At 41.5% G+C, this 142,409-nt stretch overlaps 7 protein-coding genes across 13 annotated transcripts; 5 read left to right on the top strand and 2 right to left on the bottom strand.

Annotated features, from left to right (window-relative positions):
• Positions 1-14,151: 14,151 nt before the first annotated feature.
• Positions 14,152-42,637, top strand: N4BP3 (NEDD4 binding protein 3). Of its 2 annotated transcripts, none has more exons than XM_081951153.1 (5): positions 14,152-14,568; positions 29,080-29,508; positions 35,724-36,260; positions 39,422-39,679; positions 40,226-42,636. In XM_081951153.1, exons 2-5 carry the CDS (start codon positions 29,104-29,106, stop codon positions 40,799-40,801), a joined length of 1,776 nt encoding a protein of 591 aa, XP_081807279.1. In that variant the 5' UTR covers positions 14,152-14,568; positions 29,080-29,103; the 3' UTR covers positions 40,802-42,636. The 2 variants fall into 2 exon arrangements, with proteins under 2 accessions (XP_081807279.1, XP_081807280.1); XM_081951154.1 differs by lacking the exon at positions 14,152-14,568 and adding an exon at positions 15,192-15,321 and having other exon boundaries at positions 40,226-42,637.
• Positions 42,638-44,576: 1,939 nt separating this feature from the next.
• RMND5B (required for meiotic nuclear division 5 homolog B) lies at positions 44,577-54,893 on the top strand. Of its 3 annotated transcripts, none has more exons than XM_081934586.1 (10): positions 44,577-46,331; positions 46,785-46,946; positions 48,953-49,098; positions 50,136-50,270; positions 51,349-51,449; positions 51,768-51,934; positions 52,711-52,876; positions 52,942-53,044; positions 53,154-53,308; positions 54,076-54,893. In XM_081934586.1, the coding sequence occupies exons 2-10, from the start codon at positions 46,808-46,810 to the stop codon at positions 54,137-54,139; spliced, it is 1,176 nt and encodes a 391-aa protein (XP_081790712.1). In that variant the 5' UTR covers positions 44,577-46,331; positions 46,785-46,807; the 3' UTR covers positions 54,140-54,893. The 3 variants fall into 3 exon arrangements, with proteins under 3 accessions (XP_081790712.1, XP_081790714.1, XP_081790713.1); XM_081934587.1 differs by lacking the exon at positions 44,577-46,331 and adding an exon at positions 46,346-46,522; XM_081934588.1 differs by lacking the exon at positions 46,785-46,946 and having other exon boundaries at positions 44,579-46,331.
• On the bottom strand, positions 54,729-58,455 carry NHP2 (NHP2 ribonucleoprotein). The gene is made up of 4 exons (XM_081934589.1): positions 58,207-58,455; positions 58,023-58,092; positions 57,608-57,713; positions 54,729-56,300 (listed from the first exon to the last, which is right to left on the bottom strand). Exons 1-4 carry the CDS (start codon positions 58,364-58,366, stop codon positions 56,175-56,177), a joined length of 462 nt encoding a protein of 153 aa, XP_081790715.1. The 5' UTR covers positions 58,367-58,455; the 3' UTR covers positions 54,729-56,174.
• Positions 58,456-58,552: 97 nt separating this feature from the next.
• BRD8 (bromodomain containing 8) lies at positions 58,553-79,494 on the top strand. Of its 3 annotated transcripts, none has more exons than XM_081934582.1 (22): positions 58,553-58,693; positions 59,109-59,205; positions 62,562-62,631; positions 63,088-63,137; positions 63,973-64,095; positions 64,199-64,279; positions 65,073-65,137; positions 65,641-65,777; positions 66,042-66,257; positions 69,727-69,871; positions 70,413-70,622; positions 71,068-71,366; positions 71,814-72,278; positions 72,859-72,952; positions 73,061-73,107; positions 73,558-73,763; positions 74,113-74,205; positions 75,090-75,158; positions 75,380-75,557; positions 75,884-75,988; positions 76,256-76,300; positions 79,131-79,494. In XM_081934582.1, the coding sequence occupies exons 1-22, from the start codon at positions 58,675-58,677 to the stop codon at positions 79,188-79,190; spliced, it is 2,874 nt and encodes a 957-aa protein (XP_081790708.1). In that variant the 5' UTR covers positions 58,553-58,674; the 3' UTR covers positions 79,191-79,494. The 3 variants fall into 3 exon arrangements, with proteins under 3 accessions (XP_081790708.1, XP_081790709.1, XP_081790710.1); XM_081934583.1 differs by having other exon boundaries at positions 71,814-72,104; XM_081934584.1 differs by lacking the exon at positions 66,042-66,257.
• Positions 79,495-90,270: 10,776 nt separating this feature from the next.
• On the top strand, positions 90,271-97,999 carry LOC309382757 (bromodomain-containing protein 8-like). The gene is made up of 7 exons (XM_081934585.1): positions 90,271-90,617; positions 91,392-91,841; positions 92,591-92,733; positions 93,710-93,799; positions 94,658-94,726; positions 96,698-96,928; positions 97,666-97,999. Exons 1-7 carry the CDS (start codon positions 90,312-90,314, stop codon positions 97,670-97,672), a joined length of 1,296 nt encoding a protein of 431 aa, XP_081790711.1. The 5' UTR covers positions 90,271-90,311; the 3' UTR covers positions 97,673-97,999.
• Positions 98,000-101,053: 3,054 nt separating this feature from the next.
• Positions 101,054-115,507, top strand: KIF20A (kinesin family member 20A). The gene is made up of 19 exons (XM_081938461.1): positions 101,054-101,209; positions 101,792-101,958; positions 103,211-103,297; positions 103,602-103,721; positions 103,946-104,084; positions 104,178-104,365; positions 104,450-104,594; positions 106,331-106,531; positions 106,754-106,865; positions 107,051-107,122; positions 107,773-107,913; positions 108,137-108,302; positions 109,647-109,808; positions 110,032-110,171; positions 110,292-110,394; positions 112,316-112,499; positions 112,941-113,032; positions 113,800-113,937; positions 114,756-115,507. Exons 2-19 carry the CDS (start codon positions 101,812-101,814, stop codon positions 115,098-115,100), a joined length of 2,682 nt encoding a protein of 893 aa, XP_081794587.1. The 5' UTR covers positions 101,054-101,209; positions 101,792-101,811; the 3' UTR covers positions 115,101-115,507.
• Positions 115,508-128,579: 13,072 nt separating this feature from the next.
• Positions 128,580-140,297, bottom strand: CDC23 (cell division cycle 23). 2 transcript variants are annotated; one of them, XM_081932511.1, is made up of 16 exons: positions 140,096-140,297; positions 138,841-138,913; positions 137,915-138,052; positions 137,758-137,800; positions 137,193-137,298; positions 136,871-137,003; positions 136,410-136,587; positions 135,341-135,438; positions 134,375-134,456; positions 134,112-134,265; positions 133,241-133,360; positions 132,654-132,729; positions 131,660-131,721; positions 131,262-131,340; positions 130,634-130,753; positions 128,580-129,565 (listed from the first exon to the last, which is right to left on the bottom strand). In XM_081932511.1, the coding sequence occupies exons 1-16, from the start codon at positions 140,242-140,244 to the stop codon at positions 129,392-129,394; spliced, it is 1,785 nt and encodes a 594-aa protein (XP_081788637.1). In that variant the 5' UTR covers positions 140,245-140,297; the 3' UTR covers positions 128,580-129,391. The 2 variants fall into 2 exon arrangements, with proteins under 2 accessions (XP_081788637.1, XP_081788638.1); XM_081932512.1 differs by lacking the exon at positions 140,096-140,297 and adding an exon at positions 139,849-140,037.
• Between the last annotated feature and the right edge of the window lie 2,112 nt (positions 140,298-142,409).

Raw genomic sequence — 142,409 nt, forward strand, 5'->3', positions numbered from 1 at the left:
TGGGAAAGGGTTAAAGGGACTAAAAGATGATTGATTTTCTTATTTAAGGTGTCCATATGCAGCGGAACAATCATAAAAATTAAATGACCAGGGAACATGTCTTGGGGTAGACCTCTTGTCACCTTTTATTTAATAGGCTGGGATTCAATGCATTCTTTAAGGTTAGTTGGAAGTAGAGATAGGCAGTAACATCACTGTTACACTAGAGGGCGCTCAAATTCCAAACTCATGCAGTTGGATTTTAGTATTTATTTTATTTTAAAGACTAGTATGGCCGAGCAGATCCCAGCAACAACGAACTCTGCCTGCGGGAAGAGCCTGCTCTTTATGGCCCTCTGGAAGGCTAAAAGGATGGGAGGAAAATGTTCTACAGGGTAGGGCCACCACAGAAAAGGCACACTTGCTAGGTCCCACTATTAGACAATATTTAAGGGAAGGAATATGAGTTGCTTTTTAAAAAGCCTATTTTAAACTTTCAGTTCTTCATCTTCAAAATGCAAGAAAACTGCACCACTCATTTTGGCATCTGGACAAGTATATTTCAGCAGCACAGTTTTGGGAGCTCCAATAGCACCCCTTCCCCTCAAAGTGAGATTTAAGAGGTGCACATTAACCGATTCAATTGTTGTTTCTCAGACCAATTCAATTTTAAATTGAGGATGCTGGATCAGTGTCCCACTTCAATGGTGTTCCTTCTTGTATTAAGAAATGCATTTTCTTGTTTGTTAGATTTATATATACTACTGTCTTTCCTTGGGAACTTGAGGCAGCATATGTAGCATTCCCGCTATTCATTTTCTCTCAGAATATCCCTGTGAGGTAGACTGGACTGCAGAGACTGACTGGCTCAGTCATTCAGTGTTTCTCCATTGCTAATAATGAACTGGAACCTGGGTCTCTCCCCACTCCTGGCCTTACCACTATGTGCAAAATGAAAAAAAAATAGCAACACCTGTTTTTTGTCCTGCAACCATGTACTACTTATATAGACGTTCCCTGCAATAGGAAATAAACATAATGTAACTTTGACCTAAAGTTATTCCTATAGTTTGAAGTTTAAAGAGAATAATGCTATAGCAGAAGCAGTTGAAGTATACTTTAGCACTTTTTTTTTGCACATCCCTCATGACTTAATGTATAATTTGAAATGAAGTGCAATCAACCCATCTGTTTGTGCAATGAAAATGGAGTCACAAAATCACTGACACTCCATTCCTGAGAATTGTAAAAGGAAAAGAGAGATTTACCAGTAGTGTATTTTCCTTTATGAAAAAACATGAACAACAGCTCGGAGGCATATGCAATTTGTCTGTCTGTCTGTCTATCTATCTATTTTGAAATTAATTTTATATTGCCACCTATTCGCCCATGGCGGCTCAAGGTGGCTTACATATTTTATGTAATCCTCCTCAGAAAAACAGCAGGACAAGATAATAGCAACAGCATTTAGCATATTGCCCACAACAATCTGGGTCATTTTACTTTTTACATTTTAATGTTCTGCAGAGTACACTACAGATCTTACAGAGTGTAGATCAGGATTTATTGGGAGATTCCAAATATTCTGAAATAGGGACATAGATGACTGCTCCTCTGCTGCACCCAGAAATGTAAAGAAAAAAACCTGACCTACATCCACACCCCATGGAAGAGTCTCTGATTCGTAGCTATTCAGATGTGGATGTGTACAAGAAGCGTGGTAGCTCAGTAGCTCCAAGACACTGGAGATGATCTTTGCTCTGGCAGTTTGAGTCTGAGCACCATGGGGCAGAGGGAGCTCCCATCACTTGCCTCAGCTTCTGCCCCCCCCCCCCCCCAGCAGCTGAAAATCATACTACACATGAGTAGATAAATAAGTACCATTGCAGTGGGGGTTTGTGGCAGTGTTTCATGCAGACAGTTGGACCCTTACCGGTGCTGGACCTGCCCCGTTATGATGCCCAACAGCAAGGTGACAATGGTGGCGAGAGTCGCTGGATGTCACTGCAGGATGCCACTCATCTTTCTGGTGTGGAGGTAGTTTGCCCCCTGTGGTGCCCCCTGGATAGCATGCATGCAAATTAAACAAACTAGTACTCTTCGGCAGCCAAATAACTATACAAACATTGTAATTTCCTGATTAATTGTATCATCGTCATAAGCTAAATAAATAAATAAATGTCCTTGTACAGTCCATCTTATCCCAGGGGAAGACTCTCAGAGGACCAGGCCACTATTCTGCCTCCCCTTCCCCATACCATGAGAGCCAGTTTGCTGTAACGGTTAAGCTACCTGGCTAAAAACCAAGAGTCTGTGAGTTTTAGTCCTGCCTTGGCCACTAAATCAACTGGGTGGCCTTGGGCCAGCTAGTCTCAATTAGCCGTAAGAAGAAGGTAATGGCAAACCACTTCTGAAATCTTGCCAAGAAAACTACAGGGATTAGTCCAGGCAGGAAGCAGAAGTGAATACTGATTTTATTTCTCTTAGCTATCATGACCTTAATTCTTTCACTGCCGTACTTGATTTTAGCCATTTTTTACTTTAAGCTGAATTATTTCTTTGGTATGATAAATAGTCATTCATTAAAAATAAGTAGAAATCAGCAGTAGGAATGAAGCTGTGAGGAACCCAAAAGACTTTTACTTGGCACTAGAATTACCATACCGTAGACTTCAAATGAGCCTCTTCTGGGAGATTATTCCTCAGATGGAATCATTACTAAAAAGTTATTTTTCTTGTGGCCTGCTCCAGCTGATATAAAAATAAATAAATAGCAAAATGTGACATAATGTGATTGATCTATCCCATTAACTTAAACTTTCCCAAGGCATCAGTTAGGCAATTGGGTACCTTCCAGATGTTTTGGGTTTCCCCTCCTAGAATGCTTTGCCATTGGTTAATGACCTTGCTATCTGGGACTTGTGAGAGTTATAATCCAGAAACACCTGGAGAATAACAGGTAGCTCATTCTGGCCTAGTCTAATGAAAGGCACATGACTCCATGAACATCGCACGTGCCTCTAGCAACAGCAGTGGATCCAACAGCATTCCATAAGTGTTGTTTTGACCCTTTGGTGGGAGTGGAGTATTCAGCCTAGCAGGTTAATCATCCACAAATAATACTCCTGTCTTCTGAATCAACTCTCTGTTTATTAACCTTCACCCAGTCTATTATCCTACTTAACTAGGGCCTCTGCATTGATGATTCAAGGGAATGCTATGACTTCATACTCTAATTTTCACCACGCAATTTCTGGAGGGCAGAAACGGGCAACCGGCAACCTCAGGACCATATGCAACTCTTGGAATGTTTTCATACTTTCAATCCCTTGGCAAGAACAATCGGTCTTTTTCCTCGCAGACAGTTAAGTGAGAAGGAAGGGAGGAAGAGAGTGCTGCGAGAAAAAGAAAGTAGGCGGCCCCAAACATTTTTGGCTCTGATCTTCCCAGGGCTTTCTTCCATTCCACCTGGCATGGAATGAGACCCCCTAAGAAAGGACTTATACAAGAATGCCACCCCAGCAAGAGAAGGGACTATCCCTTCAGTGTGGAGGACACCATCTGCACAGAATGCTAGATTTATTTGTGCTTACTGGATATATTATTTCATAGTACTTGCCTGTCAGTTTGCAAACATAGATTGCACAAGAGCAGCCAGAAGAACATAGTCTATACCAGAACAAAAAGGCTTGCGAGGCAAACCTACCCTTTCTTTGTCTTGCTTTGTGGTCATCGGATACTTTATTTGAGACAACGAATGGCAAAAACGATATTGACTCGGTGACTGCAAGTGTGGTAGCTATGTGCACCACAGGGGCATTAGCTTTTTACAACTGACGGGATTTGTGGCGTAACCACAATGTATGGAGACCATAGAATTATGGAGTTGAAAGGGGCCACTGAAACCAGTGATGTTAGCTACTATTTGGTATGGATGTGGAAAGGATGTGGAAAGGATTCAAAGGGATGCTTCACAAAACAGGATGTGATGAGAACATCTTTTCAACCTGCCAAGGCCACCAAGTTCTGCAGAAAGCACAGCCTGCCAGCTTTGTGGGTTTTGCTAGCTTTTTTGTACATGTGTATAAGACGGCTTCAATTTGCTAAACAGAAACAGCTATGCATGCACATCTGTGAAACCTTTTTTAAAAAGGATGGGGTCTAAAGCCCCCTTGGGGCCTTTTGCACGGCCCTGTTATTTCTCTCAGGTTCAGACAGCATTGGTAACCAAATATGAGACAGCAAAGATGAGTATGGATGAGTGCTGGAGGACAGTACCTTCAAAGACCACTGGGAAAAAATACCCCCAGGCAGACATTGTTATGTAGGTTGGCAGAGAGAAGATCATAAGGAGGAATGTGGGGCACTGTACTTTGGGCAGAGAACATTATAGGTCAAGTTTTGAATCTCTGCCTAGAAATATGCAGGAGGCTAAGGAGAAATTTGGAATTTGTCATATATGACTGACAAAGAACACACCCAAGCGCATAGAGCATGTGTTAGGAGCACACTCTGTAATTACTAAGCCAGAAGGTGCTTTGCCCGGGTTCCTGTTTTGAGCTGAACTGCACTGATGTTGGCATCTCTCCCAGGTGTAACCATCACACCAAGCCAGGAGGCTCCCTGACAACACGCCCCCAATTCCTGCCTCATGAGCCCGTGACAGCTGGGGAAGGAGGGAAAGGAACAAACCTCAGAATGTGGCTAGGAGGGAGCAAGATTGAGTCACCACCACTCAGCTATATCGCGTCTCATTTGCATAATGAGATGGCAGAGGCGGTGGAGTTGCCAAGCCAAGTTCAGTTGAATGCCTGCCCAAAGACCTAGGCTTTTTGGGATCCCCACTGCAAACCTGGCAAGTTGTGTGTGTGTGTGTGGCAGGCTGGGAATAGCTGACTTGGGTACCAACTTGCTATTTCAAATACTGAACTTACAAATTGAGCTTTAACTGTTCACTTCAACAACATTATCTTACCACCAGCTGATGATAATCTAGCTGCCTCCATAGGATGCTGAACAATTATGTTCTGAATGTTACCAGCTCAATTGGCTTAGTATAGCTAGTTCAAAGAATCATGGAAAGAAGACTTGGAAGTATCTTAAGGACCATCCAAGCCCAGTGCAAGAATCCACAATAGCAGCATTTCCAACACAGCCAGCAAAGGGGAGTGCACCATCTCAGATCAACAGAGTTGGAAGGGACCTTATAGGTCATCTAATCCAACCCCGTTCAAGCAGGAGACCCTACACCATTTCTGACAAATGGCAGTCCAATCTCTTCTTGAAGATCTCAAGTGATGAAGCTCCCACAACGTCCGAGGGCAAGCTGTTCCATTGGTTGATTGTTCTTACTGTCAGAAAGTTCCTCCTTATTTTTAGGTTGAATCTTTCCTTGATCAATTTCCATCCATTATTTCTTGTCTGGCCTTCAGGTGCTTTGGAAAATAGCTTGATCCTCTCCTCTCTGTGGCAGCCCCTCAAATATTGGAACATTGCTATCACATTTCCTCTGATCCTTCTCTTCACTAGACTAGCCATGCCCAGTTCCTGCAACCGTTCCTATGTTTTAGTCTCTAGTTCCCTAATCATCCTGGTTGCTCTTCTCTGCACTTTTTCTAAAATCTTTTTATAGTGTGGTGACTAAAACTGGATGCAGTACTTTTTTTCTAATGTTCATCCAAATCTACCTCCTTGTAATTTAAATCTGTACTTTTGTGTCTTGTTTTCTGGTAAATTCTGCCCTTCAGACATCTATCATGTCTCCCACCGACAGCTATTCTTCCCATTAATCATACCCAATGTCTTCAACCGTTCCTCATAATTTCTTGGGTCTTGCCTGTTCTCCATATTCTAGTTTATCAGTATCCACCCTTAAAATGTGCTGCCCAGAATGGGATGCAGTATTCTAGAGGCAGTCTGATCAAAGCAGAATAGAAGTACAGTGAGGTGAACCTGATAAGAACAGTACCTGTGCTGTTATAAAGACCTTCTCTATCTTGGATGCAAAAACAAGTGAAATTAAGGCTGGGAGTAATTGCAAATTTGCTGGGAGAAGCTCACATATAAATCCAAATAAACAAACAAAACAAACAAACATCAAGCTTAAAAGCAGGATTTTTTTCTGAATGTGTAAGGTCATGTGGCATGATAATAACCCTAAACATATTTATTTGAAATCACAAGAATGAAATCATTTACATTTCTGTGTAAAGGATAGAGGTACATTTTATTAATGCATTGTCATTTTATTTATTTAGTAAAGATATACGCCACCAATCTCTAAAAAAAATGAGCTTTATAGTGAATAAAGGGAAATATGTGCTTGGCTATCTTTAACTCTTCCATTAATACTGAAAATATCTATCTGATATGAGATTGTTAAAATTAGAGGGTGTACATTTTAGACAACTGCTCTAAACACTGTTTCTTCTTTCAGGGGATTAGTTAAATGAAGGTTTTGTGGAAAACCTACACATTTTATTATTTATTAGCTTCAGAACATCATGAGCCACTTCCTCAGTATAGTTCTTTGAAGGCTTAGTTCTGAAGAAACTCTTGACATCATTCAGGAAATCCAGATTCTGATGCCATTATAGGCCTGTTAGCAACTCCCCCGCCGATTCTCTATAGCAGTGGTGTCCAAACTTGAGAACTTTAAGACTTGTGGACTTCAACTCCCAGAATTCCCCAGCCAGCCATGCTGGCTGGGGAATTCTGGGAATTGAAGTCCACAAGTCTTAAAGTTCCCAAGTTTGGACACCCCTGCTCTATAGCCAAGACTTCCATGAAGAACTAAGATGAGACTGGGGAGGGGGAAAGCAATCAGCTCTGTCCTGAATGAATAGTCTTTAGAAGTGAAGAAGATTCCTGAGGGTGTCTCCAGCCCCAACTGCTGCATTATTTGAAGCTGCTAAATTGCTCCCAGGGCTTTTTAGCTCAAACCACGCTGGAGTGATTACATCAGAGAGTCAAAGCTGGAATCCTAGGCAGCCTTCCAGACTCTGACCTGCAAGTGGCTGGGAATTTGGGATGCTTCATCATGCAGTAAAATCGTTTCATCTGGAGCCAATTCCGTTTCCTGTTATTGGTTTTCGTAGGCTTCACAAGCTGACTCACGGGCGATATATATCAAGGGGGTTGTTCTGTTAGCTGTAGAGTTAAGTGCTTGACAAGTCCTGGCAAATCCAAGCTTCTGCAGAACAACAGTTCCTACAACTATTAATCATAGCGAAACAAAGTGTTGCTCTTGCAGCAATTGGATCTGTTCTCTGACAAGGCCGTTCATAGTTGAGCTATCACATTCCAGAGCCTGGGACAATCCCGGATGAGGATTCTGCTGCAATCTAGATGGCCAGTGCATTGTTATATGACCACCCCAGCGAAATAAGATTGATCTCCCAACTGAATGCTTAGAAGTAGCATCTGGGTATAGCAGATAATTTGCCTGAAAGCAGAAATTCAGTTGGGTTGCACATCAGAGCTGAATAAGATCTATTTGATATTCAGAGATCTTCTTTTGGAATGACAGTATCCTTTGCAATACAGTTAAGCAGCAGCAAGATGAAAAGCTCACATCAGTCTTCCCAATGGCCAGATAAGTAGGAAAAAGGGAAGCAAGCATTGGCCCACTCCCAAGTATAAGTACATCATGGTTCCTTAGGAGGATTACATTTTCTCTGAGCCACAATAATAATTTGTTAGATACCAGAAACATTGATAATGGTTTACACCAAGGTCCTCTGTTCTGGTGGGAACAGAGATTCACTCTGATTGGTCGAAGGGTCTGACAGCTCCCTATAAAAGGGCTGCTGTCAGACTGGACTTTCGCTGGATTGTACATAGTTGACTTGTACTAATAAAGAGCTGTTTGTTACTCTGAAGCCTGAATGTGCCTTCATTCACCCGATCTAACATAATTCATTTTTTTTTCAGCAAAAGTACAATGTTATAGACCAGGTTAGGAGATCAGACCATGTAGTCTAATATAAGAATATTAATATTACTTAGCTGAAGCTAAGCTAAAGGCTGAAGAAGGGCTTTTAAAATCTCTCTCTCATACATTTATTATCATTTAAACATTTCTCATATTTTCCCCTCGTCAGAACAACTCTTGCAGAGAATGAGCTCTTAGAGGGGGGGGGGGAAGAGAGAGAATTAAGCACAGAGAATCTTCCCTACAAACAAAGGCTCTTTCTCATGCAGGATCCATTATTTTGACAAATGCAGCGCTATATGAATACCGAAATCATGTCTAACTTTTATCCTTCGAACAGCAGGGGTAAAAAAAAAAGGGTCCTTAATATTGTGCAAACCCTCAACACTGACTCAGCCTGGTGACAGTCTGTTCCCTGTGGCTGTCAGCCAATTATGACAACCCACCCAATTATCACAATTCCAGGAAAACCGATTCTAAGAATTTAATGTTAGGACCATCCAATTGCATTGCATTCTTGCATATTTTTATTCTCTACACGATGAAGTCTGTATATATACAGTATTTACAAATAATCTCTTAACTGGCATCTAAATTGCCTCATTTGAAAAATAAACAAATGCTCATTATGCTTCATGATGTATCACACCGGCGTTGCCATGCTATTCCTCTTACATTTTCATGTGAGGTTTGGATAATCATAACATATGCTGGGCTGTCTGTTATATGCACCCAAAATGTTCTTCAGGGAACATGTAAGGACAATCACCCACTACCACAAATATTTGTCTATCAATCTGGATAGGTTTTATTGCTGAGCAATTCTGGATGGTTTTATTGCTGAACAATTGCATGGTGAGGACCATCAACAAACAAGGGTGGGAACAAAAATAGTTACATTCCTTCATAGCTGGAAATCTCTACGCATCCTTGGGAATTTCAAAATTTGAGGCTCAAGGACACTTTAGCTAGTGAGAGAAGAGAAAGAAAGAAATGTGGAGCTGATTTGGAAGTTTAGATAAAAAGTAGAATCAGCTAAATAGTTAGAATTTCATGAAATAAAGGTAATTTTCCCACTAGCTAGAAAGTTAGTGATGTACACAGTGATATAGTGATCCAATCAAAATTAGTGGACCAAAGAAATGCTGTGGATATAATTTACTTGGATTTCTGTAAGGCATTTGATAAAGTAGACTACAACCTAATACTTGATAAATTAGAAAAATATGGGTTAGACAGCATCACCACCAGATGGATCTGTAACTGGCTGACCAACCGCACTCAACATGTAGTACTCAATGGAAGTGCATCTACATGGAGGGAAGTATGCTGTGGGTTACCTCAAGGCTCTGTTTTAGGCCCTTCAACAACTTCATCAATGATTTGGATGAGGAGATAGATGGGGAACTCATCAAATTTGCAGATGACACCAAGTTGAAGAATAGCCCAAACTCCAGAAGATAGGCTTAAGGTACAGAAGGATCTTGACAGACTAGAGCATTGGGCAACTAGGGGTGATGTGATAAGAGTGTTCCAATATCTAAGGGGTTGCCAGAAAGAAGAGAGTCGAGCTATGCTCCAAAAGCACCAAAGGACAAGAAGCAATGGATGGAAAATAATCAAGGAGAGAAGCAATCTAGAACTAAGAAGAAATTTTCTGACAGTTAGAACAAATAACAATGCAACAACTTGCCTCCAGAAGTTGTGAATGTTCCAACATTGGAAGTTTTTAAGAAATTGGACAACCATTTGTCTGACATGGAATAGGGTTTCTTGCCTAAGCAGGGGGTTGGACTAGAAGATCTCCAAGGTCCCTTCCAAGAAGGCCAGAAGGAAGAGGGACCAGAAGGCCAGAAGGAAAACCTCTTTCAGCAGGTTTATTGAGCCAAACTGGTCTCTGAACCTTTACAGGTGACTCCTTCATAGGATGTAGAATATCTGCATTGGTCTCCTTCCGTTTTCCAATGTAAAACACCACTTTGGGTCAAGTCCTCTTCAACTGTCCCCAGCCCAGAGATTGCCCTCAAATGTGGATGTGTACTAAGAAATAGTACGTAGATTATTTTGGAGCAGAATTTATGTGAGGAAACTCTTACATTGGCTTTCTGTATCTCAGTGGTGAAATATAATTTTTTCCCCACCAGTTCTGTTGGGTCATATGACCAGGTGGGCATGGCCAACTTTTTTCACTTTTTAAAGCATTTTTTTTCCTGCTAGTTCGGGTGAACAAGCAGGAAAAAAATGCTTTAAAAAGAGGAGGGGGGAAGCTTCCAAGGATCACGCAGCTCGCAGGTGAGCCACACAATCCTAAGAAGCTTCTTTTTTTTACTACCGGTTCACAGAACCAAGGATAATCGTCCCTACCAGTCTGGTTGAACCAGGCCGAACCGGGAGGATTTCACCCTTCTGTATCTCCATTGCCATGCCTTTCTTAAACCTCCATTTGGATTACAGGTTTGATTATTTGGCTCAAACATGAAGAAGTATTTCCATTTATATACCTGTGGACCAGTGACGTGCGGTGACGTTAATGGCTGGGGAGGCTGGTGACGTCATCAGGAAGGTGGGGAATGGGACCACGTGTGCTGGAGGCACACATTTCTGCCTCCGGCCTCCGGCCTCCGCAGCTCCCGGGCGCGCACAGACGGAGGTAGGCAGAATGGCGCCGATCCGATCCGGCAGGCGAGCAACCGAGGATCGGGCTGCTTCGCTCGCTCTTTCGTCCGCCCGGATCGCCTCGGTGTCGCTGTGGCTACCTCCGTCCGTGCGCGCCCGGGAGCTGCGGAGGGCGGAGGCAGAAACGTCGGCGTTTCCGGATGACGTCATCCAGGAGCGCCGACAACAACGGAGGTAGCCACAGCGACACCGAGGCGATCCGGGCGGACGAAAGAGCGAACGAGGCAGCCCGATCCTCGGACGCTCGCCCACCGGATCGGATCGGCGCCATTCTGCCTACCTCCGTCCGTGCGCGCCCGGGAGCTGCGGAGGCAGAAATGTCGGCGTTTCCAGATGACGAAGCACAAAAGCGACTGTCGCCTGTCGCTTTCGTGCCTTTGTCATCCGGGAGCGCCGACAACGTTTCTGCCTCCGCCCTCCGCAGCTCCCGGGCACGCACGGACGGATGTATAATATTATAATATTATATATATTATAGTATATAATATTATATACTATTATTTCATGAAGAGAGGTGAGGCTCTGCCTCCCTTGCCTCCCCTGACCGCACGTCACTGCTGTGGACATTAATCTGTTTTATTTTAAAACACACACACACACACAATTTCTTCCCATTTTGAATTTTGCTTCCAGGGCAGGGGTTCTCTGGTTGTCAGGATCTAGTTCTTCCCCTCCAACTCATGATCGCATGCCTTTCTTGTGGCAATTACTTTGACATGTAAAACAACACTGGCACATCAGGGGAGTGTTTAGTATATTTTTAGCTTTTTAAATGTGATTTAGCAGCTGGAAATGAGAGAATTATAGTCAAAAGGTAACAACTATGGGAACTCATAGCTAGGGAGGAGGGGGCAGCTGGGTTTCAGCTGTGCAGATTGAAATGGTAACCTGCCTTTTGGGCAAAGTGAGGAGGCTGGAAAATGCAGATACAACAGTGAAATAAGCTTGATTAGAGGGACTTAACTTCATCTGACTTTGGCTAAGATGGGGAAAAGAGAAACCTCCAGAGTCCCAATTTGTGAATTGGACGGCTATATATTGTACATTGACAAAATTAAATAAACACATTTTCCTGGGATTTATCTGGAGGTGAAGGTCATACTTTGTGTGTAAAAAGTTTAATTCACAGGTCCTTGGTGCTCTCTGAGCTTGGCTGTTTTCTTACAGACATTTCATTACCCAAACTAGGTAACATCATCGGTGCTAATCTAACAGTTAGCTAACACTGATGATGTTAGGTAGTTTGGATAATGAAATATTTGCAAGAAAACTGCAAAGCTCAAAGAGCACCAAGGACCCCACATTTCAACCCTGAGTTACTAAAATATTCTCTTTTACAGTTTAGTTCCAGGGGGATATCTTGTCTCCTAGGACAAACAATGATTTCAAAGAGTAATTTTAATTGGAAGCTACAAAGAGTGCAGGAGGATAAAAAGATTAGTGGTTCCCAGTTCATTGTGGATCTAGACATGGCAAGGTTGCTTTTTCAGCAATGACTGCCAATTGCTCTGTCAAATGAGAATACATAACTAATTTAGCACATGGTTGGCCCTTTGCTTCAGGGACTCGAGTCAGAGCAAACTATAGCTCCCATTTTCTCATTGTGTTAAAATTTGCTACACTGAAAGGTTCTATTGACCATTAAAACTTTGGGGTTCAATTTTAGGATTGCAACCTTTGCCTCAAGTGTGCAGTACACCTGTTTTGGATTACTAATATTAACTTGCCAGCTATTCTTGAGGCTAGTAACTGTTGTGTCTAGTTCCCGGTGGCCTTCTACACAACTGTGCTGATCTTCAAAGAGCTAGGCTGCATATCTATGATAGTTTTTAGAAGCATATTTAGGATTCAGTTACAGCAGCTTTTTGGTTTAGTTTATCAGCTGATCTGGTAATAGCATACCTCAGTAGTATTATCAGATCTCAAGTGACTATTGTACATTTGTTTGAATATAAAGACTCTTTGATAAGGATGTATTCTCAGAGTCGATCTTGAAAAGAGCACAATACAGATTTTAATATCTAAAGATAGCCCAGGGATTTGGAGTTGATTTGACAGTTGATTGATATAGCTTGTAGTGTTCAGTTGCATATCTGGCCTTTTTTTTAAAAATGGTTTCTTTTATACACTTAACACATTTCCCCTTAGTTTTTATTTATGCTACAAAATCCACACTACTTGTCTGTTATATATAGATTGATAATATCCTGGACAATTACATTTTCTTACGTATGTAATTTAAAAAGTGCTATCCTTAACCTTACTAAAGTTTAGCCTTCAGTCCTTCAAGGTTGGCCAAATCAGACATCACTAGACCTCTACCGATATATGCAATATTATCAGAATATTAAACATTTGATAATGCTTCTTCTTCCATCACTTTTACAGGGATGGGCTGCTGGGGGTTCGCAGGGGTTTGGAAGAACCTCTAGCTAAGATTCTGTGCAGTTTGGAGAACCCCCAAATCCCACTCCTGGCTAGCCCTGCCCACCCCACCCCGCCCTTCCCAGGAGTCCTCACACAGCCTGTTTTGGATGCAGGTAAGTGCAGGGCGCACACAGAGGCTCAAGGAGGGTGGAAAATGGGCCTACCAGAAGTTCAGGCCTCCAGAGCCTGGAGAGCCCATTTTTGCCCTCCCGGAGGCTCGAGAAAAGCCTCCGGACCCTGGGGAGGGCAACTCCCTCCCCCACCGTGGTGCAGGAGAATGACTAGGCCATGCCCACCAGGGCCACGCTCACCCAGCAACTGGGCAGAGAACCCCTCGCTAAAATTTTTGAAGCTCACACCTGCTTTTATATCAGAGACTCCAGGTGGAATGATCTTTAGCTTCTTTCCCATACTTTCTCATTCTGGACTAAGTTCAACTTTTACTAATGGTTGTTGCAAGTTCAAGTTCCCTGTCCTATATGAATATATACTATATGAAGCAATATGAATTGCACTATTTCAGTGCAATATTCTTTATGACTTGGGGTCAAACCTATGGATTAATACACTCATGTTCCCATTCTATTGATTGTGAAGGTATCGAATACCAGCATAGAGTGCATGATATACCATGATCTACAAGTTGAAGTCTCCTGACATCCAGATACAAATCATCCTACCGACTTAACTCTGTAGATGCTATTTTCTTTGCCAGACATCATACAATTGCTGTGTGGCTCTTGTCCTTACATGAGTTCCATAACATATTAACACTGGAAGCCTTGGAATTTTTTAAAAAAATCACTTCCTTTTAGTATTAATCTTCCCAATAAACCAGTCAGAACTAAACTTGCAAAGAAACGCTACAGAAAATGTAGTAGTTTGAATTACAGGAACAATGATTTCCAATGTTAAATTACGTTTTTTTCCTGTTCCGATATGCAGAAGAATTTCAGTGGAGATATCAACTTAGTTCACCTCCATTTATTCAGAACTATATGGTCCTAGTACTTCTTTTCCCGTGTATAGTTTATAATATATAGGGGTGCTTTTTTTTTCATTCCTAAAAACTGTATTTTTTTCTTTTTTAGGGGACAGTTTAATTGATCTTATAAACCTGCTCAATTACATTGCTGCTCTCTTTTACCTGAATCACTGGGACAACAACATCCAGAATAAATGATCACTGAAATACCGCAGCAAAGTTAAATCTGCGCCATCCTTCTAGTTCCCCCTTTGTGGGTCAGGCCAAGATCAGAGGGAAAAGGCGAAATCCAGGCCGTACTTTAACGTTCCCCTTGCCGCAGTCTATTAGCGTTAGCCGTAGCTTTTTCATTTCTAAAATCTGAGTAGGCGTGTAGACGCTAAAGAACTCCAGTCCGGGTTTTGCTGCTTCCCCAGCGGCGCAGCCAAAAACTCTTGGATTCCTTGTCTACTGTACTGTGGGGTGTTCAAATCTCAGCGAGGGAAGGCGGATCTAAGCTCGGGGGGCTGCGGAGCAATGGAGGCGAACCCCATCTAGCAAAGGATCGACTTTTCGAGCAGCAACGATGGTGAGTCGCTCTTGGCCGCTGGGCTTACCGGGGAAGCTTTCTCGAAGTCCCTCTTTTTTAATTCGGGATCGGTCAAGTTGCCTTTGTCCTCTGGCTTCCCTCGGACACCAGTGCTTGGGCTGCCCTTCTCAAACCCTCCTCGGTTTAATCCATTGATTCCCCCCGACACGTGGTTTCTTGCCTTAAACCAAAGAGAAAAGGGGGACCGCTTCCTTTGGTGGTCTGCAGCCGGTTGGACCCGGTTCCTTGAGGCGGGCTTACGGGTGGTGGGGCCGGCAGATGGGATACGGGACCGGTTAATGGTTGTTTGGGGGGCATATAAAGATGCCGGTGGGGGGCGGCTGTTCATGTTGCCTCGGTGCCAAGGAGTTTGGTCTCTTTAGTGCCGGACTCAGCATCTCGAAGTGATGGGGGGGGGGGGGAGGATGGCCGGCCAGCGGAGCCAGTCCGGCAGAGCCAGCTGCTGATTTGCCCGAGGTAGAGTTGGGGGGGGGGAAGGGAAGTGACACCTTTTTATTTATTTATTTGTGGAGGACGATCCCTCCCATGGCAGAGGCTCGGCGCAGTCGAATGTTCCGCTTGGCTGGGTAAAAACAGCTTGGGATAATCGTGGTAGCGATGTAATTAGTTTGTGTAGAGAACTCCTCTCAATGAATGCCTCCTGGGTAACTTCACATTGTGACATTAATGCCGGGATAGTTTTCTACCGAGCCGTAGATCTGGATAAACCGGAACACATGATAGCGCTATACTGTAGGTCGGGTTCTTGGGCGCGCGTTTTATCCAGCAGGGCAGAATAGCAACTAGATAGATTATAGTCCGGCAGGAAGCCGAGCAGCGCCGGTTGTATTTTTGTGCCAGCAGGCAGCCTAATCATAGTTCACGCGAAGGTGAATTGGGGCTGCTGCTCTACAGAGATTAAACTACTTCACCTACACTCGTAGTCCCCGAAAAATGAAATGAAATAAAATGCGGGGAGCTGCTTTTAATAAACAAGCTCCAGATCAGCGCCGTAGATGCGAACGATCTCTTGACAGCGCTCAAACAATAATGCAATACCGGGTTTTCAATTCAATTGTGTAAAATGTGAAGGATGTGTGTGTGTTTTTTTTATTTTTATAGTTATAACGTACACTGAAGATGGAATTTAATTTCGTTGTACGAGGTGCAATGACAATAAAGTAAACTTTTAAAAAAAAAACCGCTTTGCCCTCTCAACAGAAAAAGCAAAAAGAAGTCATTGATTTAAATCATGTATACAGGTGGAATCCTCTGGAATGTTTGACGACCCGAGTCCGAGCGATAACAGACATCGTGCATAAATTAGTTCAGAATTCAGTAGTAGATCTCGAGTATGTTGTGTGTCTATGTAGTTCTGCTGTAAATGATCCTTTTCCTTCAGTCTTTTGTGTGCCCTTCGTTATCTGAATGAAACCACCACCCGACTCCTGTTGCCTAGAATGAATAGAGCAAAGTTGCCCCAACAGGCTGAGCTCTTCTGCTACCGGCCTTATTTTGTTGGAAGAGATCACCCTGAAGTTCTGCCCTGTTTGTAAAAGGGGCAGATTCCTGAATATGCAAATGTTTGAATATGCAATTTATAAAATAAGGAAACTCTCCCGTGTAAACAAAAAATATGGAAATTGCAAGATCTCAGCGTTGGAACGCTGTTCTGGTGTTTTTAAATTAAATCTAGGTAATTGTAATAGCATTCTTCGTTGATAAGGTAGTAGCACAAATCTATATTTAAATCTCCCTGTAAAAGTTTGGAAGAGATGGAAATGAATTCTGACTCCCTGATCCTTATTTCACTCCTTACTAGCCATATTTTAAATCCATGGATAAACAGCATTGGTTCAACGATAACTAGTTTAGTTATTTATACAACTGGTTATTGATAGAAAACCTATTTGTGAGGAGCTGCTTTGCAGAAGAATTGTCAACAAGTTACAAATGCAGTTATTTCTTCTAAGGTCACCAGAAGATTCTTACAAATCAAGAACAATAAGAATGTTTGGTGTAAGCAAAACTTGAAGGGTTAGTAGTTGTAGTGGGGAACCCTTGCTTGCTGAGGAGCTTTGGAGTGTGAAGTCTTAAAGTTGGAGACCCCTGTTCCAAAGGATAGCTGGAGGCCATCCCGTGATTTGTGTGTGTATTTGTGTGTGTGTATTTGTGTGTGTATTTGTGTGTAGAGATTTAAGAGTGAGAATGGGAGGTCTTGGGAGACAAACTGATTCCATTGCCATCATTATATCTTCCCCCAAACATTTGAAAAATTCCCCCCAAAATGCCTAAAAAGCTAATTCCTAATGGATTCACCCTAGCAAATAGTGCTTGGATAGAAATATGTCTGTTTAAATGTAGTCTCTTTACGATTAGAGATCTATTTATAGATACACCTAATGTATATGGAATTGTGTTTGCTATGATATAATTTCTGTTTGTGTGCCCGCGCATGTGCATTTAAGTTTTGATTATATGGTACTAAAGGACCATCTTGAAAACTTCACATTTTTGTGGCCCTTCATTTCTGAGTTAGGAAAGTATAAGCTAATATCAATAACAGATAATTTAATCTTTTTCAGATGTTAAACTCTGGATTTTTAAATCCTGGATTCATTTGTATTTGTACCTATCATGCTCTTCTCTTTTGGGGTAAACAATACTTTTTTAAACAATTATATAAATCCCAAAAAGAAGGTTAAAATAGCTAAAAAAATTAAAAGCATGAGATCAGAAAAGGAAATTGTGATTATTATATACCATTCACTGTATGTTTTCCTACTTACTACCTTTGCAAATCATTGATGCTTTTATCATATCCATACATTGCTTCATAAACTAACTTTATTATCTAAACTTCTCCTTTTTTCCATTTAGTCCTAACTCCATTCCACCAAAATTTTCTCAATTAGCCCTTTCCTTTCAGTCCATTCCAAACCCCTTTAACATATTTCTTTCGCATTAGTGAATCACTTTTCTATATTGGTCTAAGACTCTAAAACTCACACTTATTTACTCCACATTATATAGGTACACCTTGACTTACAACAGTTTATTTAGTGACCATTCAAAGCTACAATGACACTGAAAAAGTGCCTTATGACCATTTTTCACACTTACGACCATTGCAAAATCTCCCCTGTAACGTGTTCAAAATTCAGACGCTTGGCAACGGATTCATATTTATAATGATTACAGTGTCCAGGATCATGTGATTGCCTTTTGCAATCTTCAGACAAACAAAATTGATGGGGACGCCAGATTCACTTAACAACTATGTTATTAAGTTAACAACTGCAGTGATTCACTTAACTGTGGCAAGAAAGGTAAAATGGGGCAAAAATCACTTAACAACTATCTCACTTAGCAACAGAAATGTTGGGCTCAATTGTGGTCATAAGTTGAGGACTACCTGTATTCTATCTACATTCATTCATTATTCCTTCATCCTATCTCTTCCTGTTTTATCACACACATTTTTCAAATGTTCTCTTCTTGTAATATTCAACTTAATTTTATGTTTCTCCTCTATCCCACATAGCAAAAGGGACAGGTGCACGCTTTTAAACATAGGCATTTCAGTGTGTTCATGTTCAGATCAATGTTTCTCATCATGTAATCAATCTAATATTGACTGTAAATAGTTCTGTTCTTGGCTAGCAAAATCTTCATAAAAAGAACACATACATTCCTATCCCCCACCAACATAACTCTATTATTACCATAAGCATTTAGAGATTTATCTGTTTATAAATTAATCACACATTCTTGCCTTAGTCCCTGCTCCCTACTGAAGCATTTTAAACATTCTATTTATTCTCCCACATGCTTTACTTCCAAAATTAATATCACTCCATTCACATATAGCCAACAACTTTCAACTTGTTCAGCCACTCCATAAGCAAGCCTCATCAATATTGTAATAGCTGTAGTTACATCACACACGCCTTTACTAATTTTCAGTACAGTATGGGATTTGTGATAGCCTTTTTTTTCAATTTTGCTTAACCATTAGTGCATTTGTTTCCATTTTACTCTTGGACATATTATTATCATTCCCATAAAAATCTCTAAAATACTCCTTTCTGTATTCCTTTCCTTCAGTTTCATCCCAAAGCATTTCATCACATTTATCTTTACTTTCTCTGTATTGGAAATTAAGCCTTAAAGTTCTAAAACTAGGTAAGGAGTGATAAACTATTTTTTTTTATTTCCATCAAAATTGCTCTGCATCTTCTCTCCTTCCTTTACTTTTAACCAGTATATTTTTCCTGTATATTTTTTATTGATTATGTGCCATCATATCCATATTGACTCTTAATGGTTACATAGATTTTTCTCCATGACAACCTGATCCTAACCTGTTTTCAAACAGTGTAATTTGTCACGGGACAAGAGTTACACTGATTATAAAAAAATGGTGGAACAGAATCATTAAAGAAATGATGCCAAAAAGGGACAAGATGAAATATGAATGACAAAAATTAAAATTTTAATTATTTTAGACAATTAAATTGAATTGTTGAATTGTCCTGTGGCAAGTTGCCTCGTGGCTAGTTGACCGTAGCAAATTGGCTGTAGCAAGATAGCCATGGCAAGTTGTCCCATTCTGTTTGAGTCTTAGTGAAATGGGATCTTCATTCTAATCCACTTTATTGGAGAGGTTGCTATAAGGAATCTCCAAGCCTGATTATAAATTTCCATCTCCTTACGTATGACTAGTTTGCTGTGCTGTCACTCATTAATTTATAGTTACAAATATAACATTTGATTATTGGTAGAATTAAGACTTTGGGCAGAAAAGAATGTTAAGTCAGGAATAAGGATCATTTATCTATCGATGGTAACAGTACAGTATCATTCTTTCCACCTACTGCAGATCAAGTTACACATTCTAACTACAGTTTACTAAATGGAAACAGTGGGTTGTGCTGTAAAAATAGCTTGTTGTCTCCTGCTGTAAGCAAAGTGATATACTGCAATTTAGGGAATATAAAACCCTCCAGGCTCTCACTGATTGTTGAGGGAAATTCCCAACTCTGAAAAGTTAAATAAGCTAAACATTGTGCAAGTTATCCTTATGATTTCTATGTATTTATAATGAGGGCCGTGAGCAAGCTATAATCCAGATCACAAACAAGATAGCACTAATGTCCGTTTGATTTCATGGGAATTTTTACCTAGGGAGAGGGTTCAGTCACAGCATGTACTTTGTTTTCCAATTCTTATAAATAATGGCAGAAATAGTTGCAGAAAATTTGCTAAAGTTTGGAATAAAAACTTTTGTTAAATATGAAATCAAAGTGGGATTATATTAGTAAGAGCTTTACTACTTGGTTTCATATTTGTTGCAATTCATGCTGCAAAAAATTATCAGATAAACAGTTTTATCGTAGCTATTTTATTTTGGTTTTCCCACTTTTGATAATCAGAAGTATTCTCTCAGTGATATAATATATGCAAACATTGTTTACAACATTGTTTTTTTTGTTATATTTACAATTTCATTCATTCATTCATTCATTCATTCATTCATCACATTTCTATACCACTCATCTTACCTAAGTGAATTTATTGTCTTACAATTGTTCTTTGTACTGGGTTTGATTTTGTATAATTGTGGAGAGCCTAGGAAGTATGGCAGTTTATAAATAAAATATTTCTTTAAAAAATGTGTAGTTTGCATTAGAGAATAGGCTATGTACACTAAAATAAGGCATTTTCTTATTTCAGAATACAAGTTGATTGCATTTTACATGAATATGTACATACCTTATGTGGGCAATATTATATTTATTATTTTTGCACTGTGCTAAAACACATAATGAAAAAAAATTGGATAAAATACTGAGCCGCAATCTGTCCAACCGATTTTAGCCTAGCATATACTTCTAATTCAACTCAGTTTTAGCCTAACATATAATTCCAATTAGCATGTAGCTAATAATTATTAATACCACTAATTAATGGTAGATAATGTTATCCATTGTTAAAAGAGCACAGAAAATTGGTTCAATTGAATAAACTGTGATTAAATTAACCCTGAGAGTATGTGTGGGCAACATGGCCACAATAGCTGTTATAAGCCCCATAACTATGCACTCTTATCTGAAATAGATCTATTTCATAGTATTTGAAACTACAAATCTAATTGCTTTGAGTCATCTAGCCAAAAACATTAGGGCTATAGAATTCTCCTTAAAGAGAGGGTGATTTCATTATTCATTTGCAGGAGAGCTAAAACCAAACAACTTGTGCATTTCTTTGGAGCTCTTTGTAGGACATTGATGGTCATGCGCTATTTCCTGTATTTCTTGCCATATGATGATTTGAGTTGGGGTGTCTGCAAATGCTGTCTGTGGCAAAGCAGTTCTGTAGACATATTTATTTTGTTCCTGAAAGAGCGCTCTCAGAGCAGAGCCAAGACTGAAAATACTCATACTCAAAGGAATGTCTGGATATTGCTTTGCAGTTCTGAATGCTCCAGACACAGTCAGCTTTACCTGCCTGGGGGTTTCACAGGCTGCTTCCTGTGACACTGGTATTCTTAGAGTTTGTAGGTTACAGGAAATACTGGCTATTTCCTTGTTTTCAATTGCTGCCTCACCTTGTTTAGAGAAGAAATTATAGTTTACATGGGCCACACAGGGATTAAGGCTGTCTTTCTTCCTCTGGATACTGGTCTTGCCTGAAAGTATTTGGTTGGTCTTGTGAGGTGCTTCACTATTCTGTACTGTCAGCAGTGTGCATAGTCTACTAAGAATCTGCAACGGGTGTGGCTAGCTCAGAACATCTACGGGGTGACCTACTTCACACATTTTACTAAATAACATTTTGTTTACCCATTAACTTTGAATAAACTGTAGTCAATTGGTTTATCAAACAGGGTAAGTTATGCTAAATCAAAACCAAACAAATTACTTTATGGTTTATTGCAATATGTAAACACTGTCTGTTATCTATAGGTACTGAATACCGTAGTATAATGAAACCTGGATTTCACTTCCGCTCTTACCCATTGTATTCACAGCCCATTATGTCAACGTTTTATTGAACTTCTCCATGACTTTTCCTTTCTCCATTGGAAAGCATGTCTTGCAAAATAACTCTTGCCACACATTTACAACAGCAAATAGCCCACAAATCCCCTTGGGGTATCTTGGAGGATGTGATGTTCCGGAAACAAAACATAATGGATTCCGTGAAAAGGTATTCCTGAATTAAGAAGCTGGCTGATGAAGACCTAATTAGGGGGTGAAGTTTCTACTGGCTATTCTATTGATTGAAATGTATGATTATGATCCCTCTGTCTGAGAAAGGTCATTGCATAACTAGAAGAAATGATCATGGCATGGAAATATTTTCCTCTAAGGAAAATTGTAAGCATATGAAGCTCTTTGCGGGAACGCATGACTAACCAAGGTTTAGAAAAATTATGCACTGTGCAAAACGAGTACAATTCTTACTAGAATCCATAGTCATTGTTTGGCAGTAGATTCAGAAAAAAATAAAGAAATGTATTCAAATAAGTATTATTATTCCTATTGTATCATCAACAATGAATGAAATGCACTGTCACAGTTTTAGATGAGTTGAAATGTAATTTGAGAATAGATATCTAATAATATTAGCCATAATAGGGTTTTTTTTAAAGCTTCAGAAATAACCAAATAAATTCTCTATGAGGAATGGTTCTTCCAGTTGAAGAATGAAGAGTAAAGGGAGATGCAATGAATGCCTATTAAGTAATGTATGGCTCATATAATATGAATAGAGAGGGTTTTTTTCCTTTCTGCATGTGTTAGGATTTAAATCATCTACTGAAACTAATTGCAGACAGATTCAGGACTGATAGAAAGAAATAATTTTAATGTAGTACACTTGGTAATATTGATTTGTATTTACTGTTCCTAATTACTGCTTGATTGATTTGAAAGGGGACACTGATCATATATTATACAAAACAAGCATCTGTAGAGAGTATGTCAAAATCACCTCAAGATTGCAACCTATCAGCATTTATAGAATGGGTCCATTTAACTCAGACCTCTCTGTTCTAATCTTCAGGTATAAATTATGGTATACATTTTTAGTCAATTAAAAATTACATAAAAAAGGATCTATATATTCTGCAACAGGAACAATTCCGTTCTAGATTTGAAGGATTATAAATATTTATATAAAGAGGGGAAATATAGCAAGGTCTTTTTTTTTGCTTCCAAGATTAAGATAATGTCTGCTTTCGCAGGCATGCAGTGGAGTTCTTTACCGGGTATCTGGAAACAATATGAGACTGAATGGGACAAATAAAACAAAGCTGTTACAATACAGAGTGGATGTTCATACAGAAAACTTGGCAGTTTCAGGGTCCCCTTTTCTGACTTTGGTGGGGATCATTTTCCTCCCAGAGGAGCAAGTCTGTGATTTGGAGGTACAGTGGATTCACAATTCCAGTTGGATCAGAATCCAAACAGGTATATACCAGTACTGTAGATGAACCTCTGGCAGTAATAGGGAGGGGAGGAATCCAGAAACAGGCTTTTTCGGACAAGCTTCTTTCTAGATACAGGTGGCCCTACACTGGTCACTTTCAAGAATTGAAGATGTTGTCTTCCATCTCCAACCTTTTGCAACATTGGAGCTACAGGGCTTCTCATTCAGTGGCATTACTGAACTTAGTTAACTTTAATTCTGTTGAATTTGGTTGACTTTAATTTTCTTTTAATGCCTTAATCTATTGATAGCATTATCCTGTTTATTATTATTATGAAATAACTAGGGGTTGGCAAGTAAGTGGTATATAAGTGTTGGGAAATAAATTCACTGTAATCAGATTAAGCCTATTGTACAAATACACTCATTATATAACTAGCTTTTTCCGGATGCTGTATGGAAACGAAAGTGCTCAACAGAGAATGATTGGAGTGCCCCATCTTGCAATAAGGCAGAGTTCTTCTCCTATATGGAAGGCACCGGTCCTCCCTATTGTGACTGGGCAAGAAACACAAAATACAGTTCAGATAATATGCAATTGCAATTGCAATTGTAAGTGGGAAACAAACATGAGACTCTCATAATTGCATTTTGCAACAAATGTTCTCTGCTTCCTTTGCTGATTACCCTCTTTTAATTGGGGTATAGTTTCATATTGAACATTTAAGTCTAGAAGTACCAATTCATAATTATCTCCAGTCGGTTGATCTGATTTCTAAAGATTCCATTACCTACTAGGCTACTAATACTAGGCTGCAAACAACCAAACAACCACTAGATGGCAGCAGAGTTAGAAAACGCTCTCTCTTGCCATCTAGGGCTCCCCCCCCCAGTATATTTATCTCATAATAATAATGATAATGATAATAAATGTATTTCTACTAATGTAAACATGCTGAGAGTAAAACATATTTGGTCACACTTCCAGCATATTGCTTCACACATACCAAAAGTAATCCAAACTGTCTTTACTGTTAGCAGGCAGTGCTTTACGCAGGATGGATTTGATTAAATCAAGTCAGTTTAAATCACAATTTAAGTCACTAGTAAAAAGACTTGATTTAAATCAACTCAATTGAAATCATAATTTTTAAAGAGCAACTGCCATCTCTGTCCCACAGCAGCTCCACCTCTGACCCGCTGTTGACTCACCAACAGTCCTAATATTGCAGAATATACAGCCTCACGCTACATAACTAAGCTCCATTTCATGCTGAATAAACTAAATTATTAGTGTATCTTAAATAGAAAATTATATTGATATATTTCTACTCCAAAAGCATTTTATTAAAATAAATTTGATAAAAAAAATCCGATTTAAACAAAAAAAAAACCTGATTTAATTTTTAAAAATCCATTTTAAAAAAATGATTTTTATCCACTGGCTGTAACAAGACTGGGAATTTAGCTTATACATTTTCTACTTTACTAGCAATAGCAATAGCCTTAGATTTATATACCGCTTTACAATGCTTTATATTCCTTTCTAAGCGGTTTACAGAGTCAGCATGTTGCCCCCAACAATCTGGGTCCTCATTTTACCGACCTTGGAAGGATGGAAGGATGGGTAAAGCTTGAGCCAGCGAGATCCGAACTGCCAAACTGCTGGCAGCCGGTGATCAGCAGAAGTAGCCTGCAGTGCTGCATCCTAACCATTGCGCCACTGCGGCTCTAATACTAAAAAGCATTATGTTGACCAAAGGCTTAAGGGGTAGCATAGGTCAATCTTATGGGCTCATCTAGTGACAACCAGGGAATATAGAAGATTGTGACTTCGAATGCAAGGGAATAAATGGTAAAGAGCATGAAATATTTTGTGTGTTAATAAGAGAAAGAGGATTGATTAATAAGAGAAAGAGGATAGAATCAAGAGCACGTGAAGTGTTAATACCACTTTATAATGCCTTGGTAAGGCCACACTTGGAATACTGCATTCAGTTCTGGTCGCCACGATGTAAAAAAGATGTGGAGACTCTAGAAAGAGTGCAGAGAAGAGGAAGAAAGATGATTAGGGGACTGGAGACTAAAACATATGAAGAACGGTTGCAGGAACTGGGTATGTCTAGTTTAATGAAAAGAAGGACTAGGGGAGACATGATAGCAGTGTTCCAATATCTCAGAGGTTGCCACAAAGAAGAGGGAGTCAAACTATTCTCTAAGGCACCTGAGGGTAGAATAAGAAGCAATGGGTGGAAACTAATCAAGGAGAGAAGCAACTTAGAACTGAGGAGAAATTTCCTGACAGTTAGAACAATTAATCAGTGGAACAGCTTGCCTCCAGAAGTTGTGAATGCCCCAACACTGGAAGTTTTTAAGAAGATGTTGGATAGCCATTTGTCTGAAACGGTATAGGGTTTCCTGCCTAGACAGGGGGTTGGACTAGAAGACCTCCAAGGTCCCTTCCAACTCTACTATTGTATTGTATTGTATTGTATTGTATTGTATTGATGTAACAGATATGAATGAAGGTGGTCTGATCTTGGTGTGGAGTTGATGAATGCAGACAGGAAGTGAAAGAATAGGTTTAATTATGAACAAAAGAGTTTAAAATTCATGTTAAAGAGTACAACTTGTCATGCTGTTTGTTGTTTGTTGTTGTGATAGGAAGTACAATGCTGTCTGTTGCTGTTTATTGTGGTAATAGGAATCGAAAGGTTGCTGATAGTTTAATGTTAGACTACAGTGAGTGATGATAATAAAAAATCAGATGGTATTTAAGATGATACCCTGTTTCCCTGAAAATAAGACCTCCCTGGATAATAAGGCCAATCAGGTTTTTGAGTGCTTGCACTGCAATAAGCCTTTCCCCCAAAATAAGGCCTCCCCCCAAATATTGCAACACAGCCATGAGGTGACTACGCTCGCCGCCTCCTGCACCTCAAAAAGAAGACCTCCCCAAATAAAGCCAAGTGCTTATTTCGGGGGTCAAAAGAAAATAAGACACAGTATTAAATGTCATAAATGACACAAATAGATACAGGTAGGAATCATAAAAAGATTAGGTTTTTCTTTCTTGATTATAATCTGTTTGATTTTTTTTTAAATGCTGGATACCCCTGTAGATAGTTTAAGGAGAGGCATCCGCAAAAGAAGGGCAAATAAGGGAAATTATGAAAGGAGAATCATGTTGATGTGATGCTTTTTTTGTTCCTTTTGTGTGCATCATACATATCTTTTCATACATATACAAAAAAGACAGAGATTGCACTGCTCTTGAGAAAAACACTGATTTCTGCGGATGCCTAAACTTCATGAAATGATGAGGTGGGTGAGATTAAATGCATAAATATTAATCTGCAAAAATGAGAATGAGAAAAAAAGATATTGTATAATTTATATAGAGAACAAGGAACAATACAGATTAAAAGAGTAAGAGAACTTGCAGAACAATTTAATGGAAATAAGAATTGGTGAAAGTGGGTCAAGGGAGCTGTCAATTCCATGACGTAGACCAGGCTAAGAAATAAATTCCACAGAAGACTAAAACAACTTTTATTAAGATACACTAAAATAACAAAATCTTGCAAGTCTGATTATGCTATACCTTCTCCACTACTTATATGAATTAGGGGGTTTTCTATCTGAGACATTTACACAAAACCCCTACATTATTTGGGCTTAGGCCATATTTCCCTTCTCATTGCTTTAATAGATCCCTCCTCTGTCCATTAAGGTAATCCTGTTTATTCTGTAGGTGAGTTGAAGAAGGGGTTTCCAGCAGAGTGAATGTACTCTTTTATTAATGAAGGGGACACTAAAGTGAAGGTATCGGACAGTGGATCTTAGTGAGATACATGGGAATGATAGTGATATACTGAAGAATGGAATTGAAACAAATTCTATAATTGTTAATGATCAAGAAAAAAAATGATGGAAAGGAAGTAATAAATGCTTTGAATGGAAGGCTAAGGCCGCAGGTATAGAAGGTGCAACTTATGATGCTAATGCTATCTGTTCAATCATATCTGATTCTCCGCCATTCTGTGGACCAGGTGTCTCCACATTTTCCAGTCTTGTATCCTCAGTTTAGTGTCGGCTGATGATATCTAGTAATTTTGTGGTGGGTTTTTTTGGCAACCACATTTCCTTAACTGAAACTGTTAACTATAAGTGAAGAAATGTTAAATTACAGAGTGGAGGTTTAATGGCATATTATGGCTATGGCTGAAACATGAGAACATTATGAGAGGAAAAAAGAGCTAGTTGGAATTTTGACCCTGAAAAGGGACAGATAATAAAACCCAAACCTGCCTTTTTATGGTATGAAGAGGAGGCAGTAAATGGCCACAGTAAATTGTTTATGGTATATGAGTGCTGGTATATGTAGTTAGAGGACTTATCTTATCAGTTGCTACATTATGGTTGTAAAGGTTATAATATGATATTCAATATTTATTTTATCATTCCTGTCCAACAAATCAAAGATATACAACCTGTACCACAGCTTTGTTTAAGACTCTTCTGTTTTCCTTTGGCAAAGAGCCCAGTGATTACTGCAATTGTGTATGCCAATAAAAATATTTCTGTTTCAACAGTCTCCAAATGCTGCACTTCCTTATTAAAGTAGGCATTTCCCCTACAACAGCAGTTATGCTTGCTTGTAGATGTCTATACAAGTTGTTTAATGTGTTTGTGCAAATTGCATTTGTGTTGGACAATCAATTATATTGCCATATCTATTTTCTTATTCTTGCCTTCAATTTCCTTGGCTTAACTATTTCTTCTTCTTTTCCACACTTTACATAATGTTGCTTATCCTAAAAGGAAATAGTGCAATGGAAATCTACGTATGTACTGTTGGTCCTAGTAAATATGGTATTTAATATACTAAGGCATATTCTTTAAGATGCCCATAAAGAGAAATTCAAAGATTTCAAAACAAGGGGACGTTTTTGAAATGATTAGATACAGCAAACTAAAGAAGAGAAAAAAACCCTGCATCTTCCATACAATGTTGAATGCCCAACAATATGCACAGTATGAATTGCAGCTGCTTATTCCATTTCACTGCCAGCTTCCTCCTCTCAGGAATTTCACAGTACTTGCCTGCTAGGAAATGGTGCTTTAAAAGACAGTGACAATTTGCAGTTTTAGACACAGTCATTAAGTGAATCAGGTTTCCCCATTGTCTTTGCTGGTTGGAAGTTGGTTGAGAGGTTCAGTAATGATAATCACATGATTCTAGAATGCTGCAAAAGTGGTAAATATGTGTGCCAATTGCCAAACACCCAAATTTCGACCATATGATCATAGGGCAATAATTATAAGTGCAAGGACTAGTCGTAAGTCACTTTTTTCAGTGCCATGGTAACTTCAAATCGTCACTAAGCAACTAGTTGTAAGTCAAGGACTACTGCTGCTTTGCTGCTGGCAGATTTCCATTAATGAAACCAAGCAAGCATGGGAGATGGTCAGTGATTGCTTTTGGTGTTCTTACAAAATCTTATATGCTGATCAGTCCAAGATTGATCCCTTCTGATCACTAAAGAGCTGGTGGCTGTACAAGTGATACCAATATTGCTTAGAGTAAGGGGAGGAGCTTGATTTAGGAATCAGTGTGTCATAGAAAGGGCGCAACATACACTTAGGCCTGAACTGGGTGGAACTTAGTGCTTTTTGGGAAAGATTTCTTCCTAGTGAGGCACCATTTCGACCTAGTTGACAGGAGGTGAGTAAAGCATGACAGTGGATGCAGAAGACAGGAATCAAAAGTTAGCAGTGATGTTTGAAGAAGGCAATGGCAAATCATTTTGGAATTGTTTTTGAGAAAATCACATAGTTCTGTTCATGCAGTCAGCTGTCTTTGAGTATTGGTTGCTTTTTTTTTTTTTTTTTTGAAAAAACTGGGATTCTGGCATTGAAGTTACTGAGACTGAAAGATTACGATTTTCTTATCCCCGTGATAGGATTAACTGGTGTTCTTTGACTGTCAGGAATAGATTGGGATCGATGTGTCTAGGGACTGGTGGGATCAAAGTTATCACTAATTTTTGTGAATATGATTTCTTTTGGCAGTGCTGGAATTATCTCTAAATCTCCATGGCAACAGCACAGGCCTCTCATGTGACCTGTGACCTCAGCCATTGTCTCTTTGATCCTCATTCTCTGGATTCTGAGCCTGACTGCAACTGTGAGATGGGCAGCGTGGGCAGTCTAGTAGAGAAACAAGAGTTCTCACCCTCTGCCTCAAGAGGTCTGCGACGGATGCGCCAGCCAGATGGGTTGCTCCGGAACGGAATATCACAACGTGAAATCTCTGGCTACCCACATGGGGGCAAACGGGATGTTCGGGCTGAGAAGAAGCACCAGTCATCTGGTGGTGGCTTTAAACGGGATTATGAGAGTGACCGGGAAAATCAATCCCCTGAGCGGTACTTCCAGGACAATCAGCGAGGATCAGATTTTTCCAAGAGTTCTTTGCCTGAACGTGGACGCTTTGACAAGGTATGGACTTCAAGAATGTTCTAACAGGTTTTAAAAAATAGTTTTCTGGCATGAAACAAATATATTTGTCCTTTATCCAGTAGCTCTAGAGCATTTCTGAGTTTTGTGCTATTAAACTATACAGATTTATAGTTAGCACGTGTTTTGGGAAGGTGATGATATGATTACGATGATTACGATTTATATTGATATCGATTGTTTCCTGATTGCTTATTTCTACCCTATGACTATCATTAAGTGTTGTACCTTATGATTCTTGATGAATGTATCTCGTCGTTTTATGTACACTGAGAGCATATGCACCAAAGACAAATTCCTTGTGTGTCCGATCACACTTGGCCAGTAACGAATTCTATTCTATTCTATATGTGAAACTTAGAAGCTAATGGATCAGAGGAACTGAGCTAATTGTAATCTTCCCTGAACAGAACTGAATTGGCTACTGAATCTTTAGAGTAGGAATGGCCATGTGGTGCACATCCACCCCAAACCAGTTCTCTACAAATTTCAACACTTGTTAGTTCAGAGATGTCACTTAGCATGCTGCTCTGCTGGCTTGGAAAACACCTGTTGATCCATACACAGCTCTTATTCCTCCACTTCCAGTCAGTTTAGTGTCATGGTACCTAAAGAAGTGATGCCTCAAAGGCCCTGATGTTAAGTGCAGGGGCTCTTGCAACGTCATATGTTTATCTCTGAAAAGTGTGAAAGTGATTGCTGAGAACTGGTGCCAAACTGTCAGATATGCTAAACTTAATTTAGTTATGGTCATTTCCAGGAGGCTCTCTAAAATAGCAGAAAAGCCAAGCTAAAAAAAAAAAGCTATTCTTTCTGAGATAGAAAATCACAATCATCCATGTCAGGGTTGGAGCAGAGGAATCTCTTCCTTCAGCTCTGAAGGGTTCATCTAGCTCTGAAACAGGATCCTAAATACTAATGTCAATCTAGGCAATGAGAAAGTGTGCTAATAGTGCTATCAGTAATGTCACAATACTGCTTCATTCTTCTCAACAAGCGTCCTTATTTAATGCTAGCCAGATGGGTTGCTTCCATGTTTTATAGTTAAAAACAGCTTAAACGCTGGAAAGCTGCTGTAAAGGAAATCTCTCCCACTCCCCTCATCCTGACTAGAAAAAGATATTGTTTACCACTTTAGATCTTACTAATAAAAGAGAATATTTGTAGCTCAGAGTTGAACTGTGGGGTCTTTGGTGCCTTCTGATCAGCATTGATGTTACCTAGTTTGTTAATGAAACATCTACAAAAAAAAAAACCCCAACCAGCTGAAATTGAAAGGCTGAATATGGGTAGGAGAGAGGCGAGTTGTTCTAAATGACTAATTTTACAAGTATGATAATAATATGCTTATTTTCCTGTAGGTGAGGCAGGAGGGGCTACAGCTGGGTTTAGTCACAGCCTGATTGGACCAGAGACTGAGGGAATTTTATTAAAGTACCTTCCTTCCCTATTGGCTCCCAGTTTCCTCAGCCTCTTGGTCCAAGTACTAGTTTGGCTCCTTGAGATATTGAATTGTTTAATTATTGGAATTATAGTTTTGGATTCAGTTAATTGGATATTCTAAATTCTTCAAAATTCGGACTGCTGGCCACATAGTCTGCCTTGTCAGATCTCATAAGGAGGTAGGAGAGACCTGGCCTCTACCTTTGGGCCTGGGGGGTGCTCTGCCCAATCCCTGGGGGCGCAGGGGTGACAGGCTCCCGTTCACAGCCGAAAGAGAGAGAGAGAATTGAAGGCTTCAAGTAGGCGTTCGTTTTGCCCAGTAACTGCCTGTAGAGCGCTGCGGCTTTAACAGCCTTGCCGCAGCTTCAAAAGCCTTGCCGCAACTCCAAAAAACACTGTGCCTTCTAACAAGCTTGCCGCGGCTTCAAAGTCCTGCCACAGCCTCAAGAGTCTTGCCACGGCCTCGAAATCCTCGCAGCGGCTTCAGAACTTTGCCGCGGCGAAGAGAGCCGCATAATTAATTGAGACAGCTGCCGCGGCTCGGAGATGGTCAGCAGATGGTCTGATAGCTGCTGCCCTGGTTCTCATTCTGCCCTGGCCTTCCTTTGCCACCTCATTGTGGGTCCCCACTGGGGCCTGCCCCGACTCGGGAATTGTGGAGGCCATACCCCACACGTGTCTTAAGCCTGGTGGTAGACTGTTCAGGGGACCGCCAGCCTTGATTAATGGCCACGTTGCGGACTTAGGGCACTGGATAGCTGCCTGCCAGCCTCGATTAATGAAGGCCTCTGCTGTAGAAAATGGCCGCTTCCATGAGGTCGCTCCAAAATGGCCACTGCGCCTCGTGGCAAGAAGAAGAAGAGGCCGCCTGGAAAGTTGGTTTTGAGGCAATGGCCTCCCGGCGAGCCGAGTACTCTGCTCTTTGTTTTTATGTTCAGATTGGTACTGGGGCTGTTTCCCAACATAGGGACCCCAACCTGGCTATGTTTATCAATCCCAATACAGATAAGGAGGAGGTTCCAGCCCCTCCTGTCTTTCTGGAAGTTGTTAAGAACCAGTGGGCACAGCCTTCTTCTTTGCCCAATCCTGGGAGTAATGACTGCCACTTCTATTATATGGAGCAAGCTTTCTCCCAGGCTCTCCAATTGCCAACAGTGGACGCCCCCATTGCCCTTCTCGCTAACGCTTCTACCGTGGTCTCAGGTGATGTGGCTGACAAATTAAAGCTCAAGGACAAGCATGCGGAACTTACTTTACATAGGAATTTCAACGCCTCCGCCTGGGCCATTAAATCAGCCGCTGTAGCGTCCTATTTTATCACACCATGGTTATGTGGCTGCGTCAATTACAGGACCGCATCCCAATTCAGGATGAGCGTCTTCACCAAGACCTCACCAAAATTATCTCGGCTACAGAGTTTTCGGCTGATGCCACTTTAGACTCTATCAAATTTGCTTCCCAGGCTTTGTCCACCTCAGTAACATCACAGTGCCTCTTATGGCTCTGCAATTGGCAAATGGACAACAAGTCCAAATGGAATATGGCAGCGGCCCCTTACTCCGGCCCCAATCTCTTCTGGGAATCTCTTGACCCGATTCTCGTGGAGAACAAGGACAAGAAAAAGGTCCTACCCTCTGACACCAAGAAGCAGGACTCCCGTCCGGCTCCTTACCATAGGCCTTCTTCTTACAGTCCTCCTGAACTGAACTATTGACACCAGCGGTATGCTCCTTACAGGTCTGACAGGCAGGGCCATCGTCCCTTTTATCAGGACGGGGAGGTACCAAGGTCAGTCCAAGCGTCCCTTTCGTGGGGGGGGGGGTCGCCCCTTCCGCAGAGGGAAATGACTCCAATCCAAGTCAGCCCATCGGCGGCTGCCTAGCGTCCTTCACGGATCAGTGGGACCAGATAACGTCAGATGCTTGGGTCAGGTCCACCATTAGGGATGGCCTTCGGCTGGAGTTTCTCTCCCTCCCCCCGACTCTCTTCACGACCTTCTCCCCATCTCAGGATCTGGCTCGGTGCCGCCTAATGAGTCTAGCCATCCAACATTTATTAGACATCCGGGCTGAGGAACCGGTCCAAGAGGAAGAGTACGGGCTGGGCCTGTACTCCAACCTCTCCGTGGTTCCGAAGAGCTCAGGGGATGGAGGGAAATCCTGGATCTGAAGCACCTAAACTCTTACCTGATCTACCGGCGCTTCAAAATGTCCTCCCTCAATAGACTTGACGGAAGAGTATCTGCATATCCCAATACTGCCAGCCCATCGTAGATTCCTTCGCTTTTCCCACAAGGGACGTCACTTCCAATATTGGGCCTTCTCATTCGGTCTAGCCTCTGCCCCTCGCACGTTCACAAAGGTCCTGGCAGCCTTGGCGGCTCACCTGCGATCTCAACCTGTGAGACTCCATTGCTACCTGGACAACGTGCTTGTCCTGGCCCGGTCCTGCACTCACGCAATTCACGACTCAACCTAACCATTCAAACATTACAGTCGCTAGGGTTTTCTATCAACTTCCCCAAGAGCCATCGCTCGCCTTCGACAAGAATCCTGCATCTGGGCACAGTGATAGACTCCGTGGCGGGACTTGTTCTTTCCCCAGAACGTCTAGCAAACCTTTGAGCCTTAACACGACACATCCGCGCAAGTCCGTTAGTTTCCATCCTGACCTTGGCCCATTTGCTGGCAAGATGGACCTTGGCCCATTTGCTGGCATAGGAATAGTACCCTGGGCTTGTCTACATTCCCGGACACTTCAATGGACGCTCATTCCATACCAGCGCCAACGCATGAGCAACTCCTTATGCCCAGTCCTCCTGTCCCCGGGCCTTTGTTGGTCCCTGAGGTAGTGGCTGTCTCCAGCCCTGAGTCGAGGATCCGAACTTTGGGAACCGGATCGCATCACGATCACCACGGACCCGAGCTGGGAGGCCTTGATGGACTCCAGACTGGCGCAGGGTCAATGGACAGAGTCAGACCTGTGTCACAATATAAATTGGCTGGAGCTGAAGGCAGCTCACCTGGCCCTCCTTCAATTTCGGGACTCGATAACCAATCACCATGTGCTCCTTCTGACGGACAATATGGCCACAAAGGCATACATAAATCATCAAGGGGGGACTCATTCCAAGTGTCTCTGGCTGGAAGCACAGAAACTCAGTCTCTGGGCGGAGAAGAACCTGGCCTCTATAACATCAGAACACATTTCGGGCATAGCCAACCATCAGGCTGACTGGTTGAGTCGGGCGACAGTTGACCACGGCGAGTGACAATTGATTCCAGAACTCTTCTGCAGAATTTGACACCACTTCAGCAACCCGCTGGTGGACTTGTTCGTGAGCCCGACCAATGCCCAGCTGAACCAGTTCTTCTCCTGCTTCCCAACGTGCAATGCCAAAGGGACAGACGTACTCAGAAGTGCCTGGCCTCCTTTATGCCTTCCCCTCTCTCCCCCGCTCCAGGGAACCCTGAGGAAGGTAGTGATAGAGAGGGCACACATCATCCTGGTAGCCCCGTATTGGCCGAGACGGCCTTGGTTTGCAGACCTGGTCCAACTATATCCATATCTCCCTCATGGAGGATTCCTCAGGAGGATATTATCTTGTGCCAGGAGGTATTCCTCCACCCGGAGCCTCAGTGGCTCCAGCTGACTTCCTGGCACTTGAGCAGTGCCTCTTGAGGGATGCTAATCTGTCAGTCAAGGTTATATCCACCATCGAATCTTCCAGACGCATTCCCAACGTGGGATCTGGATTTGGTCCTTAGAGCTCTCACCGGGCCTCCCTTTGAACCACTGAGGACATTTCACCTCAGATTTTTGTCCCTAAAGGTGACCTTTCTGGTCGCCGTTACCTTGGCTCGCCGTATCTCTGAGGTACGGGCATTATCTTCCAAGGAGGACGTATGCCAGTTCCACCAGGATAGGGTCGTCCTTAGACTAGATCCGACCGTTTTCCCGAAGGTCAATTTCCTCTTCCACAGGTCGCAGGAAGTCATTCTCCCTAATTTATGTCCCTCTCCTTCTCATGAAGGAACTTTGGCACCGTTTAGATGTCCGCCACGCTCTGTGCATCTATCTCAGACGAACACTGCCCTTTCGCAGGTCAGAGGCTCTCTATCCTTTCAGCCACGAGGGCTCCTCTAGAGGACATCTGTGGGGCGGCCACCTGGGCCTCCCCAACGCCCTTTATCCGACACTATCGACTGGATCGCTTTGCTTCAGTGGACGCGTCCTTCAGTCATCGGGTTCTCCAACAGGTGGCAACCTCCCCTCCCCTGCCCTATTTCCTGCCCTGGGACTTAGCTTTGGTATGTCCCAGCTGTAGCCCCTCCCGCCGTATCTATAGGAAAAGGAATGTTGGTCCTTACCTGAACGTTTCTTTTCTGTAGATGAGGCGGGAGGGGCTACATCCCGCCCTAGTCATTATAGTTAGGCAGGGTGAGGGGCGGTCGGGGTGTTTGTTCGTTGTTGTCTGTATTATGTTTTTGCAGCTTTTCAATTCGACCTCGAGGAAACTGGGAGCCAATAGGGAAGGAAGGTACTTTAATAAAATTCCCCCAGTCTCTGGACCAATCAGGCTGTGACTAAACCCAGCTGTAGCCCCTCCCGCCTCATCTACAGAAAAGAAACGTTCAGGTAAGGACCAACGTTCTTTTCCTTTCATTCCTGCTATGCTAAACGATCTTGCTAAACTAATTCACCCAGTGTGCAAAAGGCAATTTAACTGCTAATCGCCATTGTGTTATTTTCAGTGTCGGATCAGGCCCTCAGCTTTCAAGGTGGTGCCCGGGCGGAGCTTATTATCTATGCAGGGACTGTCATCCAGCAAAGGGCAGAAGATGTCAAAGAGCAATGGGAGTCTGCATACGCTCTTAACCCAGAGCAGTACTGGCAGCTCCTCACAACGTGGACCTCTGCGTAGCCATCTGCTGCACACCATCAGTCTTGATGAGGGCACAAACTCCATTCAGAGCTTTCCCACATACAATCCCCGCTTCAAGCCTAGTCCAAATCAGCTGAGTGCTTCCATAGGGCACATCAACCACATTGGTGGTTCCTTAGATAGAGTTTCTCGGGGACCACGAGATCCTTTGGCAGTAGAGAAAGCTCCACTGTCTTGCAAGAGTCTGAGCCGACTGCAGAGCTCAGGAGAACCACCCCCGCCGTATGAGCCCACATATTCTTTGGAAGATGTCGTGAAGCAGCTTGAGGACCGACTGAGTGAGAAAGGCATGGAGCTCCGTCAGCTTAAGAGAAATCTGAGTGAGAATGAAGACCCCTTCACACAGGTGGGTAAATTTTCTTCGTAGGCATTTTTTTTTTGTCTTGTGGATATTACGAACTCAATTATCCTGCTGGGTTTGGCTTCCTCTCAGTTTGTAAAATTCTCCATATGACTCTGTAATAGTTGTTATCTATTATCTATCTGTTATCCACTCTTTAACCTTTCTACAAGCATTTTAATAGCCACTTGCATGGATACCTCTTGATGAATAAAAATTGCCTCAAGGCAATGAAGCTGGAAAGCTTTTAGAGAGAGGCAGTTGGTTGCTCCCCCTCCCTTTTTTTTTAATGCTTTCAGCATGGCACAAATGAATAATAGATATATTTGGGCAAGTAGACAAGTAATTCTGATTTATTTGCAAGAATCTTATTCTGAAGCTCTTATATCTTCCACACCCAAGCTGAGGCAAATCCTGTCACTGATCTAGTCCTCAACCTGCTTTTTTTTTTAATTTCACAGATATATCTCATTCTGTTTGTAATTTATAAGAGTCAGAAAAGAAAGGTTATGTAGGAAGAGTTGTATGACTTGCCTGAGTTGTTTGCAGTATGTATTGTGTCAGTGAGAGGTGATGGTTTTTATTAGGAAATGAGCTATCTTGAATGATGTCCTGTGTGAAGGATCCTGGATAGTTGGGAATTGATGCTCCCATTTTTGGCTGTTGATCAGAATAACAGAGTTGGAAGGGACTTTGCGGATCTTCTAGGCCAATCCCCCGCTCAAGCAGGAAACACTATAATATTTCAAACAAGTGGTTGTCCAATCTCTTCTTTAAAACCTCCAGTGATGGTTCACTTACACCTTCTGGAGGCAAATCATTCCACCGATTAATTGTTCTGGCATGAAATTTGTCCTTAGTTCTAGATTGGTTCTCACCTTGATTAGTTTCTATCCATTGCGTCTTGTCCTGCCTTCAAGTGCTTTGGAAAAGAGGTTGACCCCATATTTTTTGTGGCAACCGTTTAGATATTGGAACATTGTTATCATATCACCCCCTAGACCTTTTCATTAAACTAGGCACATCCTATCTTAATATTTTAATATTAAGATTAATGATTCTTATTATTTTATTGTATTTATTAATATTAATGATCTTAATATTTGCTTTTATTTATTAAGGGGATTTATATGGCTGCCCAACTCACTCACAATGACTCCAGGCGGCTTATAGGAATACAAAACCTATTACACCCCACCCCAGGAACAACATTCAAACAAGCCATCTGATGGGCTCCATATTAATCTGGGATCTCTAGACCCACTGCCAAAAGCATACCTGCAGGATCTTTTGGCAGAATATGGAGCCAGTTTTACCTTGGTGGGGATGATGTTCCACAGGGAGGGAGGTAGCATGGAAAAGGTGGACTTCTTTAGTAAGAGGAACCTACAACATACCCTGTGTCTCCAATCTGCTGAATTGAGTAGATGTAATTGGGAAAAGATGGTCCTTCAAATAAGGTGGGCCCAAACCATATAAGGACTTTACAGGTAATAACTAGCACCTTGAATTAGACCCACAAAGCAAATTGGCAACTAATGCAGCTCCCCAAGAGAGGTGACACATGTGCACAAAACTATATGGGCTGCTGCAATTTGAACCAACTAAACCTTCTGGATACTTTTGAGAGTAGCCCCATATGGTACATATTATAGTAGTCGACACTATAACATTTTGGGGAACATTATTGGACTTTCTGAAGCTACGGAAATATGTAATTGTTTATGTAGTAAGGGCAGGTCTTAAAATAATCTTGACATTTGTTGAAGTGTGTGTGTGTGTGTGTTATACACACACATTTATGTATTATAAAAATAAAAAATCCTTTCCTGCCTGATTGCTTAGACTAAAGATGGGGAAACTATCACTATTTCCTCTGAGCTTGCTTCACAAATCCCTGTATTTTGTTTGCATGCCTCACCAAGAGAGGGAAAAATGGAATGAAGCTGTCTCACTGGGGAGCCATCACTTCAGAGCTGAGCACTCCATAGTTGTGGTTTAATTCAGCTAATTATCAAGGTGGGGGAAGACAGCACTGAGATAACCCCCCCACCCCCTCTTGTGATCCTTCTGCCAGGATAGAAGTGTGTATAGTGAGCCTTGCTCACCAGGCTTATAGCCTTAGGTGGTTGGCATTTTGCCTCCAACCTTCTTCCCGACACTGACGGTTCTTCTATGTCATGGGCAATCAAATGAATTAACCTTCACATTTTTTTTCTGAAACAGTTTGGCTGAAAATCCTTGTTTCATTTGTTAAATGAATAAATGAATTGAGAAAAGAGAACAATCTAGATTAAAGGATGGAAAACATTATATACAGCAGCTTTCTCAAACCAAGATATGATAGGCAATATTTCCCATTGTAGAAAATACAGGTAGTTCTCAACTTACAACCATTCATTCAGTGACTGTTCAAAGTTACAGCAGCACTGAAGAAAGTGTCTTATGACTGTTTTTCACACTTATGACAGTTGCAGAATCCCCATGATCACATGATCACATTTCAGGTGCTTGGCAACTGGCTCATATTTATGATGGTTGCAATGTCCTGGGGACATGTTTTGCGTCTTTCTGCTAAGAAAGTCATTGTAGAAGCCAATTTAATTTTACAACCGTGTTACTAACTTAACAACTGCAACGATTCACTTTAAAACTGTGGCAAGGAAGGTAAAATAGGGGAAAGCTCAACAACTGCCTCACTTAGCAATTAAATTTTGAGCTCAGTTATGGTCTTAATTCGAGGACTACCTATACCAGTTTGGGATAGGCTGCTATGTTGTTATCGGTGTCTTTTATTTTTTAAGAGATCAGAGCAATGTCTGCATGTGTTGTCATCCAGTCTTGGGAGTTCACAATAGTCCCCCTACCACCAGGATACGATTTAAGTTGCCATCTATAAAATGTTGGGCAACAAGAAATTTATCGATTTTTTTTTAAGTTTAATTACTACTAAGATTAATCTTGCATCTTCATATTTCTTTAAGCAGTTTGGTTATAAGGTACTGGCTAATTCCAATGAGCAGCAAACACTTAGGATATACTCAGCTACTGCAGTGTATCTATGTATAGTTGTGACTGTTATGCCGTCTCTTGAGAGAACTGGATGTGACGTTCCATAGGAAGCCTAATCTTTGTGAGTCCACCTTAATTTTCTCTTACTCTGGCAGGTGTTTGAAGACAAACAGCGTCTTTGGATGGAAGAGCTGGATGAGCTAAAGCAAATGTATGTGGCCAAGCTGCAACAGGTAATGTACCAAGCCCAGCGCAGCCAGAGGGCGCTTCAGCTACAACTCTACAAAGTACAGCAGGAGAAGAAGAGGCTGCAGGAAGAACTGGACCTTCAACAGAGCCACTGTGAAGAGCTGAGGTTGCAACAGCAGCAAGCAGAACGCCTCAGTCCGAAACTGGAGGAGACCAAATGGGAGGTGAGGAGTATGCACAAAAGACTACCTTTATTTAGTTCTAGTACAATAAATACAATACAATACAATAGCAGAGTTGGAAGGGACCTTGGAGGTCTTCTAGTCCAACCCCCTGCCTAGGCAGGAAACCCTATACCGTTTCAGACAGATGGCTATCCAACATCTTCTTAAAGACTTCCAGTGTTGGGGCATTCACAACTTCTGGAGGCAACTTCTGTTCCACTGATTAATTGTTCTAACTGGTGTCCATGCTGAGTGCGAGCAGTCAATTAAACTAAACTTGCGGACTTCTTTATGAAGCAGGCATACTCTTGTTAGATAACTGACAAAATTACTGCCCTACTAGAGATTTGTCCAACCATGAAACTAGATTTCAGTTGTAAAGGCACCAAAAAATCTTCAGTATGAGCTATCCCATCCTCTCCCTTTGTATCTGGGCTTGTCATTGTTGCCTCTGTTGGAAATATTCCACCATCTCACAGACTCCCTTATCTTGCTACGTTTTCCTTGTTAATTTCTTGTTTTCATCCTAGTGTATTTTTTTCACAGGTATGTCAAAAAACTGCAGAGATTTCATTGCTGAAGCAGCAGCTCCGCGATGCCCAAGAAGAGATGGCCCAGAAACTGGGTGAAATCTTCAGTTTGAAAACACAGCTGCGGGAGGCTCGAACAGAGTTGCAAGCCAAGGGCTCGCAGCTGGCACAGTTGGGGGACTCTTTCCAACCCTTATCAGATCATGGTTCCCCTATTCCTTCTTCCAGGGAATCTCCCATGCAAGCATGCCAGGACTTTTTGGGTTGTGAAACGGATGATTCTAAATGTCGGGGAATGCAGGGTGAGAGTGTAGAAGGAACTGAATGGCTGTGGGCAGAATTGTTGCGGGAAAGGCGCCAGGCCCAACTGCAAGCGGTAAACTTTGAGCATGAGCGAAAAACATGGCGAGAGGAAAAAGAAAAAGTCTTGCGTTATCAGCGTGAGATTCAGGCCAGCTACATGGAGATGTACCATCGAAATCAGGCCCTGGAAAGGCAGCTGAGTGAATTTCATCAGTTCCCAGCTGAATCTAGAAATTCTAGTGATTCAGAATCACCTTGGATTGAGAGAGCTGAATCTTCTAAAATCTGAGCTATATTTGAGAAATCTTCTGCTGGGCTTGCAAATGGGCAGAAGCCCCATGCTGCAACATGGACTATAAGATTTGGTAGAAGAAATGTCGTAAGCTAAAGAGCCTCTTAACCCACCTCAAAAGTTTGTTCCTGTAACAACATACAGGATTTTGCAGATCGTTGTTCGAAGGATGGAATCACAGCAATATATTTGGAATTTTTTGTCCATCCAGGTAGACCGTTGCCTCCGCACCACTGCTGTTTTGGAGAGCAAAAGGTTTTCCTTTTGTATCCTGCATGGGGTCAATACAGAAGTTTCTTTTTAAATTATGGAATGTGAATTAGCTGTAATTGGGAACCCTCCTGCTGTGGCTCAGTGGGGAAAACAAATGAAGAATATATAGGTTATTCCTTATTAGAAAGGTTTAGCCTTGTCCATTAATCATTTGAATCTTGGCTTGCAGTACTAGAAGGAAAGACATAGAATATCTGCTCTATCAGGAATCCCTCTGTATAGCATTTGTTTTCTATCCATCTGGCGGGGCCTCATTCTATGTCAAGGTCAAAGCTCCAGGTATAATGTGATTATATGATCTTGTATTGTAAGAGAGATCCTTCCTTGGCTCTGGGAAACGAAGCAGCAACTCCAGTTCCATTGGCCTAAGAAACAAAAGCACAAGCCAAACCATTTGGGCTCAGCCATTAAAATACCGTAGGACAACGTTACCTGGCCTATGATCAGTTTCTCCATAATAATGAGAATGAAGCTGTGAACATATTTGTTCGGTTGCTGCTTGGTGTCTCAGTTCTAGGTTTGAAGGTTCTCGCTAACATAAAGAATTCTGAAATTGAAGCACAGCCTGGCAATGTATTGAATAAATATTTGCCTAAATATTCTGGCTCTACGACCGCTATTTTCCCCCTGTTGTAATGTTTTCTGTTTGTAGTATTTTTCCCATGTGTGCTATAATGGATGTTCTCAACAGATAAACTGCATGTTGTTTTAGAAACTCTAAAACCTGATAAGCCAAAATAATAAAAAATTAGGACATGCATTTTTAACGAAGAAACAGTGTCTAATTTTGGGGATTTCTCCTGAGGGGAGGAAGATTGGGCTAGGAAATCTCTTAAAATACTTTTGGGAATCTATGGATGTAAAATGAAAATAATTCTATGCCAAGAATATTCTTTAAGCCAACCAGAAGAGGATGAATGATATTTTCAACAATTTTGCAGTTTTTCTCTCTTTTAAAACAGAGCTTTAGATTTCCCACGGGTAAGGAAAGCCTGCAGTGATGAGGGAAAGCCTCCTTGCTTGTAGAATAGTGCTTGCCCAAGCCAAATGGTATCAGGTTGTATGTTGTATGGACTATACACAGATGTGAAGTTAAAGAAAAAAAGTGTGTTCTTAAGGATATAGGTCTGGCATGAAGTCAGATGCTTTACTGTATATATGTCTTAAGACAGGGATGTCAAACTCGTGGCCCATGGGCCGGATGTGTCATGCACTGGCCACGCCCACCATTTTAGGAAAGGGGAAAAAGTTGCAATACGTCACGTGATGACGTTTGACACCCCTGCCCTAAGAGAAATACACTATATAATATAGATCAATGCAGAGTGCTGGCTTGTTTTGTTCCAAATGCCAACGTTTTGTCAGCTTACTCAAATCATCTTACTATTTTTGGATTGCCATTATCTAATATGGTGCATGAAATCCTACATTAAACATGTTTGATAGTGATCAGCTCAGGACATCTTAATATGTCTCAGATTGCATTTCTTGTTTTAATCCATGTTCACTGATGCTACACAACTTGTCATTAGTATGATACACTGCCTAGCATATTTCATTTTATCTATAAGACATCACTGCCTACTATATTTCATTTTCCAGAGCAGAAAAGCTATTAGCTATTAAGTGATTTGATGGAACCTAGATGAAAATGTTTCATACCAGATGTGAAACAATCCAGTTTTGTGCTAGAGGTCTTTGCTGCAGAATCATCTTTGAATTGTCCTGGAGTGTAAGTAAGCACTTAATATAATTAAAAATCCACTGAACAGTTGACGCTTACTGCAGTCACACTCTCAACTATATAAATTTAATCCCTTATCAGGAAGCTACTTATATGGACGTGGTTAATTTTCAAGATACCAACCTAAATGAGCAAATTATAAAAGGACTAAAAAAAAGATACTGTAAATTAGATTACATTGAGCTGGACTAATAACATACTTCCTGCTATATCAGATGCTTTTTTTTTTCTTTGCTGGTCCCAAGAAACCACAAATGCTTGTTTTTCTTGCAAGGCAGCTGGTTGTTGAAATTTCTTGTTTGGTTCCCTGTGCCCACGCCAGTCCAAAATTCTGTTAATGCCTCACTCCAAAATCCCCACAGCAGGTTTCCACCCATCAATTACAACTGCAGGGAGTTGAGAAGCAGCCCAGGGAGGGCGGCACCAAAACTTGGCAGCTAAGCCAGAAACCAAGTTGCTTGCTCAGATGCCACAGGGAAGAGTCAAGGCGTCACAAAAAGTAACACAGGTATTTTGCCTCTTAGAACTGCTGGATAAACCAGTTTCCTGAATTCCACAGGACTGGTTCACTTCATCCAAGCAGTTAAAGCCCAGGCATCTGCCAAAATTATGAAGAGGGATGTAGTGTTATAGTTCTAATCTTAAAAACACTTGGTGGGCTCAGATAGTCTGACCACTCTAGACATCTAGATCTGAACCACATTTCTTTTACTTTACTTTACTTTATTTTAAATTTCTAGACCGCCCCCTCTCCCGAAAGGGACTCGGGGCGGTGTACAGTCAAATTAAAACACAAGGAATACATAAGAATAAATATATAAATACACAGATCCTTAAATACTCTGATTTCTCTCAGACAACTGAAAGAGCAACTTGTCTGATATATCTCCTAAGTATATGCTTTTCAATTTTTTGTACATTTGATTTGTGTTGCTAGGAATTCTTAATTTACTTTCCAAAAATATAGCTGGGCTTCACGCAGCAACTTTTGTATTTTTGCTATTCATATTCAGCAAAGATTTATATGCTGTGTATTTGTGACAATCCAAGGTTACCTCTGACATTTTTCTGCTCACTTCCCAGTAGTAATAGTAGTACCACCAATAAAAGCCCTAATATAGTCTGACAAAAATTTACCTATGTCTGTTCTAGTAATACCAGGGACTGAAATAGCTAAATAAGTTCCAGTATAACTTCACTGACAACTGAGATGTCAACGTCCCTTCTATGAGGACAAATTGCTGTACAGGTGGTCCTCGCTTAATGACTGTTGCAGCATCTCATAATCACAAGTCATCATTTGCAACCTTTCCAGTTTCCAACTAACAATGTCAATAGGGAAGCTGGTAGGAGATTGCAAATTGTGACATGATGTCACACTTAATGACAGCAATCAGTATTTGACTGAGCATCAAGCAACTTAATAATAACCACAATCATGTAGCAAGAGAGAAACTAAACAAAAAACTTTTCTTAAGATACAGTTGTGTTAATTTTCAACTGCGGATAAATACTGCAGGGAGATAGATGAATTGTTTGATATATGACATATGCAGGCTAGACTATTAAGGGAATATAGGTCAATACCAAACCTAGTTTCAATTGGAAATAGTTGGAAATTACTATATTTTTTTCAGGAATTGGTCTAATGCGCTCTGTATTCATGACCCAAGATAATAAATCAGCCACTATATTTTGAACAGTTGTTGTTTCTAAAATGACTTCATAGCCACACAGTGTAGATATATTACAGCAGCTGAATATTTATTAAGATATGTAATTAAAATAGAAATATTTAAGGTTCACACAATCTGGTAATTTTCTAAGACAAAGAATAAACAGTTGTATTCTGGAAAAGATACATTACGAAATGGCAATCTAAAAAAAATTCCATTCTTCATGTTGGTACAAAATAATCCCATCATAAAATTGCCTCTCAGAAGGGCCAATCTCAATTGCTCTTCTGTTGCAACTGCCTGTTAAACTGCATAGTCCAGATTCACAACTATACCAATTGTTATATGCATGCCAATTTGCCTTTTTCTATAACTTTGTTATTATTCATTTTCACATCTTTATCTAGCAGGAAAACATTCCCCGACCGGAACAGTGCAGCACAAAAGGAATTATAATTTCACAATTTAGGAGGACAACTCCTTACATTGGTTTATCTTCCACATCCATCTTGGGCAAATTCCAAGAAGGCTCCCAATTGTCTCCAAAAATGTTTGAATTAATCGAGCAGTTTCCGCATATTTTAATTGAGATAAAAGTAAACACTTTCAGGGAGACATCACACTGAAAAGCATTGCAAATAGAGAGATGTAATTACATGGTTAACCAAAACCTACAGAATTGTATAACTATATCCTGGGTACACAATTATTTCCAGGAAAGTAAGAAATTAACACAGAGAAGCTGACAAATAATAAATGTCCAGTTTAACAACCCTCATGATTTTCCAGATGCTGCATTGAGGAAAAACGTGAAGCTGATGTTTCGTGAAAACATTTTGGAATTATGCAAATGTAGAATTTGCATAAACATGGCACACTTCTCTCAATAAAATAATGTACCTATCTCTTCTTTTGGGTATCTGGTTAGAATAGTGAACAAATATTAATTCCAAAATAGGGTGGGGGAATATTACCGGGATAAAAGGAACACAGGAATATATTTAGTGGTAAGGTAACTGCTGGGAGCGATAGCTGCAATGAAGACTAATGACCACAAGGGAGGAGTGTCTATACCTCCAAGCACATACTCCAAAACATACTTTGAGTACACCTATAACAGGTCATCAGATCTTTCCTAGGCTGGATGGCAAAGCCACACCCAAAGCATATAGTCATTTGCATACAACAGGTAATCTGAATTTAGCTCCAGCCTAATGGATGGCACAGTGTTAATTTTATAGATTGTGACATTTTGATGGGATATGATGAGACAGAGAGAGAAAAATTATTCCAGGACAGGAAGTGATGACACAAGACTATTTAAATAAAGGGCTGGGGATAAGATAAGACCAGCATTGGATACAAAGGGGGAAGACAAGTTATTCAGGATGTTGTGATGTTCCCAAACTGCATGTGGGAACAGGTGAGATGCTGAAAGACTTGATCTATTTTAATTGATAATACCAAGTCTAAGATAGATTGGGGTCACAGTTCATCAAACGTTTGCCTGATCTGTTATTGATATTTCATCTTATCTGCATTGGACACTCACCACACAAGCAACTCCAAACTGTCTACAAAATGGTTCACTCCAAACCTACACGTCACTTACAATTTACCTAAGCCAAAAATGGTTTGTCCCAATCAGCTGTTGCACCCTATGTAGTTCATTCCAGGCACACCCTTCACAATACAAATGGTTTGCTCCATCATGAGAGAACTTTAGCAATTAGGTACGCGTAGGACGGCCGCATAAGACAAGAAGGAAGCTAATTATTAATTATTCTATTTTCTCAGATTGAAGAAAACCGACGTCTCTTTCCACGGTTCTCAGGTTAGCGTTATTTCAAGCTTCCCTCCCCCCTTTTTTTTCCTCGAAGTGGCTCCACCCAACCTTCATACTGAATAGTAAAGGAACGTGCCATTCAGCGTTCGGGGGGTGCCTTTCTAACCTATCGCTCGTCTGTGATAGGAACCACCAAGGATCCCACAGGGTCGATTTGTGGCGACCGCATTCATTACGGGGTGAGCCGTGGCACAGGCAGAATCCCGTCCGCGAACTATTCTCTCTCGATCCCTTAAACCGGAGTGAGGGAGGTGGGGAGAGAGAAGAGAGGTGGATGCCCGGCTGGTTGGCCTCGCCTCCAGGTCTTCTCGTCAGCAGCGCCGCCGGCGTTCAACGGGCGAGGACCTTCCGCCTCAGCCGAGCCCCGCGCCCGGTCTCTGGCGCCTGGAAAAGGTCACCATCGGCTGTCCTGACTGGAAGCTTTTTCTCCTTCCGCCTCAGAGCGTGTCAGGCAGGCCGGGCTAATGGAGCGGTGCGCCTGCGTAGAGAGGGAGGTGGACAAAGTGCTGCAGAAGTTCCTGTGCTACGGCCAGCATTGTGAGCGAGGCCTGGAAGAGTTGCTGCGCTACGTCAGCCAGCTAAGGGAGGAGCTGGGCGCTGCAGGTACGGATGCCCCTTGCCTTGGGTCTGGGATTGCGGTCTCGGCTTTGAACGTGAGCCACCTGGTCATAAAAAGCCAGGCAGATACGGATCTGGCTAATGAGAGACCACCAAGGCAACGCTACACTAGAAAGTCATAGTGTCAAAGCATCCTGGAAGAACACAATGGAAAAACCACGTTTTATCTTGTTGCCAGAAAAGAAGGCACACAATTGATCCATGAAACTGTAGGAAGTTGAGCTTTGCTTGGGAGATTTTGTGTTCCATGCTTATTGAATTGAGCGGGCTTGCAAAATACGCTTAATAAAACTTAGTGAATTTTTTTTAACAACCTTAAGTTTGTCCTTGGTTCGATGTATAGGTTGTGAAGCCCCTAATGAAGTGGTGGGTTTCAAAATTTTTTAGAATCTCTTCTGTAGGTGTGGCCTGCTTTGTGGGAGTGGCTTGCCAGCCATGTGACTGGGTGGGCATGGCCAACTTGTAAAATGTGGTGAAACTCACTTAACAACGCTCTTGCTTAGCAACCAAAATGTTGGCTCAGAAACTCTGGCATTGAAGTGTGCAAGTCGTAAAGCAGTCAAGTTGCAAGACCCTTGCACCCCTAACCCTTTAGAAAAAAAACCCAGGGGTGTTCAAACTTGACAGCTTTAAGACTTGTGGACTTCAACTCCCAGAATTCCTCCTCTCGCTCTTCATCTTGATGATGTGCGGACGGGCGGGGGGAGGGAGCTGGAACTGGTTCTAAACGGCACTGTAGATTTGTGGAACCTCTTCTATAGAAGAGGTTAGAACTGGCAGGAAGCCACCCCTGCCCTAATGTGAACGCAGCCCATTTATTTACTTTATGAGTCAAATGTATTTGAGTAATCCCAGAAAATGGGTTAATTCAGTAAAAAGTATATTCTTTGAGGTTAATCAAAACTGAGCTTGTTTGAATGAATGAATGAATGAATGAATGAATGAATGAATGAATGAATGATCAATCTAATTATTGGCTGTTACTATGCAATACAGTATGTAGATAATATTCAATTATACATCTTACCTCCTTCGAATTCAAGTGAAGCTATTGAGGTTCTGTTCCTGTGTCTGGAGGTTGCAAGGGTCCAGATGGGGAGGAACAGGATTTAGCTCTACCCTACCAAAACCAAGTGGCTGTAGATTTTAGTTTCCAAAAGTCCCAATACTGGAGAGGATTGATCTTTGACACTGAGCAGTTTTACCTTGCCTTGCTTGAAATCAGTGCATACTTTGGGGTCCTCCAGGACTCTCATATCCAAATTGAAGAACTGTTGGCAGCTGTGGCCAGAGGTGTCTTTGCATAACTTTGTTTGGTGTGCAGTACCCATTTCCGCATTATGGATCCTGCTCATGATCACCCACATCTTACTCACCTCCCATCAGGACAATTGCACTGTGCTGTCTTTGAACATCCAAAAACTGCAATTGGTCCATTGTGCGGTGATACACATACGGTAGTTGTAGTCATTGCTTGTTATGCCCATCTGACACTGGCTACCAATAGCATTCTAGGTCTGGGTGCAATTCAGTGTGCTGGTTGACACCTGTAAAGTCCCTTATGAGTTATGACATAGGACTTGATTATTTGGGAACTACTGGTATTTGTTCCCAAGGGTATCTCCCTGTCCACATATGCCATACTCCTGGGACTTCTTTGAAACAATGCCATCTCTTGGGACCCAGAAGGTGTACTTTCTCTGTGCTATTATACAACAACTGGTTTATTTTCATTGCTGTCTTCTCTTAATTTTCACAATTGAATTCCAAGATACTTGTGAACAGATGTTGAAGAAATGTTGAGTATGAAAATATTACTATTATATGGAACTGTTGTATCTAGTGGTGCCTTTCCCCAAATGTGTCCCTTGCAGGTGAAGATACCATAAAATATCTTCACTTATTTATGTCAAATGAAAGTTGCAAGTAAGCAGAGACTGAGCACTTGAGGTGAAATCTAAAACTAAAATCCATTGCTTTTCCTATTACAGCCTTGCAGCGAGGACCTCTTTCTGCTACACTCTCCCTCGTTATGTCCCAATGCTGTAAGAAAATTAAGGATACTGTTCAAAACTTAGCTTCAGATCACAAAGATATTCACAGCAGTATCTCCCGCGTGGGCAAAGCAATAGATAGAGTAAGTATCTTCTATTAATTTTTTGGGGGGGAGGGGGGGTTGGACCAAGGAGGAAATTGCTTTGGATTTTAAATTGGGAGCCATGAAAGTAGATGTTACTCCAATGATTATATATTTTATGCTGTCGATTTTGGAATGCTTGTAAACTAGTGAAATATGTATGTTCTATTATTTTGTTCTTTGATAGCATAAACACTCATTTAGTACAGTACAGGAAAGCTCTTGTTCTGTTTTCTCAACCTTCATAAGCATTGTGTTTTCTTCACATTCTCCTGAATCTAAAATATTGCATGAAAAATGGTCCAAGAGGTATGCAAGCAAATGATTCTTCAAAACGTGACTACAGGTAGTCCTTGTTTAGGGACTGCCTCATTTAGTGACCATTTGCAATCATAGTGGTGATGAAAAAGTAACTTTTTGACTAATCCTTGCACTTATGACCTTTGCAGGTCTGTAAAGTAAAGGAAAGCTGAAGTAAGATCATAAACACTGTTGTGGTTTCACTTAGCAATGGCTTCATGTAATGATCAAGTTGCCAGCCCCAACTGTAGTTGCTAAATGAGAACTACCCATATTACATAAAGTAGCTAACTATATTATTTGCTATATGCCAAATAATTGTGTTGTGTGGGCTTCTCTTATCAGAAATTAATAAAGAAGCAATTTGGTTGTGAGTTATCATTGGGAATAAAATTATTAAGGGCATTAAGTAGAGGTACATGAGGCAGGGCCTGTGAATGAGAATCTCCTATATTTTTGCACAGTACAGAAATGTTCAAGTTTTCATATCGAACATCAATTTATGCTGTTCATAAGAAAGAAGTTTAATCTCATTTGAGGACTACCTAGCTTTCATTATAGATGGTATGGTATCCTCCTTTAAATTGCTAGAACGATAATTTGCCTTATCTTTACACCACATTTACATGCTTAAAGATAAGGCAATTATCATTCTAGCAAGTTACTTTGCTTCCTTTTTGAAATACAGATTGAAGGATCATCTGCTTCTTTTTCATTTTCACAAATTTTTCTTCCAGAATTTTGATGCTGACTTGTGTGGCATTGTTCCTGCTCTGGTCTGGGAAACCCAAGAGAAACAGATCCTGGTATTGGCAATTATAGAACATCTCTATCAACAAGGAATGCTGGGAGTGGCTGAAGAATTGTGTCAGGTACTAATCTCTTTAATGACAGAAATCTCTGCATGGTATACAGGAAGTCCTCACTTACCAACTACAGTTGGGACTATCAACCCGGTCGCTATGTGATTGTAAAGCTAATCATCACAGATCATTAAGTTGACATCAGGTGAGTGCAATTTGTGACTTCCTGCTGGCTTCCCAATTGACATTGCTTATCAGAAGCCAGCTATGAAGGTCACAAAAGGTGATTACATGATTATGGGACCTGCAACTATCATAAATGTGCACTAGTTGCCAAGAACCCAAATAATGATCATGTGACAATGACTGCAACTTTGAAAACTAGCTTAAATCTCCTTGGTCAGCTCAACTGTAACTTTGAACAGTTGTAACTTTGAACTAATGGTCAGTAAGCGAGGACTATGGTTGTAATCCATGATGGTTGTAATCCTACATTGTGTTACACTTTTTGGCTTATGGTTCAGTTAAGTTATTCAGTTTTGCTGGCCACAAACTTACTTTCTTGCCTATAGTACCAGAAGAAGCACTTGACTCAATTATTGTGTTCTGTTGTATATCATTTTTGCCCATTCTGAAATGGCTATAGGTAGTTCTTGACAGATAACAATATGGTCATAAATCATTGCAGTCATAAGTCAAGGCATCATGTGACTGGACCTGGTTTTTTTAAAAAACATATTTTGTAGCAGTTGTTAAGCAAATACCGTGCTCATTAAGTAAATCCATTTTCCCCAGATGCATTTTTTTGCCAGAAACTGGAAGTAGACACCTGAAAACAGCAGAATTCATAGCAAATTGTGGTGATGTGATCATGAGATGCTCAAATGGCCGTAAAGGTGAGCCACTTGCCAAGCACTCAAAATGCGATCATGTCACCGTGGGGGGTGGGACTGGCTTGTGAGTAGCTTTTGAGGGGTCCATCGTAACTTTGAATAGTCATTAAGCAACCAGTTATAAGTCAATGATTATCCATAATCTTTATTTGAACCTCCATCTGCAGATATTTCCATTTCTTGCCTGCTCCTTTATTTTCAGGAGAAGGCGAGACAATTTGTTTTTCAATCAACTTCTGCTTTCTCCTTGGCAGGAATCAACTGTGAAAGTGGATGTAGACTTCAAAAAACCATTCCTGGAACTGAACAGCATTCTGGAAGCTCTGCACAAACAAGACTTGGGACCTGCTCTGAGGTAAGTCTTTAGAACAGTGTTCCTTTGGGGAATCCAGTTTCTTGTCTTCCTGTAATTCCTAATCTGATTGTTTTAATTTAGGTTTTTAATTTACTTTGATTGGTTTTTAGTTACTTTTTAAGATGCTTTGTTTCTCATCTATGAAATCTAGTACATTTCTGAGATTTCGCTTAAAAACATGCTGCCAGCATTTATAACCTCCTGTAGCCAATATGTAAGTGAGTTTGGAACATTGCAAGTCTTTTTTTCATTATAATTACTCTGAGGACAGTTCCTTTATAGACTTTAGTTGCTGAGGGAATAATGTACCTTGCCTAGCTGGGCAGTCTTCCACAGGCAGCAGCTGGCCGATCTGAACAGTACTCTGGAATTTCAGCTGCATCGGCTCCATTTCATCAGACTTCTTTCTGGCGGCCCCGGCAAGGAGTTGGAGGCCTTGAGCTATGCACGTCACTTTCAACCCTTTGCCCACCTACACAAGCAAGGTGGGACACTTTTCCCTTGGATCTGCTTTCTTGCTATGAACTAATATCTCTTTCCTAGGTCTGTTGGGCTAATGCTCTGCTCAGCATCCTTGACAAAGGTAAAATAATACATTTTATTTGTATTAAGATTGTTTTCATAATGTTTCTTTACAGTTGCCAGAATTGATGCCTTTTGTTTCTGATTTTGATGCTTCAAACAACTCTTAAAGCTAAAGAATGTTGGAATCTCATTATTCCCAGTTTCTCTCCAACCCAATGGGATGCTGGAAAGAGAGGGACTGAGCCTGTTCATCTCTCAGCAGGGTACCTGTCTGAGCACTGAAAAAAACAGGACCAGATTTGGTGTGGTGGGAAAAGCTGACAAAAGATCAAGCCTGAAAATAGCTTGATCTAGCTTGAGCCTTTGAAGAAAGGCATTCCAGAAAACTTCCCCGTCATTCATTCATATGGGAGAAGCAGCTGGACCGCCCTTGGAATGCTACCAGCTGCTCCATTCTTAAGCCTCGCCTTCCTCCCACCTGGTCATGTGACTGAGTGCAGCTGGTATGAAGGGGTAGAAAAGAATTTCAGAAACCATGCTCTGTGTACATTCCCCAGTTTTAATACAAGAAGCAAACTAAACTGCTCAATTTCTTGATTCAAAGCAAAGGCATCATCTCCTCAGCCTGTTCATTTGTTGTTGTCACCAGTTTCTTACAATTCATTCTGAAATAGGCCCAGGTGACCTTAGTGAAGGTTGTTCACTAAAGTGGCACTTCCTGTATCTTGCTGAACAGAGATCCAAGTGATGATGGGAAGTCTGGTATACCTACGCTTAGGCCTTCAGAATTCTCCATATAGGCATCTACTGGATGAAAGTCATTGGACAGAGATTTGTGAGACTTTCACTCGTGATGCATGTTCCTTGCTGGGTCTCTCAGTGGAGTCACCTCTTAGTGTCAGGTAAAGATTCATACAGGTGGGACCGGGGGCTGCACTGGGCAGTACTGAGCATTGTGTCTCTGCAGTTTTGCCGCAGGATGTGTAGCATTGCCAGTTCTGATGAACATCAAGGCTGTGATTGAGCAGAGACAATGCACAGGTGTCTGGAGCCACAAGGATGAGCTGCCCGTGAGTTACTTAACCCATTCTGGGGAAGGAATTATAGGATGGGTTGGGATTTTTGCTGAAGAAAATAAATAGAACTATATGCTAAAGTTAACTTTTATTTTCTTAACAGATTGAAGTTGAACTGGGAATGAAATGCTGGTATCATTCAGTCTTTGCATGTCCCATCCTGCGCCAACAGACCACAGATTCCAATCCACCTATCAAGTTGATTTGTGGACATGTTATTTCTAGAGATGCTCTCAACAAGCTTATCAATGGAGGGAAGTGAGTGATTTTCATCAAATCTTGCTATCTCAATGAAAGTTATGTGGTTAGTAGATAAGTAATTGCCTGAACTATTTCCATTTCCATACTGCAGTTAGATCATATACTTTATTCATCCCATATTTATACATGAAATACCATGTAGATTTACTAAAACTTTTCCCCCAAAATACTTTTAAAAATTTTTATATACCGTGGCTGCATTATGTCTGCTACCTTCAGCTCAATTGTTGAACAAGGCCATTTAAAAAAAACTCCAAATCAATATTTTTCAAACATGACAACTTTTAAGGTGTGTAGACTTCATTTCTCAGAATTCCCCAGCCACATACTGGCTGGGGAATTCTAGTTGAGATCCACACATCTTAAAAGGAATGACTAACTGACATTACTGGAACCAAATCCAGATTTTTTAAAAAAATAATACAGAGTAAAAAAATAGAAACGAAGTTGGTGAATATTAAGATTTCTATCCTGCTTTTGTTCAGAAACTCAAGACATGTAGTGCTCCCATTTTTCATAGCAAACATTAAGGAAACTGGGTCAAGAACAAAGCCCAAAGCACAGCAAGCTTCAGTAACAGATAATAGACTAGACCTGGATGTCTGTGGTGCCAGCACAATCACTCCATCACACTTTCATACAACAGGACTTGCTGCCAGTTTTTCAGGAGTGGGTGGGCAGATCATCTTCATATTGTTACAAAAGTAGTTTCTTGTAAGGATTCCAAAGTCCTGATTTGATTCTTTTTTTGTTACATTCTGCAGACTGAAGTGTCCATATTGCCCCATGGAACAAAACCCAGCCGATGGAAAACGTCTCATCTTTTGATAATGGCAAGACTTGTTATGAAATAGGCTCTTCAAATACAGCAGTTGTGTGCAAGCAGAACTCTACAATGTCCTGCTTAATATAACAGCTGCTATACAATGGAAGCTGACTAGTTTAATGGACCAGACAAAAACTTCCCAGGTTGAGGCAATGCAATATCCTGTATGTATACTCCATGTCTGAGTGTTTTAGGCTTCATCCTGGCAGCTTCAACAGGCACTGCTCCTGTTGTAGAGTTTATCCTATCCCTGGTCACAATTCTGTTCCTTGTTGGATACCACAAGCACTGTATGTGAAGCTGCTACCCACTACTCTCCACTTTTAATGCTTACAGATTACCAAATTCTTGAAAACAGAAATATGTTTCTGAGGTAAGAAAAGCATGTGGAGAATCCAGCTTACTCCTGTTTCAAAGAAAAAAATTCAAGTAAATTAGAATGCAAATGAGGACAATTGTAGGCTTACTGGTGTTTCCTAACATTTTACGTCAGCCTCTGTATACAATATTGGTCTTCAGAGACTAAGCGATGAGTATACAGTGGAATATTTCAGAATATGAGTACAAATACACAATTTATTTAAGTAGAGAAATAAGAGCTCAAAAGCCAGGATCAATTTTCTTCCTTATATAAACAATTTATAGCATCAGAGCATGTACTATTTACATATGGTAAATCTAAAACCTGTATAGGTAATGAACAAGAGTTTGGTGTTAACAGCTTGTAATAAAATGTTGCATTTTGTGTATGTAAAAGAGTTTTCAAATCTGCCTTAGAGATTTTAATTAAGAGACATCCTTAGGCATAGATTATTCCTACTATCCAGGTTTGGTGTTCTCATGGAGTGATCTTAAAGATTTCCTCAAAGGTACAACTCTTTAGAAATAATTTTCTAAAGTGCTACATTGTTATTTTAACTTGGAGGCTTCAAGTAAGAAACTAATGCTTACAACTTACACTTTACAAAATGACATTGCCTTTTTCTGAAGCAAAAACCTAGAGAAAGGATAACTGAAAAAAATCAATTGCCACTATAGCCTTTAAGAGTAGCCAGAGGCTTTATCTTGCTGCAAGTATTCTCAATTCTATCCAATCTTGTACATATCAGACAGAAGTAGCAGAAGACATAGAAACGAATTGAAATAAATTACTTTTCCTTTGCTTTGCATGTTACCATACAATGCAATACCTACAAAATTATAGGTATTCAGCGTAAGACTAATTTGTATAAAGCAACTTAGTCTACCTGGCCAGGGCTGGAGTTTTTTTTTTTGGGGGGGGGGGATACTTATTTGCTTCTGTACTCCAGTATGATCTAGTTAACAAGGGCTGAAATAACACTGCCCTTTAAATAAAGAGGCTATAGATGACTTATATTTTTTATTTTTTACTAGCATTTCTGTATGCATAAAGGAGCGTGCAGTGAGGCAAGAAATGTTCTCTACCCCAAGTAGACAGGAATACAACTTGAAGGTACTTTGGAGCACCTTTTGGGCACCAGAGACTGGTTCTGTGGATAAAGGTTTTTCTGTGGACCAGAGGGATCATGTAATGCCTGCATCCTGTGGGTGGGGCTTTGCTTGTTTCTGTGGGCCCAGTTGCTGGCATGCTGTGGACTGCTGCTGGTCCACAGACCAGAAGTTGGGGACACCTAGTTTGGAGTAAGCAAGTAAGATCATGTGATATTAAAGACTATAGTATATTGAATTGGATAAGGCCAATATATCTATAAATCTTTTTATTATTTAATAGTTCCTCTATGCTAATGGTCTAGAATTCTTTTAGAGCTGAACATCACACAACATTTTAACACACATTTCCAGCAAGAATTTCAACCAAAACTTCAAAAATAGATGATTACAGCATAGCTGCCATAGTTCCAATAAGTCACTTGATCTATTTCTCAGTGTAACAATCCAGGCCAGCTGTCATATCAAACTGGCATGAAACTGATATTTAACCACACAAAGCCTATTGAATCCAGTATATCATATCATATATCTTGGAGTCTTAATAGCATTCGTTATCAATGTTCTTCACAAAGGAAGGGGAAGAGCTTCCACTTCCTCCAAGCACTCATTGTAAGCTTCTTGATAGTCCTGATGAGCCTTTATCATGATAACGCAGGTTGGGCGTTTTGAGCCTGCTGCTGCTCCCAAATCCTGAATGCGAAAGAAGAAAAGGATTCAGTTCCTTGGATCACACAGAGGTCTCACTTTTTTCAGCACAGACTATTCATGCATATTTCAAGATGCAAACTAAACAAATCCAGTATTTTAGAAATTTGATTTTAGCCCTCCTCAGGGTGAAGATCTAACTTCTCTAAAGCTTAATTCAGCAACTGTACTGCAAACATCTTTTAAAAATGGAAACCAAATTTCAACAACCTGAGAATAAGGCTTACTTAATGCTTCAGAATTCACACTCTTGATATCACATTTGAGATATCAGTGATCTTGCTAAGATATTAAAATTTAACATAATTTAAAGGAAAAATATTAGGGATTTCAATGTTTTTGTATGACCATCGATGTTTACAAACCTTATACAAAAAATAGCTTAAAATTTAACATGGCACCTGCAGGACAAAATACATGGGAATCATTGGCATTAAAATTATTCTTAAATTACCTTTTCCCTGTCATTTCAACTTCTGAGCTCGCATTAGAAAGGAATTCTCAGGGACTTCAATATTAACTGGCCTCTCATAACTTCAAGATATTAACAAAATATGGTACTGAAGTCTTTAAACATGACGTGTACCACTTTTTAGCTATTTTATTAAAATTCATGTATTAGTATCATATTCAATAGTTGGACATGATTATGCTGAAACTATATGGCATTATAAGGATCTGTAGCCTGAATATCTAATATTCACTTGTTAGATTCAAACACTACTAAGCAATAATTTAATCTTGTAGTATATGACAGTTTATTATATGAATGCAGATGTCATATGTCACAGGTATTAAACTTGCAGTCACATTGCCATCACGTTACAGTTTTTCCAATTCGTACAGCTGAGGTAGGCATGGCCTGTGCATGATGCATCCGGCTTGCGGGCCCCCAGTTTGACACCCCAGCCATATGTTATTCAGCAAGCCATCTATAACATGAATTTAGCACTTCTGAATGTTAATATGTTATTGCACCCAGTTCTGTTATATATTTAAGTCACAAAAAGGCACAAAATAACATATAAAAGTTTGTTCATAAAACTATTACTGGGACTTTTAATAATGAACGACATCCACGTCATGGAATTTAAAGAGTAGAGATAAATAGTAGCTTTTGAGAAAAAACTTAAGTATTCATATCTAAGTATCTTAAGACTTTATTTCTGTTTACATAGGAAAATAACATGATTATGCGAGACAAAATTCTATTGAATTCTTTTGACACATTTTATACATTCATTCCTTTCTCAAGGATGAGCAGGAAGAAAACTCCTTTAACCAATTATTACCGTTTTAGATGGAATATATACATAGGGAAGACTCCTGTCTTCACACATGATGGGGATGTGGCAATAAACATCAATAGGCAATGTATCTCCTGCAAGAACTGTGATTCTATGAGAAACAAGACAAATTTTAGCACTTGGTTAAAAATTAGGGATTAGTAAAACATAAAATTCAACATAATGGAAAACCTCAAATAAGTTTCTTACCGCTAACAAAAGAAATGTATCTAATTTGCTTAGAATGTCACATTAGTTTCTGTGAACTTTGTGTAGAAAAAGCTAATTTAAGCATTTATCTTAAATGCCTTAAAAGGGTTTTGCTTTAGAGTTTAAACCAAAGCACACCACAGCAGTTACTTCAAGCGGAAATACAGAGATTGTCAAAAATCCCATCGCCTGGAGCATCACAGGTTCTTACCCTTTTTCGCCTTTGTTGATAAATTTCTGGACCTCTTTCACCCCTCGCCGGATCTGTTTAAACTTCGATGCTACAAAATAAAGCGCGAGAAGTTTCAGGAAGATCCCAAGAGATAGTAAAGCTCGAAACGGAGTCCATCACAGCCCACCCGGGAAGGGCTCTCACCCCCACCAATCGCACACACCTTTTCTGATGCACTTGTAGAGTTTGCGTGTGAGCTTCCGAGAGGCTAACGGCCGCGCAATAGCATTTACGTTTGCGACCAGCTCGTGGTACGACCGTTCTGGGGTTGTTGCCTCGGTCTCCGGCGCTTCCTCGGGTTCCTGGTGCTTGACTCGACCCATAGCCGCAACTCGAACAAGCCAGGCACACACGCGCCACTTCTACCCCCTACTAGCCTATTTCCGTTTCCACTCTCAGAGCACTGACCCCTGGGAAGCCAACAATAGAGTTTTTTAAACCATGGAGTTTTTTAAACTCTATGGTTGGTTTCCCAGGGGTTGTTTCCGGCCACCATATTTCCCCCCCCCTCCGCAATCAACCAATAGGAGGAGGCCTCGAATAGAACGGACCGCCTACCGCTCTGAGCCGAGACCTAACGTTGGGGACTCGATGTGTGGCGAGGTTCGGAATCTGTCGTCCTTTCGCGAAAATGGCGGCCGGAGCGGGTAGTGAGTAACGATCTTTTTTCTGGCTATGGGCAAAAGTATCAGGGCCTCCTTTTTATATCTTAGGATGCCCCTTGCCTTACATTTCTGAGGAGCAGCGGGGCATCTGGCGCAGCTGTGTACAGCCAAGCTTCATCCTGTATATCTGTCAATTGCACGCATTTTATTGGCACAGGGAATTTGCCTTTAACCACCTTTTTTTTGCCTTCATTTGTTTGCGAAAAAAATGTTTTTTTTTTTAAATTTAATTTCGCCTTTACTATTTTGTGTCGAACATACTTAATACTCTTCCCTTCTCCTATTGCCAGAGTTTCCCAGATAATTGTATCTGGATTTTTTCTTCAGGTAGATCAGGAATGTAGAATTTGCCTCATATCTCATCCTACAGCAATATTATGATTTTTTCCCCCGCTGTTAGAACACAAGTTGATGAATGCTGGGCCTACAGAACCGTGGTCTATTCGAGAGAAACTGTGTTTGGCTTCTTCTGTCATGCGAAGTGGGGACCAGAACTGGTGAGAAAAATACTGTTAATGGATTTGAACATTTGCTGCCAAGTTGTATTCAATATTAATGGCTTAAAATAGCATGTAGTTCATGTTCTTCCATGGTGCAGAATCGGACAGCGATTTGCGAACCTTATTGTTCTAAATACCAAATAAGTACGAAAGCTGTTAGTGATTTTAACATTTGAGAATATAGGTAATCTTTGACTTACGACCACAATTGAGCCCAAAATTTCTGTTGCTAAGTAAGGCAGTTGCTAAATTAATTTTGCCCCATTTTGTAATCTTTTTTTACCACAGTTGTTAAATCTGCAAATCACTCCAGTTATTAAGTGAATCATGCAGTCATTAGGTGAGTCTAGGTCAGTGATGGCGAACCTATGGCACGCGTGCCACAAGTGGCACGCGGAGCCATTTGTCAGGGCACGCGAGGCGCTTCCCTGTCAGCTGGCCAGTGTGCATGCGCGCGCTGGCCAGCTGAGTTCACCTTTTGAAAAGCTATTTTTCGCCTTCCCCAGGCTCCAGAGGCTTTATAGGAGCCTGGGGAGGGCGAAAAGAGCCTCCCCCGCCCCCCCGGAGGCTTCAGGGACTGTCCGGAGGCTTCCCTGAAGCCTTCGGAGTGCTTAAAACGACCCTCTGAGCAACCCGGAAGTCACTTCCGGTTTGCTCGGAGGGTCATTTTAAGCGCTCCGAAGGCTTCAGGGAAGCCTCCGGACAGTCCCTGAAGCCTCCGGAGGGCCTCCGGGGGTCGGGGGAGGCTCTTTTCGCCCTCCCCAGGCTCCTATAAAGCCTCTGAGCCTGGGGAGGGTGAAAAAAGCATGTTAAAATGGGGGGTTGCGCGTTGTGCGCGCATGCACACGGGGGGTTGCGCGTTGCATTATGGGTGCGGCACGCCCGCACATGACCCCCCTGCGCTCCCCCCACTTGTGGCACGCGAGCCAAAAAAGGTTCGCCATCGCTGGTCTAGGTTCACCCATTGACTTCGTTTGTCGGAAACCAAATGGGAAGGTTACAGAAGGTGACCACATGACTCTGGAACAGTTGCCAAGTGCCTGAATTTTGATCACAAGATCATGGAAGTGCTGCAACAATTGTAAATGTGAAAAACGGTAATAGATCACTTTTTCAGTGCTGTTATGACTTTGAATAGTCACTAAACGAATGGTTGTAAGTCAAGGACCACCCGTAGTACCATCAGTGGAATAAAAAATAATTTAATTTGAACCGCTATATACCAGTTTACAGTATCCCTAATATTAATGAAAGAACTAACTACAGTAACTTTATAGTAAGCCATGTTACAATACCCTTTTTTATTAAATTATTTTAAAATGTAACTCAATATTAGTGATATATATTTTGATGAAAACGAAATGAAAAATATCTGTTATTTTCAACTCTCATACTTCAGAGGTTCCTAAAATAATTTGCAATAAACATTCCCATTTTTTCTGCAAACTCCAAGATGGAGATTATTTGGTTGCTTTGGTCTGATGCAAAACCTGCAATCCCTCCTAGTACTGTTAATGGCAATGAAAAGTGAGATTATTTATTAGTGCAAATAGCTAAATCAACAGTTCATGTACTACTTTCCAGCCTCAAATTTTAGTTGAAAAGTGATTGAGCACTTCTGATCATATTCAAAAGAACAGATTGGGGGGGAAAGGCACATAACCATAGTTTTTTGATCGACTATTGAAACACGCTAGAGATTATATAACTTGGCACTCTTATCTTAGTCTTACTGGATTTCTACTTCTGAGACACAAATCTGAAGAGGAATTAATTAAAATTCTTTTTGTGTGTGTATATATAAGTTTTATTTGCAGTTTTTCTTTAACAACCAACATTTTTGGGGGGACCGTGTAATGACTGGGTTAACATGTTTCACACAGTGTTCACAGTAATAATACAATTACATATATAAAATTTTTATATTTCAACTTTTAACCTTGAGGTGCTCATTATAATTGTAATATATTATTTTATATACTTATGAATTCCTAACATTTTGATATTATAAATGTCACTCAGTGTTCCATCACATTTTCAATGTCTCAACTTTTTATAAACACCATTAAAACCCATTATCAGTAAGATCTAATCAGTCCCAAGTTTATACCTCTTAAGTCCCCTAGATTTATAGTCCTTATAGGCTATATTTTCCAATATATATTTTTTTATCCTGTTAATCATAATACTTTTAAATATACCCAGTCCTAGTCTTCTATCTCCTAATCTTATTATATCTGTATTTATAATAGATTCACACACACACACATACACACAACTATTTTCCCAATTTAAACTTTCTACTTATTTCTATTGTTTTTCAATATTGTTACTACCTTACAAAATATTGTTTATCCATCATCTCAGCCTTTCTAGAATTTAATCATTTATTGATTTTTTTTGTGATTATTTTATATTTTTATGTCTTTCTTTTTACACAAACTGATTATTCCCTCTATCTTATCCTTTATTTCCTTCTGCTGTGTCTTTTGAATATCCATCCATAACCCTTTTTTTGTTTTTGTGAGCTCCTCCTTTTTCCCTCTTATTATATTATAAGCACGTAAGGGATTGCCTATTTGATTTCTAGTATTTGTTGTTGTCTTTTCAGTATTTTTCTCTGCTTTTAATTTATTTTTATCTTTTTGTAGTTTATTTTGCACCACTCCTAATTTCTCAGCTGTCTTCTGTGTATCATATTCATCTTTTCCCACCATTTGTTGAGTGCCCTCTACTTTCACATCTTTATCTTTAAATATTCCCATCAACTTCGTAAAGTTCTTTGTTGCTATTTCCCTGCTACTGTTCAAAAGAGCTTTCTTTGCATGAGCGAGGAAATTGCATAGGGTCTCCCAGCAAGCAGTTGCCAGCTGCATTTCACAGAGCCTAGCAGAAGTGACGCTATTTTCCAGGCGTTCTCGCTGCGATGTCAACCAAAAATCTGGAATTAATTAAAATTAATGTAATTTATATTTGAAAACAGAATGGTGCATTTTTATTCAAATTGGACTTGTGTAATAGAAAAAAGCAGTAGGAAATAATTATTATTGTTTACATTTACAGCCCCTTTTATTCCTAACAAATCAAATTGCTCATAGTGGTTTTCTTCTCTAATTATCCAGGTATCAACACTGAGATACTGTAGATCAGATTAATGGAGTATAATTGACCAATGTCATCCAATGAGTTTCAAATACGAATAGATATCTGACCCTAGATCTCTATGAATGGAATACAAACCAAAATGAATTTTAAAGTGTATTTTATAGTATTTTTTCCACTCTAGTAAAAATTGTATCATCTCTGATGTACAGAGAAAGAGAAAGAAAATCTTGAATCCATTTTATCTGTAGGGTATCTGTCAGCCGAGCTATTAAACCCTTTGCAGAACAAGGCCGTCCACCAGATTGGTTTTCTCAGAAGGTAAGAAGATTAAATGCTACATTTGTGCATAATAATGGCCTTTTGTTTTACCATTGGGGAATATCTGCTCAAGAGACTTATTGTGAACATCTAGGAAATAAAAATCATGGATTAAACTGTTTGGAGCTTTGCTCCACAGGACATTCATATTGCAAAAAAAGAAAGGGAAAAAAACCCTTGACATTGCATTAATTATCATTAATAGACCACTATTTTAGTGTGTCTCTGGAGATAGCTGTAATGGTGCCAATCCTGCGGTCAGCATCTCTGCCTGCTTGCTACACATAAAGAAAGTTCCATATAGTTTATCAGGAAAGTATGTCCTCTTCCACAACTTTAAAAAACATCTTTACAGTGTGGAAATGTGTTTCATATTATACATTGTTGAAATATTATTTTTGAGGGTTGTTTATAGTGACTGATTTCTAAAAAATGTATATATGTACTTTTTTCTAGCACTGTGCATCACAATATTCTGAGCTCCTGGAGACAACAGAGACTCCAAAGTGAGTTTAAAGGTTGAACCATTTCTTATCAGGGGAAGATTAGAAGTTGAACACAGTATGTCCTTGTTATTTGTTAAAGTAGCCTGACTGCTGGCAGGCTTCCATGGAAGCCTGGAAAATGTTGGGTACAAAGCACTTCTAAATTATTTTTGAAGCTGGTTCATCTCTATTAACATGGTCTTCAGCCTTTGAACTGAAGAGCCTGACAGCAGAGTGAGTTTACCAGAGCAGTAGAAGCTGCTCCCAGACAGTGATTATTCAAGGATTACCACAACTGTGATAGTTTGGGTACATTCAAATAGAAGATATTGCAAATAACTTGAATCCCAGCTTCCCATTTACTTTGTAGATTTGGTGGCTTAATGTAAGAATAGAGTAAATAATCACAACTCAGGAATGCATTCTGCTTTTCATTTAATTATTGATCTTTTCAGAATATTTTTCTCATACTTTTTCCAATAATGTTTTCAACAAAAATATAGCAAAATATACTATATTTTGTGATGTTTGTTTAACCAGAATCTAATTAAAATAGATTTGAAGTGACACACTCATTAAATTGTTCACACAGTACTGCAGGAATAGCTAATTCTGATCACAAACTTTCACCCCAATAGGTACTTGTCTGAGATTACTTTAGTGTAATCTGAAATTTTACAATAGTTTTTGTAATGCTTTACAAAAGACCAAAAGCAGTAAGTAATAGGTAATTGGGGTAAGGAGGTACAGAAAGATTGGATGTACATGAATGCAGGGTGCTTCATCTGCAGGGGTTGGATTTCTGTTACTGGTCCCTAGAGTATTCTTCCCTTCCCTTTTGATTTTTTGTGTGTAGAAGAAAGCGTGGTGAGAAAGGAGAAGTTGTAGAAACCGTAGAAGATGTTATTGTGAGAAAACTGACAGCAGAACGAGTGGAGGAGCTTAAGAAGTTGATTAAGGAGACACAGGAAAAGTACAGGTAGGTCTCAGATTTTTGAGATGGCAACGATACCTGCGTTTTCTTCAAGAACGATGGCTAATAATTAATGAAATTAATTGTACGCCCTGTATTTTCTTTACAGGCAGCTGAAAAGAGATGCAGAACTGATCCAGGCAGGACATATGGATCACAGGCTAGAGGAAATTTACAATGACATTGTGATGTGTGTTATCTTATTTCTCTGTTCTGTCGCATTCTTCCCCAACTTTTCTACTCTCAAATTCCATGTCTTAAATCCTTAGGATCAAGCGAACTTTTAAATGAACCTCAAAATTTAAGTTTATTTAAATATACATTAAATTACTGATATAAGCAATGTATTCTTATGCTTCTATCGTAGTGTCCATGTCATGCCTTGCCAGGCTATTTGCCCTTTGTAGTAGAATTTTGATGAATCGCCTACAGGTTCTGTTATCTATAGCTGACATCTTTTAAATTTTGGTTAAAAATTGTTTTCGAGGATTTTAGAATGAAGAGTTTCTCACTGTTTTTATCCCATGTTTGTCTTATATACAGATAGTTCTTGTTTAATGACCATTTGTTCAGCAACTTTGTTTCAAAGTTACAGTGGTGCTGAATGAGTGATGCTTACGACTGGTTCTTGTAGTTGCAACTTTCACGGTATCCCCACAGTCATGTGATCATGATCTGGGTGCTTAGCAATTGTTTCACAATTATGACATTGCAGCATCCGGTCTTGTTATTTTTTATATTATAAATTCATGACTGTTACTGCCAATTTCTGATAAGTAAAGTCACTATCCCACTATGAGATTCACTTAATGACAGCAATCAGAAGTGCTGTTACTAAACAGCACAGTCACTTGACATTGTGCTTTACATCCAAGTTGACAGAAATTCTGTTCCCAATTACTGTTGTTAAGTGAGGACTAGCTATATGAGTGGTAAGTATCCTGTTTTGCTTCCATAACTATGTGTGTTCTGCATTTTTTCAGGAAAAAAAGAATAGAAGAAGAGGAGGCTGAAGTAAAGAGAAAAGCTACTGATGCTGCTTATCAAGGTTAGTTGGAATTTTGGATTTTTACTTGAGCCAAGGTCCTCAGAATTAAACTTCTTAGACAGAAATTAAAAGTAGTAAAATGCAGTTTGAAAAACTAAGACCTGCAAAATTATTTGGTGATCCCAATTTTCTCTTCAAATTTTCTGTGGAAAGGCTGAGCATTTCATAGACTTCTCTTTACAATACTGTCTTTAAGGCTGGACTTAGGACTCAAGGCACAATAATTGCCGTAATGATCCTGTACCAAAAAAGTAGCATAGAAGGAATGAAAAAGAAACCCTGTCCAATATGGACATAAGCAAGAAATTATCAGAGAACTAGTAATGAACATTTTTCCTGTTCCGTATTCATAAAAAGCATGTGGGATGGAATTAAAAGAATTTAGGAGGATACCTATTGGACTGACTTGGGGGTGGAAAAATGGACCACATTTTGTGTTGACAATTCTTAATTGATCTGAATAATGTGAACTAGAATGTAATTTTCTGCCTTTGTTTCTCTAGCTCGTCAAGCAATTAAAAATCCATCAAGAAGGATGCCGGGAATGATGGTCCGTTCTCCAGCAGGGTCAACATCACCAGGAGCAGAGTATGCTCTGGGAGACTTGTCTCAACCCAGTGTGGAAGAGACAAGTCCAGGGGTAAGATCTGGCAGGAACATGAAGCCATTAGGCTGTACAGAGCTTTCCACAGCTCTCACAGACTTCCTGCTTTACAGGCACATTTTGGTGACAGTACTAATACAGGGAAAAACAGGTGGAGATACATGAATGACAAGGGAAGCTAGTGTGATGGAGGAGCTGCTTGGGATAGGCTGTGCCATTGGCCCTGTTGGGAGGAGTCACAGGGACATGTCAAGATGGTGAGGATGTGGCTTTGAACAGTGTGGTTTTTCTCTTCCTCAGGTAACTCCAGGGACATTGCCCAGCACCCCAGTTGCTTCCTTCATTGGGATCCCTGACACCCCTATGGGCTCCACCTCCCTGGATGCCCCCTTGACCCCAGTCACAGATGATTCAACCCAGAAAAAGATGCTAGGACAGAAAGCGACTCCGCCTCCTTCTCCTCTGCTTTCAGAGCTGCTGAAGAAAGGCAGCCTCCTGCCCACAAGCCCCAGGCTGGTATGGAGTCCCCTCCTTACATGTTTAAAAATCTGGGGGAATCTCTGTGACTGACTTTCACCAGAAAAGGCACAAAGCTTTTCAAATGGAATAGTTCGGATAGATTTTAGGAATGAAAGTGATGCACGGCATCAAGATAATACTTTTTCCATGGTGCAATGAAGCATGCTTAACAACCATGGCAAAAAGGTGGTAAAATTGGGTGTAGCCATGTGATGCCTCACTTAAGCAAAGCTTAACAATACATTTCTTGATCCCTATTGTGCTTGCAGGTTGAGGAATATGTATAGTCAAATATACTTTGGCACATGTGAACAACAAATTTGAGAAAACTGTTCCTAATCTGATCATCAGCCTTCCACAATCTGGCCTGTTCGGGGCATATTGGCACCAGAATTCACAGACAATATGGGCTTTAGTTGTAGTTATAAGTTCCAATTCCAAAAATCAGATTTGGGGAAGGCTGTTGTTCATACAGTTATTTCTTTTAGTAAGGTTAGTATTTATTAATAATTGTTATGCTTCACTCATTACTCTACTTTAATAATGTTTCGGGGTCAGGTTACTTTTAGTTATAGATAGTCCTTGAGTTATGACCATAGTGGGTCCCAAAATTTCAGTTGTAAGTTGAGGCACCAGGTGACTGGACTTGATTTTATGACCATTTTTATAACAGTTGTGAAGTGAGTCACTAGTTGTGAAGTGAATCACATGGTTGTGAAATGAATCATGATTGTTAAGCGGAACTGACAAAACCTGCCAGAAACTGGCCAAAAGCATCACAAATTGTGGTCACGGAATCATGGGATGTTTCAACCAGCCATGGATGTAAGGCAGCTGCCAAGTGCCAGAAATGCAATCACATGACCACAGTGTACGGCAGTCAGTTTTGAGGATAGATTATAAGTACTTTTTTTAAGTTCAAATGGTCATTAAGCAACCAATCCTAAGTCAAGGACTACCTGTACAGATCGTTCTTGACTTAAGACAGCAACTAGGCCTGAATTTTCTGTCACTAAGCAATGAAATTATATAGTATGACCATATCACTTACAGTAGCAACAACAAACTGTGCTGTACTGTTTGCCATTGTTAACCAAATCCCACAGTTGTTAGGGGAGGCAACTTCCTGCTGACTTCCCATAAGCAAGTTAGTGGGGAAGCCAGCAAGAAGTAAAGTCCCAGGCAGCTCACAAGCAGGCTAGCAGGCAGGTAAGTGGCTGCTGTTGTGGGGGAGGGCACAATGTGGTCCATGAGGGGTGTATCATCATTCAGGGAGGGTGGTGTGCAAGTGGTGTGGGAAGTGTGTGATGCTCAGGGAGGGTATATGGGCGTGGATGAGTGGCAAACATGGCACAAAGACAGAGGGGCTAGGGGTGGGTTGTATGGGTATGGAAGACTTATCCAAGTGACTTTCCCTGCTGGCTTCCCCATTCACTTTTTGGGGAAATGAGGAAGAAAGGTTGCAAATGACAATTTCATGATAATGGGGTCCTGCACCAATTCACAAGTGCAGACCAGTTGCTAAGCGCCTACATAGCGATCACTTGAGTCCATAGGTCCTGGGATGGCTGGAATTGGCCACAACCATTCATTCAGCACCGTTATATCTTCAAACGGTTGCTGAATGAATACTCCTGACTTCCCGTATGTTATAAAGGTATTCAATCTAGGTAGAATAAAAATATCTTAAATGAATTTTGCAAATATTAAAACTATGAAAGAGGTGGCAGGACTAACCTTTTCTTTCCTAGAGTGAAAGAAAATTTCCCTGTGCTATGTGTGACTTGAAAACTCATGATCCATTAGGCCCTGGTTTCAGAGATATTTCCTCACCAGATTCCTCGGTGCCTTGAACAATGGCAGAGCTTCTAATGTAATGCCTTCACTGGAAAAGTTCTTAAAAATCCAGGGAGATATTCAGAGATGAAAATAGGCCACTCTGAACTGTATAGCACAGTCAAGAATCAGGACTTCACCACAATTGACAATAAAATATTTTATAACAATATAAACTGTCATAACATTTTTTAATAGTTTGTATTATGTCATAACTTTTATGAAATTTGCCAGGTTCAATTCCATGGGAGTTCTGAATTATGGATTTTGGACACATTCTGCAAGTTAGCTCATTTGAGATACCACGGTTCAAAAATTGTTGCCCTATGATGCAACATTTTGTACAGTTATAGGTTACCCACAGAGTTTTAGTAGTTTATAGATTCCTTTAAATGGTGTCTCTTAAGGTATTATAGGACAAATGTAAAGTGCAGTATGCATGAAACCTTACTTCATTAAAGTTTGCATTAGATTGGATGACTTAATATATTTAGAACACATCCTTGAATGTGGAAACATTCATGGAATGGAGCTCAAAAAACTGCTTTCTCTTGTTTTGATGAAACTCTATGAATCACAAATCCATGAGATGGTAATTATACATACATACATACAGGTAGGCAGTTATAGCGTAGCTGTAACAACGTCTATTGGGGTGGGAGATTATGCAAGAAAAAGAGACGTATAATGAGCCATATTAGGGAAGTTCCACTGGATGATGGTGCTGACCCTTTGTATTGAGGCATTGTACTTTTACGAAGATAATATATACCTATGTTTGTTTCTCTGTTTACACCATGGTTAATGTATCTCTTCCCCTTGTGTATGTGTGTATTTGTGTTTTGACGAAACCTGTTCTTTGTTTCTGAGAGTGTCATCCTAATTGGAAAGGTTCTCCCTCTCATTTCCAAAAAGATGTTCTCAGCTTTGTTTCATTTTGTAGCCAAATTTTGTTGCCTGGTATTTTATCAAAAATTTGAATCCAACAGAAGTCTATTTAGAGCTAGTTTTATGACACAGTTTTCTAGTTTATTGGTAAGCAAGGAATGCATCCTCCAGCGTATTCTGGTTCCTATCTTCCCAGTTAATGCAGTTATTAAATAGCCATTGCTGATTATCATTCAGATACAGGATTCTATCAGAAATGTAGTAACTAACAAATCATGGCTGTGTTCTTTTGTTAGCTGATGCCAGAAAGAACTTTTGAATGGTATAGTAAGCCTTAATCTGGTATGATAAGTAGAGGCAGGAGCCATTGTAGTATTCTACATTAAATGTTGAATTTAGGTTAGAATGTTAGGCAAATGGAGACTTAGCGCAGTCTTCCTGAATTTAACATCAGAATTTAAGATTTCTTTGTTCTGGTGTTCACTCTAAAGAACTGTATTTAAATCCAACCCAACATAAAAACATTGTTTAGTATAGGGATAGATATTGCATTTTTAAAATTTCTCCTTGGTGAACTTTTACACCCTGCAACGAAAATCATTTGCATTTCTTCATTCCTACAAAGGCAAGAAAGCTTCAACCTTGATTTATTGTGGTGCAACATATTGAGTGAGACTTTGTTACTTTACAGAAAGTTAAATCTTCTCTGTGTTGACCTTTAGAATATGATGTGTTTTGGCAGGTGGCAGAGGGTGAGCTCTCTGTTGTTGCTGGTCATCCAAGCAGCTCTGGTCTGCTCCTGGAAGTGGGAGGGGTTCTTCCAGTATTACATGGTGGGGAAATGCAGTCGTCTTCTACCACTATTCCTGCGACTCCTGCTGCTTCAGGTAGGACATGTTGTTTTATCTACTGTTTAAAACCTGTGAATGTAACATTGCAAAAGTTAGGTTCTTGGAAGACATGATAATTGTACAGGGTGCAATATTTTTAATCTAGACTTTATGAATGTTATGTAATATTTGATCCTTCTGCTGTTACTTGCTGTGTAGATTTGAATACTTTCAGCATGATGTGGAATCTGACAGCGAGAAAGAGCAAGAGAGAATTCTGCACATCTTTACAAATTAAATACTTTTTTTTTTTACAATTTGATAAAATAGAACCCTCTGGTACAAAACATGGATTGCATTTTCCAGTGATATATACATTGATTAACGTCCACTCGAAAGCATGCTACGACGTTGTTTGCGTATGTTTTGGGATTCTAATAGGTGACTTCCAGTATAGCTGCCTGTAGCCATTTTGTAAAAGGTGTTGTTGTATGTTAGTGTTGTGGCATGAGCTATTGTGGGATAAGTACAGGAATTGCTTGCTTTGTAGCTGTTGCTTGTGGCCTAATGTGCCTTTCCTGTGTTCCTACTTTGTTAGGTGCTCCTACTCTTTCCCGCCTTTTAGAAGCTGGTCCAGCACAATTCACCACATCGCTTGCTTCCTTTTCTGCTGTTGCCAGTGAACCTCCAGCCAAACTCCTGCCTCCCCCTATAGAGTCCGTGTCTCAGGCCACCATAGTCATGGTGCCCACGCTACAAGCGCCACCTGCTGTGCCATCTGCTGCAACTCCAGAAAGTGTAGCGACAGGTGCGTCCTTGCACTCGTATGCCACTCAGTACCTAGCAGAAGACTGTTTCCCTTGATTTAGAGGAAGGGCTGTATAAATGTGGGCTGTGGGCATCTGATTTTAATAGCAGAGTGATAGATGGCTGGACTTCAGTGTCATCATGCTAATTATAGAGCAAATGATTGGTTCAAGGCTGTTAAGGAAAAGTTCTCGTGAGTTTCAGTCAGAGCAGATGAAAGAAAGAGTTATGGTAAAAGTACTGCAGTGGGACTAGAATGAGGCTTTGATGCTAAGAAATAGCTCTTTTGATTTCAGAACTTGTTGGGGGAGGGGAGAGAAAGTGGTACCAGCCTGCATGTGCCTTAATGCAGGGCTGTGGAATGCTTTTTTTGATGCCTTGATCTGACCCACATTGCTGGTTGCTGCAGCTGCCAGGCTTTCACTTGACTTGTCACTCTTGTCCAGTGAATCAGCCCAACACCTGTGTTTCCATGGAGGCAGTGCCTGATCCTCACACTGTGACAGTATCAATGGATAGCAGTGAAATTTCCATGATCATTGATTCCATCAAGAAAGACTGCCTAGGCTCTGGGGCATCTGGTGCTGTAGGGACTTCCAAAGACCACATGGATAGCAAAGAAGACCTGGATCTGGCTGAGAAGATGGATATTGCCGTTTCCTACACAGGGGAGGAGCCTTCCTACACTGGGGAAGAACTTGATTTTGAAACTGTTGGGGACATCATAGCTATCATTGAGGACAAGGTAATTATCCAGAGGCCTGAGCTTTTAGTCGTAGTTTCTAACAAGAGTCAAAATTTCTTTCATCGAAAAGGCATTTGCCTGGTTTACTTTCCCTCATTGTTTTAACTACCTCAACAGATAGATTCAGCTCAAAATATACTAAGTTTCTTTGACTGATGAAGAATAGAGGCCCACAGATTTAGTAATCACAGCCAAAATTGGAAATATTTCCCTTTAAATAGAAGCTTTGCATTTGTTATAATCTTTCACAATCCAAGGGCCACAAGTTTACATAGTTATCCATCAGTAATAGTATGACTGATTTGCGAGAAAGTGACAAAAAAATATTTCCGTCCATACTATCACTGCATTCTGTCATGTAGAACAGTTGGAACCTCACCCCTATAGTCCCAGTTGCCTCTCTATTGTACAAATGATCTATTTCTGCTTCTTATGTTGTTTGAAAAGGTGGATGATCATCCTGAAGTCTTGGATGTAGCAGCGGTAGAGGCTGCCTTGTCTTTCTGTGAAGAAATTGAGGATCCTCAGTCTCTGACCAGTCCTTGGGAGCATCCCCTCCAGCGGGAGCATCCAATCCAACAGGAGCACGAGAAGCAGAGCCAGATGCCCCCAATGACAGTAACAATAAAGCAAGAAAGACCAGACTGTGAGGAATTGGAAGCAAAAGGGATCCGAGACCTGATGAGCCTTGGAGATTTGGGAGCAGATATAAAAACTGAGCCTGCTGAACAAGGGCAGGTACGTTTGGGCTCCGAAGAAGCTGCTGTACTAGCAGCTAGAACAAGTGAAGCTTCTGAATTGAGGGGCCATATATCTGAAGATGAAGAGACAACAGTGGTTGGTTTGACAGGCTCTGATATGGATGTAGAGTCAACAAAAGATGACATGGATCATGGCAGTGTGAAAGCAGAGGTAAATCAATAAAGAAGCTATGGATAATTTAGAATTTGTAAGTAAAAAATGGAAAGGGTAGCCCATGTACTAAGTTTGGTTCAATTTAACATTTTGGCTAAATTTGCCACTGTATTGTTCTGGTGCCAAGACATTAAAATTCAATATTGAATGTTAACCCCAATATAAAACATTTGTGATCAGTGATAATATTACATAATGTATCCTTGTTTATTAAACAGAAGTATCTAGGGGTCACAATGTCCCAGCTACAGTATTTTTAAAATTGTACTGGGCTCTCTTCTTTTGTTGAAGACTCTGCAAACGTCCCTGTGCAATCACTGGTCTAGAAATGTCCCTCGCTGCTTCATAAATGAACCCCAAGATTTTCAGCAACTAGAAGGCAATTCCCAATATCATATACTACCTTTCTTCCCCTTGAGATTACACCCCATCCAGAGCTCTGGTCATTGGTTAGGTCTTCAAGAAGCCCCCTGTCTGGATAGGCATACATGTGGGGGTGTCCAGTTGGGAGTTCTGTCACTTCAGCCTCCCGGCCTGCTTTCATTGTCCTACACAACAAAAAATATTTTCTTTCTAGCTTCCCCCTGATGAGGAGACTTCCTCTCCACATGCTCCAAGTGCAAGTGAGGATTCCTCACAGGCAGATGTCCATCACAAATATGAGCTGTCAGGTAACTGCATTGGCTAGACTGGGAAGCAGGAAGGGCAACCTATGTGGATCTGATGGAGGATATCCTTTAAAATTATGAGCATTTCACCTATGGTTGTTTTCTTGTCAGAATCAATGAAAAATGAAGCGCAAGCTCTTTTTGAAAACCAGCTGAAGGTATTTTATTTACTCTTTGCATATGGGCAGATGAAAGCAGGGTAGATGGGGGAGATTAGTGGTGGGTAAGGGTAGCTGCAATTGGGTTGTGGGTAAAGAACGACAGTATTTACTGTTAATCTAAAGGAATGGCTGGATTTTGCTTGATGATGATGCCATTGCTGAAAAGGTCCTGGTTTTGAAAAGGCCCTTGGTCCATATTCAGATATGTGAGGCAGAGCTCCATCTGAACATCTAATCAGGCAGTACAGATTAGATGGGGAAGCTGTTGGCATGTTCTGAGCATGTTCTGCCATACACGGTGGGTGGGTGGGTGGGTGTTTCTGCATGAAGCTTTTGCTTTCCCTGCAACCATTATCTTTGGAGGCTGGTGCAAGTGCTGTTGTTGGCAGTTGCATCTTGGCTGGGCTGACATGCTAGACTTTTAATCCTGTATTTCGGGATGCTCAGGGTGAAGAGGATGAGGAGGATGGTGCCAGCGAGGCTGCCAGTTTGGAGGAGCCCAAAGAGGAAGATCAGGGTGAGGGATATCTCTCAGAAATGGACAATGAGCCCCCTGTGAGTGAGAGTGATGATGGCTTCAGTATCCATAATGCACCTTTGCAATCTCACACACTGGCTGATTCCATTCCCAGCAGCCCTGCCTCCTCACAGTTGTGAGTATCAGTCAATCTCCAGCTATTCAGTAGATACCCCAGAGCAAACTCTAGATGGCTGAAAGCTAGATATAGTTTTGTCCCTTTGTACCATAGTATGTAGTGTGTATTAATTGCGACCTGTCTAATTTAGAACACTGTCTAATGAGTTGCTGATCTCTGGTGGAGCCTCATGGTTAGACTCCAGCTTCGAGGAGAGCAGCCATCCTTTTTTTGCAGGAAAATGTAAAAGAGATGGGGATTCCCACCGAGGGTCAGAGTTCATTACTAGATCCTTTATATGTTTTACTTCAGGAAGTAAAGTACTTGTATCCTTCTCTGAAGAATGGCTTTTCCTGTCTTGTTCCAGCTCTGTTTGCAGTGAGGATCAGGAGGCTATTCAGGCACAAAAAATCTGGAAGAAGGCTATTATGCTGGTTTGGAGAGCAGCTGCTAATCACAGGTAAATCAGCAACCTTGGTCTTGTCTCAGTTCTCCTGGAAAACAGAAATAGGAATTTTTGTGTCACAACAAGCATCATCTTGAAAGAAAGCTTGTGTTGTTCAGGATGTCGGAGTGGAAAGAACCTCTTAATTGCATGCTTGCTATTTGCAACTATTAAATATTATATATATATAGAGAGAGAGAATTTATTTTTATTATTAAAATGTTTTCAAAAAACTTTGCAGTCTAGACTTACTCATGGAGCCTTTAGCACATAGTCTGGCAGTCTCTGAAGTCCATTTTTTACTTTAACAACTTCTTTACCAAAAAGTCCTTATCGGGCACATAGAGCTGCATTAGAAAATGTGCGAAATGAATTAATTTTGGCAGAAGCTTTCAAAAGCAGTGCGTATCTGGTGATAGAGGTTAGCACCTTTTTTCTTGGAGCTGCATCTATTTGCCTTTTGCATGCTTGCTAGTATGTATTACAGCTTTGCTGTACTGTATTATATCACCTGGTGCAAATGTGCACTTTTGTTTTTTTCTGGAATTCATGTCACAGGCTTTCAGTTACAATTTTTCTTCCTTATACAGTATATTGAGCAAATAAATGGGTATTAGAATTAGATATTTGAAAGGTTTTCCAAGCTTCTTCCATTGGCCATGAAATCCAACTGGGTGACCTTGGGCCTGTCACTCTCTCTACCCAATTCACTTCACTGGGTTGCTTTTGTGGGGAAAGGAGGAGGAAGGCGTGCTGGTTATGTTTGCCTCCTTGAGTTATTTGTAAAGATAATAAAGGTGAGCTATAAATAAAGAAGTGGGAATTATGTGATTGCTTAGGACTAATATGTCTATTTTAGGACTAATATTTCTTAGGACTAATATGTCTTCTTTGAACAGGTATGCCAATGTCTTCTTACAGCCCGTGACTGATGATATTGCTCCAGGCTACCATAGTATTGTACAGAGGTTAGTATTTGTTTCATATTGATTTTGAGCCACCTATCAACACTAGTCCTTGGTCTGCTACTGCTTTTATAATCTGGCCTGGGGCCCATTCAGTCTAATAATAAAATAGCAGAGGAAAACATGACAGCACAATTAATTTAAGTGATACTCTGATGCTTGGAGCCAGCTCATAATGCGTTTCATTTTTAATGCATTTAATTTTAAGCTTGATTCTTTTGCAGGCCAATGGATTTGTCAACAATTAAGAAAAATATTGAGAATGGGTTGATCAGAACCACAGCAGAGTTCCAACGAGATATTATGCTGATGTTCCAAAATGCTGTCATGTACAATAGCTCTGATCATGATGTTTATCACATGGCTGTGGAAATGCAGCGAGATGTCTTAGAGCAGATTCAGGTAAAGGCACAATGTAATGTCTTCATTGAACAACATTCTGATTTGACATGGGAGATGTTAATCTTTTTAGGGGAGTGGGCTGCTTCTTTTGGTATTATTAATGTTTCTCTGGCATAGAATAGAAAGAAATAGGTTAACTTGACAAGACTGATACCTGACTATTTCAAAACAAGCAAGAAGAATTAAAGAAGGTTAAAAACAGCCTAATTGTTTCCAATGTTATGATGGTAAGATGCTGTTCTTATCATCTTGGTAAGATGGTAAGAATGAAACTTTCTGTTCATTCTGAGTCCTAATGCATACTGTGCAATGGTTTTTGTTTTTAGCAATTTCTAGCCACTCAGTTGATCATGCAGACGAATGAGTCTGGGATCAGTGCAAAAAGTCTCCGTGGACGAGATTCTACTCGGAAACAAGATGCTTCGGAAAAGGTAGGACCAATAAGAGCTAATTAATCTTGATTTTTAATATTATCACAGGCATGGGAGGATTTAAGCAGCTTTTGAAACCACAAAACTCCTGGTGTTTTGATATTTAAATTGTTAAGACTTTCCTGCCTAATAGTATCCTATGAATTGGAGATTTCTGGGTCTGCATATAAAATATATGAAACCATGACTATCGTTACAATTAGGATCTTAGATATTTTGTATTCATTCTTGTCAAATCCATTTACTTCTTTGTTTGTTTCTTAATAGGACAATGGCCCCATGGGATCCCCAGCATTCCTTCTTTCCCTCTTTGTAAGTACCTAACAATCACAATTACAATAAAATTGGGAACATTGAATACATGAGAGAGGCCTTCCTAAAACGATAGGAAGATTCTAGATCTTTTGTTAGTGAAATCTAAGAAACACTCAGTTCTGCTTTAAAATGTTTTAATTGTATAATACAGATAGAGGCTTTTGTCATATTTGGGTGGAAGACCCTGTTGTGCTTTACATTTATAGCTTTGTACTATATATGGTAGTTCATAAGATTGTCTTCATTTTGAAAAGACAAACTGGGTTATTGAAAATAAATAAAATGAGTGTAACTTAGTATATCTTGATTTGCAGCATTTTACATTGTTCTTCCATACTTGCCTGCAGAATATTTGGTGTTTTTAGAGAGATAATAATACAGTAAAACTGCAACCAAACATTCAGATAGTCAGCAAAGATCAATACAAATATTTAAATATAGAATCATACCAGTCTTATTCATCCTCCTTGAACATAAATAATTTGAATAGAATCTAATTAAATAAAGAAACCTTGTTAAAGTTTGGATAGAGCTGATTTTCTCAGGACAGGGAATTCCAGAAATAGCCAGTTATATCTTTCAGAAATTTCTAAAGAATTGAGGATAAGTGTTGTATTGTTAGTTGAATAAGTAGCAGGAAGATTTTTGTTCAAACCCTAGTTAATTATGTAATGCTTTGGACAATTTTAAACCAATCATTAAATTTTAGCTTAACTCCTCTAATAAGGCTGTTGTTAAAAAGAGAATGGCAGAAAAAAGTATCTCTGCTCTTTTTGAACAAAGTTAACAAATTAAATATAAAACAGAGAACTCATTAATTTAATTCTTAGCAAGAAAATATTAGAATCATATGATGCAATAGTATTTTAAAATGTTTTCAAATGTGACTATAATGGTTCATTTGAAAATGAAGGTAATTTATGTAAATAAATATTTTATTTAAAAAAATCAGGGGAAATAGAACCCTATTGTGCTCTAAAAATCAGACTTTGTTAAAAGATCCAAGGTTTTATGTTGTAGTTTGTCGTCTTCAGTTTCAGTTTCTCCGCCTAATAATTGTTCCTTCAGATTGATTGTAAGTGTCTGTTTGAGCCTTACTTCCCATTAGAACATTGTTTCTCGTAAAACTTGTGTATGTTTTTTTTGGATTCATTGTTCCAATGTACATTGCATATTGTTGCAATATTTTGCTAACCTTGCTTTATGGATTGTACCTTGCTATATCCACTCTAGAAAAAAGTAATGTTTGTAGATGATATGCATGTACCTATTTTGCTGAGTGATCTTTACGTTGCATATTGTGGTTTTCTAACTATATTTGCCTAGCTGAATAGTTGAGAACTAATTTTTACATATTGACTCATTTTTAGTTATAATTAGGTGGAAATATATTTCTTTGCTTAAATGTTTCAGAACTTGAGAATATAGTGTTATTGGAAAAACTTAAACTTTAAATAAGTTATGTAAAAATGCAGTATGACATAACCATAGCAGAGTCTAAAAGCAATAACAGAGCACAATAGATACATTTTCATAACCACAGCTGGAATATATCATTGATATTTGAAGTCGCTCTGAGATCACGTATCAATTTTACTGCCATTTATATTTAATTTTGTTATATATGCCATATACATTTATTGATTGTGTAGGAGAATATATTGAATAGATCTATTCCTCCCATATTTTAAAGATGAAAAACCTGTTAATATTCTTTAATTTGCTTCCTTTTTTATTCCTCTCCACCCATACTGGTTTCATTAAGGGTTTTTCTTTTCAGAGTTGGTATTTCATCATTGCAGTCCTTCAACAACACAGTAGCTTGGTTTAGATACTTTCCTAAAGCTAAAAGTTTTTGAATTAACCACCACTTTTTGGATTTTCACAATGCGCTACACTGAAGCCAAATTAAAATACATTATGTTTAATATAATGAGCTTAAACACAGATTCTGACTGAATTAAGGAAAAAAAACCATCCTAACAGTAAAAGTAATTTGACACACAATTAGCAAAAGTGATGGTGGGCTAATCATTATTGGATGTGTTCCAACAAACCTTGGCTATCTGTTATAGATACTTTAATTTGAATTGTGTGCTAAATAAAACATTGGTTTCACTGCCTTCTTTCAATTCCAAGAGTCTGACTCATGAGAACCAAATTTCTGAGATGAATAGTATTTATAACTATCACAAAACTAAAATACAGTGGTTTGTTTGTTCCTTTCGTGGGTAATCAGGGCAATCATTGTCTCTCAATATGCCAAAACTACATTTTGGCAGGTTCATCGTCCAGCCAAAAGAATAGGGTTGAGGACATTTCTAATACTTATCTATTAAGACAGAGAAACATGAGGACAGGCAGCCAGATGGAGAGGGCAGCAAATGGAAGTAAGCTATCTGATTGCCCTACATTCATGGAGAGCCGCTGTGAGGAGATGCTAGGGAAAATAGTGCCAGGGTATTGCATCTGGAAGAGATCTTCTGTAAAGAGCAGCAGTTGATCAGGTATGTTAGACAATATCCCTTCTGTCCACTTGCAGAATTGAGCATATGTTGTTCAAATGTAAGAAAAATAACAAGTATAATTTCCAAGCCTCCCCAAACAAGCCACACTAGATATTTCCCCCATTTGCTCCTGAGCTGACACAGAACTCCCACAATTCCATTCCAGAAAAGAATCCTCTGTGTTATAGGAAGGAAAGCAGTATTGTCAGACTAGGTGCTGAGTCTTTCCTGCTAACACAGATAGCAGCCAAGCCTCTCTGTCTTTTGCATAAGTCCTTCTGGTAACAGTTTTTTCCCCTCTCCCTTTGCATTTTGAACAGGATGGGGGAACTAGAGGGCGTCGTTGTGCCATTGAAGCAGACATGAAGATGAAGAAATGACGCAAAAGGGGGAAACATCCCAGGCTTTGGCATCTGAATGAGAATTTTCCTGGTTGTGAATGAGACACGGCTCTGGATGGACATGTGTATCAGTGTGTGTTGTCCTGGAATGTGTAACTGGGGAAATCCCAGGCCCAGGAGAACGGTCCTCTGCCTGTTCTAAGGCAGCTGTAATCAGGTCCTGTGAGTGTTCTGATTAGCTAGCAACCGGTGGCTAGTATGTATTGTAATGTGACGTGTACAGATTTTTTTATGTATTTGTGGATTGTAAATGTGTATAATAAATTGTAGAGAATCAAGTATAGCATGGTATGCTGGCTACTTTCATTTTTGTATTTTACTACTTTCAGGCCAGAACTTCTTATTAAGCATTCATTTCCCTATTATTTTTGGTTTCTAAATTTAATCTTGTTTTACTTGTAGCAACAGTTCATAATGATGCCTCATGCTAGACAAGTAGTAACACAAAATCAATCACATTTTATATTGAAGAAAAAAAATGTGATTGCAGCAACTTAGCTTCTGTCATAAAAACTTGGAAATGTTAAATTACCATGTTTTTCAGTGTTTAAGACACACTTCTTCCCCCCCCCCCAAAAAAAAAGTGGGTGGAAGTGTCTGCGTCTTATAGAGTGAATGTTACTGAAGCACTGCACACCTACCAGCCCCCACCCTTAAGCCTCTGCCTCTCAGCAATTAGCCTCCTTGCAGCAAACAGCCTGATCAGCTTCAGCACAGCCTGATTTAGCATGAGCAGCTGATTGGCAGTTGGATCGGCCTCCCAGAATACCGCCGATCAGCTGTTCAAGGCTGCAGATATCGGTGTCGCTGCCCATTGTTATCGCCGCCTCCACGTGCCCCATTTTCAGCCTCCGTGCATCCCATTTTTGGTCTGTACCAGGTGGTGGAGATGGTGGCGCAGCGATTCCTGCCACCTGGAATAGGCCAAAAACCAGACACACCGGAGGCCGAAAATGGGGAACGTGGAGGTAGTGATGAGCAGCAGCAATCTCCTCAGCCTGGAACAGCTAGTAGTATTCTGGGAAGCCAATCCAACTGCCAATCAGCTGCTTGTGCTAAATCAGGTTGTGCTGAAGCTGACCAGGCTGTTTGCTGCAAGGAGGCAGAGGCAGATTTTTTTTCTTGTTTTCCTCCCCAAAAGCTAGGTGCGTCTTATAGTCCGAACAATATGGTACTTAAAGTATATATAGAGCCAGTTTGGTCTAGTGGTTAAGGCACTAGGCTAAAAAGCAAGAAATCGAATTCTGCCTTAGCCATGAAAGCCAGTTGGGCCAATCATCCTTTTTGAGTCCAACCCACCTTGGAAGGTTGTTGCTATGGGGAAAATAGGAAGAAGAAGGTGTGTTGGGTATGTTTGCCCCCTTGAGTTATTTGTGAAAATAATAAAGGCTGGATATAAATGTTTCCCTTCAACAACTGGGTCTGTCAGTAGTATAGTCCAAGGACACAATAGCATTAAAACTTCAGATGTTCAGTTGAAAATTTACTCAATTGTTAATGCTTTTTTCAGCAATCTCAGCTATCTGGACAATCACAAAAATGCAAGAATTAAAAAAAAAACCAATGTAATGTAGTGTATAATAACAGTTATTCCTGACGGAAAAAAGAGTTAAGGTTTCAGATTATGATTGCATGTTTTAATGCTATTGTATATTTTAAAACCATTCAACCCTGTGCACCTTGAACATCTGTTTCATATCTGCGAATCATAAAACACTATGAGAAGAAAACTTGGCAGATGTTATCTCCATAATAAGCCGGGTTTCTTTGTTTGTTGGGTCTGTCCTACCAGCCCCAGCCCTCTAATTTTTGTTGTAATTGTAAAATCTAGGCCAGACCAGATATGATAAAGATCTACTGGACATAATCTTGCAATCAGTTCTTCCAGTAGCCATACAAACATTTCTGGGACAGGCATGGGCTCAAGTGGCAGACTTTTCTAAAAACCTAAGAATGTTAACAGCATAGTGGAAGGCCAAAGGATCATTCTTTTGTTATATAGCAGGAATATTTTCAATCGGCTTTGTGGAACTGTTACATTTTTTTCTTAAAAGAATATCCACGCTAAATTAGATTGAATCATACTATTTGTCCTTATAATGTATGATGTCTCTGATTGACAGTAACTTCAGTCTCATCTTTTGCATCTTTTGCATCTTTTCCAACTTTGCTTAATTGAATTTTTTTTATCCACTCTTCAAACTACAGATGTCAAGAACTGATGTCAAATGACACTTTAAATGATGATGCCCAATTTTTACACACAATAGTTCCACATTCTGGTATTAAGCTCTTTTGCTTCAATTGAACTACACAAGGAAGGATTAAACATACAGTTCTTTTAACTTCTTATAATAAGTATGTTCCTTATGTGGAAATAACTACCTGCAAATACTTTTGCATTTAATTGACTGCTGGCAAAAGCTATTGACCATTATATGTTCACTGAGTGAATTGAGTTACACTAATGACATTATTTAAAGTAATTGCATTGCTTTAAATAATGTAGTATTTGAGTCTATGTATTACAGAGATACCACAATTAGAATATCATCATTCTCATCACCTGTGCACTATATCAAGCTGGAAATACCCACAGTTCAGTTTTGACTCACTGGACATTCATGTGTCCTTGAATTCTGGGGACCTACCTCACAAAACAACATTCAAGGACCAGGCATTAAGTGGTAGAAATCTATTGAATGTTATATTCAATATATATTAAAGAATAACTTGTTGGATGCAAATTGATTATGTCCAGCAAGTCGATGTTGATTCTAGGGACTGTATAAATGTATGATAATCTGTCTCTATCCTGGTCTTTCAAGTATCAGCACACCCATTCTTGCTACAGTCAAGTCTATCTGCCATCCTTCAACTTCATCATCATCTCTTTCTGTTGTGGCCCAGCAGCGGGCGGCTGAGCTGTTGGTGGACTGACAGCGATGACCACTATGGGACTGCTCTGGAGGATGAGGAAGACTCTGGAGGGTGTTTGGAGTCAGAGCAGGGACTAGAGAGGCCTGTTGGCCACCAGGTGGCATCTGAGTCAGGGAGCAGTGAGGAGGAACAGAGGGAGGTTGTCCCTGATGTGTGTGTGCGTAGAGCTGAGAGGAGAAGGGAGCAGCTGTGGAGAAGACGTCATAGAAGGAAATTGGGACAGCTGGCTATGGTTGTGGCCCCTCCCAAAGAGTTTATAGGTGGAGCGACGGGAGGGGAATCTTTGCAGGAAACAACAGTCCATTTTACTAGCCGTTGAGAAAGCATTCCGTAAATCTAATCTTAGTTTCTTGAAGATAGCATTCTAGGGTCCTAGCCAAGGGATGGCTTTATCTCTGTAATTAGTCGTGGCAGACAGCCAAGCCTGTGTCTGCATATTCATTAGAATCACGGGACAGAACAGTTTGTTTTCTGCCTTAAAACAAAAGCTGTAAATATCACCACCATGGAGCAACTGCGTGCTGAAAACACGCAACTTTCACAACAGGTGGCTATGTTGGCTGCCCAGGTGGCACAACTCCAAGCTCACCCTGCTCCACCCCCACCTCGGAGGAAATGCCCGGTTGCAGTGCCTGATAAATTTGATGGCAACCAAGCCATGTTTCCAGCTTCCTTGGGACAATGCCAGCTATTTATCAGCTTGAGAGCAGAGGATTTTCCCACTGACCGAGATAAAGTGGGGTTTATGATTAGCTTACTCTCTGGCTCTGCAGCTCGTTGGGCAACGCCACTGCTGGTCCAGGCTAGCCCTCTGCCCGATGACTTCAGGGGGTTCTGTGACCACATCCGGTTAATGTATGAGGACCCCATTAAGATGGAGACGGCTACCCAAAGTCTGAAGACTCTGAAGCAGGAATTCCTTGCAGGACTACATCAGTGAATTTAGGCTACTAAGCCAGGATTCGGCTTGGAATGAGGCAGTCCTCATGGACACATTTGAGGATGGGTTGTCGGAAGAATTGCAGGATGAGCTGGTGCATGTGGATAGGCTACCGAATTTCAATGTGTTGCTCCACCTGTGTCTCCGGATTGATGCTTGGTTGCAGAGGCGGGGAATTTGCCGCACATCCCAGGAGAACAGGGTGGTTCCGGCCATGCGTGAGACTCCAGCTCCATGGGAGGAGCCCATGGAATTAGGTGTAGCCAAACCCTGCTCATCGATAACGGAGAAAGACAGATGGCTCTTAGGAGGGGTTGTGTTTTTATTGTGGGGAACCTGGGCACATGGCAGCCTTTTGACCCAAGAAGAGACAAGGGGCGTCAGTTACGGGACTTGCACCCCAGACCCAGAACAATTTGTCGGGAAAGGCCCCCAAGCCCAATCTAAGGGAGACCTTGGGTCGGGCGCGCATCAATTCAGAGCCATGTTCAGAGACAGTTACTTCCAGGCCTCACCGACACCTGATCCTGGCATCTCGAATAGTCCTGTCCAGTAGCCCGCAGTGGATTCTGGCGCATGCTCTCAGCGACACCAGGGCTACCATGAACTTCATGGACGAGCATTTGCGACCAAGTATGTGGTCCCTCTGTGTCCAGTAGATCCTCCTATGCTTGTGGAGACCATTAATGGCTGGGTGCTTCTGTCTGGGCCTATCAAGGCCACCACGCAACCCTTGCGCCTGGTCATCGGGGCTCATGAGGAAGCCATCCAGTTCTACGTTACCTCTGGCCTGCATTTCCCTGTGGTCTGGGCTTGGCTTGGCTTCGGGTGCACGACCCACAGATCTACTGGTCCCAGAACCTTGTCACCTTTCCAGTCTTGCAATGTGTGGACCACACCCGTCATGTCTGTGCAGGCCAGCTGCTGAGTCCACCTGGAGTGTCCTTGCCTTCCGACATAGCAGATTTTGCAGATGTGTTCAGTGAACAAGAAGTAGACCAATTGCCACCGCATATGATTGTCCCATCGATTTGATTCCGGACGCGCCACTCCCTGTGGGTCGTTTGTATTTGATATCAGACCCAGAGTTGGCCGCATTGCTGGACTTTTTGGACAAAAACCTAGCTCGGGGTTTTATCAGACCTTCGTCTTTGCCATTGTCTGCCACGGTCTTGTTCGTCAAAAAGAAGACTGTAGATTTGAGACTCTGTTGTGACTATCGTAGGCTCAATACTATCACGGTGCGCAATCGATATCCTATGCCCCTTATTCCTGAACTGTTGGAGCGGCTCAGAGAGGCTAAGGTGTTCACCAAATTGGATCTCCATGGAGCCTACAATCTTGTCCAGATCCGACTCGGGGATGAATGGAAGACAGCATTCGGCACCAGGTACGGGCATTTTGAGTACACGGTCATGCTTTTTGGGCTGACCAATGCCCCTGCCGTCTTACAATATTTTATGAACAACATCTTCCGGGACCTTTTGGACCAGTTTGTCATCATTTATCTCAATGACATCTTGATTTACTCGTCCTCCCGGGAGAGCCATTGGCAGCACCTATGCCTGGTCCTACAATGGCTCCGTGAGAATCACTTGTATGCGAAACTGGAGAAGTGCCAGTTTTGCAGTCCACCATTGAGTTCCTGGGACATCGTATCTCTCCCAAAGGCATTGCGATGGAGCCGGCCAAGGTGGAGTCTTTGGGTAGTTGGCAACCTCCTCAGAGTGAAGGATGTCCAGCGACTCCTCGGGTTTGCCAACTACTATCGGACCTTTATCCCCGGCTTTGCTTCCCTGACTGTGCCCCTCACTTGGCTCCTCCAGTGAAAAGTTCCATTTCACTGGGGGGGCCCTGAGCGCCACATGTTCCAGGCCTTGAAGCAGGCCTTCATGAAAGAGCCCATTTTGAAGCATCCTGACCCCCACCGTCCATTTGTAGTGGAGGCGGATGCATCCGATATCACTGTGGGAGTGGTGTTACTTCAAACTCATGCCTCCGGCGGTACCCTTTTCCCTTGCGCTTATTACTTGTGGAAACTCAATTCTTCCGAGCGCAATTATACCATTTGGGAGAAGGAGTTACTAGCCATTAAGGTGGCGTTTGAGGCTTGGAGGCATCATGTAGAGAGGGTCAGGCATCAGATTGAAGTCTGACGGACCATAGGAATTTGGAATTTCTGAAGATTGCGCAGAAATTGAACCAGTGCCAGATCCGATGGTCTCTTTTCTTTGCACGGTTCAATTTCTGCGTGACGTACATCCCCAGTACGCACAACCAAAGGGTGGATGCCCTATCAAGGAAACCCGAGTATTTGTGTACCAAAGACCCGATTCCACCCCGGACAGTTTTGCCCGTAGAGTCCTTCTCCGCGGTTCACGAGCCTGTGGACTTACGGCCCCAGATACGGGAAGCACAGCGGCATGACGATTGGGTGGAACAAAGGAAGGCAGAGGTGGGGCCTGCCTCCCCATGGACATTCACTGATTAACTTTTGCGGTACCGAGACAGACTTTATGTGCCAGCCGGGCCCCTTCGGGGACTTATTCTATTCCAGTGCCATGATAATCCTGTGGCAGGGCACTTTGGCCTCTTCAAGACCTTGAACCTGGCCTCCTGTAACTTCTGGTGGCCCCGATTGCAACATGACGTACAATCTTACGTCACGTCTTATGTATGGTGTCGGCAGGCCAAGTCAGCGTTGGGAGCCCCTCCAGGGCTGCCCAGGCCATTGCCAACCCCGGAGAGACCCTGGGGAGCCATTTCTATGGACTTCCTGACAGACTTGCCTCTGTCTTCTGGATTTACCACGGTGTTCGTGGTGGTAGACATGCTGACGAAGATGGCGCATTTTATCCTGTGTCGGAGATTACCAACAGCACGCACCACTGCCCACATGTTTATCCAACATGTTTTCAGGCTGCATGGCTTACCTGACAGAGTTGTGTCAGACAGAGGAACGAAATTCACAGCCCAGTTTTGGAAAGGGCTGATGACAGCCTTGGATGTCAAGATCTGCTTGTCCTCAGCACACCAATCCAAAACCGACAGAGGGACGGAGAAAGTGATCGGGATATTGGAGCAGTACCTGCGCTGTTTTGTGAACCAGCAGTAAAATGATTGGGCGGACTACCTGGCAATAGCGGAGTTTGCGTTCAATAACTCACAGCACACATCCACGCAGACGATGCCCTTCTTGGCCAGTGTGGGGTATCATCCTCGGTTCTTTCCCCTCACACCCATCGACTCACCACTCCCCACAGCTAAGGACTTCCTGTCGGAACTCTAGGTGGTCCATCAAGTGATGCGGCGATATCTGGATAAAGCCAATGAGGACTATAAGAGAGTTGCGGACAGGTCTCGGCGTGCGACACCGGCGTTGACCGTGGGTGATCGAGTGTGGCTGTCCACTAGATGCCTTCCATCAAACCAGCCGGTCAAGAAGTTAGACCACCGTTACCTTGGCCCTTTTCCTGTTGAAGCAGTCATCAATCCAGTCGCCTGTTGCCTGACTTTACCACGTTCGATGCGAGTCCATCCGGTCTTTCATCAATCTCTTCTTGTTCCTGAACGGCCGGCTTGTCCTCTTCGCCAAGCCAATCGTCCCCAGCCAGAACCCCATGCCGATGAGGTGCTGGCCGAGTACAAAGTTGCCAGGGTCCAGGATTCCCGATGGCTGAAAGGACGGTTTCAATTCCTGGTGGAATGGAAAGGCCGACAGCCGGAGGATGTTACCTGGGAGGATACGACCTCCGTGCACGCACCTGCTTTGGTGCAGGCCTTCCATGAACAATTCCCAGCTAAGCCACACCCTGAGCGTCAGATCGGGGGAAGGGCCCTGTGGTGAGGGATAGTATTGTGGCCCAGAAGCGGCTGGCTGAGCTGATGGTGGACTCTGACAGCGATGACCATTATGGGACTGCTCTGGAGGATGAGGAACACTCTGGAGGGTGTTTGGAGTCAGAGCAGAGACTAGAGAGGCCTGTTGGCCACCAGGTGGCATCTGAGTCAGGGAGCAGTGAGGAGGAACAGAGGGAGGTTGTCCCTGATGTGTGTGTGCGTAGAGCTGAGAGGAGAAGGGAGCAGCTGTGGAGAAGACGTCATAGAAGGAAATTGGGACAGCTGGCTATGGTTGTGGCCCCTCCCAAAGAGTTTATAGGTGGAGCGACGGGAGGGGAATCTTTGCAGGAAACAACAGTCCATTTTACTAGCCGTTGAGAAAGCATTCCGTAAATCTAATCTTAGTTTCTTGAAGATAGCGTTCTAGGCTCCTAGCCAAGGAGTGGCTTTATCTCTGTAATTAGTCGTGGCAGGCAGCCAAGTCTGTGTCTGCATATTCATTAGAATCACGGGACAGAACACTTTCCTTCCATCTTTCCCAGGATTATAAATTTTTCAGATATCTACATCTATATATAATATATCCAAAATACAGTCATTTGAGCCTGGTCACTTGTGTCTCTATGAGAATTCTGGATTGATTTGTTCTATTATCCATTTGTTTTCTTGACTGTCCTTGATGTTCTTGGGAGTTTTCTCCAATACTAAAATTTAAACATGCCCATACTTTTCCTATCTTCTTCAAAGTCCCAATTTTTGCTTCCAAAGAATATCAGAGAAATCAATTTACTTGCATAATTCTGATATCATACCTACAGGTACATCAGAGGCCTTGTTGCTGTCCTATCAAATATTAGTCTGCAGCATTTTTCTTGATTGCCAGTTGCCTTCTGTTGACAGTTGATCATAAAATACTAGGCCAGGGTATCCACCACATTAATATTTTTATGGTCAGTTTTAATGGTGATTGTTGTATCTCTTGTAATTAATTTAGCCATTTTTATATTGAATTTTAGACCTCTTTTTCACTGTGCCCCTGGATCTTCCTTACTAAAGTTTACAGATCATTTGCATTATGAATAGTGTCATCAGCACAGTGCTGATTACTGATGCTTCTTCCAGTTTTAAAACCACTCTCATCATCTTACGATCCAGCCTCCTTTAATAAATATATTCAGTGTATTAGTTGAATACACGAGAAAAGAGTAAAAGACTATTTTATTCCTTTCTGGCCTGAGACTATCTGCAAAATACAGGTAGTTGTTAATTTACAATCGTTCATTTAGTGATGGTTCAAAGTTACAACAGCACTGAAAAAAGTGACTTATGACCACTGTTCACACGTTGCAGCATCTCCATAATCATTCAAAATTCAGGTGCTTGGTTCATATTTATGATGATTGCAATGCCTGGGTTCATGTGTTGACCTTTTGAGAACTTCTGACAAGTAAAGTCAATGGGGAATCCAGATTCACTTAACCGTGTTAATAACTTAGCAAATGCAATGATTCACTTAACTACGGCAAGAAAACTTGTAAAATGGAGCAAACTCACTTAACCAATGTTTCACTTAACAACATAGGTTTGGGCCTCAATTGTGGTTGTAAGTCGAGGACTACCTCTAGTTGGAAAATGCCTGCCATGGTGGATATAGTTAATTACAAAATATCAATTTACCTAGAGGCCAACTAACAAAGTTTTCCCCTGCCATCCTTGTTAGGACCTAAGGTTTTGTCTATTATCCCAGTTTATTTTTCTTCGTTTCTTTCAATGCATGAGTATGCTGAGGCACATTTACAAATAAAGCATTGAACATCAGCCAGCCTTCATTTTTATTTCCGAAGAATACTGATGCAGTAGAGCATTATATTTGAGTGTAATAAGACAAAGGCCACAGAATTTTTTTTCAGGAAAAGAATAAATTGTCATTATTAGGGAAACAATGACAATTCTCATCTTGACCGAGAAGTTGTGCCCTTTCTTTGAAATGCATTGGTCTCAATCCTCACTGTTAACAAATGGCTTTCTTCCAGGTTTCAGCCTTCCTACTGAAGTTCTTGGCTTGAAATGGCTGTCATGGAATATATATTGTTGCGCTTGAACAATGAATGTGTACGAATATACGTATTTAAAGAATACATGAGGCCACCAATCTCAATGACATTGGGCAATTAACAATAAATATAAAATAAAATAGAGTATGGGTAGCCCCTGGTTTACAACAGTCCCCGGTTTACAACAGAATAGAATTAAAATGGAATAGAATAGAATAGAATTCTTTATTGGCCAAGTGTGGTTGGACACAAAAGGAATTTGTCTTTGTTGCATTTTAGTGACCATTCAAAGTTACAACAGCCTTGAAAAAGTGACTTATGGCCATTGTTCACACTTACAACTGTTGCAGCATCACCATGTCACATGATCAATATTTAAATGCACAAATATGTACCCAACAGTGGTACATATTTATGATGGTTGCGTTGTCCTGGTGTCATTTGATCACCTTTTGTGACCTGACAAGCAAAGTCATTGGGGAAGCCAGGTTCACTTATAACAACCATGTTATTAATGTAACAACTGCAAGAATTCACTTAACAACTCTCTCACTTAGTAATAGAAATGTGGGGCTCAATTGTAAGTTGAGGACTACCTGTGCAAACGACACAACACAATTGAAGCTCCAAACATTTTTCTATTATGAGAGATACCGACAAAATTATCTCGTGAAGAAATACACGTTCCGGGGTCAACTAATATGCTGGCCCCAATGCCTAAGGAAAAAGCCTATTCTTCAGTGTCCTCTGGAAAGCTAGTAGGTCATCTGACTCTAGAGAAAGCTGTTTCAAAGAGCATACACTGTAATAGAGAAAACATACCTCCTGAGTCCTACAAGATGGCATTCCAGGAATCTGGGAGCATGCTTGTTCTTCTGCCAGATATGGTGGGATGAATGGAAACCATTGGAAACAAGGGGTTTCAACTCTGAATTATACTGAGCTTTATTAAGGCATCTTGAATTGCACCTTGAGACTAGTGCTGCTTCTGAATCTAAATGGCCTCCATGCGGAGTACATTACAGTAGTCCAAAAGGTGAACGGTTAGGAGAAAAGCCTCCCAACCCCAAAATGGGCATAATTCATATACACAATGGATTTGTTCAAAGGTTCTTCTGTCCAGGGCTGCTGCTACTGACCTTTCAAACAGGAGCCCTGAGTCCAAAGGAAACTCCCCCCCACTTGTTCATTTTGTATGGGGGATTGCTACCCTATTTAGCGTCAGAAATGGAACCACTTCAGATCCAGGACACCTTAGCCTAGAATGTCTCAAAGGGAAAGAAGCAACCCCATAAGTCACCAACTTTTCCCTCTCTACCTTTTTAGATGGGTCACGTGTGGACCTGGCTGGAATCCAAGGAAGAATACTTCACGGAGTCTGAGAAGAGCAGCTGCTGCAAATCGCTCTGTAGTTCTCCAGACTCTAGCTTAGACCTCGACCTCAAGGAACTGAGCAGCTGGAGGGAAACGGAGGAGGAGGATGCTCAGGAGAAGTTAGAAGAGAGCAGCAGCCAGGAGGCAACGAGCCAGCTGGAAGCCGGTGACTCCACAGAGTGGGAATATGCTAACGAAGGAGAGCAAGATGAGAGTGGGAAATGCAAAGAGGACGCCCTCTTGAGGTTTCTGTCTGAGGTATAGCAGTTAGTAGGGAGGACTTCAAGCGGTGGGATACGATACTGGTTTCCTTCCTCCGTTGGCTGAGATTAGAGTTCTCAGTAAAATAGCTAGTCTGCTTACAGAGGCAAATCTCAATAAGGATAGAAAGACAGGATCTAAAGGGTAAAGATGAACAAAGATTAATATTTTCTACTATTTCAAAAATAGTAAGCCGAGTAATGGTGGTCTTAACTGTTTATACGGGACCTAATTCCGATAGAGATCTAGCGCTATTGAAACCTTATATATTTTTCTCTATATTTATTAGGGGTTAGCAAAGTGGCTTCCAATGGATCCCCAAGGTACTTTTAACTCTCCCAAAATAAAAATAAAAATTGCTGAAATCTCTGAGATTTCTTTCCAATCTTATGCAATCTGTTATGACAATTTAATATATTGGCCTTTTTTTGGCACCTGGACACTAAATAATTTTCAGGAGACCTGAAAAGTTTGCTAACCTCTGAGAAGCACATATGTTATTCCACTTTAGCCAGCGTCAGCTGAATGCCCTTTGGGCAAGACTGACAACAATGCTTAGGGCTTAGCCAACAGATACCTGCTGTGCAAATCCTGGAGGGCTGGAGGAAAGAGAAATTGCCACATTAGGGATGTGGTCTCAGTGTCACTGCAAAGCATGCTCATTAAGAAGAAAGAACATAATATCTGAAAGAAAAATAGCCTCAGGTGTGCTTTTCTGAGAGTGGTTTTAATTACAAGCCTCAGCTGTTAACTTCTTACCTTCTGTTCCAGGTGACATATTTAATGGAGCCCGTTCGTGTTAGCAACTCTTACTTGGCACAGGGATCTCAGGTTTTTGCTGGTGCTGGAGAGCAGAATGGAAGGCTTGCCGTGGCTCACAAAGGATCACTTGTAGCCAAAGAGCAAGAAAGTCATTCAGAGATTTTTAAAAAGCAAGCTAAGGAGAGAAGGGGAAATTGGGCACTGCAGACCTTAGAAGGACTGCCGGTCGTGAACTTGGAAGAGGAGGCCATGGAAGGACATCCTGGTTTGTGTGAGGAGCCTGGATGCTCAAGGTTTCAGGATAGCCAGTTTGATGAGGATTCAGGAACGAAAGTCATGCACTACCTGATGGCCAGTATGGCAGAAACGGATGTAGATGATGCCTCAACTTTAGAACTTATGACTCAAACTCCTTGTGAATGGAAAATACGGAAGAAAGAGATGCCACCAACTAGAATGGTAAGCTATGGCTTGCTCAGAACATTGTTTTATAGGTAGATGGATTACTTGGGTTGGATGATCACTGGAGAATCTCACCTTTTGCCTTTGTGGAGTGTTAAATATCCAGCTCCAAACTGTCAATCAAAAGACGTTGCTTAGCTGCTATATCTTGTCCTCCTTAAGCATGTTTTGTGGCGGGATAAAAAGTTTTTTGAACCCTTGTAAGTTCCATGTTGAGGCAAACCAACTATGAGAAACGCTTTCATTTCACTGGATGAAGGGCGAAATTGTGTTCTTTTGAAAAGACAAATATAGAGAAACCCAGCCAGATACAAACCAAGGAAGAGTGAAAATAATAGCGTGTTAGTAGTGGGATAAAGAAAAGTGAGAGCAAAAAAAGTGACAGCTGGATGTATTTATTATTTTATATATAAAATTACTAGTTGTGTTTTCATTATTAAAGGTAATTCCAATAGGGTGTGGAGTCTATTAAAACATTTGTGATTCAGCATAATATAGGAAAATTATGTATGTATGTATGTATGTATGTATGTATGTATATATGTATGTTTTCGTAGATTTTCACGGGTGTAGGTATGCTGGTATTGTATTCGGGTCTTTTCCCATGTAAGATTGAGATTGTCTTGGCAACGTTTCGGCGAGGTCTCACTCGACATCTTCAGGCTGGGTTTTGGGCTTAAAGCATGGTCGGAGCTGCCGTATTTCTTATTTTGTCAAGAGGTTAATTCCTACTATGTGATCATCAGGAGGCGGCTGTGGAAAATACTGAAGATCAGACTGAGGATTGGAAAGACAGTGATTTCCATTTGAGTTATAGCAACGACGACTCCAGTCCTTATGGAACACCCCTAATAAGCTCTCCTTCCACAAGTACAGCCTCCCTGCCTTTGTAAGTAACAATAGCATGGATTTTGAATGGAATTATTTCTCTACTTTATGCCTGCCCCTTTAAGTTAAATGGCACAACACTCTACCTATCTATGTAGAGAGATGTCCACTGAATTCAATAGGATAATCTTCTTAGATAAGTAGATATTGCAGCCTAAAACTCTCTAGAAAGACGGGGAATTTGGCCATTTTATAAACATTCTGACCAATAAGGGAGGGAGAAAAGAATATCAAGAATCTGAAGTGAAGAATGCTATTTTAGAAAATGACTGTTTTTCTGGAGACTGTGTAAGTGGATTCCAACAGGTTATGTGCAACTGCAGCAATAGCTTTGAATCAGAACAATTATGAGGGTTGGTTGAGTTTTACAACTCTACTCAGTAAAGGAACAAACTATTGCTAGGTTTAGTAGCTGAATTAACACATTTCATATGAATTTTTAAAAAGTGCCGTTTGTTTATTACATTTCTACACCACTCGTCTCACTGATACATTTATTTACTAAATAAATTTATATTACTAGTATAACAAATTATAATATAACAAATATAATAAATTTATATTACAAAAGTGACTCAGAGAGTCTAGGCAGGTAAATAACATATTAAATAATAGGAAAAATCATATTAGCAAAGGATAAAAAAGCCCACACCGGCCAAATAAAATAATTGGCAAAAAACTGACACTGAGCCATCTAGCCTTCCATCTCCCGAGCCCTGGAGCACATTCAGGCCTTCGATTTTTCACACAAGACCAGTGGGTAGGTTCCAATATTATCTCGGGGGGGTGAAGGGATGGGAGAGGAGGCAGGAGAGGTTACGGTGTTCCAGAGGGTAGGAGCTGTGACAGAAATAGCATGCTTCCGAGGTTCATAAGATTACATTTTTTAATTGAAGGATTTGTCATCTATTTTTCCTGCCCTCTTCCTTTTCCATTCACAAATGCAAATGAATCATTTTGATTTCTTTTCTATCCAGGATGCACTTGAGCCAAGATGATCCACTTCAACAGCATTTGCTCTTCAAGAAAACTCTGTTATCTATCTGGAAGATGGTTGCTGGTCATAGGTAAACAACTAGACTAGTGAAACTACTGACCACTGAGGAGATGACTAAAAAAATCATCTAGAGTAGAGATCTATAAGAAAGTGTGTGTCGTGTCTATAACTGGTGTGACCAGTTAGTTATTGAACCAGTTTCTAAGTTTTTGCTTATTATGTATCAAAGCCCTATACAAGGTACCTAGTTTTACCTCCCGGGGATTTATTCATTTTAATTGGGTTTGGGGTTTTAATAAGCTTTTAATGTATTATATTTATTATTCTATATACAGTCTTACAACCTCCTTCACCTACGTATTTAATTATTTAACTGTTTTATGTATGTATTTTATAACGCATTTTAATGACTGTACACCGCCCCGAGTCCCTTTCGGGAGAGGGGGCGGTCTATAAATATGAATAATAATAATAATAATAATAATAACCCTCTTCACCTTGTAGAACTGATAACTTTTATCATGAGAGGAGGTTCTACTGCATGCTCTAAGATTAGGTGAATCTTTTGAGATCGAGAGAATCTGTCTCTCTTGAAATCTGTGAGATACAAACTTACATCTTTTAAGTGCTTATTGATCTCGTTCTTTTTTCCCATTTATACCATCTATGAATGCTTCAAGAAATGCTTTAAGGAGGAATCTGCTTTTGTTTTGTGTATTTTATATTCCATAAACTACTTCCAGATGCTTTTGTATATGAAATGATATATTTAACATCAACATTCAAAATATTACTCTGCTATTGTAACGAATCCGGGCTGATTGGAGGAGTTGACTTTCATCCTCCTGCCTTTTCACTGTTAATTTGAACTCCACAGGAAAGGATGTGCAGTTTGTTTGCTAGCCCACTTTTTGGACTTTCTCCCTAGATACAGCGGTCCCTTCCTGAAACCGGTTTCAGAGAAGCAGGCTCCTGGTTACAAGGATGTGGTCAAAAGGTCAGTGAGTGAAAAAAGGGAGTGCTAGTAAGGGATGTGTTTTTTCAGTTGCTTTTCCTCCTCTGTCTCCATCCACTGCTTATGAGAATGTTTCTCTTTATAAATTTGAAAATAATTTTCTCTGTGCAATATATTTTGTAATCCCGATTTCTATTTTGTCATGGCAAGGAATTGTTCCTCCTGTACTGCTTATGAGTGTCCAAAAATTCAAGAGCTTTACCACCCCCACCCCTCACCCATTCCATTTTCAAGTAATCCCTAATACAGTTTAAATTTAATCCACTTTCCTCCCTGCTTTGGCCTCACCTTCAGCCAATCATTGCTCAGTCTAAGTAAGCCAGTAGGTAAGTTCAGAAACCAATCAATGCCAACCACTGAGCTTTTTCCACTCCCTGTAATCCTTCAGCCTCCCAAATGCTTTGAACTACCCATGCACTATTTAGGCAAAACCTATGAAGTGTGTAATTCCAATAATTCTCCTAGTGTAGCTGCATTCAAGGTGTTTTCCCCTGAAGTATGCAACTGAAGTGGGAGCATGGCAAGCAGCCTGTCAAATATAAAAGAAAAATGCCTGCAACATAGCGTTATCTTACTGGAGTAGCTGTGGAAGAAATGCAAGAGGGGAAGAAAATCTGTTTTTAAGTAGGAGAGAAGAAATGGAATTATTGGGATATAGAAGCACTGCTACTAATTTGCTGTAATGTCATGTGATAAATAAAGACGAAATGCTTTGCATTATGTCCTTTTACTGTCTTCTAGCAGTTCTTCGAAAGGTAGGATATGAATTGGTACTACAAGGCTGGATACCTTTTTCTGGCTTGAATGGCTTTCTCATTGCATGTGTAATTAACCATTGACTGGTACTAATGTTATATCTCTTCCCCCTCTATATACGTACACACGTATTGATAAATAGCAGTTCTGAAAGGGAAGGAACAGTGGGGTTTTTTTTTTAAATCCAGAAAATAGTGGAACATGGCTAGATTTATCTCAGAAGGTATGAACCAAAGTTCTGGCGATGGGAAGGAGAGAGAACAAGTCACTTCAAAGAAAAGCGAAGTCTAGTGACAGGCTGAAATCCAGTGTAAAGATGCCACCCTTCTATGTTTGTTAGGTTCTCAGAAAAAAATAGTGAAACTTCTTCCCATGAAAAAGTGGATATTTCAATCAAGGGAACTATTTGGGTCACAAACGTAGGGTTCTCCTAGCTTGCATTAATGTACACGTGTTACTCAACTCAATAATGTACGAGAGTTCATAGCATAGCTACTGTTTCCTGAATTGCCCCTATTTGCAAGTAACTTGCAAGTACCTTGTTAGACATACGATCTTCTTCTTGCTCTCCCATCTCTCTTTTGCTTATATCCCTCCATACACATTTCTTTGTCTCAAAATGACGCTTCACGAAAGTGATGAAAGGATTGTAATCCACAAAAACCTATGCCATAATATATTTATCAGTCTTAAAATATTGGCTATTTTTTCTTGTCAATTTCTTTGGCTTAGTATTTCCTTTGTACAATGTTGCTTATCCCCAAAGTGTGATAGATGTAGCCTTGAAGATGCTATAATGCTGGTTTTTGCTTCAGCATTATTTTCTCCGAGATACAGTATAATCATAAACTGATCGTAGGCATACTTGAAAGTGCCTACCATAAATATCAGTATTAAATAACAATAAATATTGTTATTTAACACTGATAAAAGGGAATGTATTTAGAATTGCTATTACTTTATCAAAGGCTGAGTACTATTGAAAACCTAGTTTTCTGTTCTACGTTTAGAAATCTTGTAAACACAAATGACAGTTTCATATCTACTTGCTTTTATTAGTCTAATTTTAATTTGATTTCTCACTAGTTCTGGGATATTGATAATGGAAAAGGATCTGGGAAGCATCCTTTTTGTTTGGCAAACTCTGTAAGTTATTACGCAAAGCTGAATTCTGTGCTTTTTCCTGCCTTTCTGAAGACCAATGGATCTTTCCTCCATAAAGAGAAGCCTGTCCAAAGGCCACATTCAGCACATGGTCCAGTTCCAACGCGATCTCATGCTGATGTTTCAGAATGCCATAATGTACAATAACTCCAACCACCACATCCATCGTATTGCTGTGGAGATGCAGCAGGAAGTGCTGGAGCAACTCCAAATGTTGGGCGAGGCCCTCCTGTGCTCAGACGAAATGCAAGGATTTGTGAGAAGGTAAGGTGTTCATCTCCAAACAGGAGAAATCACATTCCTTATTCCTCTGCTAGGTTCTCAGGCCTGGGAAGCAAAAGATGGTGCTATGTCAATCATCCGCCCCACAAGCAACAGTATCCCTGCTTGTGTCTCCCAAATATACAGATAGTTCTTTACTTACAGCCATTCGTTTAGTGGCTGTTTGAAGTTAAGGTGGCACGGAAAAAAGTCATCTATGCTTTCACAATTACAACTGTTGCAGCATTCCTGTGGTCAGGAGATCAAAATTCAGACACTTGGCAACTGGCATGTACTTATGATGGTTCCACTGTCGTGATCATGTGAACCCCTTTTGCGTCCTTCTGACAAGCAAAGCCAATGGGGAAGCCAGATTTACTTAACAACCGTGTTACTAACTTAACAAGTGCAGTGATTCACTTAACAACTATGGCAAGAAAGGTCATAAAATGGGGCAAAATTCACTTAACAAATGCCTTGCTTAGCAATGGAAACTTTGGACTCTATTGTGATCATAAGGCGAGGACTACCAGTAAATGGCATTCATCTCAACCTGAAGCCTTTTCCTTTAACTCTTTCTATAAACAAATATACCTGTTTTTAAGGAATCCCTTTTATTCTCTAACTCTTATCTTCACATAAAACACAAATGATGTTTTCATAGCAGAGCCTGAAACCATTCTGGGGCACTGTAATTCCTTGGAAACATGGACAATTTTACTTTTCTTTCTCTTCTGCAGGTGCTGATGAGGACTTGAAAAGGGCAGGTGCATGTTTAGAAGTTAAGAAGTCAACCTTCTTTCCTGAAGTCTTGTTCTAAGGAAAACGTTGTTCGTTTGCTAATTTAGCACTGCCTGACACCTCACTTTTTTTCCTTAAGAATCTCCATGATAGAATGTGTGTTCTGTTCTGTTCATTGGGAGACTTGTTTATTATCTGGAGATTCATTGGTTTCTTAGGCAATGATAAAAGTACTATATTGTGTTTATTTTACTGTTCGCTTTTAAATTGTTATCATCTTTTGGTTCAGAATTCTTAAGTAAAATTTGGGAAATAATATGCATTTCTGGCTTTATGAGTAAGAATAGCTTCTTGTAGGCAATACTATTTAGGCCAGGGGTCTGCAACCTTAAGCACTCAAAGAGACATTTTGACTCATTTCCCACAGAAACCACCAGGAGCCACCAAACCTGGGTGGGTGTGGCCAAATCAACGTCACTCATTCCGACCCAGTCACATGACCACCCAGCCACACCTACACAGCCGGTCATTAGGGCAGAGAACTGGTTGAATTATTTGCAACACCTAGCCCTGCCTAACCCCTCCTCTTCCAGCCATCTCATCACACCCAACCACACCTACCGGCCGCTCATCTCAAAGGCTTCAATGTATTTATAGTTCTGTAAAAATGTTGTTCACCTCCCCCCCCCCTGTCTATCTCTGTCTCTTCTCTTTCCCTCCCTCTCTTTCTCTCACTTTCTCTCCTTCTCTCTTTCCCTGCCTTTCTCTCTCTTCCCCCCCTTTCTCTTCCTCTCCCTCCTTCCCCCCACTCTTTCCCTCACATTCTCTCTGTCTCTCTCTATACCCCACATGGGGCGAAGGGTGGCGGAAATAAACCCCTGAACTATTGCTGGGTGTTGGGAATGTGATGTTCAGAGGCCAATGAGCCCAGGAACAGCGTACTGACGATCAGCTGGTTGGCGGGCAACCGAAGACCAGCGGGGAGGCGTGCATCACAACACTGGCAGCTCTGCAGGAAAAGTAACTGACATCCAGGAGGCCAGCAAGCCGCCACCGCAGAGTTGTATTGTAGCTCTGAGTTGTAATAGGCTCCAGGAGGAGGGGATCCCATCTCCCCCATTGTAAAGTGTGCAAAATTTCACTCTGCTGTGCAAGGCGCGAGAGCAGCAGGAAGGCTGTGGAGGCAGCAACAGCAAATGTACCGCAATATAGGTGGAATGCTGTTTTGCGCAAAGGCAAAGGCAGGAGCACTTTGCTCACACCATCGCCACCGCTGCAACAGGACAGCTCTTTCATCCCACTACTGTGACAGGGCAAGAGGGAGCTGCAGCAGAGGGATGAAAGGGCTGCATGCAACTCTGGAGCCGGGGGCTGCCGACACCTGGTCTAGGCTCTAATCAAGTCATAGGTATAGCACTTAGCAATAGCAATACCACTTAGACTTACGTACCGCTTCCTAGTGCTTTACAGCCCTCTCTAAGTGGTTTACAGAGTCAGCATATAGCTCCCAAGAAACTGTGTCCTGATTTTACAGACTTTGGAAGGATGGAAGCCTGAGTCAACCTTGAGAATTGAACTGCAACCAGAAGTCAGCAGAAGTACCGTAGCTTGAGTGAGTCAGGATTGAGCTCCAGGCTGTGGGCAGAGTTAGCCTGCAATACTGCATTCTAACCACTGCACCACCACAGCTCTTATGGCACAGTTGTTGACTTGGCCATAGATACTCCTGGGAAGTATAATTATGAACATGAATTTGTGGTACACTGACGTTTTCAAATCCCTGTGGGTGCAATTAGCCTAACCTTCATTTGAAATATAATACAGAAATAATGCAAAGCTATTATGTGGCTCTATTTGCAGAATATACTAATCTTAGGTTACCAAATTAATCCCTTTTTTGTTTATACAATACACTGACCCTTTGTTTGTGGAATGCAGATAAGAAGTCATAGACTTGCCAGATGGTCTGTAAATCAAAGGTCTCAGCATATTTAAAATGGTGGGAATGTGTCTGGTTTGAAACTGGCTTTTGGGTATATTTGTAATATACTGTCCAAAATGTGACCTGAACAGTCCTTACAATAAGCAGAAAGTGGCATGTGTGATGTAGTTGAAGAGCCTAGACCGTGCTTTTCTGTCTTACCAAAAAGTGCTATGTGAGATTCCACAGGGGACAGAGGGCAAAACCTATGGGCTCACTTGCTAACGATGATGGCTTATGGAAGATTATGTCTTCCATAAGCCATAATTGTTGGTAGATGGACCCATTGGTTGCATGGAATGTAAGGTGAATAAATGATAGCATAATTTAAAGTGTGAAATGAAATTATATAATAAAAAGGACAATCAAAAAGCCAAAAAGGAAACAAAAAGATTTTAAAAAACTTAACTAGCAATCAACACCCAAATGAGCAGTGTTTAACATTGGCCGCAATCAAGAAGCAAACAATATCACAATCAAGGAACCACCTAGACCACTCCTATCAACACTGACAAGGTAAGCCACTCGTATATAAAATGAGAGCAAACCTCACACCTAACACTGATTGTTAGTTTGCAGATGTAACATCTGCAAGAAAATCAAGTTCAGACAGCACCAAAGACCCCACAAATACTAGCTATTTTTTTCTAATAACAAACTAATCAGCAAATCTCAAACTCGAGATTTCAATTCCTTTTCTATCTTGCCTAGAAGCAGTTTCCATTAAAACAGTTAATTTTGCCCTCTTTGCTACCTCCATCACTTTTTTTTTCATTCATTCTTCTATCATGGGAATTGATAGGTCTTTCCATTTTTGTGCATAAAGAATTCTCGCTGCAGGTAACAGACCCAGTAACATTTTTTTTCAAGTTCCTTGTCCAGTAATCCTAAAAGGAAAATCTCTGGTTTCAATTTTATGTTCATTTTAAGACCCTTCTGTATGAAAATATAAATCTGGCCCCCAATATTTCTTTGCTTCCAAATCTAGTGGGTCCAGAAGCAACATAGCTTCCAGAATGTAATTTCAGGAGCATGAACAATTAAAACCGTGGCTTGCAAACTTGGCAACTTTTAAGATGCGTGGACTTCCATTCCTAGAAGTCCCCAGCCGGCATTTGCAAGTTTAAAAGCCACAGGTCTTAAAGTTGCCAAGTTTTGAAAAATTCAACTGAGTTAGATGGTGGGCTGTAGAACACTACGGTGTGGGCATGGGACAATCGCATCTATTTTGATTGCAAAAATGTGACTTGTTTTAACCCATGATTTCCCAGCGCTCACGTTATCTACCCGAGGAAATAAAGCAATCTCTACCCAACACCCCCCCTCCCCGGTATAAAAAGAGCCTCCACGTGAACGGGAAAGCAATGTCTGACTCGATTGGCTCTTCGGCAGATGCGACCCGGGCAGCGATTGGCTCCTGCGTATCCCGTTCTTTGATTGGTTGAGCGGATTGGCCGCGCTGTTTGAAACATATCGGAAAAGAAAATATAAGTGGCTCGTCGAGCAGGCGGCGGCCGAGCGGGGACAGAGCAGGAAGGTGGGCCTGGAACTGAAAGCCTCAGGTGAGACTCCCCTTTGAACTACATTTCGTCGCTTATGCTGGAGGAAGTCCCAGCGTTGGGTGCTCGAAGCGCCTGGCTTACTAGGGACCACGCGGCCCCTTGGTTTCAGTAACGGCCTCCAGGTGGGCTTCGCGGATTTTATTAAGTGCCTTCGGAATTAAAGGAGTGAGCGCGACATAGACGCCTTAATAAAAAAAAAGGTTTCTCGTTCACATGTTGCAGACTAGGTAGTAAAATCCATAGGTTTTGAGCCTACCTCTGATACTACAGGGGCCTGGATGAAGATCTGTTGTTTAGGAAAATAATTGTATGTGCGCATGTTTGGGGGGTGTGCGCATGTGTGTGAGCGCGCTAAATCATCTATAATACGCTGCAGTGAGGGGAAAGGGGCAGCTGCTAATACCTTCTGAGTGATGAAGCTCTCTTGTGGGGGTCTGCCTGGACCTGCTGCTGGTTGGTATGCAGTGCAGCCATTTTCTTCCAGCAGTTCTGTCTAAGCTGTATTTAGAAATAGTCAAGAGCCGGAAGATAAAAGGGGGAAGCCTGCAGGAGTGCCTATGCTTCCTTTTGCTGCTCTTGCAGGAAGAGCACTTGGCTGTGTGATGGCTCAGAGAATTGCCTCTCCGCTTGGACTGTATTCTGATGAAGAAGCTGCTGTCTCTCCTGTCCTGGAATCCACGGTGGCAGAATGTGGACTGCGGAGAGCTCTTTTGCCAGATTTCTCTGCCATCTCTACAGATCAAGAGCAGGTAACATTAAGGAGAACAGGAGATATGAAGAGGAGTTATGGGCTGGGCCTGAGGGCGGTATCTCATCTCTACCAAAAGCTGAAACACCTTAATTTTTATTGTTAGTCCCCTGAGATCAGGGCAAGAATTCCAAATTCAGCTCTTCTGGTCTGCTGCAAGATTATCAGGAATGTAATATTGCTGTAATAGATTCATAGACTTCCAATCCTATTTGTGTGCTTTCACAAAGCTTCGGGTTGGTGGACTAGAATGGCATTGAGCCATTGGTAAAGCAGCCCAAGTTTTCCCATACAGGAAGATCTTTGTTTCTAGAATTTCTGATAATGTGAAAATAGAGGGGCACACATTTCTCTCTTACCTAGGAGCCTAGTATAGTTTGTGCAATATGATTTTTAGTTTACTTTTTTGATAGTCCCTAATGTTTCTATTGGACATGGTTAAAGAATTAATTTTGGATCAATATGTGATGTTTGGGTTTGCCCATTTATCATTTATGCTTATTTCTTAGAACTAGCAACTTATTATATAGCTTTCTTCAGACAATCAGCCCATACACTCATATAACACGGGAAGAAGTAAGGAAGTAAACCCTCCCCTTTCATCTGTCTGCTCACCAAACATATAATCTGAATAAAATTGATGTAACATGTTCTGCAACTCTATACAAACTGAGGGGTTTTTCCTTCAGCTTAGATTCAAAGTAGAGGAGAAGGCAATGGATGGATGGCTTCTTGTGCTAGAACCATACTCTATAAAGTAACCAGGGCAATGATGAGCACTCCGTTGCATTTGATTTACATGTATTTAATTAAAATGAAATGTGGTAAATATGGTTGTATCCTCATGTAATTCTTGTAACAACTTGTGCCTTCAGTTACATTAAGCATCAGTTTGGGATCAAGCCTTGCAGCAAATTTGTGGCTGTGTCCAAGGCCTTTTCAAGCCCTGAGCAGCTGAATTTCTTTCTCAAGGAATCCCTATTTTAAATCTAACAAACTTAATGCTCCCTAATTTCTTCTTGCTCCTGAATTGTATCCTGTCGTTGCTGTGCAGCGTCTCTCATGTTTATCTTGCTCCAGTTTACAATACAGGACCATAGCATCCTTGGGTTACTGGGGAGGGGAGAAAGGGCTAGTAGGGTTGTTGGCTTCTATTTTTAATATGGTAGAATGTTAGTGTGTCAATCAGATTGATACTAATTCTGTTTTGCCAGACTGGTAAGGGAATAACAAATAACCTGTAACTTCTATAGACTGTTTCCGGTGACAATGGAAAGGTGAAAGTGTATGCAAGAGTGCGCCCACTGAAGCCCACAGAAATCGAGAAGCAAGAGGATCAGGTGAGTACCTGAAACAAAGTAGGAGCCAACAATTAGTATAGGAGAACTTTGATAGGCCAATTTCTTTGCTTGCCTATCAAGATCACTTGAAATTGGTTTGCAGAGTATTATATGCAAAAGAGCACAGGGGTGCTAGAATACAGGTAGTCCTCAACTTACAACTCAGTTCAAACAATGGCATTGAAAAAAGTGACCTTGATAGATTGGCTGGATATAAATATTTAAAATTAAGAATGCCCGCTGAAAAGTGGTTTGCTGCTATGGCAGGTGGTTTTAGATACTGAATGCTAACTATACTTCTTAGGGCTGTGTCTGCATCGAAAACGCTGATGCCCTTCTTCTCAAAGCACCCAAAGATTCCTTTACAATGAGAAACACTGAGCGAGGAATTGGCCAGGCAGTGCACAAATTCACCTTCAGCCAGGTAAGTTTTTTAATTTAATGTGATGGTGCTCATTCGTCTCGGACCTCTACTGAAACCAGTAGAGATTGTGGTGTTTGAAACTCCTTTGGCAAAATTCCTGCAAGGAGATTAGAGAACTCATGGAGAAGCAGGGATTAATTCCTGATAATTTGATGTAATTAACCATAAATTTAGAGTAATCGTACTCTGTATGATGGCATTAACCCTTAGTATTTGATGTTCAGATCTTTGGGCCAGAGGTTGGCCAGAAAGCATTCTTTGACGCAACAATGAAGGGAGTGGTGAAGGATGTCCTGAATGGGCAGAACTGGCTTGTTTATACTTATGGAGTCACGAATTCAGGGAAGACTTATACAATCCAAGGTAAGCAGCCCCTGGTGTATAAAGTTTCAGATAACCTTTGCTTAATAGGAGTCCCTTGTCTTGATTATTTACTTCTTTGTCCTTGGCTTGCAGGAGATGGTACTGACAGAGGGATCCTGCCCCGTTCTTTAGCCGTCATATTCAACAGTATTGGGACACGGTTGTACCGAGCCACAGACTTGAAACCTTTCCTATCAAACATAGTAAATTGGTTGGACAGCAAACAGATTCATCAAGAGGAAAACAAGAAGCAGGCTCTGATTTACGGTGGGATTAAGGAGGTAAGTGCCTCAGAGCCCTTAAGGACGAGGAAGAGGATGATTTGGTCAAAATCCCTGCTGTAATTCTTCCTTTTGGATTGGCAGGAGGTGCTCTTTACTTCTTTGCGCAAAAGTCACAGAACAGCATCCCAATCACAAGCACCCACAAGTGGCAGCATTGACAGTGGCATTGGTGGACTCTCTTCTGTTTGCCAATCGACAACCCAGACAAACTGGAGCCAGCTTGAAGGTATGCACTGTCCTGAACCTTGGTTCTGGGCCAATTTTATTTTCCATAGAATTGAAAAGCTAAGCACTATAGGCACCTCAACACGAAGAATAATCAAGTCTTCAGCAGTAAGAAATGAGGTAAAGAGACATTCAGAAAGAATAGAATTCAAGGGAAGCATATGAATCAGAAGAATGTCCATAATCCAACTGTAAAACAGCCTTAACCAAAGGTGGGGGTCAGAATATGTTTGAATTACATTTCACAGAAAAGGACTGGGATTATGCAATCATTGGTTTTTCTGTAGTGCAACTTAAACGGCCCTTTCAAATATCTTCTGGTTTAATAATTACTGGACAATGAAACATCTTTTGTTGCTGTGTAGGCTTTGTAAAGTAGAAGGGTATACAGGTAGTCTTCTACTTATGACCACAATTGAGCCCAAAATTTATGTTAAGTGAGATATTTGTTGAGTGAATTTTGCTCCATTTTACAACATTTCTTGACGCAGTTGAGAAGTAAATCTCCACGGTTAGTGAGTTAGTAACACAGTTGTTAAGTGAATCTGGCTTCCCCATTGATTTTGCTTGTCAGAATGCTGCAAAATGTTAGAGTTAGAGTTATGATCTTGGGACAGTACAAAGGTCATAAGTGGTGTGGCCTGTTGACAGCCAGCAGAGCTGGCAGCAGAGTCGGACAGTGAGGAGGTTTGGGAGGAACATGGGCCAGTCCTGGGGGCTGAGGAAAGTTCGGACTAGGCCTCTGTGTCGGAGGCAGAGAGGGAGCTAAGCAGCAGTGAGGCATAGAAACAGGCTGGAGCATGTTCCCAGTGTGCGCATGCACAGAGCTGCCAGAAGACAAGAACAACTGAGTGTCACTGCGTTATTTTGTTTGTCTACTTGAGCCTCTATTATAAGTTATACTGTAGAGAAGTTTTTCTTATCTGACAATGATTTACTGCGCATGCTTAACACGTTTATAATACATCACACATTCCAGAGACTTCTTTCCTTTTTGATCTTTGTTCGTCTGCCAGGAAGCTGGGAGACAAACTGCTTCTGCCAAAATGTAACAATTAGATAGATTTGTTTTATTTCTATTTTCATTTTATTTTCATATTAAAGTTTATTTTCATTAGAACATGTTCTCGGGTTTTTTAATTTTTCGCTTCTTGAGGATATGCTGTTTGGAAAAGCCGTCGATTCCAGACCTCTTTAGTTCAGGGTGAAATCTTCCCCTGATACTGAGAAAGCAGTGTCAACTTGGAAGTAAAGCCACACCTTGGAGGTGATTGGCCCCTCCCATAGGAAACAAAAGAGGAGTGAATGGGGAGTGGGCTTTTGCAAGAAACAATGTGTTCATTTGGTCGTTTCAAGAGTGGAAAGTTCTGTTTGTGACTATCAGAGACTCTGCCAAGAGTTGCCTTGCCCTCCATTTGGAAACTAGTTATCTGGCAGATGGGGGTGCTACACAGGTCGTAAACATGAAAAATGGTCATATGTCACTTTTCAATGCCGTTGTAACTTTGAATGGTCACTAAATGAACTATTGTAAATTGACTACTTGCAAAGTATAATAAAGCTAAAACCTTCACTTGCTCAGAAATATATGAGAAACTTAAGCTGAAAAGAAAACATTGTTTTCTGCAATCACTATGCACTTTGGGTTTCTTTCAGAAAGTCCATGTTAATTGGGTCTGCTACGAATTGTTACAATCACTGATAACTTTTTTTGTTTCGTTTTGTTTTCATTGGTAGTGACGGGACCTCACAAGACTGACCTAGATTGTGTTTCATTTGTGACCCAAGAGGATATGCAATTTTCTATCTGGGTCTCCTTCTTTGAGATCTACAATGAGCTGATTTATGACTTGCTGGAGACCCCGGCATCTGCCCCAAACCGCAAGAGGCCCACACTGCGGCTGTGTGAAGATCATACTGGAAATACTTATGTTAAAGGTACAGCCAGCCTTCTCACCCAGAATATAAATTGGACTACACCTGTAGAATAATTAATCCATCTGATCAGTCATCTAATAAGCCATATTTTGAGTGGCTTGAAGCAGTGTTAGAAGACACAGTCCCTTTATTGAGGTGTGATGTTTTCCCTAGTGATTCCTAGAAAAATGTGGAATCTAATTCCTGCTATTTCGGTTCCCTGACTCATCTTTGTTTTTGTAGACCTGAACTGGGTCAATGTGCAAAATGCTGAGGAAGCCTGGAAACTGCTGAAATTAGGCCGGAGAAATCAAAGTTTTGCCAGCACCCACATGAATGAGAATTCTAGCCGCAGGTCTGTCATATTCCTCACTTTGGTGACAGAGGGAGTGTTGTTGGGATTCTGAATGATTAGTAAAGTATATTCTCTGTACAAAAAAATAATAGTTTACCCAGGTTTGAGGAAATAGGAAAATAAATGAACTTAATTGTTTGAACCAGTTTATTTTCTAAAAATGGTTCTTCTCTTGCTCTCTGTAGCCACAGCATTTTCTCCATCCGAATTCTACACCTTCAGGAAAGCAGCAGTAAAACCGTCCCCAAGATCAGCGAGTAAGGAGAAACTTTCTTATTGAAGGCCTGAAGGGAATGGGAAAGACAGCTTTGTTTTGACTATATGCCCAGGAAAGCTGCCCTGTGTAGTCTTGACATGTGTTTGTCAGAATGACAACTTTGGGTTACTGTAAAATGTTCAGTCTTGTGTTTGACCTGAAATGAAAAAGACTTTTCCCTCTTTTGCCTGTAAACTGAGCAAGACAACCTAAATAGTAATAGCAATGGCACTTAGAGTTATATACCGCTTCACAGTTCTTTTACAGCCCTCTCTAAGTGGTTTTACAGAGTCAGCATATTGTCCCCAATAATCTGGGTCCTCATTTTACCCACCTCAGAAGGATGGAAGGCTGAGTCAACCTTGAGACCTGATGGAATTTGAACTGCCAAATTACAGTCAGCTGGCAGTCAGCAGAAGTAGCCTGCAGTACTCCATTCTAACCACTGTGTCACCGCGGCTTTTAAAATAGCAGAATTAAAGAGCAAAACTATGATTGGACCTTGTCACGGATTCTCATGCTGATTGCCAGAATTTCTAACCTCGTTAAAACCTGATGGGTGGGGGGGGGGGCTACACTGAAAGGGGGGGAGAGGTGGGGTGTAGGGTGAAACCAGACTTTGCATCAAACACTCCTCTTTCTCTTTATCAGGCTGTCACTGTGTGACCTTGCTGGCTCAGAGCGCTGCAAAGAACAGAGAACGGGGGACCGTATGAAAGAAGCCAATAATATCAATACCTCCTTGCACACGCTGGGACGATGTCTCACAATCTTGCGCCATAATCAGACCAAGTAAGTTAAAGGAATTTCTACTTTTAGCATTCACTGATTGTCTGGAGCTTTGCCTGGCCCTTCTGGTATTAAGTCCAGTCTGGTTGAAGATACTGATGATTTTGTATACATGCTCTAGGAAGTTAAGATGAGGACGATGATGTGTGTGTGGGTAGGCTTCATGTTCACTTATTGGCATTTCCAGAGCACAAATCCTCTTCTCTCCCTCTCTCTCTCTAAATAGATCAAAGCAGAATGTGGTCCCTTTCCGGGACAGCAAACTAACCCGTGTGTTCCAAGGCTTTTTCACAGGGCGTGGGCAGTCCTGTATGATTGTCAACATCAACCCATGTGCTTCATCATATGATGAGACCCTCCATGTGGCTAAGTTCTCTGCCATTGCCAGCCAGGTAAGAAAAGTTCATTTGGGTAGTTTTTGAGTTCTTTACTGGATAGAAAACGAATAGAATAGAATAGGCTGGTTCACTGCAATATTATTAGTACTAAGGTTGACTGTGATTATCTAGCCAATTACTAGTCTTAATTACTAGGATGTCCTTCCTCTTATGCTGCCAACCCAAAAGTTAGGGAGCAAGATTTATTTTTCCTGCAGCGATCATCTCCCTGTACTTGTAGGACTAGAATAAATGTGGATGTTGCTTCCTGTGGACTCGGCTTGCTCTGGAGAGCATGCGGGTCCCATTGGTTTCACCCATCACTCACGACAAGGACTTTGCGAAGCAAACAAATTACGTTTGAGCAATTTATGCTGCTCTTTGGGAGGCCAGCAATACATTTTTAGCTGCATTTTTATCAGTTGCAAAGGTACAGCGCTTCATCCTTTGCTTTTCAACCAGGGAGCCGTGGCAACAAAAATCTTCAATATTGACTGGCTAAAAGTCCTACTGTATACCCCTTTCCTCATGCCATTAACCCCCTGGTGTTCTTCTAAACTGTGAACTTGATAGTGACAGACCCAAATTGCCCACTCCAGGGAGCACTGAAGGACATTCTACCACATATACTACAATTTCTATAACTCAGTTCTGAGACCTGTAATTGCTGGACTCTTGTAAGGTTGCTACTTGGTTCTGGTCCTTTTCCTGTGGTTTGGGTTAGGCTTGTTGTGATCTGGCGCTTCCTTTGAATATACTATTCTCCCCTTTATTTTATACTGTGATAGGTTAGCTGAATAAATGAGGTTGCTAACTGTGTGAGAGAGACTATGTAAAAGAAGAAAAAATTACTTATTTATAACTGGTTTTTCCAGTGGTTCTCTGGGCATTCCTACTGTCAAACTTCTCTTGTATTACTGTTGCATGTTAGATTGGCGTTCTCGGGCTGCTTCAGTGGTCTCAAGGGACTGGGGGAAAAGGGAGGAGCTGTCTTCTTTCACATGCATATTGTAGTGGCAGTTCCCAACAAAAATCCCCAGCTTTAGAAGATTTTTATTGTGGGCCAATGTGGAGACACACAATCTATGTGCCTATACAAGATGATATCCCCAAAAGCCACAGTTTCAAGCAACCTATTCTTTATGCAGATGCTTTAAGACAGTGTTCCATATGGTGGGGGATTTTCCCCCCACAAGTTGCTTCCTCCTGAGGGTAAATATCAGGGCCACTTGGTCCTGGAAGCCTTTTTCCAAAACGTAAACAATATATTCTGCTCGGAGTAGCACTGGCATAAGGTGGAAAGAAATGAGTGCCATAGTTTTTTTTTAAACTGTGTTGATATAATTTGGTCTCTTACAGCTTATCCAAGTTCCTACAAAGGTGGGGCTTTTGTCTATCCATTCACTCATCAAGGAACACAGCATTCAAAACAGTAAGGCCTCCCCATCTGTTATGGATGAAGAAACAGAATCTGATGAAGACAGCGAAGATGAAACAGATGTGACTGCATATGATAAGGAGGTAAGAGGTTGGCCTTTCCTTATTTACTGAATGGATAAGTTTTCAGAGCTACTCATTTGGACATCTCCAGGGCTTTAGAATCCTTCAACTTTTGAGCATCTGATTTAAGCAGTGATCACTACTTGTAAATCAGGTGGTTGCATGCGTGATGCATTCTGATTGTGGCTGCCCCATTGAACCTAAATCACCATGTTCTTTGCATTTTCCCCATCCCAAAATTCAGGATCTTGTGCATATAGTTGAAGCTGTGCAAGAGCTTCTGCTGAAGGAACGTCAGGAAAAGCTTCAGCTGGAGGTGCGTCTCCGTGATGAAATCTGCAATGAAATGACGTCACACCTACAACAGAGAGAGCAGTGGAGCAGGTATTGATGCTGTTGGAGCCACCTATACTTTCTAGGAAACCTCTGTGATTGATCCTTGGCTTTCTATCCACCCATCTTACATTGTCATCTTCCTTTTTCCTTCTTCAATGCCTACTGTAGTGACCATATGGATTCTCAAAAGGAGATGTTAGAGGAGCTTTATGAAGACAAACTGAATAATCTGAAGGTGTCACTGACAGACTACTATCTGGAGGAAATTGAGGTAGGAAAAAGAGGTAGACGATATCCTGGGGTTTTCTGGAGACAGGGACTATATCATCTGCCACAAACAAAGAAGTGACACTTTAGAGAAGAAATGTCCTTTAAACCTTAGTAATTTTGTAGTGTGGTGTGGATAGACCTACCAAGACGCCTTCTTCTTGTAATTGATGCATGCCTCCCTCCTTCCATTCTGACTCCAAAGCTTCTTGTGGGCATTAAAATTGTCTACATTTTGGTGGGCTTGTGCCACACGAAGCTTCTTAGAAAAAAAGCTAGGCTCAGAGGTGGGCTGCACTTACGTTAACAATCGGTTCACTGGTTGTGAGCGCAAGGGGCTAAAATGCAGCTTCAAACATGCAGCTAATCTACTCAGGCAGCTCCAGTGAGTACAGCAGGCGTGGCGCAGAACTCAGCTGGGCAGCGCGGGTGGGCGGGCGGGGTGGGAGGGAATGAGCTAAAAGGTTAGTTATATAATGGAAAGCATAACACAGGGGCGGGTGGACAGGCAGACAGGCCCAGCCAGTGATCACAAGTACCACTTCGCCCCGACCTGGTGCAGCCAAGCAGCAGCCCACCACTGGCCCTGCGGCAACTCCAACTGCTTAGCTGACTCCAGGTGAAGCTTGAATGTCAAGTTTGGCCCAATCTCTTCTCCAAAACTGATGTTCTTTTAAGAGTTGGTAGCTATTTGGTTATTTTCCTGCTAGGTTAGTTTAGGAGCCTGCTGGTAAGACTGCCTTGAGCTGCTTGACAACTTGGCGGTCCTACAATCCCAGTCAATAAATAAAATGCTGCCTATTACTAACAACCAAGAAAGCAGATACATGACTCTATGATGGAAATTATTTGCTAGTGGAAGATTCTTATATGTGTGATAATTTGCCTTGATCCTGGAGAGCAATCAGTTGGGAGGAGGACTCAACTGGGAAATCAGTCTCTGTTAAACACAAGAGACCAAGGTCTAATCACCCCATGCGTTTTAGAGTTTTATCGAACGTATTTTTCGGAGTATAAGACACACCTTACCCCCCCTAAAAGAGTGTAGAAATGTTGGTGTATATATTCTATATACACAGAATATAACCATTTTTGGCCTCCCGAAGCCCCACCCCGCATCCCATTTTTTGCAGAAAACTGTCCGTTTTTCACAAAAACGGAGGCGTTTTTGCCTTCCCTCAGCCTCCAGCAGCCCTCTAGAGGTTTCAGCAGGGCTGGGGCAAGGCAGAAATGGGGGCATTTTTGCCTTGTCACAGCCCTGCTGAAGCCTACAGAGGGCTGTTGGGGGCTGAGGGAAGGCAAAAACTTTTTTTTTTTCTTACCTCTTCAAAATCTTGGTGCATCTTATGCACCAGTGCATCTTATAATCCGAAAAATACGGTAGTCTTTCCCAGTGAAAGCTACCAGAATAGGGAGATGCCTGCAGAATACACATAGAAAAATAAACTTGTTTGAACTCTACAAGTGTGGATCTGGTTATTCGTGCCTGATACGTAGAGTGACACATTTTTTTTTAATTTTTATTATTTTAATTAAACAACAACAAAAAAATTCTTCATTACATCTTGTAGAAAGCATGTCGATTGGTTACAAATAAATTTCGTGCGTTACTATACATCCTTCATATTTTTAATTTACATTTTAAAATCGAAAATCTTTATGTATTTTGCCATCAATGTAACATCATTCTCATTTAGCTATAATTATTTAAACATGCTTTTATCTAGAATCATTTGTATTTAAAGACACAACCACCTACTGGCATTCATTAGCTATTCCTATAAACCTCCAATAATTACCCTTTTATAGCATATTCAAGAGGGACACATTTTTATAGGAACCTTGAGGAAGATACCTCCTTGGTTCCACAGCTCCTTTCCCTCCATTTCCCAGTTAAAGCATCTTATTATTATTTTTTTCTTCAGAATCGGGACGACAAGATAAAAGAGCTGGAAGTTGCCTTGCAGGAGGCAAAACAAGCAGGCAGGAGACAAGATATGGAAGAACCTTGTCGTAGATCCAGACGAATCACATCTACGCAGCAAGAATTGCAGGAGGTGAAAATTGCGCTAGAGAAGTGCCAGGCAGAGCTGAGTGCCTCTACCAAAGGTGAAGCCCCTCTTCTTGTAATTTCACATGGAGACCAGACCGTATATCTGGAGAAAGGCAAACTGCCTTAATTATTGGAGTGAAAGTTGATGTACATCTGCCCAATGTTAAATTATCCTCTGTTACCTAGTCCTCTTAATTGTGTCCTGTGACACTATTGGCTTTCCTTTGAGTAACAAGCCCATCCCCGCATAGGTATATGATAGCTTTAAAAAGGGAAATAATTATTTTCATCGTCACCTCTAATCTCCTCCTTACATCTAATTTCAGTGAGTCTGCTTTATTTTTTGGGGGGGGGGAAGCAAGAGAGATTTGATATTTCTCAGGGAACATCTCTTATCTTTCACAGCTTGGTCTTGATTTGGGAGCCACCATGTACATTAGCCACTCATTTGCTAGGCTTAATTTCTTCTTGCACTTCTTGGCCCTGTTTTCCTACAGAACTGCATAAGTATCAAAAAATGTTGGAACCTCCACCTTCGTCAAGGCCCATTGCTGCTGATTTAGACCGGAAGCTATTAGAAGGTCAAAAGGTAACTAACAGAGGGAGCAAGAGCTCGTTAAAAAAACTTAATTTTTCTTTTCTTTTGGATGTTGCTGGTCAAGGTAGTCCTTGAGGTACGACAGTACCTGAGAGTGGTATTGCTGTCATTAAGTGACGCAGTAATAAAATGAAATGTCATGTGACCACATCACTTACCAATAGCAATCCCAGCAGTCCAGGTTGCCATCATAACCCCAGAACAGTAAGGGGTGTTAAGTGGAGGTAGAGGCAGGAGGCCCGGACAAGGAATGTGAAGGAGTGTGTGGATGTGATTGGGAGGGCGCTGGGGGAAGGCTGTGGGCAGGCCCTGCAGGCAGGCATGGGCTCTCTCTGGGATCGTGTTCTCTGTAGTGGAACTCCTAGGGAGAAAAGGCAGTGGGAGCGACTTACAAGAGCGACTTGTGACCTTCCCTTCTGGCTTCCCCGTTGACCTATATTCTGGGAAGCCACAGGGACGGTTGCAAATGACAATCATGGGACGGCAGCTCACCGTGACATTGAAGTCACAAACTGGATGCCTGAGTGATTGTGGAGAAGCTGTGATGGCATCCAGAGTTTTGTGGACCAATTGTAAATCCTTTTTTACAATTCGGTGCCACTGTAATTGTAAATGATCACTGAATGATTGGTCCTAGCTCAAGGACTACCTGTATTCTTCCTATCTCCTCCGCTGGTGGGAAGCTTGCCCTTTATAATGAAAGCTTTCTGCTCTCCTCTTTCTCTGCTTGGTTATGTGACTCTTCCTTGTTCTCTCAGAATGTGAGGATGCTACGTGCAGAGCTGATGAATCTTGGAGAGCTGTTCCAGTCAGCAGAAAGAGCATGTTGTCACCGCACAAGCGCCGGGAAACTCCGCGAAGCCCTCAACAAGTGTGACAGTATCCTGCTCAAGCAGGTAGGGAAAGGCCTGCTGAATCTAGCTACTTTGTGAGGCTCTTTTTTTCCTATTATACTTTTAAATGACTGTTTTTATAGGCTGCCTTTTATCCTTTGCTGAAAACTCATAGCATAAACAAATTGCAAAATTAACCCCTCAGTATAAAGAAAATGTAAAACGGTAAAGCAGAGGCAGTAGCCCAATAAATTAGATTTTCTTTTAATTAAGGGGGAGGAGGGGCCTGGGGAATGCTTTTACCAAGTACCATACTAAAAAGAAAAACTTCTTGAGAAGACAGGACTGCCACAAACCCTTATTTTTTGCTACTCATTGCATTTTGTCATGAAAATGTTGCCCCCAGTACTCAACCTTTGCTTAGCACTCAACACACTGCTATAAGAAGAGGGTGATAGCTTTGGGGAATAAACAGGAAGTCAGCCATGCTGGAAAGGTCGCTGCAGAAGAAGCGGGAGGGCGGACGTAAAATTCTTCCCCGCTGAAACAAAGGGCTACATGGCAAGCCATGTGATTTGTTTGGGACTCGACCTTTTTTTAGTAAAAAGGTCGCACCTTCCAGAAACAACGGAGAGTACCAAGGTATCACTGTAACACTTTAGCATTCCAAACCCAAAGTCAATCAATAGATATTATGGAGATAAGGCTATTATTCATGCAGCTTGAGGTCTCTGGCTGATCAAAATGGTGCTAGTTAGCCTGGAAGAGGCACAAATTAGTGTGTCACTTTCAGTTCATAGAGTTAGGAGGCAGCTGTCAGATTGGTAGGGCCACTGGTTGGGATAAATCATCACCATCTTTTGGCTGGATGTTCTTTCTAGGACCAGACCTTGGCTGAACTTCAGAATAACATGATACTGGTGAAGATGGATATGCGGAAGAAAGCTGCCTGCATCGCAGAGCAATATCAGACTGTGCAGAAGCTCCAGGCTGCAGCAAACTCAGGGACAGTGTCGGTGGCACCGGCTTCCATGAAAAAGCGCTTCTGTGCAAATAATGAAAACTCGCAGCCCAGGAATCAGCCTCCCATCAAGAAGCCATTCTTGCACAACCTCCTCACTCGCGCAACGCCTCAGCCTGCAGCGACGGAGAGCCCTTATGCTCGCATCTTGCGTGCCCGAGAAACTCCAGGGTTTAAAACGATGCCCTTTGGCAAAAAATACTGAATGCTTTGAACCCAGGCCTTGTCAGGCAGGGCAGCCAATTAGTGCCTTTACCATCAGTGAGTTGGCTCCAGGTCCAGGAAAGCTTTAAGAGAGTTTAAAAGAGGATTGAGACCAAGTGGCTTTAAACAGGTCGGCCTCAAGTACACCTTTGGATCCAATTAATGTATATAACTTATTCCATGTTTAGTGAGATATGGCCTGAGTTTTTTTTTTTTTTTTTTTGAACACCTTTGGCTTCCCAAAGATGATTACTATGCATGTCTCTTCTTCAAGCCAGCTGCTATTCCAGTGGTTATGTAACTTAGATTTATGTTATGTCTATTTTATGTTTATTAAAAAAAAATGCAGCATGCAGAACAACATATATTTTTATCTATGTTAAACAGGTAATAAATTCATTGCTTTCAGTTCTGAAATGTTATAGAGTTGTGTAGACTGGATTCTATACATTTGAGGTATTTAAAAATACTGGCCAGATAGAGTTCCTTCTAGAGCAGCGATGGCGAACCTTTTTTGGCTCGCGTGCCATAAGTGGGGGGAGCGCAGGGGGGTCGTGTGTGGACATGCCGCACCCATAATGCAATGCGCGACCCCCCCCCCCCAGTCCGCATGCATGCACTACAGACGCGAACCCCCCCCCCCCCATTTTTACATGCTTTTTTTGCCCTCCCCAGGCTCGAGGCTTTATAGGAGCCTGGGGAGGGTAAAAACAGCCTCCTCCCTGGACGACCTCCAGAGGCGTCAGGGAAGCCTCCGGACGGTCCCTGAAGCCATTGGAGCGCTCAAAACGACCCTCCGAGCAAACCGTTTGCTCGGCGGATTGTTTTGAGCGCTCCGAAGGCTTCAGGGACCATCCGGAGGCTTCCTTGATGACTTCGGAGTGCTCAAAACGACCCTCCGAGGAAATTGGAAGTGACTTCCGGTTTGCTCGGAGGGTCATTTTGAGCACTCCGAAGTCATCAGGGAAGCTCCTGAAGCCTTTGGGGGGCGGGCTCTTTTTGCCCTCCCCAGGCTCCTATAAAGCCTCTGGAGCCTGGGGAGGGCAGAAAATGGCTTTTAAAAAGTGTGAACTCAGCTGGCCAGCACCTCGCGTGCCCTGACAAATGGCTCCACGTGCCACCTGTGGCACGCATGCCATAGGTTCGCCATCACTGTTCTAGAGGAATTTGGGGGGGGAGGAAATCTTGCAAAATATATTTACAATTTATATCTTTTTTCTATCTAAGGCATTCGAGGCCATCCCCAGCTAAACCCCAATTCAAATGTGATCAGAGGGACCATAACTTCTCTTTCAACTATTGAAAAGAAAAACACTGGCTTCTTTCCTAAAAGCTGGAGTGAGTGAAGCCTTGGCACATCCCCAAAGATTTGTCTCCTTTAACTTGGGAGTAACACAGGAGGCCTTTTCTTATGTACTTGGCAAATAGTCCTCCAAAAGTGAGGGCATTTTTAGGAAATCCTCTTCTATCAACATTCATGTCAACATTAATAATAATAATTTATTAAATTTCTAGACCGCCCCCTCTCCCCGGAGGGACTCGGGGCGGTATACAGGAATAAATTTAAAACATACAAACAATCATACACATAGGTAAAAATCAAACAACCCCTGTACAATTTATAAAAATTAAAAAACAGACCTTAAAACCAATCTTGAAAATTTAGAGATAGAACTGAGGTGGGATAGGTGGAATTAGGCCAAGCCGGCTAGCTGGAATAGGTGGGTTTTAAGTTTCTGACGGAAGGAGCGGAGATCTGTAGTCATTCTAATGTCGGGGGGAAGGTCATTCCAGAGGGTCGGGCCCATCACAGAGAAAGCCCTTCCCTTAGGCGTCGCCCGCTGGCACAGCCTAGTGGACGGCACCCGGAGGAGTCCCTCTCTGTGTGAGCGAATCGGCCGGAGGGATGTATGGGGCAGGATACGATCCCGCAAATAACTAGGTCCGCAAATAACTAGGCAGTGTTATATGCTCCTATAGATTTATAGCAGACAGCTTTACCCAGTTTTGGTAAAAGCAGTTTCAGGCTTTGGCAACAGCTAGTGTCACAATGTATTACAACTCACAAGTTATGCTGACCAGGAGTGTAAGCTGTTCCATGTGGCTATTCAGGTCTTGGGATGTTTCTCAGGGGAGTATCCTATATTTGAAAGGTCTTTTTTTGTGGTAGCCATTGTCCTGCACCTGTCAATGAGCTTCAGCTTCACCTGAGCAACTGGCATTTGTTAAAATTATGGGTATACACCAAATGTTATAAATACCTCATTTTAATAGCAAAAGATGATTTTGATAATCGTGTGAGGCATTAATTCATGGAATAATTTGCAGCAATCCAAGGCTAAAGGAGGGATACTTCTAGAACAACAACCAACACAAACAAACGAGTCTATATTTTGCATGAACCTCTTTGTGCACAAATTTATTGTTCTCCTGTGCGCTGCTTGGGCAATCCAAGCATGGGTTAACTTTGTCCATTAGCCTAGAGACTGAGTTATGCAAATTTGTTGATCACGCCTCCTCTGCCTGGATGGGCCAGTTTTTTAACTCAGTCCAGCCTGAAGAGACGTATATCCATTTTCTCTCTAGACTAATCGACAAATTACTCAGGATTAATTGGATTCTCATTGATTTCGACTTACATAGGTTGAAGTGAGTTTGGGGGCAGAGTGAGAGCGACAGTTCGCTGTCAGCTCCGGCACACATCGTGCTGCCATTGCCTTTCGGAAACTATCAGACGTTCATAGCAACAGCGCTGAAGTCGCGCTGCCTGACCATAGCGCAATAGCGATCGGGAGCCGGTCCGCCGCTCCCCAGCTGTTTCAAGCGCTCCGGTGTCGGTTTGCCGTGCCGCTTTGCCGACGAAACAATTCGGCCTGCAAGTTTAAACGCTGCGCTGACGAGGTTTCTCTGAGGAGGTTTGCGAACGCCGGCTGCTGCAGGCATCGGCTATTCAAACTGGCGTTTTAAAAATCCCGCCTGAACCGCGGGCGCCATTTTGGAGGACCTAGTTTCGCGCGCTTTGCAACGAACAAAGGGGTGGTCCTCTCCTTCCCGCCTAATTAGTAACGTTGCATCAACGGCTCTTTCCCTCTCTATTGCCTTGTTCGCTCGGCTGTGAGACGGTTGTTGCAAGAGCTCTTCAATCACTTCTTGGGTGCTTCAGAGCCTTTGTGCAGAGAGATTGAGCCTTTTCACTTCTCTTCATTTCGATATTATCATGGCAGAGTCTGCTTCCTCCGGAGGTATTGTGGAGCCCATTAATCCTCCCCAATCCCATAGTGAGGCCGAACGCTCCCCGAGGCCTGGCAGGGCCGCAACTAGGGCCTCTTCTCATAGGCCTCAGCCTTCTTCCACAGCCCCTGATAGGGCCCATAAACGTAAAGAGAAAGCAAAAACGGTGACCAAGGCCCCTCGTGTGGCCAGTAGCTCGCCTCCTATCTTGGCGCCTCAGCGGCCTTCCCCCAGCTCCTCTCTGCATCCCGCTGGAAACCAAGGGTGGTCCCCTGACCTTCCTCTACCCCAGGTACCCATTTCTGAGGAAGGGGAATTGGGGGCCCGTTCCCCTCCAGGCCTATCTGAGATAAGCATGGCCTCAGCCCATGACCCCCCAGTCGCAGGGCCTTCTGCCACGTTTACTCCCACTGCTGTAGGCCTCAGGCCTGTAGAGGGCCAGGATCTGGGCCTTCCCCCAGATTTAATACAATACACAATACAATACAATACAATAGTAGAGTTGGAAGGGACCTTGGAGGTCTTCTAGTCCAACCCCCTGCCTAGGCAGGAAACCCTATACCGTTTCAGACAAATAGCTATCCAACATCTTCTTAAAGACTTCCAGTGTTGGGGCATTCACAACTTCTGGAGGCAAGCTGTTCCACTGATTAATTGTTCTCACTGTCAGGAAATTTCTCCTCAGTTCTAAGTTGCTTCTCTCCTTGATTAGTTTCCACCCATTGCTTCTTGTTCTACCCTCAGGTGCTTTGGAGAATAGTTTGACTCCCTCTTCTTTGTGGCAACCTCTGAGATATTGGAATAATGCTATCATGTCTCCCCTAGTCCTTCTTTCTCTTAAGCTAAACATACCCAGTTCCTGCAACCGTTCTTCATATGTTTTAGTCTCCAGTCCCCTAATCATCTTTGTTGCTCTTCTCTGCACTCTTTCTAGAGTCTCCACATCTTTTTTACATCGTGGCGACCAGAACTGAATGCAGTATTCCAAGTGTGGCCTTACCAAGGCATTATAAAGTGGTATTAACACTTCACGTGATCTTGATTCTATCCCTCTGTTGATGCAGCCTAGAACTGTGTTGGCTTTTTTGGCAGCTGCTGCACACTGCTGGCTCATATTTAAATGGTTGTCCACTAGGACTCCAAGATCCCTTTCACAGTTACTACTACTGAGTAAGGTATCACCTATACTGTACCTGTGCATTCCGTTTTTGTTGCCTAAATGTAGAACCTTACTCTTTTCACCATTGAATTTCATTTTATTAGATAGTGCCCAATGTTCAAGTTTGTCAAGATCCTTCTGTATCTTAAGCCTATCTTCTGGAGTGTTGGCTATTCCTGCCAGCTTGGTATCATCTGCAAATTTGATGAGTTCCCCATTTATTCCCTCATCCAAATCATTGATGAAGATGTTGAAGAGTACTGGGCCTAAAACAGAGCCTTGGGGTACTCCACTGCATACTTCCCTCCATGTAGATGCAGTTCCATTGAGAACTACACGTTGAGTGCGGTTGGTCAGCCAGTTACCAATCCATCTGGTGGTGATGCTGTCTAACCCACATTCTTCTACTTTATCTAGTAGTAGGTTATGGTCTACCTTATCAAAAGCCTTACTGAAGTCCAAGTAAACTATATCAACGGCATTCCTCTGGTCCACTAATTTTGTCACATTATCAAAGAATGCAATAAGATTAGTCTGGCATGATCTGTTTTTGACAAATCCATGTTGGCTTTTGGCTATTACTTTGTTTGCTTCTAGGTGTTCGCAAATTCGTTGCTTGATTATTTTTTCCAGAATCTTTCCTGGTATTGAGGTTAGGCTGATAGGTCTGTAGTTTCCTGGATCTAATTTTTTCCCTTTTTTGAAGATGGGAACCACATCAGCTCTTTTCCAGTCCTCTGGTAGTTCCCCGGTGTTCCAGGATCTCTGAAAGATATAATTCAGTGGTTCTGAGATCTCGTCTGCCAGTTCCTTCAGAACTCTGGGGTGTAATCCATCCGGTCCTGGTGATTTGAACTCATCTAGGGTAGACAGGTGCTCACTTACCATTTTCTTCCCTATTTCAATTTGTGTTCCTAATTTTGTGGTGCTGCTTTTGATAGGTTGGACTGTTTTATCCCTTTGTGTAAAGACAGATGCAAAACATGAGTTAAATAGTTCTGCTTTCTCCCTGTTGCTTGTCACCTTCTTGCCACTTTCTCCTAGCAATGGACCAATTGTTTCCTTAACTTTTTTCTTGTTTTTAACATGTTGGAAGAAGCTTTTTTTGTTAATTTTTACTTTTGTGGCAAGCCTTTCTTCATTGTGAGCCTTAGCTTTCCTCACTTCATCTTTACAGGCTCGGGCTATTTGCTGATATTCTGCCTTAGTTATGTCCCCCTCCTTCCACTTTTTATACTTACTTTTTTTGTCTTTCAGTTTGTCAGATAGTTGTTTATGCAGCCATGCTGGTTTCTTTTGGGAGCTGTTGTTTTTCTTCTTCATTGGTATTGTGTTAGACTGGGCTTTTCTAATCTCATTTTTCAAAATTTCCCAAGCTTCTTGAGTTGTTTTCCCCTCGAGGATTCTCATCCATGGAATTTTTCCCAAGCTCTCTCTAAGTTTATTGAAATTAGCTTTCTTAAAGTCCAAGACTCTAGTTTGACTTTGTTCTACTACTTGTGTTTGGATAATGTTGAATTCCAATATTGCATGGTCACTTGCCCCCAGGGTTCCTATGACTTCAACACCTTCTATCATTTCCTCTCTGTTAGTGAGAATTAAGTCCAGTATGGCTGATCCCCTTGTTTCCTTCTCTACTTTTTGGAAAACAAAGTTGTCTGCTAGGTTTGTTAGGAACCTGTTGGATCTTCCACTTGGTGCAGAGTTTGTTTCCCAGTTGATGTCAGGGTAGTTAAAATCTCCCATTACTATTGTGGTGTGCTTCCTACATACCTTAGTTAGCTGACTAGCAAAAAGTTCATCTTCTTCCTCTGCTTGGTTGGGTGGCCTGTAGTATAGACCTATGGCAATGTCATTTCCCCCACAACCTTTAATATTGACCCAAATGCATTCAAGATAGTTCTCATTATTGTTGTGCTCTATTTCTGTAGAGACATAGTTATTTCTTATATATAGTGCAACTCCACCTCCTCTTTTATTTGGTCTATTTCTTTTAAATAATTTAAATCCTTCTAGCTGTATGTTCCATTTGTCAGTTTCATCCCACCAAGTTTCTGTAATGGCAATAATATCATATCTGCCCTCTTTTACTTGAATTTCTAATTCTCCCTGTTTATTCCTCATGCTCTGTGCATTGGTATATAGACATTTGAGTCCATTTTGATTGACCTTGTGTTTACTGTCTACATAACCTGTATTATGCCTGACTGCCCCTATTTTCTTGCCACTTGTGTGATTCATGCACATGGTATGACAATCACTATTACATGCTTGGTTTTGCTTGACAGCAGGAGTGATAATCTTACCCCCACACACATCTATGTTACATGCATTTATAACCCTATGAATTTTAGTTTGCTGGGGACAGAGATGTTCTGTATCTATTAATTCTCTGTCCCCGCTCTTCAGTTTAAATGTTTATCAAGAAAATCTGTGAATTTAATGCCAAGTAACTCAGTTCCTTTCTTGGATGGGTGCAACCCATCTCTTTTGTACAGTTTTTCATTGGACCAGCTACAGGCTTCATGACTAATAAAACCAAAGCCTTCCCTTTTACACCACTCCTTTAGCCAAACATTAAACTCTGCTACACGCTGGCCCTTCCCTTTTTGTTCCTTATATACAGGTAAAACCTCTGAAAAGATAAGCCTACAACCTATACTATTAAGTTCATACCCCAAGTTCTGGAAATCATTCTGCACAGAAAGTACATCTTTCTGGGATAGATCATTAGTGCCAAGATGTATAATAGCATCAACGTCACAGTCCTTACTTGCATTCTTGACTATCTTAAGAATACGCCTCTTGTCTCTGCTGGCAGTAGCACCTGGCAGACACCTGACCTCTTTTAAAACCTCCGTATCCTCTCCTAAATTAACATCTCTTACGATTGAATCACCAACCAGAAGGTGACTTCTCTTTTTACATACCTTGATCTTCTTCTGCGACTGATGTGTGATACCTGGTTCCCCTTTTCGCCTTTCCGAAGAAAGTTCTTCGTTTTGGACCACGATCCCCTGCTTATTTGAGTCATCATTATCACAACTGCCTTGACCTATCTCTTTAGTGTCCCCATTAAGGTCAGCAAGGGCACTATATCTGTTTTGCTGGGTCACAGCAAAAGCTTTGGGTTTATGGTTCACAGCTCTCAACCTGCCAGATCCCACAGTTGTCCAGACAGCTCTTCTCCTGCAAGATCTTTGTGGTAGAGGGGGCTGATAGTGTGGCTTCACCATAGAGTGGAATGGCTGACGTAGACACCTAGTTTCTGCTTGGAGAGCACAGATTACAGATTCTAGATAGGTAATCTGCCTATGTAGACTCGTAATTTGTTTACAAAGGGGACAGTATCCAAATTTGAAAAGAGTACTGCGAAAGACAGGTGCAAAACAGCTATTACATTGAACTAAGCCAGTCATTTTGAAATAAATAAAATCACAATCTCAAACACACTAATCCAGAATGTATTATTGCTATTTTGGTTTATAGATATATGATTCGCGCGCCGTTAGGCGCGCGGGCCCCCACCTCAGTGTCTTTGTCTTGTGACTCACCCCCTCCTTCTCTCCAGCAGCTCCAATCCTAGCTTCAGGAAGATTCAAATGATATGGAGTTTAAGGGCCCCCACCTCAGTGTCTTTGTCTTGTGACTCACCCCCTCCTTCTCTCCAGCAGCTCCAATCCTAGCTTCAGGAAGATTCAAATGATATGGAGTTTAAGGGCCCCCACCTCAGTGTCTTTGTCTTGTGACTCACCCCCTCCTTCTCTCCAGCAGCTCCAATCCTAGCTTCAGGAAGATTCAAATGATATGGAGTTTAAGGGCCCCCACCTCAGTGTCTTTGTCTTGTGACTCACCCCCTCCTTCTCTCCAGCAGCTCCAATCCTAGCTTCAGGAAGATTCAAATGATATGGAGTTTAAGGGCCCCCACCTCAGTGTCTTTGTCTTGTGACTCACCCCCTCCTTCTCTCCAGCAGCTCCAATCCTAGCTTCAGGAAGATTCAAATGATATGGAGTTTAAGGGCCCCCACCTCAGTGTCTTTGTCTTGTGACTCACCCCCTCCTTCTCTCCAGCAGCTCCAATCCTAGCTTCAGGAAGATTCAAATGATATGGAGTTTAAGGGCCCCCACCTCAGTGTCTTTGTCTTGTGACTCACCCCCTCCTTCTCTCCAGCAGCTCCAATCCTAGCTTCAGGAAGATTCAAATGATATGGAGTTTAAGGGCCCCCACCTCAGTGTCTTTGTCTTGTGACTCACCCCCTCCTTCTCTCCAGCAGCTCCAATCCTAGCTTCAGGAAGATTCAAATGATATGGAGTTTAAGGGCCCCCACCTCAGTGTCTTTGTCTTGTGACTCACCCCCTCCTTCTCTCCAGCAGCTCCAATCCTAGCTTCAGGAAGATTCAAATGATATGGAGTTTAAGGGCCCCCACCTCAGTGTCTTTGTCTTGTGACTCACCCCCTCCTTCTCTCCAGCAGCTCCAATCCTAGCTTCAGGAAGATTCAAATGATATGGAGTTTAAGGGCCCCCACCTCAGTGTCTTTGTCTTGTGACTCACCCCCTCCTTCTCTCCAGCAGCTCCAATCCTAGCTTCAGGAAGATTCAAATGATATGGAGTTTAAGGGCCCCCACCTCAGTGTCTTTGTCTTGTGACTCACCCCCTCCTTCTCTCCAGCAGCTCCAATCCTAGCTTCAGGAAGATTCAAATGATATGGAGTTTATATATTTATACCGCATGATTTCAGCAGCAATTTCCAAAGGCGAGGATGCAGAGCTGCATCGTAGATCCAACATCCCCAGAACTCCAGCCGCGCCTAAGGATTTGATTAATCCTCAGGCTGAGCCCTCCTCACTTTTACCTTCTGATTATAGTGAGGAATCGGCTTTGGTGGAAGAGGGAAGTATTAGACATAGAATTTTTGGATGATGAAGGCCTGGCTCAGGACCAGCCTACCTCTTCTGGTTTATTCCGACCAACACTTTTTAAGTCATTGTTGTTTAAGGCAAAGGCCACCACTAACATGGGTGGAGCTGCCACCCAGGCCACTACAGCAGTAGGCCTGGATGCAACTGAATGTTTATTTGCAGAACAGGTTTCAGAGCAGGAGGTCATTCCTTTTCCCAAATTATTCATGGATATTGTTCAAAAGCAGTGGACTCAACTGACTGCTGTGACTCCGCCTAGTAATGGGGACAAGAAATTATACAATTCTACCCCAGAACTGGAAACTCTTCTCCAGTTTCCCACTATAGATGCCCCTATTGCGGCCTTGGCTTCGCCAGCATTGATCCCATCGGAAATATCCGAAGGGTTGAAAGCGGAGGACCGCAAGGCCAAGTTAGTCATTAGGAAGACTCATCAGGCCGCGGCCTGGGCCTTGTGCGCTGCCACCGCGGCGTCCTTTTTCAATAGAACATCCCTGGTCTGGCTTAGGCAACTCCAAAGTAGACTTGCCCCTGAGGAGATGCGCCTCCATCAGGACGTTACTAAACTGATGGCAGCCTTGGAGTTTTCGGCGGATGCTACCCTTAATGCAGCCAAATTTGCATCCCGGGCTGTAGTCTCCAATGTAGCCTCGCGCCGCCTGGTGTGGCTCCGCTATTGGCAAGCGGACGTGCGCTCCAAATGGCGTCTTGCTTCCACGCCATTTAAGGGTGGGGCCTTGTTTGGGCCTGCACTCGATCCAATCCTCATTGAAACAAGGGATAAGAGTAAGGTGCTTCCATCCACCAGCAGGCGTGCTGACAGGAGGCAGCAACCGTATAATAGGCGTCAGCCATTTCGGGCAGGTGACTCTGGTTTCAATAACACCTCCTATGTCTCCCAGTATGACAGAAACTATAACCAAGCGCAGGACAGGAACCAGGACTGCTTGGGGGTCAGGGATAGAGGTCGCCAGCAGAATCAGTCACAATCCCAGACAAGTCGGATATTTCGTGGCGCCGGTAACCGGTCCTTTCGGAGGTACCGATGACTCTCACGGGGAAGGGGCGATCGGCGGGCGGCTACTGGCCTTCGCCCACCAGTGGTCGATCCAGGACCTGGAGGTCACAATGGACACACTGCGGAACCACAGGTTTGTCCTAAATCTTACCAAAAGCCACCTGCAGCCGACCACATCGCTACTTCATCTGGGCACAGTCATCAATTCAAGGACATGTGAGGTGTTTCTGTCTCAGGAAAGGCGTCGCAGCATTCATGCCCTGGTGAGTCGCATATCATCACAGAGACTCATACCACTGGCCACTCTCTCCCAATTACTCGGGAAGATGATATCAAGCATTGATGTTGTTCCCTGGGCCCGGTTCCATTCTTGCCCTCTCCAGTGGTTCCTGCTCCCCTTCCAGAGAGCCCACACCAGCCAATCTCAAACCAAGGTTCTCTTGCTACCCAAACCACTCAGGTCTCTCCGGTGGTGGACTTCCTCCAAACTTCTCAAAGGGAGTCCATTCAAGGAACCGGACCGCATCCAAGTAACAACGGATGCCAGCCTATTCGGGTGGGGGGCTCATGCCCTGGACCGGGTCGCTCAGGGCCGTTGGTCGAGCCAGGAGTTAAGAAACAGCATCAATTGGCTGGAGCTGCGGGCCATACATCTGGCCCTCCTCGAGTTCAGGGACATAGTTTCGAACCACCACATACTGGTTCTGACAGACAATGTAGCCTCCAAGGCCCACATCAATTGCCAGGGAGGCACCCGATCCAAGGCTCTCATGTTGGAGGCGGAGAGAACACTCCACTGGGCGGAAGCCAGACTGTTATCACTGCGAGCAGAGCACATCTCGGGGGCCTCCAACACACAGGCGGATTGGCTGAGCCGAGCCACCGTGGATCAGACAGAGTGGCGTCTTCATCCCGCCCTCTTCCAGGAACTCTCTCGCCGGTTCGGCAAACCGGAGGTGGACCACTTTGCGCAATCCAACAATGCGCAGACACCACGATTTTACACCAGATTTCAGACCCCGGGGGCGGAAGGCACGGATGCTCTTCGCAGTCCTTGGCCGGCAGGCCTCCTTTACACCTTCCCACCTCTACCGATCCTTCCGTTAGTCATCCAAAAGATACTGACGGAACAAGCGGAAGTCCTGCTCGTGGCTCCCATGTGGCCTCGACGCCCCTGGTACGCCGATCTTGTCCACCTGTCGATTGGCCGCCCCTGGAGAATCCCGGACAGCCAGATCCAGCTCAACCAGGGGGCTCTCGTCCATCCGAACCCCCAGCTCCTACAGTTAGCTGTGTGGCACGTGAGCGGGCTATTCTGACTGGACTCCACTTCTCCGACGAGGTAATAAACACCATCCAGGCGGCCCGTCGGCCATCCACGACTCGTATCTACGAGGCCACCTGGCAGGCCTTTTGCAGGTGGTGCCGCCGTACCTCTATAGACCCAGTCAAGGCGTCTGTGCCACAGGTGCTTGACTTCCTGCAAATGGGCCTTGACAAGGGCTTGGCACCCAACACTCTTCGTTGCCAAGTCGCAGCCCTGTCCACCGTGATTAGTGGCGGCCGTGCCCGCCCATTGACTCAGCACGCACGGGTCAAGTCATTTCTGAAAAGTGCAGCTAACATCAGGCCTCAGACTGTTCACCGCTACCCTACCTGGGACCTTCCTTTGGTGCTCAAGGCACTCACATCTTCACCCTTTGAGCCCATTCGCACCATCAGCCTCCGGCTACTGACACTTAAGGCTGCCTTTCTGGTGGCTATCACGTCCGCCAGGAGGGTATCCGAGCTGGCGGCTCTGTCAGTACGATCTGACCTGTGCATATTTCATCCCAACAGAGTTGTTCTTCGCCTAGACCCGGCCTTCTTGCCTAAGGTCAACACCTGGTTTCACAGGGCGCAAGAACTTATTCTCCCGGACTTCTGCCCGCATCCTTCCCATCCGCAGGAGCGCCAGTGGTACCATCTGGATGTCCGGAGAACTCTCCGGCGCTATGTGAAGCGCACGGCTGCCTTCCAAAAGTCAGAGGCACTTTTTGTCTCGTTCCAACCTTCCTCCATGGGGCAGAAAGCGTCATCCCACACCATAGGACGTTGGCTAAAGGCATGCATCGCGCTCGCTTACGACACTCAGTCCCGGCTGGTCCCCAGGCGCATCACTCCCCACTCCACCAGGAGCGCGGCTACAACAGCGGCCTGGGCTACTCAAGCATCAGTGGAGGACATTTGCAGAGCGGCTACCTGGTCGTCGCCATCACCATTTATTAGACATTACAAAGTGGAATCATACGCCTCGGCCGAGGCATCCTTTGGGCGGCGTGTACTGCAGCAAATGCTCACCCCCTCTGCGGGCCCTGACCAGCCTGGCTCCCGGCCTTAGTTTCACTGCTCTGGCATGTCCCATGCTTGGATTCCCCAAGCAGCGCACAGGAGAACGACCGTTGACTTACCTGAACAGTCCTTCTATGTGCGCTGCGAGGGGAATCCAAACCCACCCGCAGCTTCAGCTGGTCCGGGCGCTCTTGGACTTTGACTCTTTGACTGACACTATTCTGGACGTGACTTATTGATACCTTTCTGACTATAGTCGTGCCTGACAATTGATACACATCTTCACACGGCTGACCTTCGTACAAAACTGACCCATCCAGGCAGAGGAGGCGTGGTCAACAAATTTGCATAACTCAGTCTCTAGGCTAATGGACAAAGTTAACCCATGCTTGGATTCCCCTCGCAGCGCACATAGAAGGACCGTTCAGGTAAGTCAACGGTTGTTTTTAGTGTGGAAAAAATAGATCTATTCAAAGGGTAGCAGTCTTGCTTTGTTGCAGTCTTGCTTCAGTTTCTAATATAACAAGGCACCAAATGTAATGACTACCATACAGTACAACAGTAGGTTGGATTATTTTACAGTTAGAAGTATGGGATAGCTAGATTACTTTATAAGAATTATTTTATAATTAGATAATCCAAGCAATTGGCTGAATTGACTATATATCTTATCTGCTATAAATTTGGAAGGCTGTTTTCCACACTGTTTTCTTGAGAAGAAGATTAAACTAAATATGAATACTGAAGTCTCAACATCTCTGAAACATATCAGAAGCCATAAATCTGATTTCTTGAAAATATACTGATAAAACACGGTAATGGTAGATAACATGATTTTTAACCACACAAAATTGTTTTGATTCCTGAATTCTAACAGTCTTGACATTTAAAGACTGATTACAATCATTAAGCTATAATAATATAGTCATTGTTTAAACTAAGCATTTACAAGCTGATAGTCAAAAGAAACGAACAGGTTTGCTCTCAAGTAATTTCCTCTGGTTCTTGATTAACAAGATTAACTAAAATAGTCTACAATTTCCAGAGCCTAGGGGGGAAAGCAGCAACACTGCACTGCTGGCATAAAATATACTCATCACTTTATGTTGCCAGTTTCAGCCTGGCAATGAATTAGATGTGACCTGTTCGCTTTTCCATCCACATTCTCTGTCTTGCTGTCTTTTAAGATAAGCTTTTATTAGTCACATAATAAAAAAAAAGTCAGGTGTTCACAGACACTCCTTTTCAATTTCAAATAAATGTGATACGGTTTCAAATGTGATGCAAATCTGATAAACGGATAACTTGCATCTTATTACGATATCCTCAGAAAGGAATGTGATGAAGAAGGACAGAAAGCAACTCCACGGCCAGTGTAAAGAGAGATTCGCTCTCTCCCAGATGCCAGACTTGTAAGAAGACTAGGATGTACAGTGAATTCAACTCACTGCATTGTCTGAGCTATTACCATTTCATGGTTATAATACAATAAGACAGTCATCCTCAGCAACGTGATGTAGCCACTCAAACTGAACACACAAGCCTTCCTAGAATGGCAGTATTCAAGAGAAAGACCCAGTTTACAACAGGAGCGTCCTCTCAACTGAGCCAGCACAGAAAGATTGTTCAGTTCAAGGCGTAATATTAGATAAATTCAGTGGGGACACACGGCGGGTTGGAGTGTTGTTGGCAGAGAGTGAAGAAGGAAGTAGGAAAGGTGTGGCTGCCGTCTCTGTAGTTGGTGTCTCCCCTTGATTTCGTAACTGTAAGATTTGTCGCAAAAGAGCCTTCCCTTCTTCTCTTGTCTAGAAAGAAAAGCCAGATGTATGAGGAAACAAAAAAAAGGGATAGAAAACAGGTTATATGGATGTTCCTGAGCACAGGCACATCACTAAATTATAATGAAACCAATAGGTAATGCTTCATATTAAAAAAAATAATGTACACACACACACAATAGATGGAAAAGAAGATATACAGTAATGGTAAATCTCTTGTGCGCATGAGAATATTACAGTATCAACCTCCTTAGTCCATTAAACAGCTGAATGGCAGCTTAGCAGAGGTGAATTCTGCAACATACTCAGACAGCTATATGCTGCCTTTTGTATTGATCGTACATGATGGAGGAGGCCGCTAAATGAATATTTCTTGTAATGCCCTATATGGTTTCTGGGATCTGTCAGTATTAATTTAAAGACCTTCATTCTCTGGTAAGAAAGAAAAGTAGTAGGCCTAGTGTTATATTTGCCATCATTTTAATAGCCAAAAATTGTTTGCAAATTGTAAATACACAAATGTCTGAATAAACTAAAGCATTATTTGGAGGAAGTACTTCAGACCCTGTAGAGCAGCAGTCACCAACCGGTGGTCCATGAGAAAATTTTGGTGGTCTTCAGAAAAATTATTTGCATTTTTTATATTGCACTAAATATTATTTATCTTTTTTTAAAAAATCATATTAGTGTTCCGTGGGATTTAAAATTATGAATTTAATGGTCCCAGAGGTCCGAAAGGTTGGTGACCCCTGTTGTAGAATAAATTATTTTCAATATCTCATTGGCTGCAGTTTTGTTATCTACCTCTTCGGCTTGAATGGAATTCTTACTAAATATTTATTTAGTTATTAAATTTATTTCCTGCCCATCTCACCACAAGGCATTATTTTTTACCATCCTAAGTTAAAACAGTAGCTCTGGCAGTTTGTTTTTAGATGTGAATTACACCTGGAGGACAATCTTTTGGCCTAGCCCAAATGAAGGGGGAGAAGGGACTCGTACATTAATGCTGTATACATACATAGGGGGACAGGTATGAAGCAGGTATAAAGCCCCAGTGAAAAACTGTCCACTTCAATTGGAGCGGTTACTCACATCGTTGAAGGCGCAGCATTTCTGAGCACAGGCTGAGGCTTCATCCCAGAGCTTACACTTGAAGTAATACTGAGCCAAGTAGCGGAAGGCGGTGCTTACTTCCAAGTTCTCCCCTATTTCCTGGGATACAATGCAGGTAGTTCTTGGATTACATCCATTCGTTCAGCAGCCATTCGAAGCCACAACTAAATGTTTCAGTTACAGTTGAAAAAAATGACTCACCAGGAGTCTTCAAAGTTCTGGCCATCTCAGCACCCTCAGGATTATGTGATCAAAATCTGCCCCCCCTGCATTTACATGCCCACTTGTGGTGCCTTCCACAGAACCATGGCACTCCCCTCCCTGCCCTCTAGCACCTGCCTGCAGTAGTGACCAGCTTGCTTGCCTGGGACTCCCATCTCCCACCTCTCTCTTGACATCTAACAACCCACCCAATCCTGGGGTTATGATGGCAACTGAGACTACTGGGACCGCAGCTGCAAAAGTGAGGCGGTCATGTGACATCACAGTTTATGGCAGAAAATCCAGTCCCAATTCCATCGTAAGCCAAGGATTACTTGTAAGGACTTTGGGGATTTTCCTATATTTCCCTCTCATGCTCTACCAAACTTATTTAGAGCTGACTTACCCCACAAGAATAGATATCTTGGATGTATTTGATGTAGCACTGGGCAGCTTGTTCCGATTCATTCAGCTGCTCATGAAGCCTAAGAAAGGACACAAATAGTAAGAGGATACTCTTGGCTGATGATAAAAAGATCAGGTGAGCAGGAGGTACCTACTCAATATTATACTTTTGAGTACAAAGCTGTAAGACTTGATTCACCCTGCAAGAGGCTTTTAGGCAGAAGCCTAGAAAGTTAAATCACACATGAACTGCATTTCTAGGGAAAAATATCCATAGTGCCCACATGCCTTTACAAGCCTCACTTTCCCCTTTCCTTCTAAAACAGAAACATTCCATATTTAAATTATTCCAGCCTTACTAGAGGAAGTAAGGCAAGAGAAATACCATGCCATACTCACTTTGCTAGCTTCACCAGTGCCATTTTTTCCACATCCCCTACAGCATATGCTCTCCAGTAACACTGCCAAGGATAAAAGCAAAGATGAAGTAAAGAAATAATAAGCTATTAAACTTGTAAGGCACCCAACTCTCCACATTTTTGGGCTCCAGACTCAGGTGGCAAAATGCACACTCACTCTTTGTTACCACAAACGCCCCTCCCCCACATGAGTAAGCTAGTTAAAATATAAGCTAGTTAAAATATATCAGAGATGTCACATAAACTATTTTACAGATAATCAAATCCATTTCCTTTTTATTGGTAGCTCATATACTGTTTGCTGCACAGTAAAAATGACTTTTGAGTTAATGGTCAGGAATTGATGTGAAAGATTATGGAGTTTTGCATTTTAACCTCATCGATCAGACTTAACAGACAGATTTCATAAAAATGATTCTTTCACAATTACTATGTTTGTTATATTTGCCAACAAGTCCTTACTCTATCTGGGCAAAAATATCCTAAATATTAGAACAAATTGAGCAACATTATTATAATAAAAAGTTTTTTTTCATACTACAAATATTAATGTTTTGGATTTTCACTGATTCCAATGTAATATGTATATTAAATTATTATGACTGCATTGTGTAACTTTATTATCAGGACTTGGGAATGAAATTAACTATAACACTGAGTTTGAGTGACATTCTTTTTCTTCATCATAGAGGATGAAGCAACAAGACATGACTGGTCCCTATTATATTGGGCATTTGGAAGTGTGGAAATGAATGCACATGCTAATCAAACTTTTCATTCCATTCTAAGAAGGAATTGATGTTTTTTATCCCTTTCTTAATACAGATAGATTAACCATATGACCTACATCTAACAAACCAAAAGGATGGTGCACAGACTAGGGAAACATAACACATGCAACAATTTCCCTATCTCCTTCCCTGTGAAACCACAAATCCCCCCCTCCCCCTTTGCAAATTTGTTCTTTCTAGTACCTTTTTGGCTTCTACTAGCTGATTTAATTTTTCATAACATTCTCCAAGAGCAACAAGCATACGGGAATCATTGGGTCTGCGAAAAACACAAGATACCTAGCTGACAAAAGACTAAAATCATTTAAAATCATCTATAACTTGCTGAGCAGTTGGCTTCACCACAAAGTTAAAAAATTAAAGACTTGTCAGATTTTGGCAATGGGATTTTTCAAATTCGACTACTGGAAAAACGTACTCTTAACATCAACTATTAATGGCTTTATTTATCAAACTGGGCCCAAAAAAACCCCCCAAACCCTGAAGGTTAGTACTAAATAAGCATAAGATTTACTTTTCCCACAATAATTAATCTATGACATTTTTATCTTTGTAATTCTTTGCTATTTATAATCCTTTGCCTTCCATAAAGCTAGTAGTCTGAAAACCACTGAAAACCAAGGTTTTTTTCATTTGCAGGGCATTATTCTTTATAAATAGATACTTCCAAATAAAGAACTTATTTCATATATAATAATTTAACTTCACATACCAAGGATAGTTGATTTTTTTTAAAAAGTGGCAATAGGGATAACCATACTCAGTTTTACCTGAGCTGATGGGCTCGTCGGTAATAATAAAGGCAATAAAATGGCATCTTGAGAATTTCATATGTTTGCCCCAGTCCATACCATGCTCTGTAGTCTCTTTTATTCACTTCAATGGCATGTCTAAGAGAGGATGGAATTTGAAAAAAGAAGAAGTGTAATATAGCTAAAATCATCATATACATTTATTTATTTCGAAAGGAAAAGAATTATTGTGAGGAAAGAGACAGGAAAACAAGTGTTTTATTTATGACAAGAAAAGCTTCTTTTTAGAGGCACGTGAGGTGTGATTGAGGTGGCATTCTCTGCAGTAGCCTCCACATTATGGAACTCTCCCCTGCCAAAGGAACAAGCTGCTGCTACCCTCCTTGGTTTTCCTAACTAAGGGAAAACAATCCCATTTCCTGTCATTTCCCTACCCACCCACCCACCCACATGCAGACTGTGGGCACCATAATTATATCTTAGGCTTAAAGTTATGTTAATAGATTGTGTCTAGTAAATAATTTATTTCTATAAGAGAGCTGTGGTGACGCAGTGGTTAGAATGCAATATTGCAGGCTAATACTGCTGACTGTGAACAGTTCGTTTCTGACCTGTTCAAGGTTGATTCAACCTTCCATCCTTCTGAAGTCAGTAAAATGAGGACCCAGATTGTTGGGGGCAATATGCTGACTCTGTAAACCACTTAGAGAGGGCTGTAAAGTACTATGAAGTGGTATATAAGTCTAAGTGCTATTGCTACAAATCTTTTCTCATTCGATACCCAGAGCATTTCATTTGGGACAGGGTAAAACTTCTTTAAAAGGTAACACCCAGTTAAAGAATTTCCAACTCTAGGCAGTAGAGCTAACTCTTACACACACATACATACCTATATGCTTGAATAGCTGCTGATGTATTTTTCATCTCCATGTATTCATGCCCCATCAGGGTCCATGCTCCAAGATACCGAGGATTCAGCTTCAGCGCTCGCTGAAAATAGAGGGCTGCTTTCTCATGCTGGGAACGTAAACTGTAATAATTCCCTAAATTTTAAAAAATGAGGGAAGAGAAAGAAAATAATAGCTTCACGGACAATGTTTAAAAAGGGAAAAAATCAGCTCCTTCAAGAAAAGAAAATGCAACATTTCTTACCAATTACACAGCAAGTTTCTACCCGATACTTGTCAATCTCACATAGGTTATGGGCCAAATAACTCAATTCAGGCTTCATACCCTATTAAGGGGAGGAGAAAGGAGCGGGGGGGGGGGGATCGAAAATTTACTCTGCTGCAAAAGGAAATTAGAAAATACAGTACTTTAGGTCTCAGATTCAGCCACTTGGTTAACTACCTAGTTAACCTAAAGAATTTGACTGCCACACTACAAGTGTAGAAATAAATCCATCAAGGTTATTTCTGGCGCTATATTACTGTTATTTGTTGCTTCTAGATAACCAAGCAAAGAAAAGTATAAAATCAAACCAATTATACTACAACCCTATTTGATTATCTAGTTTTCAGTAAAGTCAATGCCAATGGCAGCATTAACACTGGCCGATTTTGGAAAGAGATAATTAAGATCAAACATTGTTAGTACTTGGGAGGAGACGGGAAGGCAAACAAACATCCCAAACAACCCGTGTTGCCAAGAAAACCTATATGGATGTATCCAGGTAAGCATCAGCTTGATTTGAAGGGATCTTCAAATTTTCAGCGAAAGTGGTGAGATATTTTAGGGATTTGGAATGTTTGAAAACTATCTGTAGTAAGTTACATGCAACAATCTGCGTAAGTCCTCCCTTCCCTATTTTTTTTCCTTTTCTCCAGCACGTTGAATCCATGAACTGCATCTTTCTATATCAAAATATAGGTGTGTTAGAAAGAGATGTTGTGCTGGTGTGTGTGAAACAGGGAATAAGGACAGCATTGCACAGGAGAGTTGCAAAACAGTTCAAATGAACAGACGATGTCTAAGCCAAAGCTGGCTGCTGACTATGTGGAAACTGGATTTTCATGCAGAGAGTGAGACTGAAATATTTATAAGAGGTGGAAGCTGCTTCGGACAATGCTGGCAGTGTGGACACATTGTATGGCTGTGAATAATACAAGAGGTACTTACTCTGACATAAAGCAAGTTGGAGAAGGTATCCATATTTTCTATTCTGAAAGGGTCTTGTTTTCTTAATTCATTAAAGATGGATAATGCTTTGTCAATATCTGAAGAAAAAGCAACATGACACGATCATAAGCGATTTAGATGAGGAAATAGAAGAAGCACTCATCAAATTTGCAGCCAACACCAAGCTGGCAGGAACAGCCAACACCCCAGAATATAGGCTCAAGATCCAGACACCCCAGAATATAGGCTCAAGATCCAGATGGATCTCGGCAGACCTGAGCACTGGGCCCTATTTAATAAAATGAAAATAAATTGTGTGAGAAGCAAGGCTTTACACTTAGGCAAGAAAAACCAAATGTATGTGTACAAAATAGGTGGAACCTTACTCAATAGCTGCAACTGCAAGGGGGATCTAGGAGTTTTAGTAGACAAAAAAACCCTAAGCTGCATTAACAGAAGGATAGAATCAAGATCACAAGAAATGTTAGCACAGCTTTACAATGCTTTGGTAACACCACACTTGGAATACTGCCTCCAGTTTTAATCGCCGCAGTATAAAAAAGATGTTGAGACTCTGGAAAGAGTGCAGAGAAGAGCATTAAAGATGATTAAGGGGCTGGAGGCTAAAATATAAGAAGAACAGTGGCAGGAATTCAGTATGTGTAGTCCAGTGAAAAGAAGGACTAGGGGTGACACGGTAACAGAGTTCCAATATTTGAGGGGCAGCCACAAAGAAGAGGCAGTCAAACTACTTTCCAAAGTACCAGAAAGCAGGACAAACAGCAATGGATGGAAACTAAAGGTGAGAACCAAACTAGAACTAAGGAGAAATTTCCTGACAGTGAGAACAATTAACCACTGGAATGGCTTGCCTTCAGAAATTGAGGGTACTCCATCATGAGGTTTTTAAGAAGTGATTGGACAGCCATTTGACCAGAATGGTATAAGGTCTCCTGCTGGAGCAGTTGACTAGAAGACCTCCAAAGTCCCTTCCAACGGTTATTCTGAACAGCGCGTAATAGAACTAAAAAGAAGGCCCTCCCACATCAAGCTAAAAAGATTCACTGACCTCGAATGTTATGATAGGCCACTGCAATCTGGGAGATTATGTAGGTGCTCTTGGAAAACCCAACATCTATGAGGCTCTGGTATTTCTGCAAGGCCTCCTCTATCAGTTGCAGCTCTGTGTATATGTGTGCCAGGAAGAACTCCTTCATCCAGGTATCTGGCAAGGACAGGAACTTCAGCTGGCAGCAAGCACCAAATAGAAGAGGAACACACTTAGAGAAGGAGTCTATTGTACCTCCCCTGAATTGTAAGAATCGCTGTGTCTGCTCTTTGGCTAGATCTTCAGAAAGGATTATAGTAAAAACCTCCAAGGCTATTTATTTAATTAAGATGTTACCTAGATTTGTTTTTTTCTTCATCAGAAAATCACCATGAACAATATTAAATCTAGACCAGTCAATGCTTAATGATCAAGCAAAGGGAGAAAACAAGGACTGGGCATGGAGTTATCCTACAATTTACCGTCTCTTTGTCTGTGATCAAGTTACAAAGCTCCAGCCAGGCTCCCCAATGCAATGGCAGGATATGGGTTGCTTCAACAAACACATCAATAGCTTCTTTCACTAGATCCAGTTTTCGCAATACAACTCCATACCTAATGGAACACAAAGGCAAAGACTTTAAGAGCAAAACTCTATAATCATGTGGCCCCAATTTATGATGCTATACAATGAATAGCAGATAAGAGGGGGGAAAAGTCTTGCTATTTTCACAATTTCTGCTTCACTTATAATGCAAATGCTTCTATATGGCTTACATTGCTGGTTATCTCATACAAACTTACAGATAAAGTCCAAATCCATCCAATTCTCGGGCTTTATGCTTCTTGCTAAGTTCCACTCTTAATTCTCTCAGAACTTCATTCTTCACTTGTCCCTTCTCTAAGGGACCTGTAGAGAAAGAAAATTGACTTTTATTATAACCATCACCTTTTCTGCACTGTCATATAATCATATTTTGCATGTTAACAATGGATGTGTAATTTACAACTTCACATCCTTCCAATTTGTAGCTAGAAGTGATTTATATTTCAGGTGATCAAATAAATCTTTCTTAGGTTATCCAAAACCCTTACACAGCAATCAAGGATAAAACACATATACTGTATTTGCACCATTGCATTTAAATCTATCTGGTCTGGAATTTAAGATAACTCTGAGCTATATCATTTTCAGTGTTATATTGTGTTAAGACTGTTGTGTTTTCCATAATAGTATCATATTGAGAATTTATTTTCCTGCCTAGCTATGCTAACAATTGCACCCTTCTTCTAAAGAACAATATGCCTAAGAAACTGCACATCAACAATCAAACTAAGTCAAATGAAAGATTTACCTTGGGTTCCTTACCTAGACTATCCACTGTCTCATCATCTTTCTTTTTCTCACCAGACTGAAAACAAAGAACAATTAATTTAAGATTAAGCAAGTGTATATCGTACGATATTCCCATATTTATCACACTGGTCTGGCCATCAGAAACAGAAAGAAAGTAGTATTAGCTCACCAGGTATCTGGAGTACATATACAAAAAATAGGCTTTGGGGCTCTTGCAGTTTCTTAGAAAGTAGGCTGCTCTGTCGTATTCTTTTAGATCAAAGTAAGATTTGGCAAGAGTGTAAGCATCCAAATCACAGGCATCTTCCTGTGGAAAAAAAGCCATGTTAAACCCCTCCATAACAAATGATACATTGCTGGCATGGAAAGCTTGTGGGAAAGAACATGTTTTTTCTCGAATAACAGGCTTTCAATTCTCTAATTTCCTTAAAAGTGGGAAAATCTATTCCCATCCAATAGTGCTGAATTATAACTCACAGCAAATGCAGTCTGCATAGCTTGGACATACAGAGACTTGCTAGGAATTGTAGTTCAGTAACATTTGGAAGACCACCTCTTCCCAATTCCTATTATAAACAGCAACTTTAAATTATGAATTTAATAAATTAAACTTCGTCCTCTGGCTTTTTCAGAAAAAGAATTATCATATCTTCTTTTGAGAAGATTTCATGATTTATAAAGATTTTTTACCACTCTCAATACAGTCCAAAATCCACTCTACCAGGTTATAGAGAGGAAGGCTAAAATCTTACATCATTAAACTGATTCCGGAATAGTTTTGTTTTCACAACTCATGTTTTCTTTTTTGTATCTTTTTTTAAAATAGTAATCCTAATGCCAAGAATATTTTTAAATTGATCAATAAGTAGTACTGGGAGCTTTTCAGGCCAAAGATTTTCAAACAAACAATAGGCCAGAGATACACAATACAATCACAGATAAGTATGTTCAATGAATCTTATTCCCAAGTAAATTTGGGGCTGCAGGCTTCGCTACTAACTTGCATTTATTAATATACAATGCCTCTGGATAATGTCATTGAAGTAATCATTTTTCATTTAGTATTACACAGGCAATACAGACAATTATCTTTACCTCTGTAAGTTCAGGAAGAGGTGGCAGTTCATTCAAGGGTAGAGGGTCCAAAGCAAAGGCCAGTTCTGAGGCCCTGCAACAATAATATCCACTGTGTTAGAGCAAATGTTATTTACAAACTTCCTGGTTAATCATAACACACTGTCTAAGTTTACACAATACCATTTACTGACTTCTTGCTAGCCATATTCTGTGAACCAGTTCTTGGTTTGCAACTCACAGTTTACATCTTAGCATGTTTTCCAAAGTCAATCAATTATAGATCATTCAATAACTCCTAGTTAAGCAAATTACAGCTCATCATATATGAACCCAGCAATCATGGACTCATACAAATATTCCCTATGCTGTGTAACTTCACACTAGGGGAAGTGGCCCCAGCTGCAACTGCTACCTTAAAGTTGAACATCTATAGGCTGCTTGCTAAAATGATATGATCAGCAGGACCCAGATTGTTGGGGGGCAATAGGCTCACTCTATAAACTGCTTAGAGAGGGCTGTAAAGCACTATCAAGTGGTATATAAGTGCTATTGCTATCATTTTTAGAGAGGGCTGTAAAGCACTATCAAGCGGTATACAAGTCTAAACATTATTGCTATCATTAGAGGGGGCTGTCAAGTGGTATACAAGTCTAAGTGCTATTAGAGAGGGCTGTAAAGCACTATCAAGTGGTACATGTGCTATTGCTATCATTTTTAGAGAGGGCTGTAAAGCACTATCAAGCGGTATACAAGTCTAAGCACTATTGCTATCGTTATTAGAGGGGGCTGTAAAGGACTATCAAGTGGTATACAAGTATAATTGCTATTGCTATCGTTTTTAGAGAGGGCTGTAAAGGACTATCAAGCAGTATACAAGTCTAAGTGCTATTGCTATTTTATTAGAAGGCTGTAAAGCACTATCAAGTAAGTGCTATTGCCAACCTTATAAACTAATATAATTTGTTTCTCCCCACACCCAAAACCCTCCAGGCCCATTGAAGAATTCAAATCGGGCAGCTTCGTTACTTCTAAGCCTTAACGAACTGCCTGCATTGATTTGGATCGCCTAAGTGTCATCAAGTCGTCTTGGGCTCAACCGCAGAGATCGACCTTCTCCAAGCAAGCGCCCGCAAAGAGGTAAAAGCGCAACCAAAGCCTCTTCACCTCCCTTCTCGCCCACTCAAACCCTCCCGCCTCACCGGCACCTCGGAAGAGCAGCCTACAAAAGGGATCCCTGGGCGGTCCTCCCCCCCCCCCCGGCGTCCCCGTATACCATTTCCCACTATGCTGAAGGCCGCGTTCCCGGCTCCGTTCCGCCACATCCAGCAGCTGCTTCTTGATCTCCCGCAAGTCGCAGAAATCCGCACAGGCGAAGTCGGGCCCTGCCGCCGTCGGCCCCGAAACCGACGCTCCCGCCGCCATCTTCCCAGCGTCCCCTAGCTCGGGTCCGCAACTCGGGGCCTCGGAGCGCGCGCGCCACGCCGATCTCGCCAGGCTATTGGAGGATCTGTTCCTCTCCCTTTTTGCGCTCGGTGACGAATAGCGACGGAGGGGACCGAAATTCGGAGTATTCGTTGGCTGAGAGATGACAGGGTGGAGTAAGGGAGGTGACATCCAAGGGGACCAAGAGCCGCTCTTTTCCATTCCGCCTTTTTCACCTGTGAAAGGCTGCGAGATGTGGATTTCGGGTTTGGGGCGGAGAGCGATAAGGGAGGGTGTTTTTTTTTTGGAGGATCATATCTATTGGAGGAATGCGCATGTCCTTCCTGTAAACGCTAGTCAGATTTTATTTGTTTGTTTATTTGTTTGCTTGTCAATATGTACAAGGTAACGTGTCCCCAAACTTGGCAACTTTAAGACTTGTGGACTTCAACTCCCAGAAATCTCCAGCCAGCATGCTGGAGAATTCTGGGAGTTGAAGTCCACAAGTCTTAAAGTTGCCAAGTTTGAAGACCTCTCAGGTAACAGGTATTAGCATAGACATGGACGTTATCGCATGAGATTGGTACAAATAGATGGATATAAATAAGTGTAAGTGGCCATGAACACATAAAATGAGTACATATCAATGGGGACAGTAGAACAGGGACAGTAGGCTCCCTTAAGGACCTTAGAAAGGGTGAGGTCCACAGTGGACAGTTTAAGGTTAAAGTTATGGGGGTTTGAGGAACTAACAATGGAATCAGGTAGAGCTTTCTAGGCATTGACCACTCTATTGCTGAAGTTGTATTTTCTGCAATTGAGTTTGGAGGGGTTTACTTTGAGTTTGTATTGATTGTTTGTCCTTGTGTTATTGCGGTTGAGGTTGAAGTAGTCGGTTACAAGTAGGACATTATAGCAGATAATTTTGTGTACTATGCTTAGGTCGGAATGTAGGTGGTTTGAGGTTGTCCAGGCCTAAAATTTCAAGCCTGGTGGCATAAGATATTTTATTGCGAGCAGATGAGGTAAGTATTCTTTTTGTGAAATACCTCTGGACCTTCTCTATTGTATTAATGTCCGATATATAGTGTGGATTCCAGGCAGGTGAGCAGTATTCAAGGATTGGTCTAGCAAAGGTTTTGTATGCCCTAGTTAGCAGTATAGTGTTACCAGAGAAAAAACTTTGTAAAATAAGGTTGACAACTCTTAATGCCTTTTTGGCAATGTTGTTACAGTGAGCTCTGAGACTTAGATCTTTTGAGATGAGTAGTCCCAGGTCCTTGACAGAGTGTGGGTCATCTATTAGGTCATATCCGTCCAGCTTGTATTTGGTGTTCTAGTTTTTGTTGCCAATGTGTAGAACACAGCATTTGTTAGCAGAGATTTGGAGTTGCCAATTGTTCCACCATTCAGATACATAGTCAAGGTCATTTTGTACGGTGGTAGTATTGTCTGTGGTGTTAAATAGTTTTACGTTGTCAGCAAAGAGGACGCAGTTGCTTATAATATAATAATATATTATTATATTAATAATATAATATACCAGGGTTATTGGTTGGATTTTTCCACGTCTGGTTGAAAGGTGCGTGGCGAAGTTACTGCTGTATCTGTAAAATCATCGTTCCCATCATCCCCATCTTTCTGAACTCCAGTAGCCCTACCCCCTCACTCTACTTCTGTAGTCACAAAATTCTTATAAATAAGTAACTAAAAAATGTAAATTTGAATTTAAAATTTTGAAAGACTAGATCAAGAAATGGGAGAATTAAAAGGAAAGGTACATCTGATTTCATTTAATCTTATGCTCTCTTAATTCAGCTGAATATCACTTTCCACTTATTTGTTTGCCATCTCATCCTTTCCGAGAACCAGGCTTTTGATCTCTGCCTAAATTATCTTTTCCAAGCATTTGATTTAGTTTTTTTAAATAGTTGAACTGATACATTGAATAATTACCGCTAGTATTAAGGCTTCCAATAATTTCAGATGTTTTCCTTTTCCACAGACATGTTATAATTCAGCAGCAACTTAAGGAGGATCTCTCTACTTGCCATAGATAAGCACCTCCTTTCTGCCTGGCCATTAGACACTGGAGGAGAATATTTTTGTACCATCATCTACCTCCTCTTTTAATGCCAGCCCCAGCTTCCTGCTCATATTTATGT

The sequence above is a fragment of the Natrix helvetica genome (genome assembly GCF_964273705.1).
Source record: "Natrix helvetica genome assembly, chromosome: 1".
Taxonomy (NCBI): Eukaryota; Metazoa; Chordata; class Lepidosauria; order Squamata; family Natricidae; genus Natrix; species Natrix helvetica.

Excerpts from the sequence above, each read along its gene's own strand:
- BRD8 (XM_081934582.1), top strand. Across the intron at positions 59,206-62,561 it reads CGAAGTGGGGACCAGAACTG|GGTATCTGTCAGCCGAGCTA; the intron begins GTGAGAAAAATA and ends TTTTATCTGTAG. Across the intron at positions 64,096-64,198 it reads GAGACACAGGAAAAGTACAG|GCAGCTGAAAAGAGATGCAG; the intron begins GTAGGTCTCAGA and ends TTTTCTTTACAG.
- LOC309382757 (XM_081934585.1), top strand. The coding sequence starts at position 90,312 with ATGGGTCACGTGTGGACCTGGCTGGAATCCAAGGAAGAATACTTCACG. Across the intron at positions 91,842-92,590 it reads AGATGCCACCAACTAGAATG|GAGGCGGCTGTGGAAAATAC; the intron begins GTAAGCTATGGC and ends TGTGATCATCAG. Across the intron at positions 92,734-93,709 it reads AGTACAGCCTCCCTGCCTTT|GATGCACTTGAGCCAAGATG; the intron begins GTAAGTAACAAT and ends TTTTCTATCCAG.
- RMND5B (XM_081934586.1), top strand. The coding sequence starts at position 46,808 with ATGGAGCGGTGCGCCTGCGTAGAGAGGGAGGTGGACAAAGTGCTGCAG. Across the intron at positions 46,947-48,952 it reads GGAGGAGCTGGGCGCTGCAG|CCTTGCAGCGAGGACCTCTT; the intron begins GTACGGATGCCC and ends TTCCTATTACAG. Across the intron at positions 53,045-53,153 it reads GCCACAAGGATGAGCTGCCC|ATTGAAGTTGAACTGGGAAT; the intron begins GTGAGTTACTTA and ends TTTTCTTAACAG.
- NHP2 (XM_081934589.1), bottom strand. The coding sequence starts at position 58,366 with ATGGGTCGAGTCAAGCACCAGGAACCCGAGGAAGCGCCGGAGACCGAG. Across the intron at positions 58,093-58,206 it reads CTACAAGTGCATCAGAAAAG|CATCGAAGTTTAAACAGATC; the intron begins GTGTGTGCGATT and ends TTTATTTTGTAG. Across the intron at positions 56,301-57,607 it reads TATATATTCCATCTAAAACG|GATTTGGGAGCAGCAGCAGG; the intron begins GTAATAATTGGT and ends TTTCGCATTCAG.
- N4BP3 (XM_081951153.1), top strand. The coding sequence starts at position 29,104 with ATGGCAACAGCACAGGCCTCTCATGTGACCTGTGACCTCAGCCATTGT. Across the intron at positions 29,509-35,723 it reads AACGTGGACGCTTTGACAAG|TGTCGGATCAGGCCCTCAGC; the intron begins GTATGGACTTCA and ends TGTTATTTTCAG. Across the intron at positions 39,680-40,225 it reads TGGAGGAGACCAAATGGGAG|GTATGTCAAAAAACTGCAGA; the intron begins GTGAGGAGTATG and ends TTTTTTTCACAG.
- KIF20A (XM_081938461.1), top strand. The coding sequence starts at position 101,812 with ATGGCTCAGAGAATTGCCTCTCCGCTTGGACTGTATTCTGATGAAGAA. Across the intron at positions 109,809-110,031 it reads TGACTGCATATGATAAGGAG|GATCTTGTGCATATAGTTGA; the intron begins GTAAGAGGTTGG and ends CCCAAAATTCAG. Across the intron at positions 110,172-110,291 it reads CAGAGAGAGCAGTGGAGCAG|TGACCATATGGATTCTCAAA; the intron begins GTATTGATGCTG and ends TGCCTACTGTAG.
- CDC23 (XM_081932511.1), bottom strand. The coding sequence starts at position 140,244 with ATGGCGGCGGGAGCGTCGGTTTCGGGGCCGACGGCGGCAGGGCCCGAC. Across the intron at positions 134,457-135,340 it reads CCAACTTGCTTTATGTCAGA|GGTATGAAGCCTGAATTGAG; the intron begins GTAAGTACCTCT and ends TCCCCTTAATAG. Across the intron at positions 133,361-134,111 it reads GCAGCTATTCAAGCATATAG|ACATGCCATTGAAGTGAATA; the intron begins GTATGTATGTGT and ends ATCCTCTCTTAG.